Source organism: Eleginops maclovinus, chromosome 9 (assembly GCF_036324505.1).
Source record: "Eleginops maclovinus isolate JMC-PN-2008 ecotype Puerto Natales chromosome 9, JC_Emac_rtc_rv5, whole genome shotgun sequence".
Taxonomy (NCBI): domain Eukaryota; kingdom Metazoa; phylum Chordata; class Actinopteri; order Perciformes; family Eleginopidae; genus Eleginops; species Eleginops maclovinus.
Window position 1 is genome coordinate 1,956,988 of NC_086357.1, and position 131,276 is coordinate 2,088,263.

Consider the following 131,276-nt stretch of genomic DNA (forward strand, 5'->3'; position numbering starts at 1 on the left):
CAGTAACAAAAGAAGTGCAGCAGCAGCTAAATGTCAGGCTACTTCTCTGGATGACAATGGCTCTGAAACCAGCCACAAATCCAGGCTCTGGCTCTCTGCAGCAGTTAGGATTCAACCCGTAATACTGTCTTGTAAAGACTGAATATGAACATTAAATCACTGTGTGACTTCAGAGGGTGGTGTCACATCCATCTATTGCGGGGGACCATGACTCATCATCTGCAGCGATCAAATTACAATCGTTTAATGTTTTCATCAATAAGATGTAAGAGGGAGCAATATGATACAATTAGCTTTCACTGCATGCCTCAGGTGCAAATGGTTAAAAGTTACTATCACGTATAGCACATCAATAAGTAAAGTGTATCACTTTCACTTAAATACGCCCAAGATTTATGATATTGTTGGTTGTTGCACAAATATATAAAGACTTTTCGTACCTGGTTAGTACATGCTTTGTGACTCATATGTCCGTCATCATAATTGTAAATTTGCTGTGTCACCCTGCTTCCTGTTACACCCTTTTCTCCTGGCCCCAAACAGATTAATTTGGGAGATGTACGCAGAGTGAAACAATGGGAAAAACAGTATTTAGCGCTATTGCGTTCTGAGGTCAAATTAAGATTAATAACCCAAAAAGACAGATAGAATATAAAAGATCTGTCATATAATTCAGAATACTTCTTATATGTGAAATGAGAGAATGAAGATCCAATTCAGATGCTTAATGTGTACGTGTGCTCACCAATTGCAACATAATATATTTCGTCGCAAAAAACACATAATGCAAATTCTTAAAATGATAATCTGTTTTCCTCCATCATACTGTCACTGTGATGCTCAGACCATCAGCTGATGATGCAGCTCAGCTGGGCGGCCACCATCTTCCCGCGACAAAGGCTCATGTAATTTAATGTATCATACCACATTGGTGTGTGTTTAAACATAACAACAAACAATTTGACCTTGTCACCCACCTAAAAAAGGAAAGATTTATCTGGTAGCTTTTAGGCATGACCGCAGGTTAACGCTAGTTTAGGGCCCATAGGCTTTTAGGTTGGGCTCAAACTGACCCTTCACTGCTGTCCTGACTTTTCCTAAAAAATATTTATTGCGTCATCTTCAGAGCTTATGATATAGGCTAGCATCTCCTCAATCATAGCTGAAGGTACATCTCGTCATTACCTTTGCACAATGACAGAGCATATTTTCCTGTTAACCTGCTCACAGAAATAAAATACATTTTAAAAAACAGTACACACTATAAAATAATATCATGTTCTGTGTGACAGTCCTTCTGTCCTATCTTCTCCGACACTGACAGACTCCTCAATGGCCGCACCCTATGCTCATCTCTTCCCAGGAGATTTAACATCAAGTAAATAGAGACTCTCTCGTTAAAATTGCATTACCGGCGGGACAATGGAAACATGAAAAAGGTAACCTACCTACGCAGTGCCGGAATCGTTTCCCTCCCGTGTAGAGACTGTTTGTCAGGGGTCGTTTGTCTTGTTTAGCACAGAGGCTGCTTCCACCTCCGCCGGTGTCCTCCAGCTCTGCCTGCCGCTAGCAGGCTCTCTTCCCCATGAACACCGAGTCACTGAGGTTACCACTGACGATGTCTTGGACCGGCGAAACCACCCTGCTCCGCCCTGCCGTGTCAGTACGGTACTCAGAAAGGTACGGAAGGTGACGGGTCGGTTGATTGGATGTTCGGCCGCTCCTTCACACTCCCAACGGTCAAAATGACCCTATTGTCTGCCTGCCTGTGTAAGGATGCTGGAGCTCCACTGAGCCGGTGACATCACCACGGAGGGAGGTAACAGCATCAATGCAGCAGCGGGAGAGAGAGAGGTGGGAGTAGAGAAGGGGAGGGGAGGAGAGAGGAGGGGAATGGGATGCTGGGAGCAAGATAAGTCTCCTGCTGAAACATTAGCAGTGTTGTAAGGTAAGTACATTTACTCGAGTACTGTACCTGAGTATTATCAAGGTAGGCCTACTTGTAACTTTCTTGAGTATTAACAAATTACGCTACTTTATAATATTACTCCACTACATGTTGCAGGCAAATGTTGTGCTTTTTACCCAATTATATTTATTTTACATATTTAGACTTTGCAGATTTAAGTTAATACAAAATGTAAATAGGCACATACATTATCATACATAATTATAGGCTAAGCTAACCAGTAGTATATAAAGTAATTCAAATAAACCACACTATTAACCAAGTACAACATTGAAGTGATGAACACATTAATGCAACAATTTGAATTAAAACAATTAAAAATATCTGGGGTTTAAATTGACCATTCTGCATAACAAGTACTTTTACTTTTGGTACTTAAAGTATATTTTGATGCCAATAATTGTTTTACTTTAACTTAAGTACACATTTGAAAGCAGTACTTTTACTTGTAACAGAGTATTTTTCCACTGTATTGCTGCTTTTACGTGAGTAAATAAGCTGAGTAGTTCTTCCATCTCTGAACAATACACACTAAAACAGAAGGTGTGGAATAGGCATTTGGAAAATATGAAATTGAAAAATGGCACTAAAACTGAAAATTCTTACCTTACATTTTGTCAAGAAAATAATATTTTCTTGAATCACAAATTGGACATTAATTTTTTTGTGAGCCTCCTTATTAGTGAATAATAAACAATACAAAAAATAACAAATCAGAAAGACCCACTGCAAAAAAAAAAGAAATAGGAATATTGTTATTTCTTTCTTATATGAGCATTCTGGATATACCGTATTCAATTCTATTATCCTTTTACGGAAATTTAACACACCGCAAAACTAAACAGAGTTTAGTAGGTCAAGCCAGGGACATCCAGCTGAGAGGAGACAGACAAAGCATGTCTCTGCACTAAACACACTGTGGGTTCAGTGGAGCACACAATACAGCGTCTCCAGTCTGGCCACAGAAACAGTATCATCCCAGAAATATTGTCATGTTTACTTTGCTAATGTGGTGTTCCTGTATGCCTCTACCTGTCGTACACTTTGCAGGTTGTATTGTCAGTTGTTTCCCTACTTCCCTCTGTTTATTGAAATAACTATCTAGTGAAATGGTAATATACAATACATACAGACCCATGACATTTTTAGTGTTTTATAAGAATTCAGTCAAGTTTAATTTTAGTCAAATTAAAATAAAATAAATGTTCTTAAAGTATAACTCACATCATTGGTGATAGGAACTCTTTTTATTGGGAGAGACACATTTGCATATTTTGTAGAATAGCATGTGTAAAGGTTGCCCTAAAAAGCATTTAGTGGAAATAAACAGAGATGCAGAAGATGCTTGTGCAGTGAAGCTCTCAGACAGTCATTGAGCTGATTGGAGAGATTAGAGCACCAGGCTCTTAATGTCAGTGTGTCCTTGTGCAGCTGCCCTGACCCCTGCACTGCAGCGTGGCCATGGTTTGGTGGCTAAAGAGGGTGTCCCTTTAAGATCAATTCATTTTCTTTTTACTGTCATCCATCTGAAGACATAAGAATAATTTAATGTTACAGTACATTTAATGTTTTTTCATAGAATTACTATCGGCTATTCAACTTCAAAGATGGGTGTGGTTCAAATAAGGTTAGCGGGAAATGATAGGGGAAGACCCCCCCCCCCCCGCGTGATCCAATCACAAGATTGTCAACAGTTTAGCTTTTTCTTTATTTTAAAGTTTGTGCTTTTATATTAGCAGTTTTACATTAAGCAGATAATGAGAAAGATATGGTGTAAAAACAGAATCCTTTTTTCCTTCATTTGCTTGTATCAAGATAAAAGTGGATTGCACATCAGGGTTAGGAGCAATAAAGACCAGTGAACAGGAACTCTTTCTAGTGGATGGATAGTGTGGCTGCTCAGGTTTCAGCCTGAGTGAAACACAATGCAATTGTTTTGTGACCTTGCTGTTTGCACAGTCTCTCTCTCGCTCTCTCTCTCTATCACGGAAACATTTGCTTGACGTGAAACGTCTCTCCTGCCCCCCCCCTCCCTGTCTCCCCCACTTCTATCTGATGTAATTGCTTTATTTAATTCATCAGCGTTAAGATTTCAAGGTCTCATCCTTGTACAGAAAATCATACTGTAGTTATTGTCTACATCCCCACACAGAGAGTGTGAGTGTGAATCAGAACAGATAAAAAAGATGATGTCACTTGCATGAATCATATTAATTGATTCGTGTCATATACACTTGTCCTCTCCGTTTTTAAAGTGGGTCAAGCTAAAGGCTCGGTTCTATAAGTGAGTGTAAAAGGAAATGTCTTTAGATTATTTAGAAGTTCCAGCGGCCACTACAGCAAATGCAGGAGTAGTGGTGATATTGTTTCTGGCCGGCCTTCCTCCACGGCTCTGTTCTGCCATGTCTAAACTCAGTGGCACAGGAGCCTGAATAATTTATTGGTTCAGTGAGCGGCTGCCTTGAGCCTGGTGTGACAGACACGTTTTCTTAAAGAGACTCTCTTGGTGTGTGTCTATCAAAGCATGTCGAGCAAACTCCCACCACAACCACATGCTAAATGGAAACGGAATTTCATGAATTAAATGATAAAACAAATACAAAATAAATCCACTGGAACGACAAATCCTTTTTCTCATGGTCAGTAAAATAAACTGCAGATTATTATAAATGTATGCATTAAGTCATTTTAAAAAATGAATCTCAAAGTTGTTTACTGTAAATTGCCTTTTTATTAAATTACATTTGACAGACTATTATTGGGATTAATATTATTGTTAAACGTTTATTTTAACTTAATAATTTATTATTACAAAATCTCCATGTATATATACAGTGGTATGCAAAAGTTTGGGCACCCCTCTGAGATTTCATGACAATTTGCTTTTCCTTTATAATAGAAGATCACAGCAACAACATTTGTTTTCCTACAAAGATGTAGACGTTTTAGTGTTTTCCAGACCAAAATTCTTAGGGTAGCATTACATAGTTTTATTATAATAAAATAAAATGCAAAAAATGGGATGTGCAAAAGTTTGGGCACCCTTATAAATAGCATTCATTTCAACACCTGTACGGATTTATAGCTGACAGGTTGCTGCACAAAATTGCTTTGATTAGCTCATTAGACCTTCAATTACAAAGACAGGTGGAACCAATCATGAAAAAGGCTATTTAACATAGGTAATAGCTGGCTGTGCCTGGCCTAGGTTCTTTCTTAGGGAGTGGCAAGATGGGGACCTCAAAACAACTCTCCACTGACCTGAAAGCTAAGATAATCCAACATTATAAATTAGGAGAAGGGTACAAAAAATTATCTGACAGGTTTAAACTGTCTGTCTCCACAGTCAGAAACGTAGTTGTGAAATGGAAGGCCACAGGAACAGTCCGTGTGAAGGAAAGATGTGGTAGGCCGACAAAAATAGGGGAAAGGCACAGGCGAAGGATGGTGAAAATGGTCACAGAGAAGCCACAGACCACCTCCAGAGAACTACAACAACATCTGGCTGCTGATGGTGTAGTTGTTCACCGTTCCACAATCCAGCGTACTTTGCACCAGGAAGAGCTCATTGGAAGGGTGATGTGCAAAAAGCCTTTCCTGAGTGTTAATCACAAGAAGAGTCGCATGAGGTATGCAAAAGCACATCTGGACAAGCCAGAAGCATTTTGGAACAAAATACTGTGGTCAGATGAGACCAAGATTGAGTTATTTGGTCATAACATGAACAGGTATGCATGGCGAAAAAAACACACTGCATTCAATGAAAAGAACTTGTTGCCCACTGTAAAATTTGGTGGAGGATCTATCATGTTATGGGGCTGTGTGGCTAGCACAGGTACTGGAAAACTTGTTAAAGTTGAGGGCCACATGAATTCCTTACAGTACCAGGAGATTCTTGACAAGAATGTTCTAGAGTCAGTCACAAAGTTGAAGCTACGCCGGGGTTGGATTTTTCAGCAGGACAATGATCCTAAGCACCGATCAAAATCCACCAAGGAATTCATGCAGAAGCACAGGTACAATGTTCTGGAATGGCCATCCCAGTCCCCAGACCTTAACATCATTGAAAATGTATGGATTTATTTGAAGAAGGCTGTCCATGCACGGAGGCCAAGAAACCTGACTGAACTGGAGACGTTTTGTGTGGAAGAATGGGCCAAAATACCACCTGCCAGGCTTAAGGGACTTGTCTGTGGCTACAGGAGGCGTCTACAGGCCGTTATTGCAGCAAAAGGAGGCAATACTAAATATTAATGGAATTATTTCTTAGGGGTGCCCAAATTTATGCACATGCCTATTTTTGTTTGAATGCACATAAACATGTTTCTGTTTGACCAATAAAAGTTATTTCACTACTGAGATGTTTCTGTTACCATAAGGTATAACATATGTTAAAATGAAGTTGCTGCTTCAAAAGCTCAGCAAGTGACAAACTGATGCAGTGGTTTTCCTAAGGGGTGCCCAAACTTTTGCATACCACCACTGTATGTAGGTATTTAGCTATATAGCTAAGTGTTAACAACATAATGTATTCAAAGTAGTACATTTATTCATTAGGCATCACTACGGACCATTTCCAGAATAAAATATTAATTATAATTATTGATGAATTAATGTGTAAGTGTAACTTTATTGTGGCAGCTGGTAAAGGTAAAGCTCATTTTCAAATAAAATGATGGAACTGAAGTAAAAAGTACAATATTTCCCTCTGAAATAAAATAGATTAGAAGTATTAATTCAAATGAAATGTGAAGCATAAATACCCAACATTTTTTCGTAAATACTTGAGTGTGGGAAGTTGCCTGTGAGATAAGCTCCCTCTGGTGGAATAAAAACAAATGAACACTGTAGATTGGTACAATGTTACAAGGTAAGAAAACATTAAACCACTTTTGAGAAGGTACAATAAAACCTCTAATCATTAGCTCAGAGCATTTGCTTTACCTTCATGTCAAAAGATTTTGATGGACTTCAAAATGCAGCTCTGCCATGGTCATGGTGGATAATTTCTTCTGGTGTCTTGGCAGATCTATTCGGCTGTCTCGTAGCAGCTCCAGGGCAAATGATTGCATTGACGTCATTTCCTAAAAGTCAGAGCTATCCGAGCTATTCGTAGTTAAGGAAACTGCATTTATGCATTAAATCAGACATTTTAGGAAATAGGTGTTGGTTAACCAGACCAAGTGATTTATAGATAGGTTAGGGTCATGGTGAGGTCTAATCCTCACTGGTCATGTCATGGAAAGATGATTAAAGGGGGCTTATTGGGAACAGGCCTAGGAGGGCAGATTATTGCCGCAAATCAGCTGCAGGGAGACCAAAAAGGGACTATGTTATGGGGCAAGACAACCTCCAAGCGAAACAAAAGGACTACAGAGAAACAAAAATCTACTACGAAGAGACACAAAATTACAGCCAAATGACCAAAACAATTACAGAGTGGAACAACACATTTACAAAAAGACAAAAAAGGACTAGGAGGCTAAACAACAGTCTGTGTGTAGGAAAGGTGCTGGTTTGCATCTCTTCATTTATGATCTCTGGGCCCATTGTCTCACTATCCGCCATGGTGTTGTACTGTATATATTTATTTTTTATTTTCCATGTGAATATTGTGTAACCCTGACACATTTGATATAAAATCAACTGTCATAAGTGCAATCTCAACAGAAGTATCTCAGAGGCAAAGAAAGACAACACATATTTGGCGAGATTAATGAAGTTTATTCAGTGACACATTGGAACACCATCATCATAACATGTACCCTTAATTTCAACATAATCTCATGACAAAAGGAAATATAATTGAAGTGACAGAAGTGGTTGGTACAGCAGGTAGGTTACTGACATTTCACCGTTACTTTACTTGCACCGCACTGACCACTTGCAGTGGTCAACTCCACATTTACCACAGTTTACATCCATCACAGCCACAGGGGGTGACAGCTCAGTGAAAGTAAAACAAAGGTCTTCAATTTTGAACATGGGATGAAAAACACAGATAGTGAAATAACTGTAAGATCCTTTTTCTTATATTGCTAGCCTGACAAATGAGTGTTTAATGACAAATGGCAATAACCTGCACAGAATGATTAGTATGTACAGTATGAGACTCTATTGAGAAATGTTCTTAAAATCACTCTTATCGAAGAAATATTATTCTTTGCCAAATTCAATGTCATACTTTTCAGCTTTATAACATTTGCAAAAGTATTACTTCTGTTGTATTATAAATAAAACTGTCACTATTATGGACCAACTCAAACGTTTGTACTACTAAAACACTATTGAAATAAAGTCACTAGTAATATATGTTTATTAGGCTGACATTTAACAGCAACTTTAAATGGCAACATTACAGTACAGAGTACTGTGTTATATTGGATGGATGGACATACGGGTACATTTGACTTCAATACAGTCTTATAGCCACTGTTACCCTGCCATAACACTCATAGAGCACAGCAACAATACCTGCTGTTTTCACATTAAAAAAAAACACCACTAGGGCGATGTGAAGTGTGGTGATTCCTCAATAACTAGAAAGGTATGATATCTAACTATGTTTTTAGGTGACTAGTGAATTTAGACAATTTAATAAGTATTCCCATGGTAACACATTTTTTTCTATACGTTTGTCATTTGATTTCCATTGTAAATATACTAAGTGGCCCCTTTGTGAAATGACGTTTGCAACATGACAAGCAGATGTCTGATAATTTAATTCGGAAAGCAGTGGAAATTGTTGAGAAAAAATGACCAACCCATGGAGTAGGGAGTCCTTTAAATTCATATATAAAATCAAATATTAAATTTGACTCTTGTTTCCCTCCTCTTTTTCATGATATGTGATTAAGTTAGATGCTCAATGGTGTTTTAAAACTTGAAACATTAATACCTGTACTGTATATTTATCATTGTGAAGCTGATATTTAGGGAAATATTATCTGATAAAATGTTTACTTTTATGTGCCGAATGTCTCACTGAAGTGAGGGAGAGGCAATAGTGAATTCCTCCTTATACACACGCTAATGAGAAGAAAATGTTACTAGCTAGCTAATACATTAGGTTGGAAACAATTAAAGAAACAGTTAAAATTGTGGGTTAATGTGCTTGTTTGTTGCTGGGCCCAGTGTCCATATCAATGCAATATCTGTGCTTCCTGTGCAGAAACAGCCTGGTTTAGCACTAGGTCTTTAAGCAAGGGGAAACCACTAGCTAATTAGCTCGGCCAGACAGAGAAAATTAACCTTAGAAAAAAAAGACATATTTTTATACAGAGTATTCTGTGTTTGAGCACGCAATAAGACAGAAATACAAAAAGTCCTCTGGTGTGTCTAAATTCAGTTTTGTGTCTGTTCTTGAGCTCCCAACGTTAAGTGTGGAATGCTAGACACTTCTCACCCTCATGGGCGCCATCTTGTCTACTTAGCAGCATTACTCTAGATTAAGTTTTAGGTTTAGTTTTTAACTTGCTATCCATAGCTTGGCTAGCCTTTTCCTCCTTTTTCCTAGGCTATCATGAACACACCTAGCTATTTCTGTACAAAATGCACAGAGATCACACTTCATATCAACTTGACTTTACAAACAAATGTATTTTCCCCAAACACTTTAAGAATGAAAAAGAATCTGTTCACCGGGTTGTGATACAGTTATTTTGATTGGCTTAAAACCTGGTGTAAAAAGCTATGAGCATAGCTTTAGCCATTGCAGCTCTCCTTGCTGGAGTCACTGAGGCACAACTTCCTTCAGAGTAGCCAGGGCGGAATGGATGCGGACATGAAGCCTGTTCTCAAAGTCATAGCCCGTAAAATCCTCCTTAGATAGATAAAATAATATTTAGACACTTTAAATTAAAATTATTAGACACCTCTTACATGTAACATATTTCTAACATTTTAATACACAAATGAATTCTGAATTTGATTATTGCTGTGTCGATACTTTACCTTAGCTTGAAGTAGAAAGGACCTCCCCTTTCCTACAGTCTGCAATGTAATATAAAAAGGACCAGGTTATAACTGTGAATTTAGTCACATTTTTACAGTCTAAATAAAAAATGTGCAAAAATAAAAATGTGAATGCTGTGAGCAGAACACTGACCTCCTGTTTTGCAAGGAGTATACATCCAAGCTCATAGACGGCATATGGCTGAACATAAGAGTTGATCTGTCGTCCATAATCATCTCTAGCAGCCAGCTGGAACAACTGGATGACACATGAAATGGAAATGAGAGTGAGCTGAGAAACATTCAAGTGTAGAATAACTGCAAAGTCATTCAGCGCTTGATGTCGACTGATACCTGAACAGCATCCCTCATATTTCCATGACATTTGTGAACAGCACCAAGAAGGAGGTGTTTCAGGCCTCTGCATGAAGCCTCATCTAAACTCTGCAACACTGAACAGACATAAATAGGAATGTATAACACAGGGGGAAAAAGAAATTCGTAAACATCCAGCTGCAGCTCACTTATACTGCTGTACAACATGGAAGTTACATTTACCTTGATTCATTATCTGCAGTTTAGAGGACGAGCAGTTTTGAAGTGCTTTCCACAGATAGAGCACTTCAATTACACCAAGGATGCATAGCTCTCTGGTGGGAGAGATCTTTCTCAATCTCTCAGCCTGCAGATAGGGATCGGACAGAGAAGGAAACATTTTGTGACACACCTGTGATGACCTACGAAAAGAGAAAAAAAGCTAAATCTGCAGCAAAACTCACCCTTTTGACTGCAAACTGCTCTATCTGGTTGTTTTTTCTCTTGAACAGCTTCTGTACATCTTTGAAAACACCGCTGGCTCCATCTAGGTCACCCGAAGCACCCTGACAAACTGGAAAAACACAAAGAAGACAGTATAACATAGAGAGTATACATATCCCAGCAGTGTAAGCATGTTACAGTGTGTGGCTTACCTCCGGTCAAGTAGGCATAGTAGCACTGGGACCAACGTGACTCATTCTTCAGCCTCTCAAATGCCCTGTATGCATCTTCAAAATTCATCTCTATCATGCTACACCAACCTGAAACAAAAAATAAGTAGACTCAATGAATCCCTCACTGTGATCTACGCTTAGTGGTCAGAATGTCACAACTAACCTAACATACAAACACATACCAATCTCATAGAGACACACATGCTGGATCTCTCTTTGGTCTGATGCAAGCTCTAATGCATCATGGAAACAGGCCAAAGCACTGTTGATATGGCACTGTGGACAGAGGAGAGAGCACACACCAGCAGTGGTTATGTTAGATACACACTACATGCATGTGTTGAATAAGGGAGTATTACAAATAGATGGTGGATTAGATGTTGGTGAGTTAATAAACCATATTATTGAACAGAGACCTCTACAGAAGCCCAGAGTGAGAACAAATATACTGGTGATCAGTTTTCCAAGTCTTATCTGAACAGGTGAAAAAAGGTTCTGCCATGATCTTTTTCTTAGTTGCTTTTTCATTTGTAAAACAGCTGAGTTTATTTGTCAGGATCATTTTGTCTTTTTGGTTTAAATGCTGATTTTGGCTAGAAAAAAGAGAAGAGATCTTTAGGCAACCAGCATTTTACAATGTATCATAAAATAAAAAACACACTCTTAAAGCGTTTCGGTTATAAAACAAAAATACCCAAACAGGACAACAACATTTGGTAGTGACCAGTCAATCACAAGGTAGCCACACCCTAAAACATTCAACGCTTTATCATCTGTTTCACTCTAAATGCAACCATACATAACAAAAAGTTATGAAAAAAAGGGTCCTTTTTTTAATACAATTAAATTATACAATAATAATATACAATCAGACTTCTTATTGCAACCAGAGGAATTGCCCCCTGCTGGCCATTAATGAGAATGAAGTTTTAGGCTCTTCCACATTGGCTTCACTTTTCAAAACCAGAGGCAGGCTAGGGCCAGTTATTTTATGAGAGGGGCACAATAAATGTGGGGTTAAAAAAGACAAAGACAGTATACAGTAATTGCATAAAATAAACACAAAATACAGTAATTGTTTCAATAACTAAGTCACAATTTTATTAAATCACATTAATATTTGCTGCAACACTGAATATAATGAACGGTTAAATCTCTGCTGTATGTCTGGGTCTTTGCATCCCAGGCTGAGGTTTCCTCTTCTTTCACCTCACAGCAACATTACCCTGCGCTTTATGTGATTTTTGGTCTGTCAACATCTAGGTTTGAGTCTTACTTGAAGTAAAAAGGAAACAGCCTCTGGCCGGAGTGGTCAACTGTTGATTTTTTTCCTGCGGGCCTCAGCTGGGCAGTGGCGGTGTACCGCTCTAAGGAGTCCGACTACAATGCTGAGTTACATTAGATCCGCCTATTGTGCCTGAGCTATAGCCAATAAATCGTAATATCATACACTTTTCTATTGGAGGGGGACCACAGGGGCATCCCAGGTCAGCGTTACGGGGCCACTGGCCCCTGTCAGCCTCCCCCCTGGAACCGCCCCTGATCGGAGGATCTCCCTTGACAGTGGTACCCTTCAGCCCCTTTGGCCAAAATGAAGAAAAATAATCCAGACAAAGAACATTTGACCTGCCCAAACGTTTTCCACAGATTAACGATAATTACCTGGTATTAAGTCATCAACAGGGAAGAGAAAACTATTTAGATTACATTAAGAAAAGGGATCAACACCACCTCTAAGGGCTTCTCAGGAGTCTTTTCAGGTTCTTCTATGTTACAAAATTGTCGAATGTCTTTATCTAACTTTTCATACAAAAATAAATCACTTCAATGAGGTTTGATGGAGTCCGCTGCTCATACCTCTAGCCTGTGAACTCGTCCTTTGAAGAACATGAAGAGAGATGAGTTGGGGTAAACCACCGACTTTCTCTGCAGAATAGCTTTGGCTTCCAGCAGCCCCTCATGTGTGTCGGAGCCATCCAGAGCAAAGAAGGGAAGCACTACTGTGTGGTACCACAAGAGGGCCAATCTGAGCAGCACAAGAGGAAAACCACTCAGCCAGTTAGAAATCTGAGGTCTGAAGCTCAATCAGAATGTGCAACTGAATAACATGAAAGGTAAATGTGACATAGACCTGTTAGTTGTATTTACTTATTAAGGCATGAAATGTTTTTCAGGTAGCCTATGTATAAACGTAGGCATGTGAGAATGAACATGTTTACAAATTATAATAATGAAGTTTTTTTTGTAAAGCATTTCCATACACCTGGTGCAGCTCAAAGTGCTTTCGTAACATGGCACACATCACAAATTAAAACAGAGCACAAGAAATTCATTTCAGGTCAGACCGTTACATATTTTTCAAGACATAAGACAAAATGAATTAATACAATAAAATATAAAAACCTTTTAAATAATGAAATAACTATAAAAAAGGAAATAAGAATATGAATACCAATTCAAAGGGGGTGTCACTAATAAAACTATCAAATAAATCAATAAAAAACATTAAAAAATACATAAAAATAAATTAATAATCTGAATAATAAAGATTGAAAGACATATTAAAAAATATGTAAGACTTTAACCTGCCATCAAAGTTTAGTTTACAGTTAGCAGATCAGGCCCAAACGGTTATCACCTCAAAAAGGTCCATCCCTGTCCTTGGAACAGCAGATAATAGCGGGTTAAAGGTCACACATTAGTGAACCATGTCCATGCCCTCTTCTCTTGTGAATCACAAACCCTAATTAACTTATATTCCACACAGCTATTAGCATATAGAGCAGCAGTGGAATCAGAAGGTGATCAGAGATGCTCACAGAGGGTGGTTTTTATGCGGCCAGGAATAGCATAATTATTGTATTAAACTGAGAAATTATAATATGCAGCTGGTTTTGGGATATTTTGCTCACTAAAATCAAAACACATATTAAGGGGCAATTTTTGCAATTTAAGCATTATATAATAACTCATATTTTCACATCCTAACCGGTATTTAAATTTATGGAATTTTATAATTCATATTTTTGTTTATATCTACTGATTTATATTCAGTTATATTCCTAAAAAACATGGTGAAAAATATACTAATATTTTCGGATTTTTAATGATTCTGAAAGTTCCTCCTGTAATATTGCAACAAAGTAAAACAAGAGTTTTGAACCTGGCTTCATCGGGAAGTTCAGATTAATGTTTGCAAAAATGTATAAAAATAAGCACATATTTCGTAAGATAATTCCTCATTTGCATATTTAAACATTTTAGAAAACTTGTAACACATAAAATAATTGTCTTAATATAATTACTGAACTGGGTTTTCAGTTCAGTTCCCCCATCAGCACCAATGCTGAATTAATAATAATTCAAAAGAAGGTTACTCACGTAGCCAGTGGTGCCTTCATGTCCTTGCTCTCGCTTGCATACATGAGGGAGGACAGGCCCTGGTGGCGGTCGCCGGGGAAACCAAGCAGGTTGATGATCTTGAGCAGGTGAGGTGGTACCATGGAGATACACAGGTGGAACAGGCCGTAGCCGAAGCTGACGGACCCCTTGAGCCGGTCCAGGGCTTCAGCTGTCACGCAGTTCTCCACCGGGGCGTTGTGGTTGGCGTTGTCCGTGGTGAGGGACTCCTGGTGGAGGGAGGACCTCCGCTCACAGCCCGCCTGCAGCTGGCTGATGTCACTGTGGCACTTGTTGTACATTTTCCACGCCTTACGGAGAATCCAGCCTCCTTTGATATAAGCTGGGAGTGCAAACAAGAAACTTAGAATAACTGATGTTATTAAATCAACTGAGGTGATCCCTGACCTTTCATAAGTGCAAATTTCAGCCAACTTTTTACCGACACTCCAGTGGTGTTCTGGCGTCGCTGCAGGGATGGCTTCATAGAATTATTTGCCAGGTCTTGGCTGCTCTCCATAACCTGGTTCTGCAGCGATACATTTATCCCTGCCTAATCATGCATCCAGTGTCCGAACTATGCCGAGATTTTCGGGGGGTCCCATTTTTCTCTCGGGGGGGGGGGGGGGGGGGGGGGGGGCGCTTGCTCTTGCGCTTGACTCAGAGCGCGGATCTCGAAAAGACTATTTTAGAGACCCCCCAACATTTCCCAAATCATGTTTTCGGGGGGTCTCGTGTCAGTTTCAGGGGGTCTCGGATCCGCCGAGTCCCCCCGTAGTTCGGACACTGCATGCATCCATGCTAGGGCTGAACGATTTTGGAAAATAATCTAATTGCGATTTTTTTCCTCAATATTACGATTTAATATGCGATTATTTTTTCAAGGTCCTCTTCTCATGTATTTTTCAACAAACACAAGCAATAAATCAATCGTGATTACAATCGTGAACCTCGTGAGGTAGCAGCAGTAGCGAGGCACGTTCTGCACAGTACCTGACGTTAGGCAGCATCTTCCTTTTTAAAGCCAAAATAATTCCACACAACTGACGTGCCGCCCCTCTTTGGTACCAAACCTCCAGCCGTGCACTCTTCTGACGAGCCTGAGGCCATTGTGCAACAGGTTCAAGCGCAGCGTTGACTTCTTTCCCGGTCTGCTCGGCTTCGCTCGGCTCGCTCGCAAGTCACGTGACCAGATCACGTGACCAGATCGCGTGACCAGTCAAATCGCAGCCAGTTCGGTTGGAAAATCTCGTTTTGTCATATCGCGATATTATCGCAAATGCAATTAATCGTTCAGCCCTAATCCATTCTTACCGCCACTTTGCAGCTAATGATAGCCAATTGCTATGCGCAGCGCCACAGTGTGAACGTGAACTACAGTGGGATTACAATAAACATCATCCTGGGAGGAACTGCTACTTGCGGAAGCAGAACTAGACAACGGACACCAGGCTTTAAAAAAAAAAAATGTGTGTTGAAATAAATGGCAATCCCTTATTTTTCTACGGACCCCCTGCAATCTGTTCAAGTACCCCTAAAGGTCCCAGTAACCCTGGTTGGGAACCACTGGAATAGTACGCATACTCATGTTCAAATGTCATGAATTGTTGCAGTTATTTACAGGTTATTGCATCAGTTTCATCACTTGGTTATTTATTTATACAGTCTGTGTTTCTCTTAACTCGGACCGTGTCAACCGTCATTAACTGAATATAGAAAGTTATTCATAGAACCCCCACAAAAAATGGCCCCTTTAAGCTCACACTATGGTCTGTGTGTTTGATTTGATCACCTGAGAGTTCCTGCTTGACGAAGGAGAGCACGGCGAGGTACACCTGACAGTCAGCAACAATGATCTGTCTCTGCAGGCGGTCCACCACCACCACGCCCGACCTCTGTGAGTCCATCTGTAACACACCCACACAGACACATACACACAACATGCAGTATTACAACCCCCTGCCACTATACCGAGAGGCTGGCAGGGTTTCCTGAATGACCCAGAGCCCCCGCACTCCTCGCTCAGTCTGTTGATTACATTTCACAGAAGCAATAATTCAATCTGTGAGTGGGCTTGGCATGATCTCACCGCTGCCTGCATCATTAGGCATGATGCCGGGGATATAAACGTTGTTCTCTGAACAGCAGCCTGCTCTGGCGGCACACAACGTAGAAAATCTAAATTGGTGTTCTGCACCAGTTTTAAGGTTCAGAGTTCAAATGTTCAACAGCTTTATGGTCATATGCACAGCTACAGTTTAGGTATGCAATGACAAACTTCACAGGCTCCTCCAACAATGCAACATTAATATACAGCCCCGGAAAAAATGAAGAGACCACTCCACATTTTTCTTAAATCGTTATCTCTACATGAATGGAAGCCATTCCAGCGTCTGTTGAATTCCAGCATAGAGAAAAAATGTCAGTAGTTTATAGAATACCATTTTTAAAAATAATAATAATTTAACTCAAACATATATCTATAAAAAAAAAAAGAGAAAATGATAATGCTGAAGTGGTTGTATATATAAGACATAAAAGAAAAGAAAAAAACAATAGAAATAGTGTAAGAAGAAGAGTAGAAATTAAATAGTGTGCAACTGAGTAATGCAGGAGAAGTAAACTATAAGTAAAATAGAACAAGATGAGCTGAAAATTTAACCAATAAGTAAAATACAATAAGATGAGCTGAAATAGAATGTTACATGAAACGCTGTAAAGGGAAATAAAATACTGCTTGTTGTAACTATAAATAGATACAGTTTGTGAGATGCAAACAGATGAATGGTATGAAGTTGTGAAGGCACAGAGCTCAGGAGCTTAACAGTCTTACACTCTTTTTAATCTTGTTCCTGATTGTCTCGATGACTCCGGCGCTGTCGCTCTCACACAGCTTCTCAGTGGTCCTCAGGTCGTCGCAGGCCGTCTGCATCTTCTCCTCCTCAAATGTCATCATGGCATTCTGAAACACAAGGCAACAAAGAGATTTGGTTCTACCATATCTTTAAGAATAAAGAACAACGTGATGCATTTTTATTCTGGGCGATAATTCAGCATTAATTACATCTTTCAATAAAATCATAGTGTGAGGAAATCGCACATCAAAATACACAACTTATAATTACAAGCATATGGTGACTCAATATTTTGATGGAGTATCATTGGACAGGGCAGGCTCTCTGCAGACTGATGGAAGACAATTATGTAAGTACAGCAGTGTGCAGGATTTTCTTCACCCAGCAATTCTTCTTGGATGAATGTATTGAATTAACAGACAAACTCTGCTACTGTGATACATGTTGTTATCCAGATATTAAACACCTGTGTGGGGATAGAACATGGTGGTCTGGTTTAACAGAGCACATCTATGCTTGAGCTTGTTTCCAAACAGACATCCTGTTAGAGGAGGAGAGGAATGTTATGTAACAGACTTGAAAAGGACAAAGGGCTCTTTCTGCATTACAATGAACAGAGGGATACAGCGACATCTGCACAGCTGTGTGTGATGTTACACATCATGCAAAAATCCTTTTTTGCATAAACCTTTTAGAACCTGGAACGAGTGAGGATAAGTACAGATATTTCAATCACATTTGTTTGTGTTACTCAGGCGTTCTCTCCATGTACGCTGCATTTAACTGCATTTCCCTGTGCATGTTTGACTGCCCACCATGATGGACAGTGGTCCCACCCCCACAGCCCTCAGGGCCAATTACTATCAGGGGACAGAGGATGACATCATCTCTGGATTTATGATGTGTGTTTGCGTGTGTGGGACGTCACGAGGCGACAGAGAGGGTGTGTGTGTGTGTGTGTGTGTGTGTGTGTGTGAGCAGTGCTGTTGTTGAGAGGAAGATGCATCCATTATGTTAATGGAATGAGAGCAGCAGAGAGGAAGTCCGTGGTGACAACACTTTGACAGATTGGGTAATCCAAAGTGATTCTTGGTGTTTTTCTTCATAAACTATATAGTATACTATATGCTGTGCTGCTGTAGCAACTGTATTCATTATTTTTTTTCATTCAATAATTTTTCCATATGCTAACTGAAATGTTGAAATTGCACATATAAATGTAATTTGCGCATATATGAATGATACACTCACATAATTACATTGAACGAAATACAAAAATGAATGGTTTTAACAAAAATAGTGTGTACCCAAAAGAAAGCAAGATAAGCTTTCCAAAGCTAGGGCCAAAACATCAGTGACTGAGAAGAAACTCACCAGGAAACTGACAAAACTGGCCCCGAAGCTCATCAGGGGGCTGTGGGTCCTACACAGAGAGAGAGGAGAGAGGGATTAGAAAACACAAACTGAATTGAATATTCTGTTGAGTATATAAATGGAGCCATGGCAGACAGACAGACACAGGGCTCCTGTCATGACTGATGTCAGGGGTTGGACTACAATCTGTTTCACAGAATCAATACCACCCCCCCCCCCCCCCAAAATCAGTCTGGTGTGGGGAAGTAATTTCTTCATTTTAGATTACTGAGGGTCTACAGCAATGTTGCTCAAGGGGGGCTCTGCCAAGCTGTTAGAGTTCAACCGTAATAGATGATGGCTTATTTTTTAGAATGGGCTGATTTTTTTAGTATGTATTACATTATCTTTCTTAAACATTTCTCTTGGCTGCAGAAGAGTACACAATACACTATGTCAAAATTGTCATCATGCATAGGTACGGCATGATGACATTTTATTGGCATCTCTTACTGCAGTAATAGAAATAGACAGAAATAAATGAAAGCGGTGATAAAAGCAGAGGTTGCAGCAAAGAGAGGGCACTTAGATTAAATTAAATAAATGTCAATATTGTATTTACACATTTTACAGACTGTAACATTTAAAAACACACGGTTTAATATAACTGTGTGTTCATATATAGATGCTAAAAGTAACCATAAGCTAAAGAAATAGCCATAAGTATTTGTGGTTACAGTCTTTGAGGGGGGAGGTGTGTTTGTGCATGTTCACATGAGGGGGTCCCCAGTATTTTATAGTAGGAAAACTCTGGTGTACAGCATGAAGGTAAGACAGAAACCTGGACTCACTGATGAGGACCAGGCTTTAAAATGTAACACCTAATAACTGTTGATTGAATCATGCTGTTATCTGTTCCATGGAGCAATGTTTTAACTGTTTGTATTCATGTGCTTAGCTCCACCTTGAAGTAACCACTTAATACAGTTTCCTGTATACATCTTATACATTTACAAGTCAGGAGGATAGCTTAACCTTCTTTATTAATAGTTCCCACTTTAGTTTGTATCCTGGTGTTTTTTTTACTACACAAATGTAGGAATGAATGTAAAATCATTTTGAGATCTAGACAAGTTGTGTTGATCGTGTAGTAAATACTATATTGTTCAGCTCCAGATACTGGTGACCAAATGTCTTGTGCCTGTGTAGATACACTGATCTGTAAACAATGATAAACTGAAGCAATTGTTCAAATTGCTCTTATTTTCCGAAGAAAGGTCAGGTTGTTAATAATATTTTGGAAAAAGATGGTTAGGACAGATACAGGAAGTCCTTCCTGCCTACAGCAGGACCCTGTACTACAGCTCACCATAGATGCAGAGAACTCACACAGCGTGTTCATGTTCTCCCTCTCTTTAATCAAGAACAATTTGCCCATACTGTATATATTGAAACCTACTTACACTACCTCACAGGATATAGCTTACTTTTAATTTAAAGCTACTGTGGAACATTTTCTTTATGTAAACTATGTGTTTCTGTAGATTGGTCCATTACAGAGTGCTCTTTTTCATTCTGAATGTTGTATAATGTTTAGATGCTCCTGAAATAGGTATTTTTTCACTGAGAATATGTGTTTTACTTTTTTAATTGAATGTTTAATGATTATATTTATTTTAGCTGCATTTTATTTATTTTTTTAAGTAATTGTGTAATTCTTGTAGATTGTTTGGACTGCTGTGACAAAAATAATTTCCTAACTAGGGATAAATAAAGGATCTGTCTGTCTGTCTGTCTGTCTGTCTGTCTGTCTGTCTGTCTGTCTGTCTGTCTGTCTGTCTGTCTGTCTGTCTGTCTGTCTGTCTGTCTATCTGTCTGTCTATCTATCTGTCTGTCTGTCTGTCTATCTATCTATCTATCTATCTATCTATCTATCTTCATAATGTGCTTTTCAGCACTGAAACAAAGGGAACAATTCAGAGTTGTGGGTATTTATAGGTTAATATGCTATGGTTTTTCTGTCTGGCCCACCTGAGATCAGATCTTTGGCCCCTGATCTAAACATGTGTTACCTGTATCTCCTGAAGAGCTCGTCGCTCTCCTTGAAGCCGTTGTTGAGCAGCATGTTGATGCCCTGCAGAGCCATCTCAGCATCGTCTATGTGCTCTGCCTTCTCCTCCACCTGCTGCTGGCACTGCTCCGGACCCGCCATTGTTTATCACACAGCGCTGTCCGTTGGATCAGTGCAAAAAGGATGGTGAGGATCAGAATATGAAGGCGTTTCTCCTCTAAAACAAACCCGCATTGGTTTATTCCTGCAGAAAGGAGACGAACTTAAACTCGCATGATCTGCAGAAAAAGAAGAATCTTCCGCAGGCTGCAGACTGTGCAGAGGGATAGGCCCCTAATGCCCAGACCCAGGCTCACACTGCAGCCCGGCGATCCACACTCATTATTGTTCTTTCCGCCTTCAGACGTTCAGTCATAAGCCATCTCGCCGTTATTTGTCTCTAAATGAGCCATCCATCAGTCCTCCGCTCCTCTCTCTCCTCCTGCAGCAGCAGCGTTACATAAGCAGGATCCGGTGCTGACAGTCTCACGTTATGCAGCCCCGCGTCATAACGCACAGCCCCGTGACAGGATGGAGATGGAGGGATGGGGCCGCTGAGGAGGAGCTGGATCCTGCCAGCCTCCATCCCTCAGGCTAATGCACACAGCCTGAGCCGCCTGCAGGCACACGGTGACATACAGATGTACAGAATCAACACAGAGCCTCAGCTGTGAGTTCCTATCATGTTTCTTATTAAAACACGGTTGTTGTTGTTGTTGTTGTTGTTGTTGTTGTTGTTGTTGTTGTTGTTGTTGTTGTTGTTAAAGGAGATGCTGTGCAATCATTTTTGTTGCATTCCTTAAAATACATCCGTCGTTTTTCCTATTTCCTATGCTCTTTGAAGCATTCGCAACTCCAGGTTTTTTTATTCTCGTGCTTTAATGTAGTATAGGCTATAGGCTGCAGATACTTCTACTCCAAAACATTTAAGGAGCCAATAATGATCTGTTTCGTCTACTAAACGTATTTTAACATTTTTTAGCTACAGTAGCTTCTTAATAGATTAAAATGATTAGCTACAAATCATAAATAAACGAATACATGATTTATGATATTGAGCGGTATTCAAAGTAACCGATCTCCGCTTTCGCTTCGATAACAATCCAAAATAAAGAAAGATGGACATTTATTGATATTGTGAAATTTAGTTTCCAATCTTTATTTTGTCTGTTTTGTGATACAGGTACATACAAATACACTCTATTATATTCGTGCAAACATGCACATGCATTGAGAGGCTCCAGAATGGAAAGGCAGCCAGTCTAGTCAGCGACAGTGAGCAGTTGTGGGTGCCTTGCTCAAAGGCCTTTGAGCAAGGGCACCCTGGCTCTTCTCCAGTACCAGTCCACACTCCGTATTTCTTTGGTCTGATTGGGATGTGAACTGGCGACCCTTTGGTCCTAAGTCCAAGCCCCTACAGACTGAACCGCTGCCGCCTCCTGTAATTTGATATTATGAAATTAAAATAAGTTTTACTTATACTGTTGATTTTGTTATGTTGAGTACATTTGATGCTGATACCTTTTACTTTTTGATTGCAGTACCTTTACTTAAGTAAAATATCTAAGTACTTCTTCACATCTGACTGTATACCACCGGTCTGAGATTCTGCTTTTATGTCAGAAAACTCCTGATTTGCTGTAGCCTTTAATGACCTCAGCACAGATTGGTTGTTCTTTTGGCTCTGACAGGCATTGTAACAGTTTGCTGACAATTTGAACTGTCCATGCCACATCAAGCGTCCTATCACAATATCTTTCTGAATTCATCATCACACTTTGTTTCTGTTCCCCCATAGGCTCGTCTCTGGTCTCCAGCGTTTTCATATCTACCTTTTTTGGTGCCATGCAAGCTGCCCTATATGTTAGAAAAGGTTCTTTGCCCCACTGAAGGCAGCTGGAAACTTTTTGAACCCTCCCTCTCAGACAGCCCTCAGTCTGCATTGACATGGAAGAGTCCCTGAACAGGTCAACCAGGCACAGACTCAGGGGCCCGATGTTTCAGGGTTCCCTCATGATCCTCCTCTGTGATAATTTAAAGAAACATTTCCAAACCAGTAAGAGACTTAAAATAACAACAATGAAAACCAAGCCAACTACAAAGAGATGCAAAACAGTTGCAAATACAATAAATCACAACGAAGCTCACTGTGGATCCTCTTTTACCTCCCCTCTGAAATCAGAAACAGAATGCGTTTATTAGTCCCACAAAGGGGAGATTTTCAAAAGCTAAGGAGCCAAGACAGCTTAATATCACTCAAGGAGCATTCATACAAAAAATGCAATTAGAAATTACACAATATACAAATTACACATCCAGTACCAGTAACAGCTTAGCGATAGAGCAGCCAGATGAAAGTACAACAGGGGGTAGAATAAATTGCAGAGCTATTTATGGTATACGATTCACCTGAGTCACACAGGTCTTTACTTCCCTCTTCTCTTCCTCCACCGTCTGAACTGTTGTCATTCACTGAGGACAGAACGATAAGCATGAGCTTCTGAACTATAGTGAAAGTGTCCTATAGTTTATAATGTGAAAGCAAAGTATGACATCAGTGTAAATCTCTACATCTGTATCAATGTTTATCCACATGTTATTTAAATATTGTTTTACTAACCATTCTTTACTTTTACCCTGCTACACCGTGGACAATATCAATATTAATGTCTATACTTCTCTATCACCTGAGCGCCTGCTGTCCAGGGTTACCTTGACAACCATGATGTAGCAGGACAAGCTGACAGCAGAGGTAACAACCAATGACAGCATTCACACACGTCTACTGCAAGTGTCAATATAGATTAATTAATAATTCATATATGAATAATTGTTCTCATTCTGTTCTGTTCATTTCTCACAGAGAGTTTCAGTGTTCCTGCAGTTCAGTCACTGAGTAAGCATGTTACGATTACAAAAATAAAAGACCGAACACATTTATTTTCTTGTTTCAGGGCAGGACTTCTCTTGAGACGGTGGAAATTCCGTGGCCTTTGAGAGTGAAGACAACGAAACCACACAGCACCGTCATCAGAGTTCGGACACACTCACTCTCACTGTGTTGTTGTTGAATTCAATAAAACACTCGGACTAAAGTCAATCTTTGTATTGTTATTTTAACTTCAGTGAGTTAAAGTGTTGCACATGTCATAACATGTACAGTGACTAAAACACTGATAAAACTCCTTCTTGGTGCTAACATCTGGAATTCTTTCCTGTAGAACCTAGAACAGAGGTTTTTATATCAGTCCATGAACAGATTAAAGATTTGTCTACACACAGAGCTACACCAAACCATTTTCTATCAACACATCTAAAGACTTCTTTAAGGAGTCACAGGAAATGTAATACATACTGGTGTATTTCAGCAATGGCTCATGAAATGAACCAAGCAGTGAACAGTTTTGTGTAATATACTGTAACTATTTAATCGCGTAATTAAGCAGTATTGGGTATTTGTATGACAAACAAAAATGATGCTCGTTGATAAGTCTGTAAGTAAGGATGCAAAGATCATTAAACACAAAATATATTGGAAGGATGGAACGTTTATACAATACAGAGCTATTCTGCATACCACAAGGCCAAAAAACTGTTAAAGGAGGAGCGGCCATGTTGTTTCATGAGTTGTCTTCACCAGTGTGGTCTCATCTGATTTTAAATAAGCATACAATTCAATTCAACAGAAACAAACTGTTGTGGGAGAAAATAGGATATTTTTGCCAGCAGTCAACTAAATTACAATTTAAGACCTCAGCCTTTTGTGAGGGTGTGAAAAGTGCCGCAGTGTTAAACTGACAGATACAACCGCTATATTTTAAAAACCTCTGGAGCATTTTATTTTTAATTTAAAGTCGTGTTTGCAGAACTTAACCTAACTCCACACCTCAGTATATGTTCAATCCTTCAAGGCCTCAGTGACATGTCAACAGCAGCAGATCTATTTGTGTTAGAGAAAAATATGTAATATAATCCCTCACACTCATACTATACGTATTTTACTAACAGTCAGTGGTCATAACTGTTCAGATGGAAAAAAGTTATTTTCCAGTGAATGAATATCCAAAGAGATATGCATAGAGAATAGGAAGTTTCCAAATGTTGCTGTCGCGGCCAAAATCATATAAAAATAAACAGATAATTAATGGTAGTTAGTAAGATACTAAAACGGTCGCTGAGGCACCAGTTGGCAAATTGTACACAGAGCACGATGCAAGTCCAGAAAGAATTTCCGTTTTGCCCATTTATTTCCATGATCAATATACATTGACACACGTTTGATGCAATCCTATTGATTCCCTTTTATTCCTTTCTTGCCCGAACAACCCAGGGAAAAAACCATGTGCCCTATTCCCACCACCACCTGTCTCCAATATATACAATTACACCAGGTGCCCTAATCACCCAGTGCCCAAACCAGGCGCTAACCTCGTACAGAAGCACCTTCAGCAACAAACTGATTTCCCCCCAGTGTAACACAGAATGCCAAAGGAAGTCCTTCCATCCTGTGGCCATCAGACTGTTTAACTTATCTACCTCAGGTCAGATGGCAAGTGGAGACCCTGCGTCCTGAGGCCAAAATGTCACTTTACCCAATTCCACTGTATCATTTAGTTTATACTTATTTTATTTTTATATATGCTGCTAAATTGCACAGCGCGTATTGTTTTATATTGTATATACCTACGTATTAACTGTAATTTTGTTGCACTTACTTACTTACTTAGTTTATTTTATGTTAGTTTGATTTTACCTCTCACTTTGTATTACTTTCCCGCTTTTGTACTGCAACTGTTGCACAGCAATTTCCCTCGGGATAAATAAAGCTTCTTGAATCTTGAATCTTGAAACAGTTCCAGGTCTCTGGCACTTCACAACTTGATTCTCCCAGGAGAGATTGGGTCACTTCAATATGGCAGGTGAGGAGGGAACATGAAGAGACTGAAAAGAGTTCAGATTGAGTTAAAATACCGTCTACTATTTAATTACAGAATCCCAGTAAATTTATATACTATGTCATCATATTTCTTCTGTAGAAAGAGTTCCGGTAAGAACAAATTATATTTCATTATCCTTAGGACGCATGGTCAGAGTTTGCTTCCAAACTTTATTCTTGACAAAATTCCACTGAATAATCTCAGTTTCTGAGACTTGAATTGTTCGACTTTATAAACAATAATGATATGATTATTTACTACAGTTGAGTTCATAACTGTTAACGTTCAAAATATATTTAATCCTGGGTGGATATCATCTTTATGAAGATGTAATGATTGCTTGCCCACTAGATGGAGGTGTTTAGATTGACTGGTCTTGGCACCAAGTGTGTATTAATATTAAATTGTAATGGATCCACAGGACTATTGTAGACAAGGTTAATGTTTCTCATAATTCAGACTGCCTACCTCTCTAACACTCTTTGATTACAATCACTAAAGATAGTGTATATTGTACATTCTTATAAAATAAAGGTTTTTGGAGAGAACAGACAGTTAGGGCCAGTGGTGTAAAGTAACCACTTACTGTAATAGTAGTACTAGTAATATAACTTAACTTGAGTATTTATTGTCTTTGCTACTTTGTAACTCTACCCCACTACAATTCAGAGGTAAATGGTCTACTTTTACTCCACTATATTTATTTAATACCTTTACTTTACAGATTTGGATTAATGATGTAAAATATAATCAGCCCGGTAAAGCACAGGATTGATTTTAAAATACTTCTTTTAATTTACAAGGCACTAAATGTTCAGGCAACTTCGTACCTAAAAGATCTTTTAATCCACACTTGCCCCGCTAGAAAACTACGCTCCCAGGATCAGTTAGTAGTGCCCAGAGTTCGCAAAACAAGATCAGGAGTCAGAGCGTTCGCTACCAAGCACCCTTGCTCTGGAACCAACTTCCTGTTTTAATCAGAGAGTCAGAGAGTGTCCAACATTTTAAAAGTGCATTGAAGACCTACATTTTTAGCAAAGCCTTCGGTTAGAGCTAGCATTTTATGGTATTCATTTTATTTTTACTTTGATGATACTTAATTTGAATAATGTCAATGTTTTATGTATTTTTGTTGTCTTATGTTGTTATCTTATTTTATTTGTATTTCTACTTGTATTACTTACACTACCTTGTCTTCTCTTTTTGCTGCAACTCCATCATTTATAATGTTGTTGTTTGTTTTTAATCAGTAAAGCCCAATGAAACAAACGTGTTTTGTGATATTTATACTAATAAAGTTTGATTTGATTGGATTAAATCAGACTTTAGTTCACCTGCAGTAAATCCAGCAGCTACCCTGCAGTATACAAAGCCATTCAAACTAGCTGCACCTTTACCAGCTCTGAGAACACCTTAATGATCAATAATTATAAAACATATCAGAGATATTATTCTGAAATGGACCAATCAAACAACGACTACTTTTACTGTCGCTACTTTAAGTACATTTAGATGAGAGTACTTTCTACTTTCACTGGAGGAACATTTAGAATACCTTTACTGTGACAGAGTATTCCTACACTCTGGTACTTCTACTTTTACCACTAGATCTGAGTACTTCTACTTTTACCACTAGATCTGAGTACTTCTACTTTTACCACTAGATCTGAGTACTTCTACTTTTACCACTAGATCTGAGTACTCTGCACCTCTGGTGAGGGCCAGCTAATCTGGGGAAAAGAAAGGAAGAAAATCATATTATAGTCCTGTTGAAAATGCACAATATACAACAATGTCGATGTTTTGAGAACAACATATTTCAGTTCCAGTAGAAGTGGCTCTTCCTGTATTTAAGGATCATGTTGGTGCTTTGTTTTCTGAACTTGGCGTCCGGTGGTCAATGTTGGACCAGTAGCCCTGCGTGCAACACAATTCAACCTCATATTTTAATTATCAGATTTTTAGAACAATTACAAATAAGTAATTATCTTATGGGCTCAATTTTTAACCAACAGGACACACAGAGGGCTGGTGAAGAGATCCTATCTGACCAAGTGAACTCTGACCAAGTTAGCTCCTCCACTGGCTCCCCACAAGGATGTGTCCTTCCCCATTATTATTTATACCCTTCACTAAGAAGTGTTAGTTGAGTAGGTGGGAAAATAGGACTATTTTAAAGTATGCAGACAACGTTAGTTGGCTCCAGGATAATGAGAGCAGCCACGGCCTATCATCGACGACTCTCTCAGGTGGTGTGAGGAGTCCTATCTACATCTGAACATTAGTAGAACCAAAGACATGGTAATTGATTTTAGAAGACACCCCCACATACATGAAGCAATTGTGCAATCTTGGGACAATTATGGACTCAAAATGAGCTTTGAAGCAAACTGTGAAGTTTTAAAGTGGAGGGGACAAAATTGGCCATTTCAAAAAGTGGTGGGGACATGTCCCCAGTGTCCCCAGCATAAATGACACCTATGCTCACAACTAAAAAGATTGCCAAGCTTCAGGTTCTGAAAGCTTCCCCGACCCTGCAGCCATATCCCTGTCCTCACCATTCCATGTCAATAGTGTGTTTATTTTTCGCTTCCTATCTAAATATCCCCCTCTTCCCCTTACATGTGGAGTTTGAACTGAACTGCTGGTTGAACGTGAACTTCAACATGTCACACCGACAGTAAGGCAGGGGGTGGTGCCTCAGCAGTTACCTGGAATGTTGACTCAGAGTTAGAGAATCTATTAACTCTCAGTAAAGGCAGACATGGAGCTTGGCTCAACGGTGAGTGCTGTGAGGAGTCAGAGGGTACTGCTGGGTGACGAAGTACGTCCTGCTGTCATTGTGATAAAGGATGGGAAGATTCATCAGATACTCTCAGACATTTCTGTGGATGTCCCCTGTGAGGTAAGTACACTTTTAGATGGAATGACACAATAAGGTACATCTATGTTTAGACCGTCAGAGGAATTTATTTGAAACTCCTCATGATGTACTAGCACTTATGTCACCCTGTTTGTGATCCCGTCTTGGCGGCAGGTGTTGGATGTGGCTGACAGTTTGGTGATGCCCGGCATCGTAGATTCCCACGTTCATGTGAATGAACCGGGCCGCACCTCCTGGGAGGGGTTCTGGACCGCTACCAGGGCCGCTGCAGCTGGAGGGGTGACAACCATTGTGGACATGCCACTGTAAGTCTGGAGACTCCCCCCTCTCAGAGTCAATCAAAACCCACTGTCTGAGCTTTCAGGGTCACCAGCAGGGGGTAAAGGTTGCAGGGTAAACAGACCGCAGGGTAACTGTTTCCTCGTGCACAGATTAAAACAAGGGAACGTCATGTGTTTTAGGAAAACATTTCATTACTAGTACGGTGCAAAAGTTTTAGGCAGGAGTGAAAAAATGCTGTAAATTAAGAATGCTCTCAAAAATGGAAGTGTTAATAGTTCATTTTCATCAATTATCAAAATGCAGTGAATTAACAAATCAATATTTGGTGTGACCAATGTTTGCCTACAAAACAGCATCACTTCTTCTAGGCACACAGCTTTTGAAGAGTCGGCTGACAAAAATCCAACTCCATTTGCAGAAATGAAGCCCCAAGCTGGCTAGGAACCTCCACCATGCTTCATTGTTGCCTGCAGACATTCATTATTGTACCACTCTCCAGCCCTTCGGCAAACAAACTGCCTTCTTCTACAGCCAAATATCTAAAGTATTGACTCATCAGTCCAGGGCACCTGCTGCCATTTTTCTGCACCCCAGTTCCTATGTTTACGTGCATAGTTGAGTCGCTTCGCTTTGTTCCATGTCTGGGCTTTTTGGCTCCCATTCTTCCATGAAGAACACTTCTGGCCAGACTTCTCCGGAGAGTCGATGGGTGTACCTGGGTCCAGCTGGTTTCTGCCAGTTCTGAGCTGATGGCACTGCTGGTCAACTTCCGATTTCGAACGGAAAAAAGCTTGATGTGTTTTTCATCTGCTGCACTGCATCTACCATCCACAACATGGCCTGTTTCTTTGTGCTTCTTCAAAAGAGCTTGAACAGCCCCAGTCTTGAAACCCCAGTCTGCTTTGAATTCCTTGCCTGGGAGAGACCTTACTTGTGCAGTATAACTAAGTGTCTCGTTGCTGTGCTCAGTCTTGCCATGGTGTATGACCTGGGACATGAAACTGTCTTCCGCAACCTCACCTTGGTAGCAGAGTTTGGCTGTTCCTCACCCAGTTTTAAGCCTCCAACAAAGCTGTTTCTGTTCCAGTTACTGACTGTGTTTTTCAACATACAGGTGAAATTGATGATCATTAGCGCTTTTTGGTATTATTGTTTGACCATATGACTATAATCCCATAAAATCCCTGACGGTGCAAGTGTACCTATAGGAATTGATGCTGGTTGAAAAGCAAAGGGTAGTAACACCAAATATTGATTTGATTCGGATTTTAATTTTCTTCGCTCACTACATTTTGTAAATTGATAAAAATAAACAATTATAATTTATTTTTTTGAAAGCATTCTTAGTTCACAGAATTATTTCACACCTGCCTAAGACTTTTGCACAGTACTGTATAGCAATAAATAAATAAAATGCCAAAAAATTCAATTTTGCAGAACTGTAATAAGACCTGCCTGTCTACCTGTGTGAGCTCATTGTGTGTCACTAGAGACTTCCAAAATCAGCTTGACCGCTGTGGGTGTTTACCATTTCTGTTGTTGACTTTTAAAATGATACATTCATTTTCATAATGATCATTTTGAGGGAGTGGGATTGGAGGGTGGCCTGAAGTGGCAGGCTGCGTTGTTATTGCTAAATGTAGCATCTTCTGGAGCTAGGGCTGCTCCTTCATTAGAAAAGAGTTGGTCACATTGGGAAATAAATCAAGCAGTTTTTTGCTGGCTAATAAAGCCTCACTTTAAATGTATGGGTTTTTTGGGTGCAAAAAGTGATAAATAAGCAGGTTTGATCCTACATTAAAAGCAGTCTTTATCTACATAATTATACTATTGTGGTTTAGGAAAACATTTTGGAAACAGGAGGTTTTTTTTCTAAAATCCCCACAGAAACAGCATCCCTCCGACCACCACACTTGGCAATTTTCGCGATAAGATGCAGGAGGCGACAGGGAAGTGTTTTGTGGACACAGCCTTCTGGGGAGGTGTGATTCCTGGCAATCAGGTACAGTGGAACAGCTTGAATGAAAAAAAAACACATTCTGAGCTAAAAAGGTAAATAATGACCAAACACAAACAAACAAATGTCTTCTTAGCTAGAGCTTCGGCCCATGATCGAGGCAGGAGTGGCTGGCTTCAAGTGTTTCCTCATCCACAGTGGGGTGGAGGAGTTCCCCCATGTGACTGACTGTGATCTGCGGGCAGCCATGCAGCAGCTGCAGGGCACAGGAAGTGTCCTGTTGGTAACTCACAACCTGCAGCCTCCACCTGAACATGCCCACATGAAGAACATCAATGTCACTGAGAACCCATCTGCTGTGTCCCCTTTAGTTCCATGCAGAGAGGGATGTCCAGCAGACAGCTGTAGAGGATGGAGGTAACAATATATTTACTTTGTGCTATACAGCATCTGCTTGTGCTATACTGCAGCCATCAGCGTTTAGTGTGGACAGGCGTTTATACAGGAGACCTTTTGCATTCTCTCAAGAACGTGTGAACTTGTGCATTAAGGGTTCCGACAACAGCCACATTGGCTTGGAAAATGGTAGAATGGGGCACTGAATTTGATTACTGTCTATTAGCTGGCTTCTGCTAAACCTCCACCGGCTAGAAGATTACTTATTCGGGAGGAGGGAAAATTTTAGCTCCAGAGATGGATCTTCGGTTTAACGTAGCAGCTCGATTCCAGCCAACGCAAACCCCAGGTCAGATCTAAGACACCCCTGACTCCCACTAGATCAGAAAACGTTCTGTTGCTGCCACTGAACAGGTTAGACCAAGCACTGACCCCAAGGAGTTTGCGCTTGCTGAAGAAAGTATCTAGCGCCGCCAGCTGGAGGTCTGTGTCCCGAGGAAGGGGACACTTCAAAGCTACTGAATCTGTCCAAGGGAAAGATTCTTTTTTTGCAGGAAAACATAAAAATGTTCTGGAAGAACACAAAACACTTTTGAGACAAGAGAACGCACTTTTGAGACAAGAGAACGCAAAATCAGTTATTTTCTCCCTTAGGTGCATCGTAATATGTGTTTAAGATATCAAGTTCACATTTTTCACAACTGGGATTTCTCAGATAGAATACTAAGAGAAACCTTCAGGTTATATATACTTAATATATAAATATAATATATAATTCATGAATTCATAAATCAAGGTTTATAGTAGCATAGTATTGACATCATACTGATGGTTTGACCCTGCACCTCCTCCCACTGAAGACCCTTCTCAGTATTCCACCTTTCTGCAGTCCAGACCAGATGTCATGGAGACGGAGGCCATTCGCACCATCACAGAACTCTGCCTGGAGTTCCAGTAAGAACTAAAAATAACCTTGATATCATAGTGGATCATTCTGGGTTGTGAATGTAGCATTGATGCTACACTGAGCTAATCTCTCTTCTCCAGGGTGCGCTGCCACATCGTTCACCTGTCCTCTGCAGAGCCTCTGAAGCTGATCCAGGCTGCGCGTCAGGCCGGAGCGCCCCTGACAGTGGAGACCACCCACCACTACCTCAGCCTGTGTGCAGAGAACATACCTGCAGGGGCCACACAGTTCAAGTGCTGCCCCCCCATCCGAGGATCTGCTAACCAGGTAAACATAAGGTGATGCACAGTGGATCATTTCAGTACATACCTCAACATAACTTCACTGCACTTTCTGTTGTATTATTTATTCTCCTGTGATTGCTTTTGTCCAACAGGAGCAGTTATGGTCTGCACTGAAAGCTGGGCAGATTGACATGGTGGTGTCGGATCATTCCCCCTGCACCCCCGATCTGAAGAAGCTGGAGAGTGGAGACTTTACTGAGGCATGGGGAGGAATTTCCTCTCTACAATTTGGTAACTGTAATATTAATAATCCAGTATATTACAATAAATGAATAACATATTATATGTTTTTCATCACCTGTTAATGCAAAACCTAATGCACCATAAAATGATATAGTTATATTCCAATGATTTGAGGCTGTTTATACCCAATCTCCAGAAACATGCATTGCATCCTGTTCACTAGTTCTCTAAACCACACACGGAATCAGCTTAGTTCAGGATGTCAAAATGCAAATTATTTTATTCCATTATAGCGGTTCAGCATCTTTAAGCTTGTTGTTTTTGTTTAATGGCAGCAGACAGCAGACATGTTTTCAGCTAGAAGCTCTGATAATCGGAGTGTGCTATAGTGAAATGCACTTTTGTTGTAGAGACAGAGTTGCCAGGATGCACTCAAACTGATTACTTAATTGGTGTTTTTTTCTTGTTATAACACTCCTTGTTGGTACTTGTTTGATTTGACATCATGCTCTGTCTGAAATAGTCAAAGGTCATTATGTAACATGCTCATTTTTATTCACTGAATGATTCATTTGACTGGGCAGAGATCTGAGAAATGTCAGGTGACATGAACATACTGTACTGCTTACTGTAGAGGTTTGTTTGCAAATGTACATTAAGATGTGTGTATTATCACGCATGGGGCTTTTAGCTGTGCTTCAGATAATGCACCAACCACCGTAATTCATTGTATAAGGAGCAGCTTCAGTTTGAATGGCTAAAATTCACATCTTAAACCTGGCCTGTGTAATAGTACAGCAAATGTTCTTTTTGGTTGGATTATTGGCCCCTTCTCTCCCAACTATAATCCTGCCGACAGTCACTCACACAGGGCGAAGTTCACAGGGAGATAAACAAGAGCTGAGAGACGGAACAATTATTCACCGTTCAGACAGTGAGAGGGGTCAAAGTCTGACACCAGGACGACTCTCCACCAGTGTTGACTTATTTTCCTGAATTCATGAAATTCTGAAATATTTGATCGTGTCAGGCCTGTTAACCTCTGCACCTCTTAAACCTCTCTCAGGTCTGCCTCTGTTCTGGAGCTCGGCCAGTAAGAGAGGCTTCCAGCTGAGTGACGTGGTGAGACTCCTCAGCAGGAACACAGCCCAGCTCAGTCGCCTTGACAACCAGAAGGGCAGCCTCGCCCCCGGTTATGATGCTGACCTGGTCATATGGGACCCTGAGAGAGAATTTGAAGTTTGTATTACAATACCCTTCATAAAATGATGACAAAGTGCCTCAAGCAGCAAAAATAAATAACTAAATAAGAGCATTATAAAACAGTTGGCTGATAGTCACAACATTTCAGTTTGGCTCTTGAAAAACTGAATGATACAGTATATTGAGGAAGACAGCTTGTGAGTGTGTTAATATTTGAGAGATATGTTTTTCATTTGTTAAGAACGTAGACATAAAGAGGCCTGGGAAGTGTAAGGCTGGGACATCCAATCATGTCAGTGTGAGGAAAGTGTCCCGCACATCCGTCCGTATTTTAATAGATTTTTATTTTATATTAATCTTTATTTATTTATTATTTGTATCTCTTATTGTTGACTGTTAAGCTACACCTTTTGGCATTTTTATCTTAATTTAGTTTTCTGTTTGTATTGTGTTATTAGGGTCTGAGACCAGAGGCCGTCGAAGACCCTATTGTAATTGGTCGTTCGCGAAGCGAACAACGTCCCACCAAAGGCCACACAAAACAGGGAAAACAAGGGGCAAAAGCCCAGTGAAGGGGTCCCAAATCTTAACAACAGAGTAGCCCGCAGGTGCCCAGTCACATGGGCGCAACGTGCCCATGTGACTGGGCACGAACATTATTGAAATTGGTCCGATTATTATTATTATTCAGATTTTTATTTTTCCACTTTTAACGTTAATTTGACCCCCGCAACATATGTGAAAACTCATGAAAATTTGCCAGCGCGTCAGCGCTGGTGAAAATAGACGTCTGAAATTGGTTTCGGAACTTTCCGATAAAAATTGCGTAGGCCACGCCTACTTCCGTTTTTAACGTTAACTCCCCCTACTTTAACTTTCTCGGAAACGAACAAAAATCGCTACGCATACGTACAGGAAGTCGGCCATTTTGAATTTGGCGTAGAAAAAACGGGATTTATCGCGTTCGTACGATTTTCGGCGACCCCTCGCCATGGAACACGATGATGTCATAACTCCAACTGACATGCTCAGAAAGTCACCAAACGCCACATGATGGTTAACACTGCTGCCCTGAACAGCTCTACGTCAAAATTTACGTTACAAAATGTGGCGTTGCCATGGCAACTCATCCCTCGCCATAAAACACAATGTCGCTGTAACTCCAATGGACACGATCCGATCGACCTCCAATCTTCGCCTGTGTGTCAGTGGTCCATGCCTCAACAGCTCTAAGCAGAATCTGCGATCTCACGGTCGGCCATTGCCATGGAAACCGCAATGCTCGCCATAAAACACGTTGTCATTGTAAGTCAATGGAAAATCGTCCGAACGCCACCAGACCTCAGATAATGGTTAAAGGTCCGCCCTTGAACAGCTCTATGTTAATTATGGTGTGTCACCATATGCAGTTGCCATGGAAACGCAATGCTCGCCATAAAACACGTTGTCATTATAAGTCAATGGAAAATCGTCTAAACAGCACCAGACTGCACACTATCATTACTGGCCACACACTGAACAGCTCTATGTTAATTATGAGATGTCATCGTATGCCGTTGCCATGGGAACGCAATGCTCACCATCAAACACGATGTCATCTTAACTCAATGGAAAATCGTCTAAACGGCACCAGACTGCTGATAATGGTTACTGGTCCGGCCCTGAACAGCTCTATGTTAATTATGGGATGTCCTCGTATGCCGTTGCCATGGAAACGCAATGCTCGCCATAAAGCACGTTGTCATTATAAGTCAATGGACAATCGTGTTAATGGCAAGAGACTGTAGATAATGGTGACTGGTCCGGCCCTGAACAGGTCTATGTTAATTATGGGATGTTAACATATGCCGTTGCCATGGAAAGTCAATGCTCGCCATAAAACACGTTGTCATCATAAGTCAATGGAAAATAAACCAAATCGCACCAGACTGCAGATAATGGTTACTGGCCACACGCTGACCAGCTCTATGTTAATTATGGGATGTCATCGTATGCCGTTGCCATGGCAACACTTTTTTCTCTTAACTCCAGTTAACATGCTCCAAATGACCTAAAACGTAACATGTTTGATATTGATGCAGCCCTGAACACATCTAGGAATATTATGGGATGTCATCATATGCCGTTGCCATGGCGACAGATCATGTTTGTGTTAATGCTGTAACTCCCATGAATGTTGTCCGATCGGCCTGAAACTTCCCGCCTTTTCTAACGAGTGACTCTGGAAAACACCTGCGCGACACATGTCGACGTTGTGACAACATCCTGCCAGCGTCTCAGACCCGCTCATCGCTGCTTGCAGCTTTAATTATTATTGTATTTTATATAATGCCATATGTCCATATCAAGGAGGGTTCTTATATGTATACATAACATGAGTAATGTATAACATCTGTATACATACAGTACATGTTACAACTTACAATTTGATAAAAGAGGAACATTTATTTTTTAGACGCGGCAAGGGAATAATTAAAGTGAAAGCATATGTCTGATCTCCTGATAGTAAAGGCCCTGCTCCTGGTTACCTTAGTACCTAAGTCTTTATACATATAGGAGAAAGTCTAGCTATACTCTATTGCACTGTATTCATTCTATTTTCTGTCATGCTTCACAGATTCAAGAAAAAGGCATACATCATAAAAACAAGGTACATATTAAAATAAGAAATGGTTTAATGTAAGAAGAGACGTTTTCTTTCATTTACTCATTTACGTTTGTGTGTGTATGTGTGTGTGTGTGTGTGTGTGTGTGTGTGTGTGTGTGTGTGTGTGTGTGTGTGTGTGTGTGTGTGTGTGTGTGTGTGTGTGTATGCAGCTGACTCCTTACCTTGGCGTCAGGCTGCAAGGCGTGGTGTGTGCCACCCTGCTCCGGGGACAGCTGGTGTACAGAGAGGGCTGCTTCTGCACCGAGCCTCTGGGGAAACTGCTCCTCATCCCCCAGGAAGGATCTATCGCCACTGTGAAGAAAAATAGCAACAAGCTATAATGAAATCATACATAATTAAAGTGTTTCATAAAAACAAATTAATACTTATTATTGCGTTCTTTTTCAGGAATTTGAGACATTGTTAGCACACTTTAGCACAACAAAATTAAACCAGCTTTCCAGACCTCATGTGTGAGTTGTGTGATCGGCTCAATATGATAGGATTTGCGCCATGCGTTTTTAATTTGAAAATTGTTCACATTGTAACACACATTACTCAGATATACAGTGGGGCAAAAAAGTATTTAGTCAGCCACCAATTGTGCAAGTTCTCCCATTAAAAAACATGAGAGAGGCCTGTAATTTCATCATAGGTATACTTCAACTATGAGAGACAGCATGAGAAAAAAAAATCCAGAAAATCACATTGTAGGATTTTTAATTAATTTATTTTCAAATGATTGTGGAAAATAAGTATTTGGTCAATAACAAAAGTTCATCTCAATACTTTGTTATATACCCTTTGTTGGCAATGACAGAGGTCAAACGTTTTCTGTAAGTCTTCACAAGGTTTCCACACACTGTTGCTGGTATTTTGGCCCATTCCTCCATGCAGATCTCCTCTAAAGCAGTGATGTTTTGGGGCTGTCACTGGGCAACACGGACTTTCAACTCCCTCCAAAGATTTTCTATGGGGTTGAGATCTGGAGACTGGCTAGGCCACTCCAGGACCTTGAAATGCTTCTTACGAAGCCACTCCTTCGTTGCCCTGGCGGTGTGTTTGGGATCATTGTCATGCTGAAAGACCCAGCCACGCTTCATCTTCAGTGCCCTTGCTGATGGAAGGAGGTTTTCACTCAAAATCTCACGATACATGGCCCCATTCATTCTTTCCTTTACACGGATCAGTCGTCCTGGTCCCTTTGCAGAAAAACAGCCCCAAAGCATGATGTTTCCACCCCCATGCTTCACAGTAGGTATGGTGTTTTTTGGATGCAACTCTGCATTCTTTCTCCTCCAAACACGACTGTGGCAGCCGGGTGTGGTTAGAGCGCCGGCTGCTGGGGTGAGGGGAGTGGCTTGGCTGGAGACCAGACAGCTGATCGGAATCAGGTAATCAGGCAGTTAATATAAAGCATGTTGGTAACCTGGTTCTGGTCTGTCTTGCAGTAGGCGGGGTCCTGGGAAGCCGACACACCCCGTCCTGGCCTTGCCGTCCTGGAAGTGCCAGGGAGCTGTCTTTTGTGTGCACGTTTGTAATGAAATAAACGGTATTATTTTTGCCCAACCCCGAACCCTTCCGTCTCTTGCCTTCCACCTGAGCGATCCTGATCACAACGACGAGTTGAGTTTTTACCAAAAAGTTCTATTTTGGTTTCATCTGACCATATGACATTCTCCCAATCCTCTTCTGGATCATCCAAATGCCCTCTAGCAAACTTCAGACGGGCAGGGGGACACGTCTGGAACTGCAGGATTTAAGTCCCTGGCGGCGTAGTGTGTTACTGATGGTAGCCTCTGTTACTTTGGTCCCAGCTCTCTGCATGTCATTCACTAGGTCCCCCCGTGTGGTTCTGGGATTTTTGCTCACCGTTCTTGTGATCATTTTGACCCCACGGGGTGAGATCTTGCGTGGAGCCCCAGATGGAGGGAGATTAGCAGTGGTCTTGTATGTCTTCCATTTTCTAATAATTGCTCCCACAGTTGCTTTCTTCACACCAAGCTGCTTACCTATTGCAGATTCAGTTTTCCCAGCCTGGTGCAGGTCTACAATTTAGTCTCTGGTCTCCTTTGACAGCTCTTTGGTCTTGGCCATAGTGGAGTTTGGAGTATGACTGTTTGAGGTTGTGGACAGGTGTCTTTTATACTGATAACGAGTTCAAAAAGGTGCCATTAATACAGGTAATGAGTGGAGGACAGAGGAGCCTCTTAAAGAAGAAGTTACAGGTCTGTGAGAGCCAGAAATCTTGCTTGTTTGTAGGTGACCAAATACTTATTTTACCGAGGAATTTACAGGCCTCTCTCATCTTTTTAAATGGGAGAACTTGCACAATTGGTGGCTGACTAAATACTTTTTTGCCCCACTGTACATACTGTCCTTCTTAATAGATTCAGTATTCTATTAATCCCATGACAAACCTATTTTGTTAACACTGGCCCTACACAATATTTAATGTGGGTGTGTGTCATACTGACAGCAATGCACTGGAACTATTCTACTCTCAAAATAGTACATTTAAAAAAGCCTCTGGAGACAACACAATTAATAACATAATCCTTATATCCTAATTTATCTTTTTTCTTCTTATCAACAAACGTCCTTGATTTTGCTGATTTATTACAACTTAAGTACCTTTTAATAATAAAATGTATACCCTTAAATCTGGTAAACTTTCATGAGACTTTTGCAGACCTCCAAACATTATTTAAGTGCATACACACTGTACACATATTTAAAACAAACTGCAACTAGCCAGAACTTACAATAACATATTAAAACAGTAGGTCAACAGAAGCATTTATACGTGTGTTGTGGAAAACATGTCAGAAACATATCCTCCTGTTGACAGGCTAAATCACAGTGGGTAATATTTAAGCCTGACACTGGAGGGTCTGAAGTCAATGATTAACATCTGAGGACATGTTGGGTGACTTTGCTTATCTTTAAAATGGGAAACCAGCTACCTGAGCTGATTGGGCACAGAGGTAGCTTGTGTTGACAGAAGAGGAGATAAAGCAGATGATGTTGTGCAGCGGACCCCTGACCTAAGGAGCTCACTGGTCAGACAGAGGGGCGTGCTCAGCTCAGCCTCACTGCTCCTGCTTCACAGCTTTGTGGTTTTCCTGTTCTCGTCTCACTGCTGGGAACATGACGTCTGTTTCTGTTCCTCCACCAAAATGCCTGCAGAAACCACTGGTAGTTCCTCATCGTCACATGTTTGGACCAGGACCTTCCAACGTCCCTCCACGGATCTTGAAGGCCGGGGCCAATCCTGTCATTGGACACATGCATCCAGAGATATTTGAGGTAACACACAGGGTGTAGACTATAGAGGAAGAAGGCACAAGTTAATGTTAATGAAGGCAGAATCCAAACCCAAATGTGATTTATTACTATTATAGGAGACTAAGGAAGTAACTCAAAAGTTACAAATGACTTATTAGTTAATTTGCCCTCATCATTAGACAAATGTCTCCCTTAACCTGTCTAACCTGTGTTAGAACTCCTCTGTCGCTCACTGAAGGTAGCAGGGTAGTGTTGAGGAGAAAATATATTTCTATTCAAACTATATTTTTCATGTTTGTTTAGATTATGAGTGACATCAAAAGTGGGATCCAGTACATGTTCCAGACTCAGAACAGCATGACCTTTGCTGTGAGCGGCACCGGCCACACTGCTATGGAGTGTGCCATCTTCAACACAGTGGAGTCGGGGGAGAGTGTACTGAGTGGAGTCAACGGTATATGGGGAGAGCGAGCAGCGGAAATGGCAGAGAGGATAGGTAAGGAGGATGGTTTCATATATTTTCTGTCGAGAAAAACAAAGCTTACAATTGATCTTAACATTTTCTGACTTTTTTGTTCCTTGGTTCATAGTTTAGTTGTAAATCAAACAAAAAGTTCATTACTTTTCAGCAGGGCACTGTAGCTTTCAGCAAACAAGAGTACACATTTCATTTGCAGCGGAATATGTTCAGCTTCAGATTAATACACATTAGTGCAGTAGTATTTCCAGCAGCCGGCTCTAATGTAGAATTGACTCAAAATAAACCACAGTTCGCATGTTTATCATAAGGAACATGTCACCCGTGTATAGATTAATAAAGAGCTCTATGTCACCCTGCATATCTCCAGGTTTGAGCCTAACCCTTCTGGGGGCTAGCTATACACTCTAATGTCATTAGCAAACTAATGTTAATGTTGGCGCAAAACTTAAAAGTAAGAAAAATTGCAAAAAGCTTAATGCAAACGTTTGAGCTAATGTTAACGTTAGTTGCTAGCAACATTAGCATAGCCTGATCCATTAGCAAACATTAGCAAACTCATAAAGTTAGTACAAGTTAGGCTATTTGCTTCGAAAGATTAAAGTTGTATTGTTTACCATGGTGGTATTGGTGAAGGTTATGTGTCATGGACCTGATACAATGTCTTTTTGCTCAGTAGATTGTTGATGAACGCTAGGGGCAGCAAAACAGTACACGGCGCAATTAAATAGATTGGAAAGTAAATGTAATTCATTGATTAGTCAATACAGAAACATATGGTTTTCCACCATGGGTCCATGCTGAAATCTCTGCAAAGGGAAGCAGTAATATATCATGTGTTTACCCTACAGGTGCCACAGTAAATACCATAGTGGCGCCCCCAGGAGGCTTCCTCACTAATGCAGACATTGAGCAGGTACACTGACTCTCTAGTTAACAGCTAAATTACTTCCATAAAAGCTACTGTCTGTGTGATCACACTGTTATCTCATCACAGGCCTTATCAAAACACCAGCCAGTGGTGTTCTTCCTGGCTCATGGAGAATCTTCTACAGGAGTCCTGCATCCTTTGGATGGCATCGGTGAGCTGTGCCATAAGTAAGCTGCAGCGCTCATTTCTCTTTCATTATCACATCTAATAATAATAACAACTACATTGGCAGTTGACAGCGGTTTTATGGCGTGTGTCTGCAGGTATAACTGCTTGTTTCTTGTCGACTCTGTGGCTTCAATGGGAGGGACCCCTCTGCGCATGGACCAGCAAGGTTACTATTTAATCCTGAAAGATTTCAAGTCTCTCTCAGCATTGCATTCCACACTCTCTTTTGATACCAATTCATTTTGTATTGATTTTATTTTCAGGAATAGATATCCTGTACACTGGCTCCCAAAAGGTTTTGAATGCTCCTCCGGGTACAGCACCAATCTCCTTTAGTGAGAGAGCATGGTGAGAAATGAACATGCAAGTAAGAGTTTAAGGAATATGTAATAGCGTGTATTTAACGTTTAATCTGTTCACAGCCAGAAAATATTCAGCCGCAGGATGAAACCTGTGTCATTCTTCCTGGATTTGGGTTGGCTTGCAAACTACTGGGGATGTGATGGCAAGCCATCCAGACTGTAAGACAAGTTCGTCTGCAGACAGAAACATATTAGATTTCAAACTGTGCTCTCAAGTTCAGACATACTTGCACAATTTCTTAATATGGTCTGTCTTTTCCATTTTTCCTCTGTAGATATCACCACACAGGCCCAGTTACTGCGTTTTACTCTCTGCGGGAGAGTCTGGCTGTCCTTGTTGAAGAGGTGTTTTTTGTTCAATAGCTCTTTACGGATAGCCATAGCAGTTTGTAAAGTGGGATAAATATACCAACATTACATGTACAAAATGATTGGTTATGCATCAGCTGTTCTATAATGTTTACACTCTCTGTCTTGATTCCTCTACTGTTTTTCTAAGGGTCTGGAGAATTCATGGGATAGACATCATAGAGTGGCAGAGTATTTCCACCAAGGCCTAGAGAGCATGGGACTCAAACTCTTCGTCAAAGAAAAAGTGAGTTTCAATTTAAAACAGTTAGGTTTTGAGTTCATAGTCAGAACAATGAATTGTATCATAAATTCTGACTTACAGTTCAGATCCCAGAAACATTTTCACATGTGGAACCAACTAAAGTATATAACATGTGGCCTTTATTATCTTCTGTAGAGTTAAAACTCAATTATGATCAACAATTTAAATTATAAAAACAAAGAACATTTATAATTTTGGACTTAAATGGTTGTTACAGAAAGCAAGACTGCCTACAGTTACCACCATTGTTGCTCCTCATGGATATGACTGGAAAGAGATCACAACCTACATCATGAAAACCCATAATTTAGAGATTTCCGGGGGGCTTGGACCATCAGTAGGCTTGGTAAGAGAAAAATCCTGCAAATACTTTGTATGATAGTTTGTTCCTACTTGAACAACCTATGCCTTCAAAGTCACATAAATCCTGTGAATGAAGACTAAAACCCGGTTATTGTTTTTTTAGGTACTACGTGTTGGACTGATGGGATGCAACAGCAGCAACGACAATGTTGACATGGTTCTGGCGGCACTGAAAGACGCTCTGAAACACTGCCACAAGAGTAAAGTGTGAAATGTTGTTGTTGGACTCTGTAGAGATAATCAGTGAAGACACCTTGTTATAAACGCCTATTCTAAGGATCTGTCTTGTGTGGCTCTCATTTCTTGAATGGGAACAGTGGACTTGCCTGCATAACTTTGTAGTACCTTTGGTCATCAGCAGTCTGTATGGAAGCCTATTACTGGCAGTAATAGAACAGATATATCCTGTAGGTCATTATAATGAAAAACGTTCTCAACATACGGACTAAGTATTGAACATAATAAAACATTTTATGAAGTCATTATTTTCATGAGGCAAACTGAGGCAAAAATAAGATTGTATACTAAAACTTTGTATTATTATATTGTTTTCATTCAAATATAAACACTATAGGTTATAATGAAAGGGTAATCATTTTGCATGATATTGTTCCATATACATTTGACACCTACGGAGAGACCATGTTTAGTCCTACATTATGTATGTGTGACAGTATGCGAGTGTTTAAATATGCACAGTTAATTTGATATTGAGCCTTGTCGAAGGATAATTCCTGTTTCTTGGTAGCATACAATAGAGTTTATCATATCTTATATTCAGTACTCTTTCCAAGGTAATTGTGTCTTTACATCATTGAGGTTTGTCATGATGGTCTTATATCATTTTGCTGAAACCCTAAATCTGTTCCTGTTTTTTTTCCATAAATATCTAAAGCCACATGCAGTGATTGAACAACTGATCATTAAACTAAGGAATAACACTTTGTTTCCCCATTATTTCCCATCATCTGCACTGATGAGTATTCAACACACAAGTTCTCAATCCAGACAGGACATTGTTCTAGAAATTGCACAGATGATAAGTAGGTTACAGTCTGATATTAACGTCAGTCTCCAATGGGTACCTGCTCATTTAGGAGTCAGAGGAAATGAGCAAGCAGATAAGAATGCTAAGAAAGCATGTGAGTCATCTGAAGTCACCATGAATATAAGTTTTAGTAATGCTGAAATTAAGACCATAGTCAAGGCCAAGTCTAAGAGGAAATGGAAAAAGGATTGGAGTAATGCTATAGTGTACAAAGGTATGTTGGTGAAGCAAGGTCAACATCTAGAACTACTCAAGAGGAAAACATAATCTCTAGGATGAGATTTGGGCATACTGGGTTAAGTAGTACTCTATTTATTTGAAAAAAAAGATGCTGATGGTGCCTTTCCGAGAACCAGCACCTTATCGTGGTGGAGAGGTTTGTGTACCCCGATGAACCTGGGGGCTGTGTTGTCTGGAACCTTGTGTTCCTGGTAGGCTCTCCCATGGCAAATTGGTCTCAGGTAAGGGGCCAGACTAAGATTGGTTCAAAAGACCTCATGACAAACAAACTTGAAAGCGAGGATACCCGGCCCGGAGGAAGCCCGGGATCCCTTTCTTGAACCAGGCCCAGAAGGAAGACTCGTCAGCGAGTGTCTGGTGGCCGGGCTTGCCCCGGAGCCCGGCCGGGCACAGCCCGAAAAAGCAACGTGGGCAACACCTCCGCTTCTCCGTCCCGCGGGCCCACCACCTACGGGAAACAACGATGGGGTCGGGTGCGCTGTCAGAAGGGTGGCAGTGAAAGCAGAGGGTCTCGACGGACCAGACCCAGGCGACAGAAGCTGGCTTTGGGGACGTGGAATGTCACCTCTCTGGGGGGGAAGGAGCCGGAGCTTGTGCGGGAGGTGGAGCGTTACCAGTTGGATCTGGTGGGGCTCACCTCTACGCACAGCGTCAGTCTGGAACCTTACTTCTGGATAGGGGTTGGACTCTATTCTTCTCCAGAGTTGCCCAAGGTGTGAGGCGCCGAGCGGGTGTGGGGATACTCACAAGCCCCCGGTTGAGTGCCGCTTTGTTGGAGTTTACCCCAGTGGACGAGAGGGTCGCCTCCCTACGCCTGCGGGTCATGGGGGGAAAGCTCTGACTGTTGTGTGTGCTTATGCACCAGCCAGCAGTTCAGAGTATTCGGCCTTCTTGGAGACCCTGAAAGAAGTCCTGTATGGGGCTCCTGAAGGGGACTCCTTAGTCTTGCTGGGAGACTTCAACACACACGTGGGCAATGATGGAGATACTTGGAGGGGCGTGATTTGGAGGAACGGCCCCCCTGATCTGAACTGGAGTGGTGGTTTGTTACTGGACTTCTGTGCTAGTCATGGATTGGCCATAACAAACACCATGTTCGAACATAAGGATGCTCATAAGTGTACATGGTACCAGAGCACCCTAGGCAGAAGGTCCATGATCGATTTTGTTATCGTATCATCGGACCTGAGGCCGTATGTTTTGGACACTCGGGTGAAGAGAAGGGCGGAGATGTCAACTGATCACCATCTGGTGGCGAGTTGCAGGGGAGTGGCGGGGGAAGCCTCTGGACAGACCTGGTAAGCCCAAAAGTGTAGTGTGGGTGAACTGGGAACGTCTGGAGGAGTCCCAAGTCCAGGAGGCCTTCAACTCACACCTCCGGCAGAGCTTTTCAGGCATCCCTGTGGAGGCTGGGGACATTGAACCAGAGTGGGCGGTGTTCAAAGCCTCGATTGCTGAAGCTGCGGCGGGGAGCTGCGGTCTCAAGGTCTTAGGTGCCTCAAGGGGCGGTAACCCTCGAACCTCCTGGTGGACACCGGTGGTCAGGGAAGCCGTCCGACTGAAGAAGGAGGCCTTCCGGGATATGTTATCCCTGGGTACTCCTGACGCAGTTGCAAGGTATCGACGGGAACGAAGGGCAGCAGCCTCAGCCGTGGCCGAGGCAAAACAGCGGGTGTGGGAGAAGTTCGGAGAAGCCATGGAGAAGGACTTTTGGTCGGCACCAGAGTTGTTCTGGAAAACCGTCCGACACCTCAGGAGGTGGAAGCAGGGAACCATCCAAGCTGTGTACAGTAAGGATGGGACGCTGTTGACCTCAACTGATAGTGTGTTAGGGCGGTGGAAGGAATACTTTGAGGAACTCCTGAATCCGACAACTCCGCCCTCTATGTTAGAGGCGGAGCTGGAGTATGAAGGGGGATCAACTCCAATCTCACGGGGGGAAGTCACTGAGGTAGTTAAACAGCTCCACAGTGGCAAAGCCCCGGGGGTGGATGAGATCCGCCCAGAAATGCTGAAGGCTCTGGGTGTTGAGGGACTGTCATGGTTGACACGTCTCATCAACATTGCGTGCAAGTCGGAAACAGTACCGAAGGAGTGGCAGACCGGGGTGGTGGTTCCTCTTTTTAAAAAGGAGGATCAGAGGGTGTGTGCCAATTACAGAGGCATCACATTACTCAGCCTCCCCGGAAAAGTTGACTCTAAGGTGCTGGAAAGGAGGTTCCGACCGATTGTCGAACCTCAGATTGAGGAGGAACAATGCGGTTTTCGTCCTGGTGGTGGAACGACGGACCAGCTTTTCACTCTCGCAAGGATCCTGGAGGGGGCCTGGGAGTACGCTCATCCGGTCTACATGTGCTTTGTGGATTTGGAGAAGGCGTATGACCGGGTTCCCAGGGAGATACTGTGGGAGGTGCTGCAGGAGTATTGGGTGAGGGGGTCTCTACTCAGGGCCATCCAATCTCTGTACTCTCAAAGCGAGAGCTGTGTCTGGGTTCTTGGTAGCACGTTGGACCGATTTCCGGTGAGGGTTGGCCTCCGCCAGGGCTGCGCTTTGTCACCAATCCTGTTTGTGATATTCATGGACAGGATTTCTAGGCGTAGTCATGGGGGAGGGGATCTGCAGTTCGGTGGGCTAAGGATTGCACCACTGCTTTTTGCAGATGAGGTGGTCCTAATGGCTTCATCGGTCTGTGACCTTCAGCACTAACTGGATGGGTTCGCGGCCGAGTGTGAAGCGGCTGGGATGAGGATCAGCACCTCCAAATCTGAGGCCATGGTTCTCAGCAGGAAACCGATGGACTGTCCACTCCAGGTAGGGAATGAAGCCTTACCCCAAGTGAAGGAGTTCAAGTATCTTGGGGTCTTGTTCTTGAGTGAGGGAACAATGGAGCGTGAGATGGGCCGGAGAATCGGAGCAGCGGGAGCGGTACTGCAGTCGCTTTACCGTACCGTTGTGATGAAAAGAGAGCTGAGCAAGAAGGCAAAGCTCTCTGTCTACTGGGCCATCTTCGTTCCTACCCTCACCTATGGTCATGAAGGATGGGTCATGACCGAAAGAACGAGATTGCGGATACAAGCGGCCGAAATGGGATTTCTCCGCAGGGTGGCTGGCATCTCCCTTAGGGATAAGGTGAGAAGTTCAGTCATCCGGGAGGGACTCGGATTAGAACCGCTGCTCCTTCGCGTTGAAAGGAGCCAGTTGAGGTGGTTCGGGCACCTAGTGAGGATGCCACCTGGGCGCCTCCCTAGGGAGGTGTTCCAGGCTCCTCCAGCTGGGAAGAGACCGAGGGGTAGACCTAGGACCAGGTGGAGGGATTATATCTCTTCGCTGGCCTGGGAGCGTCTTGGAATCCCCCAGTTAGAGCTGGTTGATGTGGCCAGGGAGCGAAAACTTTGGGGCTCTCTGCTGGAGCTGTTACCTTAATTATTATTATTTTATTTGTATTATTATGTTGTTTGTTTTGGTATTACTAGTATCCCGACTCACACTCCATATCGGTAGGTGGCGGTAATGCTTCCAAACGTTGTTTGCCAACCGCCAGAAGAAGAAGAGGAGGAAGAAGACAAAGAAGAAGAAGAAGATACTTTGCTTCAATAAATGGCGGGTAAATATTGACAGAGATTTATCTCAGAAGTGTATTCGTTAACCCCAGGACAGGCTACGGTAATGGCCTGTAAAAGAGGAGCTCTCATCGTGCTGGAGGGGGTGGACAAGGCCGGGAAAACCACGCAGTGCAAGAAGCTGGTGCAGCTGCTGCAGCAGAGCGGCCGCCCCGCAGAGATGATGAGGTTCCCGGGTGAGGCATTCTAATGTTTGTCACGCCATAGGGCGTAATGTTTGCTCGTTGTTGCTTTCAACCCCGTGCAGATGTGCAGAGCAAATATACCCAGTCATTTCTGAGCAACATTAACATATACAGCTGTGGGGCGGTTTCTTGGGGCCAGAAAGGACCACGACGATCGGACAGCTGGTTGGCGCTTACCTGGAGAACAAGAGTGACCTGGAGGACCACACCGTGCACCTTCTGTTCTCTGCCAACCGCTGGGAGCTGGTGTAAGAGTCCTGCTCTTTGTTTTTGAGTATAAGCAATAAGCAGAGGTGGGAAGTAACCAAGTACATTTACTCAAGTAGCTACTGTGCTTAAGTACTTTTTTGTCAAACGTATCCTTTCAGTATTTCAATGTAATGCTACTTTATACTTCTAATCCCTAAAAGTTTAAACATTAATTGTAGTTTTTACTGTTTACATATGAAACACATGGCATTTGTATGTGAAATAAGGCAGTACGTTTATTTGTATTTTTATATATTAAACAAAATAAGTAATCATTTGTGCATAACGGGTACTTTCACTTTTGATACTTTCAGTACATTTAGCTGGCTATGCTTCTACCTAAGTAACATTCGGATTTTGGGACGGTCACTTGTTATGAAGTATTTTTCAGACCAAAGTATTTCTACGTATAGGCTGCTCAAGGAAAGGATCTAAGTACTTCTTCCACCACTGGCAATAAGTAACACAAGTCCCTTTCCTGTCCCTGCAGGAGAAGCCCAGGTGTTTTGTTAACTTTAATGAAGGCTCTATAAATATTAAGTTGGTTTTGCTCCATTATGCTAAATGTAGGCTGTAAAAAGTTCTACAAAATATGGCGAGGATTCAGTATAAAAACACAATTTATGACGGACGTTCTTTCTGCAGCTAAGGTTAGGTAATCTTGCGACTCGATTTGCAGGTTAATATACATTAGACTAGTAAAAAGTAGAGTTTAAAGCCACTTGTTTTACCTGAAACAGTGTCCTGGATGAATGTTTAATCTACAGGGCCCCCCAGTGCCACTGTGTACTGATACAAATCTTCATTAAAACTGACTGAGGTACATGACTAGCTGAATCTATTTCTGGAGAGACACTGCAGTCTTTTTAGTGCTGAAATCACATTAACAAAATTCCCATAATTCATATTCTTTTGCTGTATGCACTTTGAAGTATACCTATGTGTTGAGTGACAGATTTGTCATTGATAAATTGCTGCACTTTCATATCAAAATATATATAGTTTTGCATATTTGAAGTCTTCAGGAGGAGCACATGGGCAACAAAAATACAGATTACCTGCTTTATCCTTTTAAAATGCACCAAACTCTTGAGTAATTCTACTGTTTTTCAGTGAAGTTGCCTATATTTGCAATGTTGCAAATAAATCTGAAAAATGTATATTCTTTTATTAGTTGCCTGTATAAATAATAGCCTACATGTTCTATCTTGTGACCACAGGCCTTTAATGAAGAAGAAGCTGGAGCAGGGCACCACTCTGGTTGTAGACAGATACGCGTTCTCCGGAGTCGCTTTCACCAGTGCAAAGCCGGTGAGTCTCCCCCACTCCAGCTGTGCAAACTCTGTGTTCATCAGGCAGCAGTCTTCATACATGCTCTCTCCCTCAGGGTTTCTCTCTAGACTGGTGCATGAAGCCTGACGTGGGACTGCCGAAGCCAGACCTGGTGATATTCCTGAAGCTCAGTCCAGCCGAGGCTGCTCTCAGAGGCCAGTTTGGAGAAGAGAGATACGAGACCAGTGTTTTCCAACAAGCGGTCCAACAGAAATTTGAAGAACTGTTTAAGGATCCCTCAGTCAACTGGCAGGTCTGGATCCTTGATTTATTTCAAGGTGTCATTAAATATATATATATATATATATTTCTAACATGTGATCTAAACTGTGTTTTAGGTAATTGATGCTTCTCAGAGCGTTCAGGCTGTGCACGAGAACATCACGATCCTCAGCCAAAAAATCATCAACACAGCCCAGGACCTGCCACTGGGAGAGCTGTGGAAGTGAAGTGGTGAATTGAACTTGAATAGATCATGTGCCATTGTCAAATATCAGTTTCTGACTTTTTATTTGTATTCCTCTTACATTGTTGTTCACCTGTCTATATGCTGTGATTAAATAAATAATCAAATTATTGGATGTGTGTTCAAAAGTCAGGGTTACTTTGCATGAGCAATTAATGCAACTTACCTGCAGTTTTGACTTAATTTGGTTTCATTACAGGCTGTTACAGACTTTAGTTATTAGGGACAAACCACGTAAGCCATGGGCCTCATAAACCGTCGAGTTTCTTTACAACATAAAACTGTTATGGCAATTTAACTTATGGAGTCAGGGAAAGGCACCATATCACTTCAGAATAAACATTTAAAGTGTTAAGACTCAAATGGAAACATGTATGTGAAGATGTGCATACAGAATTTATCCTGAGCTCCTGCTACGACTTCCAACCAGGCAGTCTCAATGTAGGAACAGAGAGCTTTCAGAGGCTGCTGAACGCTGTGTGACACACTGACTACACCATCGGAGCTGGGGCGGCTCAACAGGGCTCCAGCTAATGTTCATCCCCTCCGGTTCTCCCTTCTGAAGCACAGAATAGAGGGAGAATCTTTTGCCACCTGTCGAGAACAGCAAATCATTGTTCATAATGTTCCTCAGAGGGAAAGGATCTCAAACTCCTCGTCTTCTGAGTCAAAGAACCGCTCCAACCTGTCGGAGTCCGAGAAATCTGCAAAGGGAACGTCAACACGTAAAAAAGGAAAAAAACATTAAATTTCCTTTGGAATCATTATGTTGAATATATTTAATGTATTAATAATATTAAGTTCCCTTACCAGGAGTAAGGTTGAGAGCATCCACGCTGACCATGTGGGAGGGCTGACTGTCTACCAGCTCAAACATGGGCAGGCCCCCCCTGTTGCAGGACAGCTGAAAGAGAAGGACCATCATGTTATCATTCCAACAATAAAATGACGCTTATATTAACCCTTTTGCATCATGTGACTTAAAACATGTTGGCTATTAATGCATGTTCTCTCAAATGTTCAACCTCAGCTGCAACACACACTGACAACATGTCCACATTAAAACCACATTTGTTTATCACAGCTATTAAATGAACATGGCTCATGTCAGGCTTTTAATGTGGAGCCCTGGTTTCAATATTGTAGTTTTTACTATTATATTATACTATATGTCCTAAAAAAAAAAAGGCTTTTTTCCTGCAAAACAAAATAAAACTTAATCAAAATACTTTTTTCCCCAATTATTGACACATCCCAGACAGGGGAAAAAAACATGCCTAGAATAAAAGGTATATAAAAGATCATTTTATCTTTGTGTTTATCATAAAATAAAATGGCATTCTTAGGCTAGTTCAGTCTTCACGAGAGGGACAGATTTGAAAGGGGGACACAGGGGAACGCTAGCCGGATTCAAACCTGTACATGGGCTGCAAGATCTCCCAAGAGAGCCCAAATCTAGCATTTATAAAGCGTTCAAAATAAATCAATATTTTGTACTGTATTATAAACTTAGTAAAAGTGAATAATAATATTTTATTAGAATATTTTTATTTTCAGGACATCTTTAACCCAACAACAACAGAGTAGTTTTTCTTGCTGTAAAGCACAATGGTTAACTGTCATGGACAAGTCAAGGGAGCAACAAAAGATCAGTGTTTGGAAACGTACCCTTCTTATGCGCATACACCAGTCATCAAACTCGTCCTCTGTTCTGCAGAAGAAACCCTGGTGGACACCAGAAAACCGTAAACTATGGAACATTACTGTAAACAGGCCGGGGCCCGCTGCATTCACACTGTCACAAAGGTCTTTAGTATGAGAGAGGAAGGCTGTGTGCTATAAAACCCTCCCCAGCATTCCTACCGCTGCAATGGACGGGTCCAGCTCACAGATGTGCATGCGGCAGGGGGGGTGTTGACAATGGTACGTCTCATCAGGGACCTGTCCGTCTTCACAGGGGTCCACTGCAGGCTGCGTGGTATGGGGGTCTAGATAGATAAGCTCCTCTCCTGGGAGGAAAGAAGCGTGTCTATAATTAGATTGCTTTCTTGGTGTAAGAGGAATTAATATGGTGAGCATGAGTGTTTATTTCACAAACACAGAGACCAGACATACCGACATAACCAATGAAGTAATGGGCACTGTTGGGTTTGCCCCCAATAACCCCCAGGGACTGAGGCAGCATGAAGCATTGCTGTGAAAAGAGACAAGAGGGTTTATCTCACCCCGCTGCAGCTCGCTCAGCACTTATCTATGAACCTGTTTTCATCTCTTTAGCCAGTTTAGTAAACACAGCATACACATGACATTAGGACCATTTCACAGAGCGTACCATTTGTTATGTTTTATATTATGTGTGAGTTTTGTTTCTTTAGGGCCATTGAAGGTAAGACAAAAGTACCCGTCGTGTCGAGCTACTCAGACAGAGTATAAGAGATATGCTGAATGTACATGCTGAAGTACTTCACCTTGAGTGTTTCGATGTACGCCTCATTTATGTCGCTCAGGCCCAGTCTGAGGGGGATGAGCAGCACCAGAGGTTTCCAGAGAGCCGTCTCCTCCTCAGCCAGAGCGCACGCCCCCCCTGGGCAGCCGTTCAGCTCCCCCGCTCCCTCTGGTTCACAACAGGCTCCTTCAACGTCCAGCCAAGGCATACACAGGCGCTCTGTAGGGAAAATGATCACAAAAACAGACTTAATTGCAGAAAAAATAACTTTTGTTGACAATAAAAAAACACCCACAAGAGAATATTTCAGAGTCGTTATTTCATAGAGATACAAATTAGCATATGGTAAACCTCACCGCTCCTCGTGCGTGCGAGTGTTACCCAATGTGAACATTTGCTTGGCATTCGGTATAAACACAGCAGTTGAATAAAACACTGACACTGACCACAAAGCGCCTCGCTCCTTACTATTGTTACAACTATTAGAACTTTCCATTAAAGGAAAGTTAAGTCTTTTTGTTTACACATGGAAATGCACCAGAATACTGTTGAGGGATGAGCTTCTAAATGTTTGTTTTCACCCAGAAACTTTGAGCAGTAATGAATGTTTTAGCTGAAGTACCTCTGTAAACATCCCAGCGTGGCCCACAGTCAAGTTAAATTGCAAATGCTGGAAACAGGAAACACTCACTGATCTCTTCGATGACCACAGTGTTGTCCATCGCCACGTGTACCACTAATCTGCTCCACGTATCAAACACTGCAAGCTTCCTGAGAGAAAGACAGGATATTTTAGTCAATTGTGAAGGCATTTTTTTGAAATGCTTAGAACCTCCTCCATGAACACTGTATCTTGTCTGTTCTCCCTAAATGTTTGTGGGATGGATGAATAGATGGTGGGAGTGGAAGATAAAATAAAAGACAAAGAATATGTGATACAAACAAATAGATGCACCCAATTAATCACAAGCACGGAATGACATACGGTCAGTTTTGCACAAAAAGTAAACGTAACTTTCTGGCTCTCCTGATAGTGGCCTTGTAAGATTCAATGACACTTGCTCATATGCTTATTCCATTTTGACAAGTTGTGACAGCAGTTCCAGTATTTGTGGGAACATTTGAAATAAAATCAAGTGGTGATAAAGTCATTAGTGATTGATCAACAGAAAAACAGTCTCAATTTTAATCATTGGTTAAAAGGCACGCAGGTGTTCGTTGTTGAGCAGAAAAACAGAATGTAAACATGTTTATTTTGTTGACTAAAGACTCTACATGACACCTTTAATTTGACGTTATTGAGCTAGTTACCAGTGGTAACATTTTTTCTTAAGTTTGAGGATTTGCTTATTATCAAATATAGCAGTGCAAGTTAATATCTCTAGATTTTGGGCATTAACATTGGCAATTTGAATACTTCACCTCGGGCTCTGATGCACATTTCATAAAATACCTTTACATTTATTGCTAATTGTATCGATAGAGTAATTAATATTATCAATAATCACCAATTGGATGACTAAAATGTCAAATCTATCTTATATATTCTCTACAGAACTTACTTGAGAACTTGGGCGACTGTGTTGGGTCCATACCACTGGCCTATGGGCTTTCCCTCTCCAACTCCCATCTGGGCTGCAGCATTCAGAAAACAGAAACTCTGTCATGCAAGCTCTTTCAGAGTGAGGGCTTGTCACATTGTAAGGGTCTGACACTCATTACTTACCAATTTGATGGATGGAATAATAGCTGTCTTTTTTATCAATGAAGGCGTTGAGAATACTGATGTACTCTTCTCTTTGTCTCTGGCCTCTGGCCCATCTCCAGTCTAAGAACAACACAACAGTTATCAGGCTCTGTATGGTATAGTCTACTCCACGGAGAAGAGATACTATTCAGTCATACAATCTGGTGTCATCTACCTTTATATTTATCCGTCTATAATCAAGGGAAATATCTAGTTTTTTCTTTTTAAAAGTTGTCTTACCTCTGCCTACATGTCTACACACCAAGGCCTCTCCGAGGATCATCTGTCCGCACCGTAACATACAGCCCCATCCCGTATCAGATGTCGGTCCTGTCCCCCCTGGAACACATTCAAGGATAAAGGTTACAGGATTACACAATCTTCAGAAACGTTCAATTTACTTCATTGGCTAAACTATATCGCACATTTCTACACTTACCAATTGGCGGGAAGTTTTTTCTGTATGTGAACCACAGTCGTGAAGTGACATCTGATAAAATGTCATCTTTCTCTACATGAAGACCAGAGAGCACCGTATTACAATACAACCACAATACAAACAGAAGAATTAAAGTTATAACTTAACTCCTACTTCCTCTTACACACAGGTTATATTCCACTCTCCTACCTGTGAGTGCGTTGTATTCTTTCCCCAAGATCCACACCGGCTCTGAGGTCTCTGGAAAATCTTCAAACTCTCCAAAGCGAAGTGTGTCGTATGTTAAGGTTGCTGCAAGAGAGGACAGAGTCAAATGTAATACGCATGAGAGATCCCTGTGGAGAACTGTTGCCGTTCATGTTGCTATCCTATAACCACTTCAAAGTGATTCTGTTTGTAAGGGAGTAAAGGTGTGGTACCCATTAGTAGCTTGAGAAGTGACTTCCAGGAAAAAATGTTCTATACAGTATATGAATCTATAAAAGCATCTAGGATTATTAATCTTTGTTTTTTATATATTAACTTAGGTCTTCATGTCTATGCTAGGTTGAAGGAGAAGTATCCCTGCTAAATGAATAGAGTCATACGTTTCAAGGTTCTGTAAAATACATTTAAAGTAAAAATAATAAACACTTTAAAGTTAGGAAAATAAACTGACAATTAACACAACTATATCGCAAGTATCTTAATCATTATTCAAAAATGTTTCTTTGAGTAAAAGTACACATATATTAGCATCAAAATACACTTAAAAGTACTAAAAATAACAGGAAAAGATATAATCATTATGCAGAATGGCACATTTCGTTATGATATATATTTTTTTAATAGATTACAATCATTAATATGTACATGGCCTTTTTGGTGAATATTTGTTTTTACTGTTTTGCCCTGGCTTGCTTCGGAAATTTCCCTTGGGGATCATTACGTCATATCTTTCTCCATGATATCAATAACAATTTTAGTCGTTGGTTAACTTATTTTTCTTATTTATCAGAATTTAAAAAGTAATTTATCAGAAGAATGCAGTGCAGCTAAGAAAATGTTTGGCACAAAAATTACCAGCATTTTCACTGCAGTTTATACGTGGCTCAAAGCCAGATAACAAATTGTGTAACAATAATGGACATGACTAAACCGTTAAATTCATTTCAAGAAAGAATATTAAAAATGTTAAAAGTTGTTTTTCTGTCGTTAGTATTCACTGGTAAAGGATTTTACGAGAGACCAAAATCACTAACAGGAAAAGTTGCTAGCTCACTGACGTTATCTGTCAGCTTGGAAACAGAAAGCTGGGATTATTTGACAAAAACTGAAGGTATGTATTTGCAATCAAATAATTTCATTCAAATAATAAGTCTGCTCACATTGTCTGGACACTATTTTGCAGTACGTAAATGTTGCTGCATATCATATAACTAAACCTTTCAAAGCTAATAGCATTCCCGGTGCTAACACTAGCATAACAACTGATGTGATGGTGACAGTGCATCGACTGGATGTTCATCTTGGGCGTAACATAACGTTAGCATATACAGTCAAACCAAGGACGGGAGGCAAATTATCAAACGTGAAACTCATTTAACAACACATGACACTAACACAGGAGACCGTATAGTAAGTTATACGGCTGTTTAGGAAGATGTCAAAGCGAAGAATCAAACACATTTCGCAATAACAGTAGGCTAATGTTAGTTAGCAGTTAGCTTTAGTCATCATTTGAGCAGGCTAACGTCACCGAGGCTACAAAGCAATACGTGTTAGACTTGCAGTTGGAGATGGCAATCCTGTCATGACAGAACAGAGAATGTGCTGACAAGTATGTCATGGTGATGTTGTACTTAATTAGCGACAATACTAGCTTGTTAAGGTAGAAAAAATACGTGTTATTTTACTCTAAAATATTGCTTACCTGCATCCATCCCGACGGTCTTCACCCTATCTTGTTTGTTGTTCTCTGGACTCCGACCCGGTGGACCAATGGGAGCAGAGTCCTGCTGTTGAATTTGGAGAGAGGCGGGACATTTCTCACGACATCCAATAAAGCTGGGAGTTAACCAATCAGTAGTTGCTGACGTATTTGCTCCGTGTAAGTCAGTTCATGATGCGTTCACGTTACAGATAAAAAATAGAAGTATACCAATGCCGCACACTTATCTAATTATAAAGAGTTACCATTTTTTTGTTCTTGCATTTAACAAGATACTGGAGCCTTATATAAAAAGACAGGCATGGTAATTGAAACACATTTGTATTATAAAGGACAAAATAAGTATATAAACTACAATGGAATACAGTAAAATAGGTGAAATGTAATAGTGGCTTTTTAGATGCAAGTTTTAATAACCTGCTTATATATTTAGTCCGACAAACCACTTAAAATAAGTCAGACTCAAAGAATACATTTAAAAATGGACGTAGTGTACGTGAGGTTACCTATAGGTTTTCATGTTGGACATACAATATATGAGAATAAACAAAAAAATACATTTGATAGGAATTTGATGTTGATTGCATTGAATTTCTGAAATGAAAAAGTAAAGAGAATGCATTTCCACAACAGAGTAACATGTATTTATTTTCTCTCAAACATGTTGGAGAAAGACGTATTTCCTTTCCTCATTCAATGGTCTAACTACTTTGTGGAAAAAAATAATAAAAATGTACTAACAATAAGTGCTGCTGACTTGACAGATTTTTGTCAGAACTATTTATTTTGTTAATATTTACAGTTGCAGAATATGAACAATGAATGAATACATTTTACTTAATAAATGAAATGTTATTAAAGTGCTGAAACTCAGAGAAATATAAACTGTAACCTGCATTACTGCAATATACAGAACATGAATAAGTTGCGATGATTGTAAAGAACTACTGTCTGAGTGAGCACTGCTTGTTTCACTATTGAAAATAATATATTTGTTACCGTCCCTTAGTACGCTGACACATGTTGTATTCTACATTTACCCAGCATGCACGAACCTGTTGGTTATTAAATGACATCTAGGTGAGATGTGAAAAAACAAGATCTCATTTATTTACAGTAGTTACTATTTTCAACCACTAGGGGGATCTAAACCACTGCCGAACACAGCAAAAAAAGTGCAGGAAAAATTCAAAGCTAAAAACATTGTGTGATTTAATAATTCAAATCAAATGTGTGTCATAACATACCCATTAACAATAAATATACAATGTAAAAAGAACAACAGAGTCTGGTTTCTCATGAAGGTCTGGGTGTTCATCCATGAAGGCTCAGTGCAGATGAGTGTAAACATAATCCAAAGCAGTGATGCTTCAGTGGAGTGCTGCTAGTGTACAGTGCTGCTCAGAGTGCTTAATCCAGTGTGTGACTTTGTCTCTCACTTCTCCCTGAGGAGGTACAGCACGGTGGCCTTCACATAGTGTCCAAAGGCACAGGCGGCAGACACCAGCCAGTGGGAGCGGAAGCTGGGATCAGTGTTTACCACGCACTTTGTAACATCCACCTGGAGGAGCGGAAATGACACAGAAATGAATTCAGACTGCGGAATTTGAAACACACACTCAACAGAGTGCCCTTATAAATCCCACACGTGTTTTTGATTTGTCGACATTCTCAGAATGCAGTGAGGAGATGTGCCCAAAAATATGTTATTTCAAAGCCAAAGCCCTCTGTACTGATTTAGTAAAAAAGATTTCCATAGACAGTGAGATTTGACAGAGAGCAGAGTTTAGTGTCAGCTCTGACATTAAACATTTCTCCCTCTTAAGATCCTTCATATCACCGAATGTTATTTAGCTTTGCATGCTGACATTATCTCCCAGTGTAGAAACATTTCAGTTAGAGTTTCTCATTTGTGCCTAAGAGGTCAGTTATATAATGTGCTGCTAGGTTTTGACACACTCCACTTCTCCTGCAAACAAAACAAAACGGGTGCCCTGAGTCTGAGTGAGGGCACATTTGTTCCCTTGTTGTGCTGTTTCCATCAGAGCAGAATACAGCCAGAGGAACACTGCCAGGCCTTGTTCCGTTCAAGTTCCTTCTTTTTTGTTTCTACAGGATTTTATAGGACAGGCTTCTTAACGGCATTCTACAGAAGAGCGCTGATCTGAAGCTGTGTCGAACTACTGCAATAATCAAACAATTACTGGTTAATTGAGAGAAAATTGTACAGCGATTGTTATAGCGATAAGGTCATTTAAAAATGGAAATGACATTCAACAATTGCTTTATCATTTCCCACATGTATACAGTAAGTTATTCGATTAAACACATGCACATTTAAAATGACATTTACAAACAACAGTGTTTATATTGCATTTTAATTTAAAAAATCTGACTTAACTTTTGAATATTGTCCACTGAGTGAGATATGACTTTCAAAAATAATTTTCAAATGCTGTTTAATTTTATATTTTAAGAAAGTATATTATTTATATTGTATTTAAATCTTTAAATTTGAAATAATATTACATACATAATACATTTTATAAACTATAATAGTGTTGTGGAATCATATTTTCATTTTAAATTGTACATTCAAGTCCCCTTTGGGCTTCCATATTATACAATATTTGAATGATAAATAATCAAAAATAATTTATATTCAAGCAATATGATCAAATATGGATTTTACATACACACCAGCTTCAGTTTACAACAGAGGAACTAAGGGCACTGGATTAAGTTCCTCAGCCACACTCGGATAAGGTTAAACAAGACGATGCCCTTACCCAGCCCCCTTTCCTTTTTAACCACAAGCTCAGGCTCTTGCGCACAAACTCCCCCATGCAGTCCACAATGGTATGAACCATGGCTGGGTGTCCATGGCGAACACAATCCACTGCCAAGGCTCCGGCCACAGCGTACAGAGAAACCACCTTCCCCCATGTCACACCTGGCAGGAGACACACAACATACGTCACTGATAGAGCAACATACATCTTTCTGCACATTTATATACTGCTAACTGATATACAATGGCAAGAAAAAGTATGTCAACCCTTTGGAGTTGCCTGGTTTTATGCATGAATTGGTCATTAAATGTGATCTGATATTCATCTAAGTCACAATTATAAGTGAACCATTGGATTTATTAACTTGATGAACCTCCTTTGGCAGCATAACCTCAAAGAACAAGCCTACAGGCCTTCAGCTGTTACTCTAAGTACTTTTTTACCTCATTGACTATTTTGCGTTGAGCCTTATGAGTCATTTTTGCTGGATGCCTGTTTCTAGGGAGAAGGGAAAAGTACTAAATTGTCTCCATTTATAGAAAATGTGGACTGATGAATATTTAAACTCTTGAATATTACTGTGTAACCCTCTCCAGCTGTATGCAAATCAGAAATTCTTGATTGTAGTTCTTCTGAGATCTCTTTTTGCGAAGCACAGTTCACATCAGAAGATGCATCTTGTGAAAACCAAATACAGTACAAATGTTAGAGGGATTTTTATTAGTCAAAGTAGCTTGAACAACACTTGTAATGTTTCACTGATTGAAATGAGGTTTGAAAACCCCTAACTCAATTAGCTCTTGTTAAAGTCTAGAGGTTCACAACATATTTCTAACCTGCACTGTGAATGTTTGCATGAGATAACCCTAACTAAGAAAAAAACAATCATTTGTGTTCTATTAGTTCAAACGGATTGCAAAGGGTTCACATATTTTACCTTGCATGGCATGAACACATTGCAACATTTTGCAAATAATTCTTTTGTGAAGATTTGAGTATTCTTGGGAAATGGTCATTTAAAGTGTAGTGATACTGCCCTCTTTGAAGAGTTGGGCTAGTTTCCAGTGCAGCAAACATCTGTCAGCAGCTCTCTTCGGAGAAGAATGAACACAATATATAACTTCAGCAGCAGCCAGCCATTAGTCTGTCCCTTCAGAGAACAAAACCCAAACACAAGGCCGGGCCAGCGGGCGGGCAGTACGCCTCGCTAGATTAGTGAGCAGATCATTTTTCCAACTTAGTTCACATGTTGAGAAAAGCTTTCTGCTGCCACACCATTTACAGTCAAAGCTTCAGACTATTTCTGCAATGTTTACACGTCCCAGATACAGACGGAGCCTCGACTTCATCCCTCTTCTGCGACTGTCAGACCTTCATTCCTGGGATCTTATAAACGGAGGTCATGTTTCTCTTTAACTCTCAAATCTGGAATCTGCAGAATGATACTCTACATGGTGTGCACAGCTGCATACCGATGCTGAGTTTAGAGATGAAATTAAAACCTACTTTTCGCTCCAGATTGCTCGAGAAGAGAAATGCATTAAACTTAGAAAACAGTAATGAAGGATCTAAGAGGCCTGGCAGATACATCAAGCGCTAACAATTCCAGATCCTACATGTTTCCCATAATGCAACTCAACGGTGTCTTTGTTGCAGCCCTCCAGGACGATAAAAATGTGATCTTTCAATCTTCACACATCATTTTTAAACATCCCAATTTTCCTTTAAAATAATAGATGTACCAAAGACTATTTGGAGATAACTACAATGATATTATTGGGTGTGTGCTCATTCATAAAACAGAATATATATCCAACGTATCCTCCAAATTCCCAAAAATTGAAAGAGTCAAGACCTGGAATCTTTAACACATTTATTTTACCACTGCACACATCCATTTGATTACTGTTTGGATATGCAACTAATCTATATATTAAAATTGTTGTTTCAAAAATAGGCAGTGGCCCCTTTGCCACCCTTTGCTCACACCAGGCCCATCCTCAAACTCCACTGCAACACCCAGACACACACAGAAAGACGTGTCCCTTTGCCCAGCCTTGCTGCTGACAAATGAATTACATGCAAACAGGAACCCCCCTCAGATGTATATTTTGAGAGTATTGGCAGAACTATTGCACCCCTGTGTTAAAAAAAGGCCTTTATTATTCACAAAGGTTCCCCCGGTGAGTGAACAGATCCAGCAGGCAGCGCAGCATCAACATTCATTCAGAGTCTCCTCTACCTCTGCCCCCACCTCCCTGTGTGGCTATTTAGCTTTGCTTGCACATTACACAGTGCTTTAAACCACTTTAAGTAAAAAGAACATTGATCTTTACAGCCTCAAGACCGGGCACTGGTGTAACATGTAGGGTGTGTAGTTTATCTGGGCCTTGGGGGACAGTGAGACGTGTGTGTGGACGTAATCTACTGCTGCCAGGACTTCCTCTTCACAGTGACATGTCTCCACTGTCCACATTCCCTCACTCAGGGCTATATTTTCAACGTGCATGTACTACAATGTATTTCTCCAAATCCTGCAGCATGTTTGGATTACAGTGGACAACTTTCATTGTGATGTGTTTGAAGCGATATTTCAAAGTAACTCCACACTTTTTGAGGAGCACAGTTACATGTATCCAGTGTACAGAACGTTTTCTTTGTAACAGTCCCGAAGGAATAAAGCAGCTGAGGCTCATGTCTGAACTCCTTGGGTGGGGTCCAAACTGTCCGTAACAATCAGCGGCTTTAGCAACATGTTACCCTAATATGGACTGAATGTTCTCTCTTGTGTTGGGGGGGGGGGGGGGGGGGTGGGGGGGGGGGGGGCAACATAATGTCTCAGACTAACTACAGATTCCTGCATTCTGCAAAAGAGCTGTTTACATGAAAGCTGGGGTTTTAGAAAGAGAAACACTGCTATAATTGTTTCAATGGAAAAGCATTATTAGGAGCAGTAACATGAGTTCTCCAAACGTTTTACAATCTCTTTATTGTATTTGGCTTAAGCTTTGAAGTTCCTCCTTCCCTGATGATAACAAAATGAAGAACTTCCCTCAGATACTCTTCCTTTGTTCAACCTTGTGTTCCTAATACTAAGGCACTGAAGTTAGTTCCCATGATGCAGGCCTGTATGTGCAGCTTGATTTACAACACAGCCAGATTCTGGTGTGGACCTACCTGTGGAGAAAATATCTGCTGCCACGGCCAGGAAAGCATCCGACACGATGTTCTCTGACGCCACGGTGATGTTGAGTTGTCGCGCTACGTTACGGTACACGTTGGGTCGAAGGTACTCCAACTCATCACCTGGCCAAAACACAAGAGACTAAACTGAGTGAATTCTATAGTGTGTTCGAGGCTACTTCTGAAGAAGTAGTAATGCACCTTTGTTTGAATAAATTGTTTTAGTGGTGTGGTTGCTTCAGCCTTCTATGCTTCTTCTTATACTATGGTAGCTAAAGTTAGCTTTAGCTGAATAATGCTGTATAACAGAGATAATTAAGTCAGTTGGCTGATATAATCCAATAATAAGCTACATGTCTCACTTTAGATATTGTTTTGGTTAAGAGACTTACCAAAACAATTTAAATTGACCCCGCTCTCATGTCTTTCAGTTGAATAGTGAACCACAAGGTATTCTGAGGCGGCCATCTTTGAAGGATAGCTTGTAGCAACGGAAGGAGCTGACAATATCGTCCACGTCTCCCTAGTTTACTTCCCACGTTGGAAATAAATTATTTGTAACCCAATGGTCTTATTTTGTTCTGTTCGTTGGTCATAGGAGTGGCTGTTACTTTGTCTGTCCTGCAGGTTAGGTCAATAGGTTGCGTTTGCTACTATCCTTCAAAGATGGCCAAGTGGCGGAAGTGGAAACATGAGAAACATAGCTTTTTTTAAAGGTATGTACTATTTAAGAATAGTCTGGCACATACAGTCAGTGCTGTTCTTGGGTGTTTTTAGATGCTACCCTTGGACAGAGCCATGCTAGTGGCTTACTCCTATTTCCAATCATTGTGTTAAGCTAAGCTAACAGGCAGCTGGCTCCAGCTACATAGGTACATAGGCCTACATTTTCTCAGCAGAAAATTGTATTTTCCGAATACATTTCTTACATGTTTACATTTGTTTTAGTCTAACTCCGGAATGACATCATATCGAGTAGACTTTAAAGAAAACAAAGTCCAAAAATAAATATGTTTTTATAAACTCTTTCTGCCTGAAAGAGTTCCCAAATATCCTCCCTGTTTCTAACAAACTCAAGAGTCTGTTAGATCTGAGTTTCCAGAGAATTGCATAACTATTTAAACGGGAGGTGTGATGATAACCGCACATAATAAAGGGAAACTTCTGACAGGTGGAGTGACGTTACCTTAAATGAAACTGTAAATCTTCATTTTCTGAGGAATACCAGGAATCACTTCAAGGTCTTCCAGTGAAAATTAAAGGTAATCCCACAACACATTTCTAAATAATGACGTCAAACCTCAACAAGGACCAGAGCCCCAGACCCCAGGATATTTTTAGTTCATTTTCTTGATTATAGCCTACTTGTTGAATTTGACAAAAGTAAGGTTTTGAGTACAGGACTTTTACTTGTACATTTTAAATCATGGTATTACAACGTTTACTTATGTAAAAAAAACTGAATGATTTATTTGAGCACTGATCAAATTTAAACTGCAGTTCAGGTCCACAGATGTCTTTAAGTAATATATAATATTTTGTCGACATGACATCTGGGTATTCCATATATTAAATGTGAACTTCTGTAATGAATACTATGGAAATACTTTGCATTTGAACTAACCATGACTCTCTCTCTCTCTCCTCTATAAATGACGTTCTTATAAAGTCCATGCAGTGTTTGGTTTACTATCGTCACAATTTACCAGAGGTGGGAAGTAACTAAGTACATTTACTCAAGTAGCCTACTGTACCTAACTACTGTTTTATCATACTTGTACACCACTTAAGTATTTCATTTAATGCTACTTAATGACTTACTTACTTACTCTCTTACATTTTGGAACATAAATTGTACATTTTACTTCATTTATTAACACTAATAGTTACCAGCTAAGGTTTACAGGACATTAGATTTATATATCATGTACTGCAGTAAGTTACATTAAAACTAAATTATCTTAATATTAACAAATTACAACATTGAAATGTTCTTACATGTATTTGTAAGAAATTAAAAGGAGGAATCACTTAATATTCTATAATAATACAATACTTTCTAAACACTAAGTACTGCATGGTACTTTTGATACCCTAAAGTACATTAAGCATATTTCTACTTCAGTAACATTCTGAATTCAGAGCTTTCCTTTGAAATGAAGTATTTTAAGGCAGCGTTCCCTAACTGCTCCCCGGGCGCCGTACATCTGGCAGCCCACTGCTCCTAACACTAGGATGGTTAAAATGCAGAATGTAAATGTCCCTTCTTCTCCTTCTCCTTCTCCTAAGTACTCCTTCCACCACTGACTTATCTCACAAATCACCAGAGGTGGAAAAAGTACTCAGATCTTGTACTTGAGTAATAGTAGAAGTACTCAGATCTTGTACTTGAGGAATAGTAGTAGTACTCAGATCATGTGATCTTGTACTTGAGTAATAGTAGAAGTACTCAGATCTTGTACTTGAGTAATAGTAGAAGTACTCAGATCTTGTAATTGAGTAAAAGTAGAAGTACTCAGATCTTGTACTTGAGTAAAAGTAGAAGTACTCAGATCTTGTACTTGAGTAAAGTAGAAGTACCCAGATCTTGTACTTGAGTAAAGTAGAAGTACTCAGATCTTGTACTTGAGTAATAGTAGAAGTACTCCGATCCTGTACTTGAGTAAAAGTAGAAGTACCAGAGTGTAGGAATACTCTGTTACAGTAAAAGTCCTGCATTCAAAATGTTCCTCCAGTGAAAGTAGAAAGTATTCTCCTCTAAATGTACTTAAAGTAGCGACAGTAAAAGTGTGTGATTGGTCCATTTCAGAATAATATCTCTGATATGTTTTATAATGATTGATCATTAAAGTGTTCTCAGAGCTGGTAAAGGTGCAGCTAGTTTGAATGGCTTTGTATACTGCAGGGTAGCTGCTGGATTTACTGCAGGTGAACTAAAGTCTGATTTAAGGGCTGATTATATTTACCATCATTAATGCAAATCTGTAAAGTAACTGAAGGGATTAAATACATGTAGTGGAGAAAAGTAAACCATTTACCTCTGAATTGTAGTGGGGTAGAAGTACAGAGTAGCATACAATGGAAATACTCAAGTAAAGTACGAGTCCCACAAAATTGTACTTAAGTACAGTATTTAAGTAAATGTACTTGGTTACTTTAAACCTCTGCAACTCACCCAGCCACAGCAGCACGGAGGAGATCTCTCCCAGGGCCCCCCCTGATGCAGCCAGTCCGTGCTCAGGTTTGGACCAGCCTATCCCGGCACGGTTCAGCCTGGAGTGGATGTAGTCCCTGCACAGTGCTTTGGCCTGGGACACCAGCTCCTTGTCCGTAGGCGAGCGGTCAAACACTTCAGCCGCGAACACAGAGGAGCGGCGCAACATCTCCATACCGCTGCGCTCATCCACCGGGACTGCGCTGCGCTCCTCCCCGCTGCACCGCCTTTGCTCCTTTGTCTAGTCGGTAGGAAGATTTATGGAGATTATCTCCTGCATAACAAACACTGGATTACTTTGAGGACATCTTCCAAATGTCTTGATAGAGCCGCACTGGAGCTCCAGGCTGCAGAGCAGTAGAGAGGATCAGTCTGACGCGAGCGGAAAAGTTACGTATGACTTCATAAATGTAAACTTAATGCGCCAGTACTTGCTTATAGTGAAAGGTAAGGACAATTCAATTACACTTACCCGACAATTAATAAGCTAATTCGCCCCTATTATAATATTCATACTAACTGTCACTGAGGTTTGATCACTGTCTCATGAAGTGAAGATTTGCTGCCACTCTTACAGCCTGACAAGCTCTCCTTCTAAGGGCACTATTGTGGAGTCCAAAGGAGGAGATAAGCAGAGCAAGCCCCGCCCCTCCGCCCCCATCCCAACTCTCTCTCTCTCTCTCTCTCTCTCACACACTCACACACACACACACACACACACACACACACACACACACACACACACACACACACACACACACACACACACACACACACAAAGTGACTCAGTACCTCAGCTGTTTATTAAACAGATCTTATCAAAGGTGTGCCTGTAAAACAAAATTCGACATACTAAACCCTTGATTTTGTCTGAATTGAAATGCTCAGGCTGTGAAGCGGAGATGGGACACTGTTAGCAGGGAACATGTTACCCTCAGTGAATAGAATAATACAGTGGTAGAAATTACATTTACTAAAGTATATTTTACTTAGTCATTTTTTGATAATTATACTTTACTTGAGTAATTCCATTTGAAGCAACTTACACTATACAAAAGGTAAATCCAAATATGGTACTTTTCACTCAATACAGTATGTTAACACTTGCTCCTGTGTGCTGTGTGGACTGTACTAATCTACGGTCTTTCTAGTGACTTCATTTGGTCCACATTGTCAAACTACAATACTAAAATGCTCTTACGTGTGAATAATACTTTGAAAAGATCCATTTTGCATTACAAGTACTTTTACTTTTGATACTTGAAGTACATTTAGCTGATAATACTTCTGTATTTCATATAATTCTGAAATGGGTCATATGAGTTCTCTTTATACTTTAAGAACATGTTGATGCTAATGCTTTTCTACTTTGAATTACGTAACATTTTGAAATGAGGACTTTTACTTGCAATGGATTATTTTAAGACAACTGTATGTACTTTGACTTAAGTAAAGGATTTGATTACTAAGACTGGAGACAAGGGGAACAGCTAGAATTGGTTAGACACGGGACACAGCTTTTTTTGCAGTGGGGCATCAGAGGCAGAATTCGCAACACTGGTGGTAAATGTAGGTGTGTCAGCATTTATTAAAAGCCCTATGCATGTTTTTTTTTTTTTAAACAGCAGGAAATATGGGGAAAACACAATGTCACATGGTATCTGCCTACTCATTACATAGTTGTGAAAGAGGAAGGTCAGTTATTTGTTCCCTCTGACACTAATCCAGTAAGAGTGCAGTGATTACAGCTCTGTGATAAGGATTTGAAACCAACACATAGCATTCTGTCAGAGTATGCAACATGTTTGATGTGCTTATCAAATTGTTATCTGCCAACAGTCTTTTAATCGGACCTGTGAGATAAAGGTAGTGGACTAAATGTTTCAAGTTTAAATCCATTCCTGCTGAGCCATGTTGTTTTTAAGCCTAACACTCTGACAGCGAGCAGCTGCACACCTTCTCCACTCCCTAACAGAGAAAAACGTCCTCGGTCGACGAGTAATATTGTGATTCTGGGGAAGCCGCTCCACCCTGTGTCACGCTGTCTGGACACGCCTGAGGAATGCCCTGCTTTGTTTATGAAAGCTCAACACAGTCTGCACAGAACCCTTTAAACTGTGACTGATAACTTGATCATGACGAGGCTCAGTGGGATTTATTTTCACTAATCGTTACCTCCTCTTAAAAATACATTCACAGCACAAAACCTGAAAGCAACATTACATTCTCCCAAGTGTCACCTGAGGTCCAGATACAATATTTAACTGCTTTAGCTCAGATAGTGTGCTAAACTCATAGTGAAACAATACTCAATCATGTTCAGTCATCAGAATACAGGACACACTTCCCTAACTGAAGTAGCCGTAGTTATACCACACTGTAAAGCTGTTGTGTCATTATTTGTAATATCATGATATCATTGTCTGTTTAATCTATGATACTGGATCTTCCTTTAGGTCCTTAAGTTGTTCGGTAGCACAGGACAAAAAACATCTTGGTGACTCAGCTTTTTTTTAATGCTGTGAGCAGTTTTCAGATAAAACTGCAAGACAAAGTATGTAAAAATAACGCATCAACACAAAGTGAGATTGAAATGATCTTTTATTGGTTAGCTTTTCAATGGAATAACATGAAGACTACATGGGAGGCATTCAGGAGCACAACCCTGATGACATGCTAAACAATAAATAGGAATACCGTACTGTAAGTTAACTGTGCAACAGTCAGACCCTCACACACAGGTCAGGTGGTCTGGAAATAATCCATCACCTTACATTAAAGCTCCAGTGGCTTCTCTGCACACACACTCACACACACACACACACACAGAGGGTAAAGATTCCAGTCTTCATACAACAAAAATATATATACCAAATGATACCATGTAGTGCGCTAAATAACTCACAAGCGTCATGTGGGTCTCCCATCAGTCAGCTCCCATTTGTCTAAAACTGTCAGACATCACCAATACGATTACTTCATATTATGTTGTTCTGTTTTGCTTTTTCACGGAAAATCTGCAGAGTGATCAATCTCTACAATATTTCTCGAAACAGTTATACCTATGCAAAAATAAAAACAAGATGCTTTTTATATTAGAGAGATTTGTAGCACCAAACCGGCCATAATGCTGCCCAACTAATCTCCCTTTCACCTTCCTTTGTATCCTCCCTTCATCAGTAAGCTCAGGAATAGACACTGCTTATGCTTACACTCACAGGTTTATTCTTAAAACTCTCAGAAATGTTGAAACCAGATTGTATGAGCAGCCTGAATTTATCGGAACATCTTATGCATCTCCTTGAATGTACCCACTTCTACTGGTAAACTTTTTTCCAACATCCTGTGAACTTTCTGCTCACCTTCATCTCTCACACTTACCCTCTCAAAGTACACAGAGCACAAGGCATCATGTGCCTTCATTTTCCACATACTGTAAATCCTCTGTGCCCAACAAAGCTTCAGTCATCATGTGCTGAGGAGTAAAGTCCTTCAGAAAAATCTGAAGTGTAGCCCTTTGTGTTAGCCTTGGTCCCATATAACATTATAGCCTAATTGGGTGCTACACATGCAAAAACTGATCAAAATGTACATTTCTCCCTTTTATAATATCCTGTTAACGGTAAAAATGTTATCATTTACATAATTTTTCAAAAAGAAATGCACAGAACCATTAGAATTAAATCCTTAGGCTGAACGTTAACACTTAAACTGGCAGTATCTTTCAGTCTCCAGTTGTTATTGTCCAAATCTTGCCTTGAAAAGCATCGTTTCCTGATGTCCCGGGGGCCCAGCCTCCAGGTACACCCTGATTCAGTTTCCGTTTATCTCCATGGGACCTCCTTTGGGTATGAGCAGGCTCATCCGGCCTGTGGTGCTGGCTGCACTCTTGATCACCTCCATCCATCTGTGAAGACACCATCAAGGTTTAAAAAAGCTTACTACCACTTTAAGGCTGACCTACAGAAGCCCTGAGAGGCCAAAGAGTATGATTATTCTGCTGATCTAAAATATTCCTCAAGACGTTAAAGCCCAACACATGGCATTTATGTAACACAACTTGCTGACACACAATATATGTCCCTTGCGTTTAAAGAGCATGGATAAGTTAAATATAACCTAAGAAAAACATTTTTCCAGTCCTGTGTAAGTCGATCGTTTTACCAACCCAGTTTAGATTTAAATACTGTACTCATGTACAAAACGTGACAAAAACAAAACACACGCCATTAAACTACATATTGTTTTCTGGTTTATTATTTTTAAGTCCATGGTGAATTAATATCAAAAATTAACATTTACTCAGCTTTGCCTAACTGTGATCGTCTTTCACATGGAAAAACGCTGCTCTATGAAACTGTGAAAACTAGAGTAGACTGATATTACTCCATCAATCTCAGGGACGCTGATGTTCTCTTTACACGTCCATGACGCGGTCACGCAGATCTAGGTTAATGTGGTAGTGGGCGTGGTTAAATCTCAACTGGGTTGGTAAAACGATAGACGCGTGCTGTTTAGATCATGAGGTGGTGTTGAAATGATAGCTTCAGTGGACAACATGTTTTTCATCAGCAAAAAAAACAATCAAAAAACAAATGAAAGAGAAGTTGGATCACCAGAACTTTTTTTCACAGCCTGCCTCTCAGGTCTCCGGTACTGACCTATGGATAGAACTACAGTATTCTGGGAATTCAAAACAGGTTGCATACCTTTCAAAAGTGTACTCGCTTTCAGCCCGGAAAAAGTAAACATGGGACTTGAACTGCAGCTTGAAGACGTATTCCTTGTGAATGCTGTCCGACTCCTCGGGGGTGCTGACGGTGTAGCCGAGCAGGGGGAGGCTGGCCAGTGGGAAGTCGTCCTGCAAACAGAGACGCGTTCAGATCACAGACACACTCGCCTAACTTAACTCTTTCAAACGTGTAGCAGAAGTCGTTGGTCTCAGGTTATGTCTGCTGACCTGGTGAGTCTTGTAGAAGAACAAGCAGAAGTTGGTGAAGACCACCCAGAGTTTCTGCCAGCCGTTACTGTTCTTGAACTTCCTCAGCAGGTAACCCGAGAGCTGGTTCTACACAGAACATAGAGAGGTCAGACAGTGGGAAGTCAATGGTTGGCAGTGAGGTGTGGCAGTGTATGAGGGCTTGGTTGTGATATATTGCACTTATAACATAGACGTGTTTGTGAATAAATGAGGGGTTTTTTTAGGTGTTGAGGCACACTCTCACTTGAAAATGGAGGAAGCTAATTTGTACTAATTGAATGAGCCATGTTTTACTGCTCATCTCACTGTTTTTTGAGTTGGTATTTGTCTTAACTTTATTTTATTACTGCTATTTTGAGTTGTTTACATGTTCTGTTGGGTTAGACTCTAGTGAATGTTTTGATTTGAGTGCAATCTATTTTAATGTTGTACCTCATGGGATATAGAGGCTTAAATGTGAAATATGAACAAATAATCCAGTTTGAAATGTCAATAAACAATAACAATGTTTGCTTTCCATTTAATAAAAAGTTAAACTTGGCTGTTGTGCTTTCTTCTCTTACTATAGTACTATGTCCTCTAATATCTACTGTGGCTCTAGTACCTGGTCCATGCGCAGGTAATCAGTGAGAGAGAGGTTCTGGTTTCGGTACCAGCAAACATGTGTGATGGTGTTTGGTCTCTGGCCCTGACCGAGCAGATAGCGAGGAGGCAGCTCAGGAGAGACAGCTGGAGAGCCGTACACTGAGAGGGTGAAGAGACAAGAGGGACAGAGGGAGTCAACAAAGTGTTAGCATGTTAGCTCAGAGAGGAAGAACGAGCAGTTAGGAAGTCCTGCAGATCTGTGGAGTGAGAACGGGTCAGGAAGGATTTATTGTTATATATTTATGTATTAATATTGAGAGGCAAGTGAGAAAAAGTCTGGTAATGCTTTTTTAAAATTTACATTGTACATTATTCTGCTGACGCTTCTTTCCCAAGCCACTTACTCTCACTTCATCAGACACACCTATGGGGGCAATTTGGGGCTATGTTTTTCTTACAGCTGAAGATAGAGAGGAAAGGATCAGACTTTTGGTTTACCAGATTTTCTTCTCACTTGCCCATCAGGGCTTTCATAAATATCCCATCAGCTGCATAAGAAACAAGAAGAAAGTCTTTGAGAACATGCTTCAGTCAAACATTAGAAACACAGGATATTAAGGGAGGAAAAAGAGGGGCATGAAAAGGAAACTGAAAGGTGAAAGAAGGTGAAACGCAGAGGTTGACCCGGAGCGATGGCTGCTGATCCTCTCAAATCCACCGCTGCAGAGGTGGCGTATGCCACTTAAACGTGAATTGGAATACTTTGAATGTGTTTTGCAAACATGTTTGAAGTGTGTGGAGATGTCAATGAGTGTGTAGGTGAGTGTGAGTGTGGGCAGGGGAGGAGTACCTCCACAGCCTGGCTGTGATCAGACATAGACACGCTGGTGTTGCGATGCCAGCACACATGCATGGTGGTGTTGGCGCGGTGGTGTGTCTGCTTGTCCAGTGACGTGCGGGAGGAGTTCATGTCGTCCTCCGACTCCTGCTCCAGAGAAACCTCATCAGATGATCCTGAGGAGGGACGAGTTGTTTGGAGGAAGGAAGGGATTAACTACCTTTAAACAGTTTCACAATCACGAGGAAAAAGCTTTTGGGAAAGACTCTCCTAAGTTGAGGAAAGCATAAAAAAATCTCTGGGTACTGCAGACACATCTCCAGGGAACACAAACTCTTACGGTTGGAGTGATCGGTGAGTCCGGCATCCAGGAAGATACTGGATTTCTCCTGGGACTTCTTGGACATGTCTATGGCCAAGTTCAGATCTTCAATCCACTTCCCCATCTCCACTTTAGAGCTGTACACACACACACACACACACCATTATAGTGTCGATAGCAGATCAAACTACATCATTAGAAAGGTTAAGTGACCTTGAAGAGACCACAGATGGTGTCATATTTAACTGTGTTTTAATAGGTGGTTCTGTTTAGACCATGTAGACACAGCAGTGTGACTTCTAGTCCTTTAATAGACTTTACTCTTCTTTCCACGTCTCACCTGGCAGCCACGACTATGGTCCTCTGAGCAGAGTAGATGGTGAAGCAGTGGGGGACCGACCATTCGTTTTCACTTTCCTCAACCTAAAAACAAGAGAAAAACATTGGCCAAACATCCAAAGCTTCAAAACACATTTGTTTACCATTAATGCTTTGAAGGATGGTTATGGGGTTGTATAATTGACCATATTCAGTGTGCTCTGGAGGAGGGCAGCAAAAATGTCCACTTAAAAACATCTATCAGTTTAAGTAAATAATAATTGGAAGCTTTTTTTCCCATTCATAGATAAGAGCTTCAGATCCTCTGTCGAACATCATCGACTGTTGTTAAAACACTGACTATTGATATGTTCCTCATACGACTTCACAGAAAATATTCAACCTATCCCTTTAATGCTGGGGAAAACCAGAGGAACACAGTCGAAGAGTGTGACTCCATTCACAGACCTGCTCTACCGGAGCATCTACAGTGAAAGAAATATGTATTTGATCCCCTTCTACAAAGAACTGAACAGTCTATACTTTTAATGGTAGGTTTATTTTAACAGTGAGAGACAGAATATCAAAAAGAAAATCCACAAATGTACATTAAAAAAATTTTATAAATTGATTTGCATTTAATTGGGGTAAATGAGTATTTGATCCCCTTGATCGATGCGGTGAATCATCCTGTCCCCTTAGCAGAGAACCCCCCCCCCCAAAGTATGCTGTTTCCACCTCCATACTTGATGCTGGGGACGGTGTTCTTCTGGTCATAGGCAGCATTTCTCTTCCTCCAAACACGACATGTGGAGTTGATGCCTAAGATCTTGATGTTGGTCTCATCTGACCACATCACCTTTTCATAAGCCTTCTCTGAATCCTTCAGAGGATCACTGGCAGACTTCAGACGGCCTGTAAATGTGCCTTCTTGAGCAGGGGACCCTGCCGGCGCTGCAGGATTTTCATCCATTACGGCGCAGTGTGTTACCAGTAGTTTTCTTGGTGACTGTGGTCCCAGCTGCCTTCAGATCATTAACAAGTCCCTCCTGTGTAGTTCTTGGCTGACCCCTCATCTTTCTCATGATCATTGATGCCCCAAGAGGTGAGATCTTAGATGGTGGAGCCGCAGACCGAGGGCGATTGATGGTCATTTTGTGCCTCTTCCATTCTCTTATAATCAAACCAGTTGTCTCTTTCTCACCGAGTGGTGAGAAAGCTTGCTGGTGGTCTTGTCTTCTATTCCAGTCTTGTGCTGGTCTACAATCTTGTCCCTGATGTCCTTATACATTAGTTCCACCATGATCACAAGACCTGTCTCTGGTCTTGTCCTCGGTGGAGAGGTTGTAATCTGATTTATTGACTGTGGACAGGTGTCTTTTATCCAGGTAAAGAGTTGACATCAGGAGTACTTTCTTAAAGTGAGAGGACTTATTTAACCGCTCTGTGATTGTAAGGGGATCAAATACTCATTTACCCCAATTAAATGCAAATCAATTTATATCTTTTTTTTAATCTACATTTCTGGATTTTCTTTTTGATATTCTGTCTCTCACTGTTTAAATAAACCTACCATTAAAGTATAGACTGTTCAGTTCTTTGTAAGTGGGCAGACTTACTAAATCAGCAGGGGATCAAATACTTATTTCCTTTACTGTATATGCGTCTGTGTGGAGGTCAAACATGAAACGCTCCATCATTACCCAAGTCCAAATCACAACCCTTCAGTTATGGCATGAAGAAACAGAACTGCTTCTAATTTGTCATTTGAGATCATTACTGTTTGATACACAACTAATTAAAGTTGCAAGCATCTTGATCGATCTGCTATGTGTTTGTTTTGGGTGTTTTCTTCTACACAAGCATGGGAGAAGAAGGGTAGGGTTTGGGCATCCGAGCTGGCAGAGCTCAGAACACTTACCGGGGCATCCAGCACTATGAGCTGCAGCCAGGAGTAAAACAGAGACATGCAGAATTAGGAGACCCAGGCCCTCCCTTCTCAACACACTGATGAGATCATACTGAATACCCAAACATGTCACCAGCAGGTATTCTTCTTCTACACTGATGTACCTGAAGCTGTGCTGGGATGGCTACGGGAGTGATGAAGGATAATGAGGGACAAAGTTAAAAGGAGAAGATGACTCACAATCATGCCAGGGAGGGGCAGCTGGCCGTGCACTTTGAACTGATTGGTCGCTGTCACACCTTTGCTCGTGTAGAGGAGCATGTCTGAGAACTAAAGAGACAACAGAAACATTACATCTTTTAACGGCATTGAAGGGCAAGTGTTGAAGCTTTAAATACAATGTTGGTAGTGCCGCACTCACCAGGAAAAACATCCTTTGCTGCAGTCCTTTCTTGGTGAGCTTGTACAGACAGCCCTCTCGTATGAACTCCTGAAAACAGAAGGTTGTCAGAGACTCAGTTACCCAGCACCCCCTGCCCTCTGCTGCATGTCATTGCACTCACCCTGCCCGGGGCTGTCAGGTTCTCGATCCCGATCAGGTCTCTCTGTAGCTCCGTCAGCTTCTGGAAGTTCTCCAGTCGGATCAGACTGCTCTGCAGCTGAGTGGCTATCTCTGCCACCTCCTTCAGAGCCTCTGCAGGGAGACAGCATAGAGTCAAGCAAAAACCACAGACCAACACACTGTCTTCAAACCATCTCAGCAGAGCAAGGAGAGGAGAAGGCTTCAGAAAGAGAACATTTGTAGATATTTTGTAATAAAAATGTTTAAACACTTCATATTATTTTAAGTAAACCACAAGAATCCAGCCAGTTTTATTCCCATCATGTAAACAGTTTACTTGACTGACAGTAAGGAAAGGTAAGTTTATTTATATAGCACATTTCAACATAAGGCATATCAAAGTGCTTTACAAAAAGACAATAAAAGCATAAGAACACATTATAGATAGTCCTGCAAAGAAACCATTTCAGTAGTCAAGACTTCTGATGACAAATCCCTAATAAAGGTTTTCCAAATCCTGCAGACAATTAAATCCCTATAATCTTAGATATATTCTTACGGTGATAGTAGGCTGACTACACCTAGATGTCTGCTCTTTTCCTTTGTTTATACACACTGCCTATTGAAGCTGACAATCATTCATCCTGCTAAAAAGAAAATCACTCTCATCTTGGTTTCATTGAGAAGAGTATTTGTATTTGACTAAATTGCACTTTATTAAGTAACATGTTCGAGAAGGCAGGAACAACTCTTCACCATATGTGTTTAACCTTTGCACAAAGATCAGACAACATAATATCTGCCTAGAAAGATAAGCTATCCAGCATTTCAATATTGAATAATACAGTATGTGATCATCAACACTTTAAATGAAGCTTCAAACCAACAGAATAAATTATTCACTTTGTCATAAAAACATCATGCATGTGTGAAGCACCTGCCTGACTAAATATCTACACCATGAAAGGCATAGAAGAGTTCCTGCCTAGTATTCAGGACTTGCGATTTATTGTCATTAGAGCAAATACATTTTTTTACTGATTGAAAGCAGTAGTAAAAACTTCATATCAAATCCACATGATCATTAGACTGTTGCCAATAAAAGCATTAGTAAAGTAATCCGAGATGGTGTCATAACTATTATTATTATCACACAGATTAGTTGAATACTCGATTCTGACTGGCCAAGTGACATTTCAGAGGCTATTAATACTAAATATCACACCGCTGCTAAGCAAAATAAAGATCATTGCTGAGGATGAAGCGAGAGGAGGAAAGAGGTTAAAGACAGAGTGCACTTGTTGTCTGCCTTCTTCTGTGGCATTCTCTGACGTCCAACACACTGACAGGAACACGGTATGGGCTCTGGCAGTGTTTAAGGACTTGTTAGTAGAAAAGGAACGGTGAACAGACTGGCAGTAACAGTGAACCGTCACTTTGAGTTACATTGCTGTTGCCGGTGTTGGTGCGTACTTAAAGGACTATTTGGTTTGAAGCAGAAGCGATACATTCATTTTTAAGTCGATAAAATAATTCTCTATGAATACAGAGTGGAGGCATTGGTTTATTTAGTATGTGGCCGCTTCACACAATGTCAGGGGTTCTTTTATAACATAAATGACCTTGTTGTGCATTATCCCTTACATAATTAGATAGGGGACATGAGAGGGGGACTCACCCTTGCAGTCGTCGTGGTCGCGGTGGCTGGGGGAGTAATGCTTGCACAGCCTCTCCAGGATGAGTTTGTAGTGCATGAGGCGCTGGATGGGCTTGAGCAGGAATGTGTTGAGAGGCAGGTAGCAGACCTTCTGCAGCTCAAACTCTTTGTACACCGTCTCCAGCTTCTTCAGCCTCTTAGAGGCTTTCTCAAGCTCTGTCAGCACCTCGTCGTGTTTCTGCAGGAAGCTGGTGAACTCCTGAGGATGGCGATAAAACACCAGGAGCGTGAAACACAGGACATTCTGCTGGTAAGACAAACATGTAGAGGAGAGGGATTCTCACCTTTAGAGCACACATGTTCCTCAGCATCACATCACCAATCCTCTGGTAGTCCCCTTTGGCGTGAGCGTTAGAGCGCCCCTCCCTGAGGGTTTGAACATTTAACCTTATTTTAGCATAAGAGGAGTCCACACATCTTTATCACACAGAGATCCTTCCTGCAGCATTCAGACTGTACAACCATCATGTCCCCTGGGAGACCCTCACACAACACAGCCTGTTGAAATCTTGTAATGTGCAATATACAGTATATCCTTTTTTAGGACAATTCTACTGTGCAATAATCATAATCATTTGTATGTGCAAAACCTTATTTTTAACTGGTACAAATGTTAGCCATGGATGAGGACTGTATACGTCCCTGAAGCTAATAATGGAATTCTGATTCTGAAACAGTGAGGGGGACATACCAGAGAGCCAGCCTCTGGTCTAACTCCTTGAGGAAGCCCCGATGGAACTCGTAGATGGGGTCGATGTTGGAGAAGAGGAGGGTCATCAGGCCTTCAGGCATGGCGTTTTCTTTGATCACAGCGCTGCGAAACCACTGGGAGCGGGGGGAGGGAAACAAACTGCTGATGCCAATACTCTCCTAATAAATGAACTTGTGTGCAAACATGAAAACTGTAAATGGGCTTATGAGTTGGGCATAGCATGGATTAATAGCCCTTCACTTATCAGCAGGGTGCGATTTGTAGGGGGGGATGGTGAGGATTTCCCCCCCTCTGGTTTTCCTATCCCTACCTCTGCTAAATTATTTTTATCTCCGGTGGGGACAAGGATTTCCCCCCCTTGATAGCGATGAATGCAACTTAACTGCTAGCCTACTTAAACTCTTGAAATCTAACGATCTTCAGTGTCTTTACATCAGAGTAGGCTATTCAGCAGCCTTCTGGCAGACGGTGCATATTTCTGAACGTCATCGAACACAAAAACATTGTAACATTTTTGTGCGGGAACTTCGCAGGAAAAACAGCGCTGAACCAAACATGAAACGCGTTCAGAGCAGCATATCATCTTACTTTACAGGACCCATTTGCAGAATTGTGGATAGAAGAGGGCCGAAATGCTGCAGACAATGCCCCGATAGGAAAAACGAAAAAGCCACCACAAATTTGTCACCAGAGCCGACTGTTTACTTTGTCTAGTTTTCCAGACCTGTCCCTGAGTGTTGACAGCACGTTGTGCTATTTAGTGAATTATTTTGAGTGTTTGATTTAAGTTAATTGGAGGGTCTTTTCATGGAGAGCATTGATGCTGTTCTATGGTGCTTTCTGCCTGTTAGTGCGTACGCATGTTTTTGTGACGTTGAATAGAAATCCATGTCTGGGTTATTAAAAGTTTTGCCATGTTGTGATGGGGACTAATCCACGGACCCGAAAAAAGGGCCTGTCTACTTTTTGCGTTTTTTTCTCCCTAGTTATGCAAGTTAAAAATCCAATGTTCTTGTCTATGAATAAATAAATAAAAACACATCCCCCCCCTCTGTTTTTTTGTCAAATCGCACCCTGCTTATCAGGTCACAGTAAACTATTTATAAAACCTTATAAGCTCGACATTGTTATACAGGGGAATGTATCAAACTATAAAACCATGACAACATAAGGTCACTCACTCACACGGAAAGAGGAAAGGGAAAGCAACCTTAGTATACAGGAGGTAGAATGATAGACATGATGCTGTCACAATATAAGGAGGCAGGTTTTTCTCAAAACAACATCATCCAGCGGTTGAGTCCTCTCTGGCTAGACCTTCATAATGATTTGCTAAAATACTTTGAGAAAATTACATTTACGTGTTCATGTGATATCCTGCAGGAGCGCCCCATAAACTGTGACCATTCTAACCATCAGTCGAGTCTCCTCTGGGTGAGCTCTCTAGCAGTTTATGGTGGGGTGTCTGCTCTGCATGTGTGCTGGACTGTTCTGTATTGGGCTTAGAAAAGATTGCTAATTATAAAAAATAGGGGTTAAGAATGAACAAGTTTGTGGACTACGTACAACTGATGTTCGGTTTGAAATTATTCATATCTGTGTGAGGAAAATAATCCAAATGAAAGGAAGGTGAGTCTTCCCATAATCATTACTTTAATAGGAAGTTATTTTTGTAGTGAACTGAATATCAGTAAGGTATAGGGTATTTGTTATTCCTTTTCAATGTCTATGAAGTCATTATTATAGTACATTTTTGATTGTCCTTTTCTACATTATATTAATAGAAGCATACGGTGCAGGTGTCTATGTGTGTTTTTTAAAGGACCACATCAGAGACCTGTTGATGTATACTGTATAAGCATGCTGCAGATTTGTTTATCTTTTTCACTATTGAATTAGGCTGATTTTTTATGTTTTGGTATGCCTTGTGCTTATTTGTTCTCGATTTTATCCCAAAGCAGTTATTGTGTAGAACTTTGTGCTACATTTCCAGCATGAAGGTGCTGTACGAATAAAGTTTCTCATTTATACATTGCCACATTCCAAACTAAAACAATAAATCAAAAGTAACTCACCACAGTGATGACCTCCAAGTCTTTCAGGTACGTTCGCTCTGTGGTTAGAATCTCTTTGGCAATGAAGTAGGCCTTGTCGGTGGGATATCGCTGAGGAAGAGGAGGGACACGAGTGATAATCAACATCCCCTCCAACAAAACATTTAAATATACTCACTTCCAAACTAACTTTCCCTTTATACAGGATTCAAATATTGAATACAAATGTGAATATGAATGAGGCTTCACACTCAGTAACAATAAAGGGATCACTTTCTGTCACAGAATAATGATTGCATGGGTCCCATCCTATTATACACGACTCCTACTCATAATGGGCTGTGAGGCGGTGTACCTTCCTCCTGCCCTCCTCTTCCTCCTCTAGCCTGGCATTGCTGCCCACCTCGCTCAGGATGGGGCTTTGCAGGGGGGATGAGGCCTGGCCCGGCAGGCTGAGGGTTGACATCTGGAAGGAGGGAGACATGCAGAGGGAGGGGCCTTTGGAGGTGAAGGGTGAGTGCTGAGGGCTGTCCAACACTGCATCTGTGGACGAAGGACAACATACATTTAAAAGTGTATATATATCAGTATGGTATCTATAAAATCTGTTTAACTAGTCAGCTCAAGTAGAGACTGCAGTGCAAGGTGTTAGGGGAGAATTCATGGTTAAAGGACTCTTCCTTAACAGGAAAAACATGATCTTGAAATGGGCAGGGTTTAACTCACATGGGCTGCACAAGAAGTGGAACTAAAAAGCCTCACAGTGCTTTATGTTGCATACAGTCTTGAGACACATCTTTATCTTAACCTTGCTGTTTTTCCACAATTATCTAATTTCCTCTCAAAAAACAAACACATCTAAATTAAAACAAGTGGAGGGGTTCCTCACACACACTGGCCACAAATGAAAGGGAGACATCAGAGGCAAGTAATGGTTCCCACATTTTCCCCCTGCCATTGTTTTCAGAGCCCTCCACAAGTAGGACAAAATGATTCTTGCCAACTCAAACTCGCTCCGGCTCCATTTCAGAGAACGGGCTCTTCTTGCCTTTGTTCAACCTGTGAGCTTCGCTACACAACAAATGAGGAGACATAACAAGCAGATGAAAAGCCGGGCTATCCCCCTCACTGAGTCACAGGTCACCACAACTGCTCCTCCACTGCTATCAGAGAGAGAAAAAAACAGGAGCGGGGGAAGGCTGAGAGGAAAGAAGAAAAAAGAAAAAAAAGTCACGACTCGACCCGGAAATAATTGCTCAAGCAAAGACTTATCAGGAATGTGGCTTGTCTGGAGGGCCGATAGTTGTTTATAGTTTGTTCCCACAGGGAATGACACAAGGGGGGGGGGGGGGTTCAGAGCGGCTCCACAGCAGGAGGACGGGGCTGCGCTGTGGAATGACTTGGCACAGAGCCTGTGCAAACAGCCAGCACACTGGAGTCAGGCTGAGGAATCCTGAGTCCGACCCAACACCCAACAATCCACGTTTACTGCCACAACATTAAAAAGGCAGTGTGTATTCACTTGCATCTTTTTAAAATAGTGTTAATCTTTAATCCCTCCATACCAATAAGGTTATTCACTCTCTAGAACAATAAGTGATTGAGAAATTCAAAAAGGAGTGATGTGAGGACCACAGGATCATTTTGAGCACATTGCACTTGCAAGTGAAACCAGCTTTTCCTTTTTTTGTGTTGGATCAGTTAGTTGAGTTTTTATGAATTAATTAGCACACCTATACACGATATGTCCAGTTTGTCTGTATAACCCCCCAAAGCCTCATATTTCTACAACAATCCAAGGTAAACATTATCTTTCATGATCTAAGACATGCATATTCTTTCAACGTGCACATTGCAAGCATGTTTCCTAAAGCAGTTAAAGAATGACCTCCATAATGCGTCTTCCATCTGCGGCTGTGTAACTTAAAAAATAATGTTTAGTCTTGACATTCATGGTAACAAAAAGTGATTACTTTATTCTTGAGCGTAAAAGCATACACACATTAAAGTACAGGTTGTTTATAATAGGTCAATATACATACGTTCAGGATTAAGTGTTGATTACTGGATGCCTAAGTGCTGTTAGCTTAGCTGGTTATAATCAATCAGCCCGTTGTTAATTCAATATTTAGTTGAGATTTCGGAAAAATTACATGGCAGAAAAAAGGCAAAAATAAGAAAAAGCCATCAAAACAACAGCAACTCCTCCTGGTCTAAAAGGTAGCTGATGGCACATGAAACAAAAGACTGTTCCAGACAAAGTTTTCATTGGGGAAATTGAAAATGGCCATCCTCAAAATGACAATGAGAACTTGTGAGTGTTTAACAAATGCCTCTAGACAGCCCCTTTTCCACAGAGATGTTCAGCGGCAACATCTACACTATACTAAGTAAACAGGATCATACACCTGAGATATGCAAGAAATAATGTTGCACGAGAAGAGTGAAGTGCTATAAGGCACTGCGGCGCAAGGATAAAAGAAAACTGTATCGTGTACAGAAATAGCCAGCTGTGCAAGTAAAGTCTTCTGTAAAATAAAGTGAGCTCAAAGGCAAACAGGGACTTGCTCTCAGCAAGTGACACGAGTTGATGAACAAAAACACTAGTGATTATTTAGATTTGAACACAATATAAACGTTCTGTGTTTTATGGCACGAGTACCTTTATTTTAAGAGAGTTGACTAAACAAAAAGAGCAGTTAAAAAAGCTTTGTGCATGCTATTGTGTGAGCAACGAACCACCTCACAACGAAGGACCGTTCCTATACAAATACTTAAAAAACATTAAAATATCCAGCTAATATAAAAGTACCGAGATATTCATAGCTAATGTGCAAAAGATCCCCGTTCCTTCCAATCAACAGAGTACCACCTTGTTGGTACCCTGACCATAACTAACACTAAAACATGCTAAAGGCCATATGAAAGAGTCAAAGCGACATCAAATGAGTTGTGCACTGATGCTTCAATAAAAGCCTTACCTACAATATCTAATGGGTTTCCTACCACTTACAATCATTGATCTTTCTAATGTTGGAAAGCACTGCATTCTTAATGTAATAACAGTACTTCTGTCCCGCTTACTACAGAAGCACAAAGCCTTACAAACGTGTAAAATGATACATTCATTTAGAAGTAGAAAGTGGTGTTAACAGTGTACTCAATGGCTCTTTAGTACACTGCTTACATTCTTTAACATAGTTCAGCATGAGGCAAAATGTTATTTGTGTCTAAAATAGATGGAGACATGAACCTCCATGACACTGTCTACATACTGTGGACTAGTCCACCTGGATAGTGCCGAGTTCAGCCAGCAGGTGTCAGAGAGGCACAGAAGTGCAAACTGAAGAGGAGCTCCAGTGTTTTCAAACAGGAGGCCTGTGAGGATCACTGAGCGGGACTACTATCACTTAGATTTTTACTCTGAGTTTTAATACAGATTATCAATGAGTAACTACTGGAAAACTGCAAACGCAGTAGCAACTGAAAACTATTTTAAAGCCAGTTCATTTTGATTTTAAAACAGTATTTTGAAAGCACAAAATGAATTGGGACATAACAGTACCTGTTGGTCTGATATGAGGCTTATCTAAAAAGACAGCCCCATGTCAGTGTGTATATTAATGTTTTAAATGACATGAACACCTATTGAATTATAGAAAGCTTCCAAAGTAAAAGCATAGAATGTTTTTCTTTTTCTGAAATTCATGAGGGATTCCCCAATAATCAATGTTTGCTCTAAATAAGCTGAATGTTTTATATAGGACAAGGACTATGAAATAACTAGGTTATTCAAGAATCTCATGAAAATGAAGGCCACATACGAGCCAAGTTTCATGAGTAGTCTAGATCTTGGAACTAAATCAATTGAACACTACAAAGATGTGTACCAACTGATGGGAGTGCAGGCCGTTAGAAATGACTATACATAGACATACATAAAGCCAACCGGACACCAGCAGAAAATGGATCTGTTTTTTACGACTACAAAAAGCGTTCTGCATGTCAGGTGTTTTTTTAAGAGGCTGTATGGTTGGAAAAAAAACTACACAGAGCCAAAGAAGGAGGACAAAAAAAAGAATAACAAAATCAACAATGTCTGAAATGAAAGTGTTAGTATCCTCTGAGAATACCTATTTTTTAGCACATCACAAATTGGGGGGGAATGGCTTCACGTTGCCGGTTGGATCAACCTGCTTCTTAATGTCATTATTAATAATCATGTGCTTAAAATCAATTTGATTTACATTTTAAACTGAGGGGGTCCAGAGGGGTCTGCGAGAGCCATGGCCTGCAGGTTGTGACACTGAAGGAGAAAACCCTCAATTCCACTGCCCCCCGTCAGCGGGTTACTGTAGAACAGGTTCTGCTCGGGGGGGAGGACGCTGTCAGAGCCCCAGTCGGAGTCTGAGTCCGAGCTGCCGTTCCCAGAGCCCTCGGTGGCCGTGGGGGGGTAGCTGAGCTGCTCCAGCTGCTCTACCAGGTCACTAAACTGCACAGCAGAGCTGCTTTCAGAACGCTCCGAGTACGCCGGGAAGTTGACCATGGAGCTGGCCTCTGATTGGATATCAGAGCCTGGCAGGCGGAGCGAGGAGGAGTCAGCGCCCCCATAACTCGCTGACATGGACTCGCCTGCAGAGCTGAGCCCCAGGTTGTCCAGGGAGCTGCACTCAGAGCGGTTATTAACCAGAGAGCTGGTTTCAGAATTACCCACAATGCTATCAGGAAAGGGATTAGTGTTCCCATTCAGGTCCTCAATGCCCAAACTAAAGATCCTGGTTTTACTCAGGTCAGACCCCTCCACAAAACCAAACTGATCTACCTTATCAGATAGCCCAAAAGAATAGGCCTCGGCCCCCCCCCCATAAAAGGAGATCTCAGTGGGATCATCATCTATGAACTCCTCGCTGACATGCAGCGGCGAGTTGGACACTGAAAACATGGGATTCTGTTTTATACGCAAAAGCTCTGCCTCAAAAGCCTCAGGTGTAAGAACTCCCTTCCTCCTCCCCCCACCCCCTCCCACTGAGCTCCCTGTTCCCCTCCTCCCGCCATGCTCATGATCGTCATTGCCATTTTTGGAAGGCTGTGATTTGGAAGTGCCACTCTGTACACAAACAAACAAGGGGCTGCAGTGTCCTGCTGCCTGATTGCTAGGGGCACCTTGAAAAGTGAAGTGAGATGGGGAAGCAGCCTTGACAGGGTCTTCCTTCGGAGGGCTGGGGGGTCTGGCAGCTTGCATAGGGAGCTGAAGCTGCTGCTGGGGAGGCGCTGGAGATCGGCTTGGCGTGGCAGGCTGCAGCTGTGGTTGGAGCTCTGTTCGCAGGAGGAGGCTAGAGACGTGTGATGGGTAGAAGGACACAGAAGCGGAGGAGGGGGAGCCTGGGGTCCTGAAACTGTCATTGAATGACAAGCTCTGAAAAATTGACACAGATAAGGAACACAGAGTGAGGGAAGAATCCATTAGGGTAGAAAGCAGAGATGAATTGTCTTAATGTACTCGTTATAGTAAAGTATGCTGAAAGCTCAAATGTGTTGCACCCTGGAGAACCACTGACCTGTTTTGGCACATCTGAGGCGAGGGAGCGAGCAGACATCCGGATTTTACTGTTCCTCCTGAGCAAGAAACATGGCATTAATATTGTAACCAAAAACAAAAACCAATATAGGGAATATATACATCTACCAAATATAAAAAACACACACCTCTGGTACGGAGTTCTTTTTGCTCCATTTTCCCTGACATAGTCCACAAGTTGCTTCTGGGTCCTTCCACTGTGAACACAGTTAATAATTAAAACACAGAATACTTAAACAACAAAAATAATAATTACGGAGCCAGAGGAGGAGGCTATCATTCTTAGAAGAAACTCAAGAATTTCCCAGATTTAAGACTTAGTGTTATGAGAAAACATGAATATTCTCTGATTATAAAGTCAAATATTTGACCAAATAACATTTTGTGCTTTTTAACAATATCACTTAACAGGGAAGGATACTTCGCATCACATCACATACGGATAATCTTCATGAGTTTTTTCTCTCGTAATTAAAGAATTCAACTTCGTAAATGTACACAAATGCAATAAAACATTTTTAAAAGTTCCTATAAACAAGCATTGTTTAGATGAGATATGCCTTTTTTATGTCGATAAGTATTACCTGTATCTGAAGGAAGAGCCTCTGGTGAAGAGGATAGCTTTGGATTTCGGCTGGGGTTGGTCAAACATACGGAAAAATGAGTGGTATTCAACACAGATCTTCCAGAAGATTTTACACTGGTCACGACTGGCCATCATAAACTCGAGAGTGTCCTGATGAGGGCCCTAGAAACAGAGAAAGACAACAAACACACTGTTACCAAGCCTCTTCCTTAGTGGCTGTGGATCATGAGACACACCATTTAAATAACAAACAGCCACCATTGACATATTGTGAGCAAGGACAATAATCTGTTCTTCAAGACTTACATGAACCTCTGGGTGGAGCTTGATCAGGAAGCGTTTTCTCTTGAAGCTCAGTTTGCGAATCTTGGACCAATTGAAGGTATTTATTTTTGTGTTGCCCTGGGAGAAAAGTGGAATGTTAACATAGAAAGTAATAACCCTGATAGCAACATTTTGAGGGAGTAATGGCACATCCACAAAACACAGCTGTATGAGAGCAGCAGTCACCTGGAAAACCTGAAGGCCCATATGAGCAACAGCTAGATTAATTTTGGTGCCTTCCCGGTCAGCGGCTGGGTGGAAGCGGACACCGTACATCTCCAGTTTACGGGCAATCTCCAGGATTTGGAAGTCTGATTCAGCTGGAGTCTGGCCCCTGGGAGCATGAAAATATGGAAAACACATATCAGGGTTTAGTCTAAATGGGTTAACAGGGGCGCTGCGCCCTCTTACTTTCGGTGTGCACCCCTCATACCATAATGCAGATTTCCCCGTAAAATGTAAGTGATGCCAGAAAACAATATCTCTGTTTGTCAATTTTTTTAATAACTCCAGAAACAGGAAAATCTTATCAGATAGACCGTCAGACGACAGAGATGGCTTTGTTTTTAACGGAGCTCCGAATAAATAGCGGATGGATGTCTGGTGGGTCTGCCGGTGGACGATTAGCAGGCTGACACTGAAATTGAGATTTCTGAATTACATCCTTTCTTTTACTCTCCTTTTTTCTGGAGAGGAAGTAAATGAACTGTAACTCTGGACTTATTTGTTGTTTGAGGGGCAATATATGCTTCAGCAGCTTTAAGACATGAAAAAACTATTATTGCAGGATTTCCCCCGGAAAGTGGGTGCGGCCGTCATTTTGTCCAGAAGTAACTTTGAGCCTCTTTCATTTAACCGTAACATAGTATTGACTGTGTTAACTGAGCTGCATAAGTACACTCAGGTGAAAGCACATATATCAATAGGCATTCTTTATTATAAATAATATGTCCTTGCCAACATCTGATAATTAATCCAGTTAATAAACAGTTGGAGCCCTTATTTTCCCAGGAGTACATTTATGATGAGACATTGTTGAAGACACCACTTGGCCGTAAACTAGTTTGCATCAACAACAAAACATTCAGTTTGATTCTGGACTGTGAAATTTCTTCTTCTTCTTATTATTATTATTATTTAAACCCCAAAAATGGTATCAAATGTCTATGAATCTGCAAATCTAAATATTTACTGTCAGTAAAGTCATACTGTAGTTCTACAGTGATACTGTTCTTGTGTGCTGTGATAAATGGGTTATAATGAGTGAATGCTGCTTTCCTACACCACTAGGCTGTTCACTGGATTGTAGCAACAACAATACTCAGAGATTAAGTTTGACGGTATTTTCCTGTTGTCCGAAGAGCAGCAAAATAATTGTGTTCCTCTAACAAACAAGGTAAAAAGCACAATTGACCAGCCTAATGGAACACAGGCTGTTAATTATGCAATATCTGTCAATTAGATTTACCACATGATATTCAAACAATGATAGTACCATGACACTTTCCTGAAGACTGCGTCCTTAGATCCCTTACCACTTTTGAGACGTCTGTATCTTAAACCATGTGATTACAACCACACAACATGTTAGGAAGACATATCCTTCCAATCATCACCACATTCTAATTTTGTTCATCCGTTAAGCAGGGAAATCTTCTTAGGGCCCTCCCCTGCCCCTCTGGCCTTCTGGCTAATAGAGCGGCCAGAGCAGGGATTAGGCCAGGGAAACTCAACGCTTGTGCTTCCACACTGGCAACCAAGGGAAGAGATTAGAAAAGGTCTTTAGAGCCGCCTAATACACTGGTTTGTAAAGAGCCCCTATTGGTCGCTGAATTGTACTGAGCTAACAAGGGGGCTGGTGGTGGGAAAAAGGAAGCAAGGGTTTTTTAGACTCTGAAATGGAGCAAACCCTCTCATTATGGTATTTTAGCAAGAACACAGTTGTCTCACTTCAGTTACTTCATCATAGTTAACACTACACGTTTGTATTTAAAGACACGTTAAACAGGGGTATACACAGTGCCACCATGTACAAATTCCCAAAAATATAATTCAAATGCGATGCTGCGGGAAATGATGCCCACTACTGTAAGAGTACATCTGTGGGAGCCTCCCTTTTTTTTTGTCAAGGAATACTTTTAGAGAGTCTAACAAATCTATAAAGTGCCTCCAATCTTAAAACAAGTTGGAGAGGACTGTGTATCATTTTTCTCTTCTTGAAACAGCTAACGCATCTCAATGAAGTCATACTGTTCTGGTGTTCTGTGATGAATGGGTTATAATGAGTTAATGCTGCCTTCTTAGAGCGGAGAAGGATCCCACTAACCCACACTACCAGGACCTGCTACGGAGCCAGGTCAAGCCGTGTCAGTCCTCGTATGAACTGAGCCGTGCCCATGTCACAGTAAACTGGCTTAGTGTGGTGAGGAGTGAACAGTCACATTTATTCCTGTTACTCTTAATAGGTAGTAATTTGTGTATTTATTTTTGCATCCGTTAGAGAGTGCAATGAAAACATGAATTGTATAAGAGTACTAAGAGTGTCATGAACAAAAAAGCAGTCACAACCAGCACATGGCACTTGAGGGAGCGACTTACAGGTGCCTGCGGTGCAGCTCCATGATCCTCTCTTGCACCTTCTCTTGGTAAGGCAACAGCTTGGTCGTTCTCAGGAAGTCGCGGTCGGCTCCGTCATCGTAGTCGCCGATCTCCGCTGTGGTCAAAGCAAGAGCTACACATCAGGTTTTTAGAGTACACTATGGTAACATGTATTAAGCCACGTCAACTGGGTTTATTATTAGTGTGCACATTGGTTGAAATAGGGTTTAAGTTATTCCATTCTTCATTTTGAATGATTTTCATTTACATGCTTCTGTTGGTTGGTTTCTGATGTTACTTGTTTGATTTTTTTATCCTACTTCTTTGAGGTTTTTTTAAAAATATTTTTGGGGGGCTTTTTGCCTTTAATCGGATAGGAGAGAGACAGGAAGAGGGGAGAGAGAGTCAGGGTGGGATCCGGAAAGGACCACAGGTCGGGAATCGAACCCGGGTTGCTGGCATACGGTGCAGGTGCCCCAGCCAGTTGCGCCACGGCCGGGGCCATTCTTTGAGGTTTTAACTCTCGAGTTTTATATTTGTCTGTTTGTGTAGGAACTCCTGTGGTAGTTCACTCGCTGTGCAGCACATTTATGAAAACAAGAATTACTTTGGGATTTTCATTAAACAGGTCATACATCTTTACACTTGTATATGAAAATAAAGTACAACAGCTGCAGAAGTAGCTGTACTTACAGTCATCACTTATCTATCTATAACTAATGCGGTATAAAACATGCATCCTTAGAGGTTTGTCGCTTTTAGAGAAACACCTCTCTATCTACAATATTACATATCAGCAGCAGCAACCTCCAAATCAAATAAACAAAAGTTTAACTACAGGACAACCAAGTACTGTGATAAAATGGAAGCTTAAACATACACTGGACAAGGTGAGAGGCCATCAGAGCTCCAGTATTTTCTGTGCAGATCAACCTGCCCTCCATCAAATCTCTTTTCATCTGCAGCGAGAATAAGTACCTAGGTAAACAAAACAAAAAAGGCATTTCATTTATGTTCATGCGAGTTAAGTACATATCATGCAACAGGCTGCCACATTGCATTGGCACCAATTCTAACAGACTGCAGAAACAATTTCAATAACATTCTTCAGAAGACAAATATTGTAATTCCCTGAAAAAGCATAAGCATGAGCTTTCCTGAGAGGAAAAAAATCAATCTGTGTATTTTTTAAAGCCCCTCTACACATGCATGAGATAAAAGTAATATCCAGAGGAAATTACAGTCACTGACCTTGTGTACTCCTCCTGCAGCTGACCCGGGTCTGGAGGAAAGAATTTCACCGACAGCCTAAATAGAGTGTTTGCTGGTCCTGAGAAAACATGAGGACAGATCAGATCAGAACCCCACAAACACACACACACTTACACACACACTTACACACACACTTACTTCTGACTTGTCTCACAACCAGCTTTGTGGCTTCCAGCCAAACCTGAAGAGAAAGAATTTGCAACAACTCCACATTAAGACAATAACTTTCAAGAATTTAGCAGTTGAGACAACTCTACCAAAAATGACTCCATTACTACAGTGATTGTAAGTCAGCGTCTAGATGGTAGTAGAGCGATGTGGCAAATGCTGTGGGCAGAAGTAGTCTTCACTGCCTCTCTGTAGGAGCCTGTTTACCATGGTACATCTGGGCATGATTGAGGGAGGAATGTGCTCCATCCAGACAGATATATTGAACAATTGGCATCAGCTGATATTTGCAACAGAGCAATGCATTCAGTCAGCAGGACAGACGTGTCCCACCTATCATTCATATCACATATGTTCATTTATCTGCGTCAGCTTTTGGAGCCTTATGTTGAAACACAGCAGAGTCTAAGCGTTATTTTGTTACAGGTAACACACTTTTATGTATGCCATGAGTAATTTAAAGACTTGAAAAATTGTGTTATAAAAGCACACACACCCGGGCAATAGGTTCTGGACAGAAGAATATATAAGCGACGGGAAGAATAAACTCCACACATTAGATTAGGCTTTGATGAACTTTTTGTAAACCACCAGTCTTTTAAGGTATTAAAGTGAACCTGCTCATCACTCAAAATTATGTTTTTTACGTTCATTTCTGAGGATAATAATTAAAATAGTAGCCTATATCTTTGTAATTAAAGTCAGATCTGAATTTGTGATATAACACACCTGTTACTTCACACAGTTCTATATTCTTGGCAGCTGTTCTTACTGCATTTTGCAGCTGCAGCTATATTGCTTTAGGCCTGGATGATTTTTCTGACACATGGATGTATAAGGTTTAACTTCATATTTGTCTGATATTATAGTTTACTCTTCATTTGTGAAATATAACACTCGCCTGACAGTGAGCTTGTCCAAATTTTTGATTGGTCAAATGCTGCTAACTCCACCCCTTTCATGTGAACTCCCTCGTAGCCACACTGAGAAACCCTGGGTCCTACTACAGGGTAGTGGGATGGTGTTAGCCAGGGTTAGGGTTAGCTAATCCAGATTATGCAAAAGAAGTCCAGGAAATGTTGAACTGGCTTTGTAGTACAGGACTGAGGAAGTACTTTATTTAGCCCAAACTGGGACATTTTTGACTGACACTCATAAACGGTTTGCATGATAGTTCCTAGAGAATAACTGTTGTTTTCCAACAGGAAACCAAGGAAACAGTTGCTGGTACATACCCAGTTCATCTGCATGTTCTGAAACTCCAGTCCAAAGTAATCGCTCTCTATGAGGTTGCCTCTGAGGAAAACCTCAGTGAGCAGGAACTGTCCGATAGATTTTGGCTGAAAGAAAAAACAACAGGGAAGAGTGAATCACTTCTTTCATTAGGATGCCAACACAAAGACCCTAAAAACCCACACACATATCTTACTCAATCATTGGACAGACAACATCATTTTAAAAAAAAGTTTCAAACCAAGCCACTTTATCCACAGCATAGTGGGATTAAAAAAACATTACTATGAAGAAGTAATGTTGCTTGGGATGAGCACAAACCCTGTCAGTCAGTGTGGTACAGACTACAATATTGAGCATCAGTAAATGATCCACTTCATGTGTGTTTTATAGATGCCTCTTGTATGTTCCATCTGTCAATTCAAGTCATTTCCATGACTGTGATGAGTAAGGAAACTGCACAAATGTTTCCTACTGTACATTACAATGATCCTGGGCCCTGAACAGAGTGAGGAAATCTGCCGTAGTTTACCTTCCCAACGCTCCAGGGTTGGTTTTCACTAAACGAAGAACTAATTACTATGTACTAAGAACACACTGCACTTGAGGTTTGGAATCCTAGCCTGTGACTTTTTGAGAAAATTATAGCCTGAAACATCTGGTTGTAATGTAAAATAGTATTTTTAAAAGCCTTATAAAAATAACTGTTTTGCATTGGCTAAAACATTACAACTCAAAGAGCAGCAGGAGATTTGCTGCAGCTAGTCTTTTCATTACCTTGATACGATCACATGTACTGCATTCACATAAATCTATAAATTATAGACACAACATCCATAAATGAAGGAATCTCTTGTAAAATGCCCCTTTTTCCGTGTCTGATTACAGCTGATCCCAACCAGAGATCAAACCCGGGTGTGTTAAAACACTTTGTCTGGGTTGCCTTTGAGTGCAGGCCAAACATAGAATCCAGGCAGCACCAGAACGTATTCAAAATGTATCAGGGGCCACATATAAGGAACATTTCAGAGGTATTATATTTCTGTGGAGTTCAGTGAATTTCAATTCATCAAAGGGTCAAAATAATCATAAACCGAGCTCTAAGCAGATGGAACCAATGTCCACCAAGTGCTGCATAAACAGCGTTATTAGAGCAAAACCACATCTTCCTTGTGGGATAATGTCTGCTCTCCCTTCACTGTCTGACAAAGCATGGGAGAATTCAGGCTTAACATTGTTTAAACTGTTAAGAAGCATTAATAGCACGTTTAAACAAACAGGCATAATTAGCCTTTTTCTTGGAAATTAAATTAAAATATATCCACCTCCTACGTCATAAGGTGCTTGGTGTTTTTTTAATAAAACAGGCTGTCAAAAGGGCAGTTGAATTGACAAGAAAACAGTCCTAAACCGAAGGCAGATTAAAGTGTTGTCTCAGTGTAGAAGCCCCTCCTTTGTATAACTCATTAACCCTCTGCAGGAATGTCAAAGTGCATTTACAGCGCACTCGAGGGAGAGTGAAATCCTCCTCTAATACTTTCAGCTTTATCCTCAACAATCTCAGAGACAGCGATGACAGAATGCTGTCAGACGGCTGCAAAAAAGGACAACATCTTCCGCATGAACATACAGAACGTATCCTGACACTGAATCTACCCAATGTCACATTCAGTTTTCTTTCTACATGGGACTTTATCTCACTGCAGAGGTGCAGATAATGTTCCTTCAGATAACTTCCTCTTTCTGCTTACCTCATTGGCTTTTCTGTGAGTGCAATCAGTTTCTGTGTACACTGTAAGCACAAAGGAGACTTTTAGCCATTTATGCATTCAAGAGCAGCGTCAACAAGTGAGAAGGGGGAGAAATAATTCCATATGACAAAGGCAATGAGCTCATAATTAAATGTATAGCAACACAATGACAAAATCATGTGTAAACATCACAGAAATGTATATCATCTATGGAGAGAGTGAGCACCCGTCATTGTAGAGAAAGTGGGGAGATATAGTAGTAATAATAATAATAATAATAATAATAGTAATAATAATAATAATAATAATAATAATAATAATAATACTCATTCACATTTTTCTGTCCAGATTGACAGAATGAACATGCCATTGATGTAAATTCAAATATTAGCATTATCAGATGAATAGTCAAATAACACAAGCAACTTAAACATGGTAGCTTGGGCGTTGGCTCACTACTTACAGAATAAAAGATAATTAGGTTTTTAAATTTACATCAGAAATACGAACAAGTGATCAAAATAATGATAAAGAAAAGTGTTTAGTTTTGCATCGCAAATGACGACCGATAATAGTTTCTTAATGTTGGAGAAGTGTTCAAATCTTCTAGAAGTCACGGCAGTAAATGTTGTGTGATATCTTTTCCCAACCCGGTCTTTAACCAGTTATCTTGATCCATTCTGCCATGCAAACAAAAGTGGGCGTGTTAGTCCTACAAGTCCATCTGGCATTTTCAATTCAAGCGCATCTGTGATGTGACAGTGAGATCACATGCATGTTTGTTCACACCAAACTTGTGGTAAGGAAGGACCACAGTCTCATCTCTGAGCTCTAACATTAAAAGGCAGGTCAGTGGGTCACCCAATCAAGCCCAGAATGCAGCAGGGATTATCACTAACAGATGTTTCTCGGGGAGACAAATCTTCCCTCTGTGTTTGTGTGTTTGTGTGTTTGTGTGTGTGTGTGTGTGTTTGTGTTTGTGTGTGTGTGTGTGTGTGTGTGTGTGTGTACACAAGTGCAGGGTTTGAAAAGCAGCCAGTTTTAAAAAAAAAAAAAGAAGGGAGGACTGCCCTTCTCATACACAGAAGGATCCGCATAAACACAGGTAACCCAAATATCCAGCCGTATTCCAGATCAAGGGCTTGGGTGTACCTCGCACGACAGGTTAGGCATGGTACAGCAAACAGCAGTTGATACTCCCCAGTCACCAGTGAATGGCAGTGAGACAGCAGGGGTGTGTTGGGGCTTGTTTTTGGCACGATGGGATGCACATTGTAAAGGCCTTGCCACCAGGAGATTTCCTTTCCATGCATTAGAAAGCTCTGCACGCCAGAGGCCACTTTCACAAGTCTGCTAGGAGACATTTCAAAAGATCAACAAGTCCTTTGATGCTTTTCTTAACTTAATGGCCACTTCGTCAGTGCAACTTCCTTTTTCACTAACCTGGTTTCAGGACACCACTGTGTACAGTTGTCGAGAGCATTTGTTGGCAGACAAACATTACAGGGTGGTAATCAGGATCAGGTGTTTTAATGTGTGACTGCTCACGTCAGCTGTGTAAACCAGATCATTTCCAAACTAAACTCCAAAATACACAAAGAAAAGATCGTTGGGACCGCTTTGAGTGGCAGACAGTACTCCGAGAGGCAAAATTAAATATTGGTTATGATAGTAGAGCTGAGTAGCTTAGGGCTTCAAGGATGTTTCCTCATCGATTAATCTGCTCATTGTTTTCTACATCCAAAACACAAAGATATCCACTTGGGTATGAAAGAAAACAGAAGTGCTGCATGTCTCTGCATATTTGAGAGGCTGAAAACAGTATTTCCTGCTAGTTTTGCACAAGGAATTATTTGAACCATTAAGCAATAACTAAAAAACATTAATACCAAAATAGATATTCTGTGGAACGAAGAGCACAGCTCTAGTGTGGATCACGAGACAAGTCCTACAGTGCAGAGCTTCTAGATTGTTTGGCTACTTCAGTACATAGTGGGGTAGTGTGAGGGCTCTGTACAGATGAGAGCTGAGTGCTCAGCTGTAGTAGCTGTAACGAACAGCAAGAGTACTCCTTTTGTGAGCACGCACATGAAACGGATGCTCCCTCTCATGCCATATATATTCTGCTGTTTCATAGTTCTTTAGCACCCTGCAATAGCAAGTAAATAACATACTAGTATCCCTACAGAATTTGTCTTTCCAACTTTTAACATCTTAAGGTCCATCTTCACACACACAGCTCTAACACATTACCACAAGTTTCATCAATTCAAACCCTGCTACAGCCCAGTGGTTGAAATTCCCAACTTTCTGCAGGGCTTCACTTCTGTGTGTCTCCCCTCCCCCACCATCCTGGCCCAAACTTTGTACTGGCCAATGACTGCTCCCTCTGAACTGCTCTTTTAACACCACTGCCCCTCCAGCCCACTTGGTTGTCAACCTTGCTATTTATGTGCTTGTTTGCCAACACTAAAAGCAAAGCCTGCCCAGATTCCCTCCCATTCATCCCCGTGACTGTACTGAATTTTCACACAACTAGGGGCTACATCCCACCATTGGCCCTCTTTGCGAGTTTTGGGCTGGAAGTTAAGGCCTGCAAAGGGGCTGGCTTTGCTGGATAAAAGGAGCCTGTGTTTCCCTGCCCTGCAGCCCTGCCTCCCTGTCCAGAAACCACAAGGCTGAGCTTTCTACTGTGCTGGCTGTGGGAGGGGCCTCTGTGGACAAGAGCCCTGCAGACAGCAAATGTCTGCTGGGATGACTGAGTGCAGTACCTGCAGCAGGACCCCAGATCAAAGAGCTCTGATCCGATTTGTCTGCTGCAGCTCCAGACTAAAGACATTATATGACCATAAATGCACATATTCAGATCACAGCATATGTACATGCGGTTCTGGAGTATCAGGAGAGGGAGGTTCATAAGTATAGAGCATGACAAAGCCAGAAGCAATTGTGTTCTATTATTGTGCAGGAGAGCCATACCAGGTTCAATCCGCTTTTTAAAATTCAAGCACTTTAAAAAGAAATGTGCAACTCTCAAAGTCTTTATCATCACCTTTACCTCTTAAGTGTAAATGCAATACTTATATGAACAGAATTCCTTCATACGAACAGCAACGGATAAATATTGTTGATTTTAACAGCTGTTTATAATAACTTCAATTTGGATCATGATTTAAATGCTGAACTTGCTACGGCCTTCCTCACATCTTATGCGAGAGCCTGAAGACATCAAACACGAGGGGTTGTTATACAGCTGTGGAAATTAGGAGACCTCTGCAGCATTATCAGTTTCTCCTGTTTTACTATTTATAGGTTTGTCTTTGAGTAAAAGGAATTTATTTTATTGTACTCTGTATTCTTTAAACTACTGATAACTTTTCTCTGTGTTGGAATTCAACAGACATTGGAATGGCTGCCATACATGTAGAGATAAAGATTTAAGAAAGATGGGGGTGGCGTCTTAATTTTTTTTGGAGCTGTATATGAATAGATTTTTCGAGTGATTATGTAGATAAAACACCAGATTAAAAAGGGAAATCAAGCGATATATATTCTAAGTCAATTATTTACCTCCCCTTGAAAACACAACAGTTTAAAATAAATCATTTTCCAACTGTTCTTTGTGAGAACCCTGGCAACACATTTTTGACGCTGCTGTATTCGTGCACAATATACAGTATAGTTGCAGGTATTGGCGGATGATAACATCTTTACATACATGTATAAGGCAGCTGGGCAATAAAAATGCCACATTGAAGGGAGGCAGTTGCTTTAAGGCCAAAACTATTTCAAGTATTTAACACTGCAATTTTGTATCTATTTTTACATGCAGTATGAATGAGGGGAAAAAACGGTAACATTTACTTAAAATAAATGATATAGCACACAGGGAGATGTTGAAGTGAGAAAATTAAACAGGTCATGTAATGGTTGTACATCTCTGCAGCCACTGTGCGCATAGAGATCAACACTGTACTCAGATCAGCCCACAACTCGTATACATGAACAGCAACATTAGGCAATGTTGGGCAATGGTGGTGAACAACAGAGCCTCTCAGAGGCCATCTTGTTTTTGAGAAGGTGCAGTCTGCTTGACAACAGGATTGCCGTCATTCCCCCTTTGCAGCCATGTATTTCTGTCTGCCACCTCCCATCAATACCATATCCACAGCTCACTTTGACCAGGCCCAGTTTAGTTATGATAATTAAACAAAATATCTTCATTAAAATGAACAAAAACATATTTCCTCTTGACTGAGCATCCAAAGAAACAACTTAAACTTGTGTAAGTCCTATTCTATTAGCTTAAGACTGTGAGGCAACATATGGTGCATAAGATTATGAAATGTCTGTCTCAGCAGTGCCCAAAACTACATCTGCCAGAAGCCTTACTGTTGCGCCTACACAATGATTCAGGACAGAGTCTTGAACATACAATACCCTTAGCAATTACAGAATCAGCCCACAAGTCATTGACCTGGGTGTCTATTTATTGTGGCGACTCTCATGCGACACACACACACACACACACACACACACACACACGCACACAACAGGAAACTTGCTCTGATATTGTGGCTTCCTTATTGCTTCCTATTTGCCTTCTGATTGACTCGGTGTAACATGGCGATTAAACAAGGGAAAGCACTTGACATATGTAGATCTGAAAGTTTGCTCAAACCAAAAGCAAGTCTTTAGAGAAACACACTTCTCTGTAGAGTGATTACGAGTACAATTATATTGACCTTTGGCTACAGATTCACCTGTGATAAATCTTAGCTCATGACCAGAGCATTTCAGTGTCAGTATCTAGCACTGTAAGCTTCTGTAATGCTTTGAAATTTATATTAAATTATGTGTTGAAACTGCATTGAGTTGCTGTGGTTGCAGAGCAAGAAAACTCACATTTTGGAAACGCTGACCTGTCTACCAAATTAACATTTGTTAAAGAAAAACAAATATTGTGATGCTTCTCCAGCACTGAGGAATACACAGGTTTATAATTCAAAATGAATGTTTCCATTGAACAGACACCGAACACATTCAAGCCTTAGCCGTGGTTGGCCTTGTGTTTTTACCACCTTGTTGGCTAAGGAATAGAAAGTACTAAAATACTATTATTACTACTACTACTTGGACCATAGCCGAAATCACAGCCAATAAACTATCAAAATGGGATCTGGTGAGATACACCAGGTTACCCAAGTAAGAAGTCTTAAGAAGGAAGGGATTTCCGCACCAAAGCCATGTGGCAGCTGTCACCAAGCCACACGCAACCAGGCTAGCCCAGCAGGACAATAAGGTCAGTTCAGAAGTAACCTGCTGTGTAACAAACTGCAGACTTATCACTGTGTAAATAAAAGCGCATGAAAGAAACCTAATGACACTGTACAACTGTTGGAGAAACTTACATCAATATCAAAGAACTCCTGGGAGTCGTCCAGTCCCTGCACCCGGATTTGTAGTCCTCGCCCATGGCTTTTGCTCCCGCTGAGCATGTTGTTACTGAGGCTTTGGCCCGGCTCCAAGGTGCTGATACCAGCATTGAACTGGGCTCCCAGCCTTATGCCTGGGGTCTGCAGCGCCCGGTATGAACCCTCAACATCCCCCATTACTGCTCAGAGGAGCTCCACCAAGTCTCTCACTCCTGCAAACACAGAGAAGGTAAAAATGATCATTAAGGTTTGGAAAAATTAACTAACACTTTGTAGTGAGTGAACTTAGGGTGGGTAAATCTGTCTGAGCGTTGTAGGCTGACTTCAGGTGATGACTGGTTTCATTCCAAAAGAAGTAGTCCGGCTGTCTGAAGCTTTTTGTACATACATCGAGCTCATTCCTGATACGTTTAACCAGCAATGGAAGAAGTATTCAGATGCTTGAGTAAGTACCAATACATTTTCAAAATACTTCATTATAAGTAAAAGTCCTGCATTCAAATTCTTAAGTAAAAGTACAAAAGTATTTTCAGATAAATGTACTTTTTTAAAAGAAGCTAAAGCTTTTAAATAAATGTAGAGGAGTAAAACAACATTATTTCCCTTTTAAATGTAATGGTGTAGAAGTATAAAGTAGTTTAAAATGGAAATACTCAAGTACATTTCTGAGGATCTTACAAGTACCTCAAAATTGTACTGAAGTACACTACTTTAGTAAATGTACTTAGTTATTTCCCACGTCTGCGTGTAACACACAAACTGACATAACTCAGAGAGATAACACACACATGTCCTCCCTGCAGCATGCAGCCAGAGTGTAGGTGGAAGCCAGCTAAAGGTAGTTTACGACCTGAAAGCACTATAAGAAAGGACGGCGGAACGAGTTGTTAGGCGTTGCATGTGGGCCAAAATGGGTCAGTAAGACTCAAATGTTAAACATACCAACATTTTAAAGCGGGATACAATTACGTTAACTAACCACACATAACTCAAAACAAGTTTTAGGTGAGGTTTATTTTACTGTTTGCGAAATGGAGCTCCGTGGAGACTAACGTTACTTTATACCGAAGAAAGCGGCAGTAGGTATTTGTATCGTTGCCGAGTTCTGCTCTCCGAAAAAATCGTCACACTGCAGTATGTAAATGTAATAATATGCCAATAATAAGAATTAGACTTACCGTGTTGCCCGTGTCGAAACACTTATGTTAAAAGTTTGCTACACTGAAAAGGACATTATCCCCGTCCATGATCGTCGTCGTCCAACCGAGTGCATTCACAGACTGCTCTGTCATTGGCTAAAGCAGTCCCCCTCGTTCTGCCATTGGTCCACATGTGGCGGAGGATTGTAGACTGCGAGCGGAGAGTTACCTTCCTTTACTTTAAATAGACTGGATAGATGGACGGTAGTGTGAACAAAATGACAGGTTGTAGACTTTTAAAAAGGTCTCGTGGCAAGTTTTAAAAAGTGTATGGGCTCGTGGCTTAATCTGTAGGCGGATGGTTGTTAACACCTTGAGGAAATAAACGATTGTTTTATCTGATAAGTTTATATCTGATTTGACTCACAAAGCTTAACAGCTCTTATTTAAGTTTGGGCTAAAGAACGACCCGTAGATACATATTATGTTTATTGTATGTGTATAGTGTGTAATATTATGGTTTGTTTTTTTCTCTGTAACATCCATTAAGTCACACTTCTCTGTGCACGTTAAGTAACAGTCAGGTCTCTGTGTGTGTGCGTGTGTGTACGTGTGTGTGTGTGTGTGTGTGTGTGTGTGTGTGTGTGTGTGTGTGTGTGTGTGTGTGTGTGTGTGTGTGTGTGTGTGTGTGTCTGTGTCTGTGTCTGTGTCTGTGTGCGCGTCACGAGACGATCCCACTCCCGAGTATGCGTCGCTAAAGGCTTCAAAGCTTGATTCCATGAATCATTTGTTGTATAGATTTCCCTTTAGTCTGTTGCTTTGTAAACAAGTCGGACTGATTTAATATGACCATAAAACAAAAGAGTCGGACACTGTAATGGAGCTCCCCCTACTGTTCCCTCTGAATAAAGGACCGAGTTGCATTGTAGGCTCCTACATATTAGATGACATCCAATACAACAATCTCATATGGCCTTACAAAAATAACTATAATAGACTTTACATGTTAACGTACAAAAATCTTTTTTCAAATATGTCACAAATTGCTCTACAAGAAATTGGTCAACAAAATCTGAAACAGACTAAAACGCATTCAATGTTAAGGAAAAGGAGAAAAAGTTACAAACATCATAATAATAATAATAATAATAATAATAATAATAATAATAATAATAATAATAATAATAGTAAAACACATAGAAATAAACATCAAAAGAATATCTTCATGTATAGGATAATTATATATATTTTTGGGTGTTAAAAAAATCTTGATCATCTTTTATGTATAGGATTTTATCCGATTAAAAATCAATGGTGTTCATTTGGTCTTTGAACTAAATCTAAAGTTTCACCTTCTTGGTTACAGGTGACAAAATGATATTTTCAGATTAAATGCAGAAATATAATAATATAGTAATTGCAAAAAAGCAATGCAACACAACAGAAAATGTTAGAACATTTTCAATATAGATAGATAGATATATCTTTATTGATCTGAAATTGGGAAATTATTTTGTTACAGCAGCAGTGTGTTCAGGCATTAATATATATATATATCTAAAAGAAAGTAGTATAAAGTATAAACATATATATATATACAGCAAGTATAAACATAACTACAGTAAAAAAAATTATATATATATATATCACAAATAATACACAATATAAAATATTCCGGATGAATTCAAATGTTCTTTAAAAGTTGTTGTTCTATTTTTCATTTTCTATTACTCTTCACTTTTTTTCCAATATCAATTGATTATGCATAGAAAATGTCTATAACTTGTCATCAAAGATTAGCCAAATAAAATCTGATAGATGCCAGTTGATCATATGCTCACCTAAAACTCTATTATGTCTCATCGACATTTTGTCTTTTGCATTCTGTGTCTTCTGGTATTCTGTTGTTTGTATTTTTTTGTATTTTATCTATCTTTGTGGTCATTTTGAATGCTTTCCTGGTTAATACCAGCTTAGTGCTTGTCTCTTCAACTGACGTTTTGCAGGTGAAGGACAGGGGGGCCTGACACTTTGTACTCCTGGGCCTGTGCCCGGTAGGCCTGTTCAATAATCCATGTATTCACCTTTGTAGAAGTGACTTGGAAAACGCTTTTGTAATAGTAGCAGAGAGCAATGGACACTGTCATAATACAATGTTAACAAACTAATTGAATTTGAGCAGTAAGGTTCATCCTTGACAAAAAAAATATTTATTAATTAAAAAATAATGATCTCAAGTTACTCATACATCTTAGAGGTCCAAAAGAAAAAGAAATATATTTAATTCAATGTATACAAATAAGAACTTTGATTAATAATAATAAGCTTGAAGACAACAGCTTGACATTGCTTCTGGCTGATTGAGAGTTTGTCAGTTAACAGGGAATAACACAGTTTCAGAATGGACTGACTTTAATCTCAAAGCTTAATTACAGGGTGTTTTTTATTTGTATTCATGGTTTTAGTATTCTGCTTGGAGTAAACTGTGGACTTTGCTACTTTGTGCCATATATCGGTAAACAACTAGCTGAGGAAGGAGCCGAAAATGCAGCCTTTCTGAACATGTATTTCTGCACATGTTGTTGTCTTCAAAGAACATTGTTTTGCATGTGCACATGGCTTTCTTAAATTTACAGCAAACAACATAGTGAGCCTGGATTAATGACTTTAACATGGATTGCAGTGGAAAATGTTTGGCTTTTGACTTATTGATTTCAACCCACTTTTATCTTACGGTACATCATATAGAAGTAGTAGTCGAGTATATGAGGGAGACATACTTTTTCTCTATTACATTTATCTGACAGCTGTAAATGATAGTTACGTATTTTCACATCAAGATTTCATACATTAATACTAGTATAGTAGCCTATATAGTAATATTTTATAGTAGAACATATATTAATTGGTATAAATCAATCCAACAGTATATACAATTGTTAAAACTAATTCTAGCTTGACAACATTTAGATTTAAAAAAAAAAATCTATAGCAGACTAAATGATTTTAAAATAGGTTTATTTTGATTTAGGGACGATATTGAATGCAGGACTTTTACAAGACCCTTTACTTAAAGAAAATAGTTGAATACTATTTCCAACACTGATTGATTTAGACCACATTTGCATTGTGGCAATAGACCATTAACCACATATTATCTTGCAATCTATGTTAAAACGTAATCTAATCAAAGTGCAGAAGTTGTCCAAGAGTCCGTGAGGTTCGGAAACGAGAAGAAGTTTTTTGTAATCGGACTCTTTGACGTGACGTTGGAGGATATGATTGGTGGGCGGCTCTGGTATATATCCGTCAGGCTTCAATCCCACCTTCTCGCCAGTGGAATTTCATCTCAGCTTCTGCACCTTCAGGGCAGACGAGAACATACAAATAAGTAAGTTCTTCACCGTTTTCTACTTAATATGACTGCAATGCCCTTACATATGACCTCTACGTGTCTTCTACATAGCAGACTGCTACTTGTCGGAGAGGTAGTTTGTTGGTAAAGCTGGAGCGTTACAGTATGTTCTGGCCTGACTCCGTGTCATTTCTCCCTGCTCAGCTGTATGCCTACGTGGACTTAGCGAGCTAGTAGAGCAGACTGTAAGCTAACCTGAGCTCGCTAGCTAATGCTACAGTTCAACTTGTACTTTTTACGGCCGTGTTCACGCTGGCTCGTTTATAATAAAATGATACGAGCCCAGGGTTTGAGTGTAGCCGATTCATTTCATTGTTTTATTTTCAAAACCCTGATAGCCTCATGTTATTATAGCTGGCTAAGGCACAGCTTGAAGTTGTGTGCAGGGCTTTTGGTGAGCCAAGCTACATGTTAGCCGAGGAGCTACGTGTCACAGTCGCACACACACCACAGTCAAAGTTTTTAGCAAGTTTGCTAACTAGCTTTAGCTTGGGGTTCGGAGCAAGTATTCCATGCTACAGTGATTGTGCTACTGATTATTTTTAGTTCAACCAAAAGGTACACGCTTTCGCTAAACATTCGGCGTTATATTACTGTTCCTTTGTCTCGATTTCAGTCCATTATTTATGGTTGTTCAACGTTAGCCGACATGACGGCAGCTAGCCTTCACTCTGGTGTGTCGCTGGCAACTGTCAGCTAGTTAATATGATATCGTGTTGGCTAGCACTCGCACTAACCAGCTACTTAAATCCTTAATCTGGGATTTGTGTGTAACGTTATAGAGGCTCCAAGGTTGTCATGTTACAGCTAACGTTAATGCAAATGTAACTAGCTAGACGAGCACGTCAGCGTTAACTTGAGCAGCCCATTAACATGAATGACCTCGGAGGATCGATAATGCAAAGCAATTTTCTATTAACATACGTCGTCTGATCGCTTTAAAGTGCGATTGGGTTCTTTATGAGTTTGGATCTTGTGAGCAATCATATGTCACTAGTTGAAACGCTAAACTGCAATAACGACATTGTAATTCAATCAAAACAACCTTTCATCACTGTTGTAACTCACACGTGTCATTTAAGCCATGGAGTTTGCAGTTACGCTATCTAATAGCATACTGCTGTTTTAAAAAGGAGCATTAGTGGCTTTTACATTATTAGGTGCTTTAATAACATTAAAAGGCCATACCTTATGCCCACCACTAGTACACAAAGGGATAGTTAGTTACATCATGTGTGCCTACTTACAATATTGTGTAAGCATTAAAAGGGACCCTTAACTAAACATGGCAGCGTGTGCACACCTCAGTGGTAACTTAAACCCATGCCTAATAACATTCTGGTGTGATAGGAAATTGGTGCAACCAGTGGAAAACAACTTATGCTTTATAGACTCTTGCTCAAAATGTCACTTTAAACCATACATGGACATAAGAGAGCATTCATGGCCTATTTACCTGGTTCTCCCACAGCAGTTTCATTAATTGCCAGGTCTGGTCTCCTGTCTGACAGTGCAGTATCCAATTATAGCAGCCAGATGCTTTCCAAGGAGAGGGAGATCCAATGGCACCAATACTTTACTGGAGTTCAGTAATGCACTTCTTGGCATCAACTTCATCTGAATTCTTCTCAATTAATGGATGGTTTCAGTTGTCTGAGATGGCATTATTACTACTACTGGTCTCACAATTAAGCTCTACTGTCAATACATACAAGTTATGCCCCAACAACAGCTGTTTTCTATTCCTCACTCTTGAGTGAAGTTGACTTGGATGGTTCTTATTATTAATCATGTAAGCAATATTACAAACATTACAAATATATCATATAGAGATTTTAAAGTAAAATGTTGTTTTTCTTGCACATATAAGCCTGCAGTGATGGTTTTGAAGCAAGGCCCCTGCTATCTATCTATCTATCTATCTATCTATCTATCTATCTATCTATCTATCTATCTATCTATCTATCTATCTATCTATCGTTTTATTTTTGTTGAAGCTGAGATGTCATCATGTTTATGTTGATAAAGCTGATCCTTTTTTCTTTGTGGTTTTTCAGGCAAAAGCTGGCAGGCTGACGGGAAATTGCATCTTTACAGGACGGATTAACTGGTAACTGACCATTTAGCTGGTAAGTTTTTACAACTATGAGCATTGTAAGCACTGATACTAATAATATTTTAAGCAATTAGGATTGGTCTTAAATGGGATTTTGTCCACAGCTTTAAAATGTGCTCTGTAGTTCTGAACTGTACTTATGATGTTGGAGTTGAAAGCTTCAGCACTAGCTGAGCAAGTTTGCTAAGGTGTTTGTTTGTCAATCCTGTACATATGGAAATGTGGAGTAGGCAGTCAGCACTTGTAGTTCAGCTGTTCACATTTGAATTTTGGCCATCATGGAGCGTTAGATGTCCAAAGCAATTGATTTTGTGTCGTAATCCTTTGTATCTATCGAACATGGGGGAAAAAAATAAAAAATCCTCCCTATCATTCATATCTCAGTCAAAGCAGGCAGCATCATACATTGTTTTATGTTGTACTATATTATGGTTTATTCTGGAGGAATATGAAAACATCATTCACTATGTGAACATACCAAACTTTTATTTTGGCTGAAACGGACATACAGTCTGTACATATCCAAGTAGTTAGCATATGTAACAGACTTTCACACATGACTTTGAAGTGTTTTGCACCTTCTCTTGCCAAATGAGAACTTGCTGGTTTGGCCTACCTCTGAAGTAATGTTGATGCAAAGTCGTTTTATATTTCACAAACATGACCTACTTATTTATTGTTTTGGTTTATATTCAGATGAAGGATATTCACACACTTAAGATTGGCAACAGGGCCCTCAAACAGTACAGTGCAGAGCAGCCTTAAGTTTATGAAGCCTGACAAAGAAGAGGCCAGTGGGAGGGTGGTGTAAATGTGTAAGGGGTAAGTGCCTGCTATACTGACTCCTACCATGTTGAGGCTCAAAGTGAATGTTCTTGAATTGCCTAGTCTTTGGGAAAAATCGCTGATACCAAGTAATCCGTCACATCTGGGAGTCTCTTCCCTGCTTTCAGATGAATTTCAGGCATGCTTCGGGGCAAGTTCCACCCGAAAAACAATTCACATTCTTCTGCTCTTGTTGGATGGAATCTAAGTTTCTCTGCCAGACAGAAAAACAGTCGGTGACTCCTGATGATGGATTAAGTTTTGACAGTGAAGTGCAATCAAGCTTTAGTCACAACACTCATTTGTCTACTTATTTATTAGAGGGAAATATGCGTTAACAAGTTCTGAGAAAAATCAAAACGGCTGTATGGCCTTTCAAAAATTACATAAAATTGGCTTTGCGCTTTTTTGTTTTACTGGAAAGAGCTGTTCATGTTCAAAGTCCAGAGGCATGACTTCTGAGTATTCTTTCGGTGGATTTTTCTTTAATCCTATCAAACGTGGATGTACAGAGGGGTCAGTGAGGAAAAATCCTCTTAACCCCGGAACCTGCTCACTAGGTAACACTCCTCAGAATAGCCCTGGTAAAAGCGTGTCTAACAGAAGACAAACTGGTTTCTTCTGGAAAGACAGAATGTGCTGTAGCTGTGGCCCCGCCCACACCAGTGTTTTCTTTGTGCTGCTTGGGCATAATCTCTTTACTCAGTCTCAGCATACATTAACACAGTGCTGCATGGTAATGTGACAGGAAGTGAGGCTTCTTTTGATAAAGGTAGATTAGATAATGGTGGAAACCCAAAGTCCAACTCTGATAATTCCATAGAGCGTACTAATCCTGTGCATGTGACACTTACGAAGATACAGTCCAACATTCAAACGTGGGTCTTGTTTCATCCATCATCAAAAAAGGAGTGTATGCAAAACTTAGTTTGTTAATTGAATAAGGAGCTTATCATATACTTAGTTACTGGTAGTGCTGAACCTCTACACATGGCAAACAATATCCCGTTAAATCCAGTCATTAATTATAACACACATTATATTAAACTTGTATTTAAATATATTTAAAGGTGCCATAGAATGTAAAACTGTATTTCCCTTGGCATAGCTGAATAAGGAGAGTTTGGTACATTGTACTGACATACCGTGAACCTCAAACACCATTGTTTCCTCCTTCATGTGCAAATCATGAATATGCATATCACAGCGGTAAAACGGGCGAATTACAACAATCCCTGTGTGTGACGTCACACACGGTAGTCCAGTCCCAACATTTGCATACACCAGCTGCTGGAAACACTCACGCTAACACTAACTACTCCGTAACGTTGCTCTCCAATCTCCGACCAACTGGCTGTTCTTCAAACTCATCGGTTTCCTCCTCCGATAAAGGCTCAAACATGTAAGGTTGGATGCCACCTGTTGGGACCTTAACAATCTGAACTCGTATATGTTCTTTTAAGTTATCAACATTTTACCTTGTGGTGATATCTTGTTTTAATGGTTACAACATAATTACATTTTTGTGTTTTTAATTGGTTTTACCTTGTGTGAATCTGTCCTGTTCTTCACGCTCTCTCTCATGCTCCTTTAAACGCCTACATTTCCCCACTGGGATTAAGAAATGTCCATTTCATAACTAGTTTTTGTTGCCCAATTTTCATAAAAAACAAAACATATGATGAATTTAATCAATTATTAGATGGGAAGTTATTGTAAAAGTGTGGCTGACGCCAGTCATACGCCTTTGTATTGTTTTCCTCCTAAATATCACATCAACAATTACATTTTAATTGAAGTTGGAGCAACATTTTGTAATTCAGCACAAAATAAAATGTTAACAAACCTATTAAAGCGCAACAATGATTCCAAAAGTCAGCAGTGCCAAATGCATCGTAATTATTTAACATGAAATAATGAAGGCTTAGTAATACCTCTTTCAGTAGGCTGTATAATCAACCAAATATACAAGCCATGTTTTTAAATATCCGTTCACAAAGAAATGTGCTTAAACAGAAATCCACACTCTATGACTCGTATTGAAATGCTAATTGAGCCTATATGTTTTTGGTTATAAAGTCTGCTGCTACACCTGTTTAAATAATGTCACCGTTCCTTACAGTGGCACACTCGGACTCTCTGTAAACGTGGGATTTTGAACATGAGCTCAGTCGCTGTACTTACGCAGGAAAGCTTTAATGAGCACCGCAGTGGGCTTCTGCCAGAGCAGGGTGTTGGTGAGTACTTCCATTTTTTAAAATTTTTTTTTTTAAGGATTGGACTTCATTTGAAAAATGAAAAGCCATATGGGGACTCATCTGCTTTTGTCTGTGAACAGCTGCTGGGGCAGGACCCGTGACAGGACCCGTCGCTGTAGAGGAAGAAGATGCACTTCCTACCTACAAGGATGCTTTCCCACCTCTGCCTGAGAAGGCGGCTTCACCTGAGGGGACCCAGGAAACTGCCAACGCCTGGACATCTAAGATCCGTCCACTCAAGTCCTCTGTTATCACCCAGGTAGAACACTTTCTGAGTCATTCATTTATTCTGAAGGTTGTCTGGCTTTGTCTGTTTTATAATTTACTGATACTTCTTCCACTTCTTCAGTTGGTACTACTACATTAACTGGAATGCATTTCACAATTTATTTTAAGAACCTGCATTAAATATGTATTTCCTAGAAAGGGGGTCGGTATGCCGCCTAAACTATTCAAATTAATCCAAATAAAAGTCATACAATTGCCAAAGAAGGAACATCTTTGCTTCACTTTGTAAAATGAGTTCTTCCTCATCACAGCAGATGTGGTCAGTAAACAGTGAAGGCCCTTCTCTGAAAGTTATCAAATATATTTATGCCTGAATATTCAAGAATCACACTTTAATGCCTGGGTGTATCCAAGTTTCTTTTCCGAAAATGTATAATTTTCGCATTATTTTCCTGTGAATAATAAGCCTGCCTCCAAAAGTTTCGTAATAGTTGTTGTTAACCTTTTAAAAGTCCTAATCTGGAAACCTAATATTCCTAATCTTGAGTCCCTGTTGGTGGAGAGGTTGCTTAAACTGTCTCTGTGACAGATGTATCCCTCTTGGTGTTAAAGGCTAAATGTAATGCTCCACACAGGTGTAATCTGTTGGATTAGACCTCTGCTGCTCCCTGCTATGCTTGGAATTATGAGGTCACCAAAATCTAGATTTATCCGAGAGGAAAAGTGTAACGGGCAGTGAGCAGTGTGTACATGCCCTCAATCCAGCAGCAAAATTGAATCCACCTGTATTGGTGTGCCACCAATTCTCTAATAGACTGGGAAATAATTGTTTCATTTTAGTACATTCAACTTGTATTTCTTATAAAAGAAAACCCCAGGACAAGCATATACAGCAAATACCCTATTTTGACAGAGTACATTTAAAATATTTAGCCAGAGACTCTTTTCACTGTAGACTTTTTGAGTTTTTGAGCAGTGAAAACATAAGTATGACTAATACCACCAACAATGGATGCAAGTGTTTCAGTTTGCCATGACGGTTTCTGAACGGGGCCCTGAAACAGAATGCAGAGCAGTGTTGTTAATGTCATTAATCACTGCAGTGACATGTGTCCAAACATTAGGGTAAAGGAATGTGTCGCATACAATACAACATGTTACTGGTGCTGCTACGTGATTCCAAGTCCAGGGTAATAGGAAATAACTATTCAAAAATAGTTGAAATGAGCAATATTGAAGTACATTTTAGGCCTCTTAGAACTAAGAATAAATATTACTGTTTGACTGAACTCTTTAAAGTCAGGTCTAAATTAAGGCTCTAGCTTTTTGTTTTTTTGAGTGTCACTCATTTTCTTTTTTTTCATAAGTTCAGGGATGCCTGCAGCTAAATAATCAAGGCGTATTTTTTACTGCCAACACGTCTCATTTGTTCTTATGAAAAATGTGTTCATCACATCATATTGACCTTTTTTTCCTTTTACCACCACTAGGTTTTCCATGTGCCGCTAGAGGAGCGCAAGTACAAGGACCTCAACCAGTTTGGGGAAGGAGACCAAGCGAAGGTCTGTGTGGACATCATGCATAAGACCGGAGCCCACCTGGAACTCTCCTTGGCTAAAGATCAGGGCCTCTCCATCATGGTTTCCGGAAAGCTGGATGCCGTGATGAAGGCCCGCAAGGAGATTGTGTCCCGACTGCAGACTCAGGTGAAGAGATCCGTCTTTTGTTGTTTATGACAGTAAATGGTAATAGTAGTTGAAGGCAATGGTGCCAACTGTGTATTCTATTCCTAACAGGCCTCGGCTACTGTTGCCATCCCCAAGGAGCACCATCGTTTTGTCATCGGCAAAAATGGGGAGAAGCTTCAAGAGCTCGAGCTCAAGACTGCCACCAAAATCCAGATCCCACGACCCGACGACCCCAGTAACCAGATCAAGATCTCTGGCACCAAGGAGGGCCTGGAGAAGGCAAAGCATGAGATCCTATTGATCTCTGCCGAGCAGGTAATGTGTTTCCACTGACTTGTGTCATGATGTCACAGCTTTTAGGAGCAATATTCATTGTTTCCCCCCCCGCCCCGCTTACTCTTACAGGACAAGCGTGCTGTGGAGAGAGTGAATATTGACAAGGTGTACCACCCATTCATCACCGGTGCCTACAACAAGCAGGTAGGAGAGATGATGCAGGAGACCGGAGCCCGTGTTAATGTCCCCCCTCCCAGCGTCAACAAGACCGAGATTGTCATCACTGGGGAGAAGGAGCAAGTGGCCCTTGCTGTGACTATGATCAAGAAGATTTATGAAGAAAAGGTAAGCCAAAACAAAACGACTACAAGGAAACCTTTTTTAATACTAAGGTTGTAATTATTTTTTTATTTAGTCTTTTATTTTCGATCTGTTTGTTTTTTAAGAATCTTTTATACGATACATTTTATAGGACTTGTAGGAAGTCTCCTGTCTTGGAAGGTTGTTGTCACGTATACATACTTTCATCCCGATCAAGCTGATTTACATAGACCTGAGCTGATGGGGGATGGATGCTACATATATTACTACAATATTTAAATGTGTAGCAAATGCCACATAGCTCCGTCTCAAAGTTCTTAACTCTTTTCAGTTTCATGTCTTGATTGTTGGTGTAAATTCATGCAGTCTCCTTTTTAGGTAGTTGTATATTATATCTTAAAACAACCCAAACAAACTGAAATGAATTGACTTAAATTTGTATGTATTTCTTAAACCAGGCACTAGTTTCAGTTTACAACATTTGTTGTTTTTAGTTCCAGATCACATAGGTATGTGGAATATTAAGATTTAATTTTGCCCTGATCAACTCTCTATTTGTTTTTATTGCAGAAGAAGAATTCCACCACCATCGCAGTGGAAGTGAAGAAGTCTCAGCACAAGTATGTGATCGGCCCCAAGGGAAACACCTTGCAGGAGATCCTGGAGAAGACTGGTGTGTCAGTGGAGATCCCACCGTCCGACAGCAGCTCAGAAACTGTCATCCTCCGTGGGGAGCCCGACCGCCTGGGTCAGGCCCTCACTGAAGTTTATGCCAAGGTGTGGAATGTTTTCATGTACTGATGACGTTAGAAGCTGTATTCATTGAAGAAATGAAGTCTTAACTTAAAGAACACGCTTCCTTTTGCAGGCAAACAGCTACACTGTTTCCTCGGTCACAGCTCCCTCTTGGCTTCATCGTTTCATTATTGGCAAGAAGGGGCAGAACTTGGCCAAGATTACCCAACAAATGCCCAAGGTATGTTTACTATACATTTCTTGACTAAAGCATTCTAATGATACTATATTGGTTTTTATTTTATTTTACTTTCCATGTATTTTGCCTTCAGGTGCACATTGAGTTCACTGAGGGAGAAGATAAGATCACCCTGGAGGGACCCACCAAAGACGTGCAGATGGTGCAGGGCCAGATTGAAGTCATTGTTGCAGATTTGGTAAGTAACAAGTTTCTGACTTGCACCCAAATTCCCACTGCCTATCAAAACAGTTCTCTGATGTCAGAATATGTGTTGTAAAGTTAATACCCGAAGTGATATTTTCTTGTTGAGCCAAGTTAATCCTTTGTATACATTTATTCTACTCTCACCTAAAAGGTAAGCCGTATGGACTACACCGAGATCAGCGTGGATACCAAATTCCACAGACACCTGATTGGAAAAGGAGGTGTCAACAGTAAGTATAGTGTTACTGTCAAAAGCATTGTGCATACAAAAACCTGATCAACATCCTCAAACCATACGTTTTATTTGTATTATTCATAGTCAACCGCATCAAAGAACTGCACAAGGTGACTGTCCGCATCCCCCCTGACAACGAGAAAAGCAACCTGATCCGTATCGAAGGGGATCCCCAGGGCGTACAGGAAGCCAAGAAGGAGCTGCTTGAGCTGGCGTCACGCATGGTGAGACAAACTGAGGCTGCAAATTGGATCCTGATGCGCTGGGGTTGTCTTTAAAGTTTGGAATAAGCCGAGTCAATGTTTTGAATGTCGGATACATGTTTGAATGAGAAAATACTCGTTTAAACATGCTTTGATTTTCAATGTTGTTTAATCTTCACAACCACTTGCATAAACACATCTTTACTAAGGCTTGTTACAGAGCTGTCATGATCAAAACATACAATCAGGTAGCAATATTAACAAAAAGACAATATATATGAATGTCTGTCGTGTAAGGCATTGTGGTAACGAAATTATTAACAATTGCACTTTAAATGTGTTGATACTACGGAGCCCCTAAGGTGACATGAAAAAAAAAAAAAAAAAAAGTTTAGTTTCACGTGCGCACGTGAAACTGGTGACGCACGTGAAAATGGTGACGACTTGCGAGCAAAGCAGCAATGTCCTTATAATAAAGACCGAGATTGAAATATAGCGCAACTAACTCCTGTACTGTAGTCATTTCTTTCACTGACTGTCTCCAGTATACGCTCCGTACCAGTAGCCCTATGGGCCAGGCTACATCAATCTACAGCTTTCACCTTCATCATACGGAGCCCCTAAGGTGACATGAAAAAAAAAAAAGAAAGTTTAGTTTCACGTGAGCACGTGAAACTAAACTTTTTTTTTTTTTTTTCATGTCACCTTAGGGGCTCCGTATGATACAGACTTTTAGAAAAACATTTTTTAAAATGATTTTTATTTTTAGATTTTTCTGGGCAAACAGTGCCTTTTTAATAGAGAGATAGATATGAAAGGGGGAGACAGAGGGGATGACACCCAGCACATGGTCCCAAGCCGGATTCGAGCCCAGGTCCTCTGCTTGGGGACCTAACCCCATTGCATGGTCAGTCAGCTCTACCAACTGAGCTAAACGACGGCCCGATACAGACTTTTCTAATATAGGCATCTTGAAATCGCCTAAATTTGACTCTTCCAAAGCTATACAAACCCTGGCTGTGCTGTTCCTAAACCTGTTTTCTCTCAGGAGAATGAGCGTACAAAGGACCTGATCATTGAACAGCGTTTTCATCGAGCCATCATTGGCCAAAAGGGGGAGAAGATAAAAGAAGTGCGCGATAAATTCCCTGAGGTGAGTTGTTAGCAGTTGGTGTTGGATTGTCTGTGCACCCAAAAAATATTTGTAACTTATGAAACTTAATAATGATATTTATTCCAGGTCATCATCAATTTCCCCGACCCAGCCCAGAAAAGTGACATTGTTCAACTTAGGGGCCCCCGAAATGAGGTGGAAAAATGCGCCAAGTTCATGCAGAAGATAGTGGCTGAGATGGTAAATCTTTACTAAGGTCTTATTCGATTAATAAGGTATCTTTTACTACCTTAGTGCAGTTGTGTGTTAACTCTGTGATTCCTTTTGTCAGATGGAGAACAGCTTTTCTCTCTCAGTCCCCATCTTCAAGCAGTTCCACAGAAACATAATTGGAAAAGGAGGATCAAATATCAAGAAGGTACTGCATATGTTTTAAAGAGACTGTATGAAGTTGGGTGATGACTTCAGGGTGTCTCACTAAACGATGTTCTCTATTTGTTTTCTAGATTAGAGAAGAAACTAACACAAGGATCGACCTGCCTGCTGAGAACAGCAACTCTGAGATGATTGTCATCACGGGCAAGAAGGAGAACTGTGAGGTTGCACGGAATCGCATCTTGGCCATTCAGAAGGAACTGGTAAGAACATGCATGCACGTATATTAGGGATGAGCGACTTGTATATAAATTCCTTTCATTTGGGCAACAGTGCAATATATTATGTATCACTATGTAAATTGTACCTCAAATAACATAACTGGTTTAACCCTTCTGATGCGTGTGATCATACAAGCATAATTACAAAAACATCAGTGTAAATGAACCTCTCAAAGGGCTTTCATTTTGAAATCCCTCTTTAGAATGTGCTGATATTTGTGATACTATGAGACGATCTGCTATCATTTTAAAGTCAAATTGGTCTTGAAAAATATTTGTATTACGTTAAAATAATTATGAACAAAAGTTACATTTGTCTACAGTATGTCAATATTTACCTTTGACCACTGGTACATTTGAACTTGAAATCAGTTTTTACACGTTAATGTGTCGGCATCTTAAAGAATAGTGAGAATATATGTAAATTAACATCACATATTGAATATATATTTGCCAATCTCTAACGTATATATTAGTCCTTCCAAAGCTTTGGCACATGTGTCCAAATCTGGCTCCTGTGCTAAAGGAAGTCTAACTCTGTCCAGGCTAACATCACTGAGGTCGAGGTGTCCATTCCCTCCAAGCTGCACAACTCCTTGATTGGGTCAAAGGGCCGCTTTGTGCGCTCCATCATGGAGGAGTGTGGCGGTGTGCACATCCACTTTCCCACAGAGGGCTCAGGGATTGATAAGGTCACCATCAGAGGACCTGTAGAGGAGGTGGAGAAAGCCAAGCAGCAGCTGCTGGCCTTGGCGGAGGAGAAGGTTTGTAAAAATGTCTAATGATAAAAAAAAATTGAACTTCTGTTTACCTCGCTAAGCATGCACTAAGTAAGGGAGGGGTGAAACAGGCTGCTGCTGTGCTTTATTGTGGTACACAACCACATGCTAAGAACCTCTTTCAGTCTCCTGTCGGCTTCAAAATGATAATGGCAAGGTGGTCAGAAATGATCAAATTGCGCATGAAGGGATTTCCCCATCCAGTAAAACTTTGCAGTTAATAATAATATTATTATTATTACCGACCTCATAATTGAGGTTGACGTGTGAAGATTTCTTGTGTTAGAAATGATGTTGTCAATGTTCTCCCTCAGCAAACGAAGAGTCACACTGCGGAGCTGCGTGCAAAGCCCGAATACCACAAGTTCCTCATAGGGAAAGGTGGTGCAAACATCCGTAAGGTTCGTGACAGCACCGGGGCCAGGATCATTTTCCCCACCGCGGACGACAAAGACCAGGAGCTAATCACTGTGGTCGGCACCGAAGAAGCCGTGCGGGATGCCCAGAAGGAGCTTGAGGAGCTCATCAAGAGTCTGGTAAGACTCAGAATGACTTCTGATTACAGCAAGACGGGGAGAATCCAGCTGTTGGTGCTCTTACGATGCCTGGAGATTAAATACACATACTCTTTGGTTACAGGACAACGTCGTTGAGGATACTTTGACTGTTGATCCAAAACACCATCGCTACTTCGTGGCTCGCCGTGGCCAGGTCCTCAGGGACCTTGCAGATGAGTACGGTGGTGTGATGGTGAGCTTCCCTCGCACTGGGACCCAGAGCGATAAGGTCACCCTCAAAGGAGCCAAAGACTGTGTGGATCAGGCCAAAAAGCGCATGCTGGAGATCGTTGAGGACTTGGTTAGTGTATTTGACGTTTTGTTTTGCCAAAAGTGTGCCCCCCCACAACTCTTTCTTTTTAAAATGTCAATGATTTTCCTATTTCTGTTTTCCAGGATGCTCAGGTGACCATTGAGTGTGTGATTGTTCAGAAGTTCCACCGTTCCATCATGGGTCCCAAAGGCTCTCGTATCCAGCAGATCACTAGAGATCACAATGTACAGATCAAGTTCCCAGAGCGTGAGGACCCACAAGGTAAATGCGGGACCACTGTCAACACTTAGGATTGGGAGTCATATATTGTAATGTTCTCATCAAACCTCGTCTGGTTTTACTTTTTAGCAGCACCTCCTGCAGAGGAACCCATTCAGGAGAATGGTGAGACCAACGGTGAAGTGAAGGAGCCCGTCGATCCAAACTTACCCAAAAAGTGTGACATCATTGTGCTTTCTGGTCGCAAAGAGCGCTGCGAGGCCGCCGTGGAAGCACTGAAGGTTAGCATTCATAACGCAGCGCAGGTTTATTTTTCCCAAAGTGTTTCTCTGTTTCCTAACTTACTCCTTTCCTCAGGCCTTGGTTCCTGTTTCTATTGAGGTGGAAGTGCCTTTTGAGCTTCATCGTTACATCATTGGACAGAAAGGAAGTGGAATTCGCAAGATGATGGACGAATTTGAGGTGTGTTATGCGTGGTTAAGGCACAGGGCGGCACAATGTGACTTATTTTAATTTCAATCCAGAGTTGATGAAAGTACATTTCATTGAGTTGTTATAAAACTAACCTGTAAAATCATGTAGTGAAATAATGTCAAAGTCCATTGCAACCAACTCAATCTCAGTTTGCTATATTTATTTTTATCTTTAAGTTTTACATTTATATATTTCCCCACAAATCACGTTTTCTTTTTTATGCTACAAAAGAGTTCTAATAATTGTAAACAGAGTTGATGATCATGACCTAACAAACTAACCCCAACTGCATCATCTCAAGTTTAGAGCTGTAAGCTGAGACTTTTGATGAGCTGTTATTGTTGTGATTCATATGTGTATTTATGTGAGATGTTCATATTAAAAACACCTGAAATAAAGACTTAAAGAGTGGCCTTGCTTTCTGCCTCTAGGTTAATATTCAAGTGCCTGCTCCTGAGCAGCAGTCTGATAAAATCTCCATCACCGGCTTGGCCAATCACCTGGACCGCGCCAAAGAGGGCCTCTTGGAGCGCGTCAAAGAGCTGCAGTCCGAACAGGAGGATCGGGTCAGTGTTTCCCTCTGCTGTGTAGATGAATCATGTACTAAGTACTCTTTGAGATGACCTTTTTTAAAGACACCCTCATAATAACACTGAGGGAAAGAGCTTAATAATCAACCACCAGCATCGGCAGGAGTAGAAATGGTCTACAGGTCAAACTAACCTGGATTACTGTGACCCTTACCCCTCTACAGGCACTCAGGAGCTTCAAGCTGACCATCACTGTGGACCCCAAGTATCACCCCAAAATCATCGGACGCAAAGGTGCCATCATAACAACTATCCGCACGGAGCACGATGTGAACATCCAGTTCCCAGAGAAGAATGATGAAAACCAGGTATAGCTCCTTTTTTATAATGCCTAGCTCCATCAGCACAGCAGGTGGTGCTGTTACCAGTTTATATGATTGCAACATGAGAATGAAAGATAACAAAAGTACTTGTATCCTTAAAATAGTGAAAGCAGACTAGATTAAATCAGGGGTGTAGTGCGACCAACAATAAAGAAAATAATAAACATAGGTCACTATAAAAATGTGCAAATGTATTGAGTATCCTATCCATGTGAACATGTTTTCATTTGGGGGTAGAAGATTTGAAATTAAAAGCATCAATGTGGTGCACTTTGAGAGCAAAAAGAAGGGACTAGAACTATGGATACATCTCTCTAAACCCATATGAAACAAAACTGTAAACCTTTCAATAATGAAACATGATTTTAATTTGGTCATATTTTCTTTACACACTTAATTAATCACTCCCTGCTTTCAAACTGTATTTGAGTTTTACTGTCCTATAGTATGAATTGGAATGATTTCATACCCGTTTTAATTTATTGTATGTATTTATGTATGTATAAAGGTGTGCCTTGGAAATACTTGTTCACATAAATCGTGAACAAACAGTTGGAGTCACTGAGATAACGGAAACTAAAGTTAACTATCCAAACCCTCAGAGTGCTTTACCTCACTGAGCTGAGGTTATCAAAGCCTCTCAGTCTGACAGGAGAGGACTCTGCTCCATCTTGTTGTAGAAACAGCTCCTTATATCCATTAGCGCAGCTAGCTCCAGATGCTAACAACAACAATGGGCTTGTTCTCTCTCTTGCTCGCTCGCTCACTCATACAAAATGCGCTTGTGACACACAGACGGACATAGACAGTCAGCGGAGCTTGAATGACACCCATAAGTACTTATACTGTACTGTATCATATTTTCAATGGCTTTATTGTATGACAGATGAACAGATCCCCACTGTCTTTTAACTAAAGACACAGCCGCGCAAAGAATGCGGCAACTTTACGGCTCCTTATGCCCACTGCAATTTTTGAAGTGGTGGTGCGGCGTCCCTGTGCGCTCCGGCACAACTACACCCCTGGATGAAATCGCATTTTTCTTCCATGTCATGTTGACTTTGCTGCTATTTCTCCACAGGATCAGATTACTATTACAGGGTATGAGCACAAAGCCATAGCAGCACGAGATGCCATCCAGGCTTTAGTGGATGAGCTGGAGGAGATGATCTCTGAGGACATCACCCTGGACAGCAGGGTCCATGCCCGCATCATCGGAGCCCGCGGCAAGGGCATCCGCAAGATCATGGACGAGTTTAAGGTGAGGCTGCTCGGAGGACTGGACGCTTTTTCAGCTCTAGTTTCTACCCAGCTGGAGCAGTCTGGCTTGGGGGAGGTGGATTGGGACTCTTAGAATATGTACTCTCAACATGAACAAGCTGAGCAGGAGGCGTGTTGGTAGATGTCTAAAGGTAATAAAGGTGGAAAGCAGAGTTACCTATGACGCCCCCGTGTGATTGTGGTGACTTGGGTGTAGCTTACTTGAGAATGGGACATCCCAAAGACGCTGTGGCTGGCAGTGTGATAAGAAGGATACCCGGATTTGACCCGTCCTGGTGTTGGGAGCAGTGGGCTGCCATATGTACGGCGCCCGGGGAGCAGTGTAGGGAACGCTCCCTTGCTCACAGACACCCCTGTAGCACTTGGTCTTTCGGGGGCTTGAACCTTCCAGTTCCCAGGCCAAGCCCCGAACCACTTTGCCACCAGCGCCACGGCGTAATGTCTTGTTGCTGATATGAATTTAATGTTTCAGACAGCTCCTCTTGGTTATGTCAACATGTGTTAAGGGTTGCAGTGCATGTGTGGAAGGGGCTTTCTTTCTAACCCTTGACTTTCAAAATATAACTTTAACAAAAGGGGTTCAGCATTTGACGTGGTGTCCATGTTTCTCAGGTTGATCTCAGGTTTCCCCAGAGTGGAGCTGCAGACCCGAACGTGGTGACAGTCACAGGTCGCCCTGAGCTCGTGGATGAAGCAATCGACCACCTTCTTAACCTGGAAGAGGAATATGTAAGCTTGACAACTGTACACTTTTACAGTATAAGAAATGCCTGTAGGGCTTACTGTTTCCTGACTGGCACTGACACTTTGTGTTTGCCACCTTCTCCAGATGTCAGATGCTGTGGAGAATGAGGCAAAGATGGCGTACATGAGGCCTCCTGGGGTAGGCGGGGCTGGTGCCATGGATGAACATCGTGGCCCATCCAAAGGCTTCGTGGTGCGTGAGGCACCTTGGACCACTGGCAGCGAGAAGGCAAGTATTTCTCCCCAAGCCTGACCCTGTTTCAATGTACAAATGGTAACCTCTCTTTTGAGAGTCTGGGCTATTTTATATTTATATTTTCAGACAAAACATCCAAAGTTCTTTGTGAAGGCCATTTCCTCAAAATGCGTCTGTTTTCCATCAATATGCTGAATGTTTGTTACAGAGGGGTTAGGGGTTACTGGTTTATATATCTACTTATTCCTAAAACATGGTATAAATAGTTTTTTTGTATGGCTCAGTAATTTTTCAGATTTATGGAGTGATATAAAGAGATTGTACAACCTTTAACTAATTTCAACTAAATGGAACAAATGATTTGACCCGGACTTGTTTGGATTTCAGTTTGAGAAAGGAGCAAATATTTAAGAAGTTAATGATGTTTTCATTTGCGTTTTTAAACGTAACATTCCCAAAACTAGTAATACAAAATAGTTTTATAAATAAAAGTAATTAACTATGTTAGTTTGATGGTGATTAAAAAGTGGCAAATAAGTCTCCCAATAAACCTATTTTCTTTCCTCTTCCAGGCCCCTGACATGAGCAGCTCTGAGGATTTCCCCAGCTTTGGAGCCCCAGTGGCAGCCAAGTCCTCCCCCTGGGGGCCCAAGCGCTTCTAGGCGGTGCTGCTAGAGACGGGCCTGAAGTAAACCGGAAACAATCTTCTCCTCCATCGTCCCCCTCTTGACCTGGACTGACCGCTGACCCTGCAAGTCTTCACTTCTGAGAACGTCATCCTTCTCTCTGTACCCCATCTGCCCGCAGATTCATCAGTCTAAAAGTGCTTTCAAATACTGTAATTGACTTGTGAGCTTTGTATCTGCATTAAATAATGCCGTCTTATGCTTAAAAGAAAAAAGAGACATATGTTGCGGTAAGTCTGCACAGTCGGACATTAAAGTGTTGATTAAACCTGACATTTCATCGTGGTTTGAACTGTTATACCAAATTGAACGTTGGCCAGACATCACTTTTGTATTTTATTTAGCTGCCCTTATCTTAGTTGCCTTCGCAGGGTGGGGTTAAGGGTTTGAATTACTGCTGGAAAGGTGTTCAGAAATGATGCCTGACCAACTGAGGGGCTACCCCCCCCCTCCCCCTGCTTTACTCATGTAGCTGAGTGAAAATTGTCAGTCGTTCGCCCTCAAGCACACTGTAGTGGTTGTCCTCTCATATCTTTCCATTTGCTTGTTAACTGTGCTTCTGTGATTATGGTCAAGTAGTGGCACGTACCTTGTAGCCTTATAAATTTGTAAACTTTACTAAGGGGGGGGGGTGATTTCAGCCACTGCAGAATGGCACCCATTCAAACTGCCAGATGCTTGGAGATCATGCCAGAACTAAACTTCTCACAACACTAGGCCTAGAGCTCCAACGTATCAAACCTCACACTAACTGTTGAATGAACTTTTTTTAGACATTCAAAAGTAAATCCCTCTACAAAAAATACTATGACTGTTTGTGAGCAGAACAGTAGACCGACCATCTCGTGCCAACTATCTGTCTTAGTGATGTCCTGTGTTACTCATCTTCTGTAATGGGTCAGTGTCCAGTCCCTTTGTCTTCCAGTTGCTATGCAGTCCGTCTGTTAAATAGCAATGGCCCTTTTTATCAGCCTTACAACTAGAAAGATACAAACCAGGTAGAAATGATGTCTAGATGCATTTTAATGGACTTCTGGAAGGTATGTTGTTCCTTTGAAAGCTCTCGGAACATTTGCCCCTCAGTTGTTATGATGAGCTGCCTGAGCAGTGCAGATTTAGCTTGCTAGCTGCTAACTCAACATCTTGTATCAGAGTACCTTGGTTTATATCCTCCTAGCATCGAATGAAAGATTATGCAAATACGGTTACGGATGACACTGGAAAATAAATTGTCCAAAAAGTCAATAAAAATTGAAAACCTCTGTTTTTGAGTCCTGGTTGTATTATGAAGAGTAAGGTTGTCTATCCAATGCATGGTCTGATGCTGTGGGGACTTAACAGTGGGGTTACATGAGTCTTTCTCACTGGCCTGCGGGTGGTGCCAGAGGGAAGTATTTATAGCACCTTTACACTTACACTTCAATTATTCACATTAATTCACACCCAGTCATACATAGAGCCACACTCATCAACTGTTAACTGGCTGGGATCAACCCAACAACCCTCCGATTGAAAGACTACTGCACTACCTTAGTCGCCTGCGACCCATTCGAGAGATTTTGGGTTCTCTACGTGACATCCCAATCCCAGTAGCTGTAGTACATCCAAGAAACCTAAACCTAACATATCAATTGGAACCAGCAGTGTCTGTGCAGTTCATTATAATGAATGTACACATTTGCTTTTTCCACACACGCACACTCTAACCTCAGTTAAATGTCCTGTCATATATTTAAAACCACACAGGGCAAAGACCTGCACTGAAAGAGGAACGGTTTGGTGTTCATGATAGAGGCCATCCCAGGTTATACTTAAACCAAATCAATAAAGTATCAACATACTGCAACAAGGATTTTGATCATTTACCACTGGAGAATTTATCAACAGATATTAGTGTAATTGTTTGAAGTGTGGTGGGAAAGTCAGGAGGGTTCGTTTTAAAGGAACACAAATGCACTAAAGTAGGCCTTTATAATTTGAGATGCTGGGGAAACTAAAAAAAAAGTCTGCAGGATATTCCTTCTGACACCATGGATGTCTGATTCATCCAGTGTAATTCAAAATACACGCCTGAACCCCCCAACTGACATTTTTATTCATTCTATTACAACTAAAACCATAGATCCTGAAACGGCAATGAGTCAGAAATCAAACAACAAAAACAAGTAAAATATATGACTTAAACATTTTATTGATGATTATTATTATTATTATTGATATTCTAGTGTGAAACAGTGTTCCCTGTGGGTTGAAATGGCGTATAAAAGTAATCTGTGTGGCCAAACACTGGGCCGCAAAGGCTAAATCGGCGTGTTTTTTTATTCAAAAAAAGGGTAACAATTATATGCTGTAACTGTGATGCCAATGCACCCCTGTTAATGGCTGGGTAAAGAGAAACTTGTCAAATGTGAACTCACTCTATTCAATATAACACATCGGACGGCCCTGTTAGCTTTTTTCCAGGGCTGCTAATGCTATCAAGTTCATGTACTTTTTAAAAGTTACCTAATTAGATAGCCTCAATGGAGTTAATGTATGAGTTATTTCCAACAAATGACCAAAATCGCAATATGACATTAATATTTCACCGTTACATCATGAAAGGAAGGTGAGTCACACACACCTCCTGTGTGTCTGTTAGCTTGCTACTTTCTTTTCAGATGCTAATTTCTTACCACAGCTGAGAGGGATGTTGTTAAGGCAGTCATAACGGATACTGTGGAAACGTTTCCAAACGTATGTGAGGCTGCACAGTGCTTCATATGTGGATATTTAAACTGAACCACGAGCAAACCCGAATAAATAAAAACACATTTTGGCTGTGTTTACAGTGCGCTAACAAAGGGGAAAAAACTGATTAAAACAATGTTACCAAACTGGAAAACGTTTTTTATCCATGTCAGAATTACTCTTCTGAGTAGTGTTATGAATGTGTGAATTTGGTTTTAGCCAGACTTTCAACGCGAAGGAGCAGCGGTTCTACTCCGAGTCCCTCCCGGATGACTGAACTTCTCACCTTATCCCTAAGGGAGATGCCAGCCACCCTGCGGAGAAATCCCATTTCGGCCGCTTGTATCCGCGATCTCGTTCTTTCGGTCATGACCCATCCTTCATGACCATAGGTGAGGGTAGGAACGAAGATGGCCCGGTAGACAGAAAGCTTTGCCTTCTGGCTCAGCTCTCTTTTCATCACAACGGTGCGGTAAAGCGACTGCAGTACCGCTCCCGCTGCTCCGATTCTCCGGCCCATCTCACGCTCCATTGTTCCCTCACTCGAGAACAAGACCCCGAGATACTTGAACTCCTTCACTTGGGGTAAGGCTTCATTCCCTACCTGGAGTGGACAGTCCATCGGTTTCCTGCTGAGAACCATGACCTCAGATTTGGAGGTGCTGATCCTCATCCAGCCGCTTCACACTCGGCTGCGAACCGATCCAGTGAGTGCTGAAGGTCACAGACCGATGAAGCCATTAGGACCACATCATCTGCAAAAAGCAGTGGTGCAATCCTTAGCCCACCGAACTGCAGACCCCCTCCCCCACAGGATTGGGGACAAAGCGCAGCCCTGGCGGAGGCCAACCCCCACCGGAAATCGGTCCGACGTGCTACCGAGGACCCAGAAACAGCTCCTGCTTTGAGAGTACAGAGATTGGATGGCCCTGAGTACAGACCCCCTCACCCCATACTCCTGCAGCACCTCCCACAGTATCTCCCTGGGAACCCGGTCATACGCCTTCTCCAAATCCACAAAGCACATGTAGACCAGATGAGCGTACTCCCAGGGCCCCCTCCAGGATCCTTGCGAGAGTAAAAAGCTGGTCCGTCGTTCCAAGACCAGGACGAAAACCGCATTGTTCCTCTTCAATCTGAGGTTCAACAATCGGCCGGACCCTCCTTTCCAGCACCTTAGAGTAAACTTTCCCGGGGAGGCTGAGTAATGTGATGCCTCTGTAATTGGCACACACACTCTGATCCCCCTTTTTAAAAAGGGGAACCACCACCCCGGTCTGCCACTCCTTCGGTACTTTTTCCGACTTCCACGCAATGTTGATGAGACGTGTCAACCATGACAGTCCCTCAACACCCAGAGCCTTCAGCATTTCTGGGCGGATCTCATCCACCCCCGGGGCTTTGCCCCTGTGGAGCTGTTTAACTACCTCAGTGACTTCCCCCCGTGAGATTGGAATTGATCCCCCTTCATACTCCAGCTCCGCCTCTAACATAGAGGGCGGAGTTGTCGGATTCAGGAGTTCCTCAAAGTATTCCTTCCACCGCCCTAACACACTATCAGTTGAGGTCAACAGCGTCCCATCCTTACTGTACACAGCTTGGATGGTTCCCTGCTTCCCCCTCCTGAGGTGTCGGACAGTTTTCCAGAACAACTTTGGCTTCTCCGAACTTCTCCCATACCCGCTGCTTTGCCTCGGCCACGGCTGAGGCTGCTGCCCTTTGGGCCTGTCGATACCTTGCAACTCCGTATGTTCGAACATGGTGTTTGTTAAGGCCAATCCATGACTAGCACAGAAGTCCGGTAACAAACCAACACTCCGGTTCAGATCAGGGAGAGCGTTCCTCCCAATCACGCCCCTCCAAGTGTCTCCATCATTGCCCACGTGTGCGTTGAAGTCTCCCAGCAAGACTAAGGAGTCCCCTTCAGGAGCCCCATACAGGACTCTTTTCAGGGTCTCCAAGAAGGCCGAATACTCTGAACTGCTGGTTGGTGCATAAGCACACACAACAGTCAGATTTCCCCCCCCCATGACCCGCAGGTGTAGGGAGGCGAGCCTCTCGTCCACTGGGATAAACTACAACAAAGCGGCACTCAACCGGGGGCTTGTGAGTATCCCCACACACGCTCGGCGCCTCACACCTTGGGCAACTCCAGAGAAGAATAGAGTCCAACCCCTATCCAGAAGTAAGGTTCCAGACCGACGCTGTGCGTAGAGGTGAGCCCCACCAGATCCAACTGGTAACGCTTCACCTCCCGCACAAGATCCGGCTCCTTCCCCACCAGAGAGGTGACATTCCACGTCCCCAAAGCCAGCTTCTGTCGCCTGGGTCTGGTCCGTCGAGACCCTCTGCTTTCACTGCCACCCTTTTGGCAGTGCACCCGACCCCATCGCTGTTTCCCATAGGTGGTGGGCCCGCGGGATGGGGAAGCGGAGGTGTTGCCTATGTTGCTTTTTCGGTGCTGCAGCACCTCTTTTCACCCTCTGTTTGAAACCAGAGCCCAGTCAGACTTGCAACGTGTTGGAGCCATGGTCGATACTAAGAACTGGAGACAGCTTTGGAGGCGGGCCCTCTAAATTTCCCCTCTGTCGGACAAATAAAGGGATTCTGTTTCTGATTCGTTGATTCCTATGAGAGCTGCTCCTTGGCACATGAAGACAAAATGGCCTGATATTCTCGAGAGCAAAACCTAACAAATTACCCATCATGCCAGCCTGTGAGAGTCTCTAAAAGTTTCTGGCACTGTCAATACGTCTTGCACAGTACGGTAAATACTGGTAGATTCAGGATGTATATTTGTATTTATATATGTATAAGAACTATGAACAAGATTGGTAAATATATATAGTTCTGCTAACTAAGATTTGTTTGAGGGACAAATTAAAGGAAAAACCTGAATAAAAGAGTTGTGACAGCCCCAGAGCCGACTGCCTTTTTGCCTGTGTGTGTGTGTGTGTGTGTGTGTGCTGCAGGTCCCTGGATGGGGTGGAGCTGAGGAGGCCAATCAGCCTAAATGGGGTCGGGGGCACCTGGCCAGTGCTCCAGGACCTACCCAGCTGCCCAGAGTCAGGGGGGCCATGACCATCTCCCTGACTCTCACTCGGACACTTTCTCCTGGATCCCCTTCCCCTCGCCCAGCCTGGGCCTTTTTAAGTTACCGAAACATTGATCGAACTCCTCTGCAGTGATTTTTGTGATTTATGTTAATAAATGTGAGGTGGGAAAAAGATCCAAAACAGTACAAAAAACACCTGGCTTCCGATAGATGCCCCTTGTTGTTATGCAAGCCACAACAGAAGAGAGGGAGACGCACACCAAGTTCCGCAAGAACAACCTCACATTTATTAACATATATCCAGGAGAGAGTGTCCTGGTGAGAGTCAGGCAGAGAGTCATGGGTCACTTTGTAACATCTGGTTATGTTTGTTTTTCTTTCTAACTGTTGGCCTCAGCTCTCTTTCTCGAAATATTAAATGATTTACAAAAGGGGACTGTGAGGGCTACACATCCTAAGTGTCTGACAGCTCACCTTCCCCATGGCAAAAGGCTGATCTGATGGATAACACCTGTCAATATAGGTTAGCTCTGCTAATTGGACTGTGCAATTCACATAAACCCTGAGGGGATGTTTGAGGAGGCCACCAGCTCTGTAGCTAGCCTCTGAGGTTCACCTGGGCCAAGTGTTCGCCACTTCTTGTTGTGCATTCTTGCTGATGCACAGCTGCTGTGTTCTCCACAGAAAGTAGGGAGGGAATCTCTGAAGAGAAAAGTTAAAGTGTCCATAGAATGCATCTATCTGGTATTTTAAATTGTTCTCTGATGTCTACAAAGAAGGTATATCAATTTGGTTGATCCAAAAAATGTCCATATACAGTTTTACAGGCCCATTTACAACCCTATGATTTGGTCCTGGAATGAAACAAGTTTGCCATTAATTAAGATTTATACTATATCTGTTTATCTTATAAATTATTTAATTTTGATTTACATCCTAACCGATTTATTACCCATTTTAAAACTTGTATATATATTGGGTAAAATAAAATCCTTACTTTTTTGCAACGTTTACCTGCATCTCTTGTTTTTTGCATACCCTGGTCCCTCACATATGGTGGCAGTGGTGGGAGCAGCAGTAGGAGATGCAGTAGAGATGTTTTTGGAGTTTTTAGTTTCTCCTCTCTACTCAGTTTTTGCCCTAACATGAAAGGCGCGAGTTGGTTAGCTTATTGAGTCCCCTGACATTCCAGCTTGTAAATCTTAAATCAGACAGTTTTGGACTTTCCATGTTGGTTCATGTACAGTGAGACAGATGACCATGTTGAGTGTGACAACACAAAGCAAAAAAAAAAAAAAAAAACAATAGATGAAAACAACACAAACCGAACCCGACATATACACATACACAAAGAAACACTTAACCTTTGAATTCCGCCCCCCCCCCCCTTCCCTTACTTAAACTTTCTTGGTTTAACTGCCCTTAGAAGCCTGTGTTAAATAAACAAGTGTATCGGTCGATAGAAGGTGCATAAAATAAAGTGTCCACCAAGTATAGTAGTAGCAGCTCTGCATAAAATAAGTTAGAAAGTACAGAATATACACAAATCCAACTTTGCACAACCTATATTAAACTACTGCGCACCTATCAGTCATTCTGTAAACTACCTATACTCCTCGGCATTCAGAAGTTTAGGAGTTTAGGATGAAGTTCTCAGCTTCTTCTGGTGCAGAGAAAAGAACTATCTTCCCGTTGTGAAGAGCCCTCATCTTGCAAGGGCGTAGGGTGAATCCCCGAAAAGTTCCAGCTTCAATGAATTTTTTCCTCACTGCAATAAAAGGGCTCTGTGCCTTCATGGTTTCCGCTGATACGTCTTGAGCAAAGAAGATTTTGTGACCATCATGAGTGGGCGAGCGTTGTTTGGATGTGTTGAAGACAAACTCACGGTCTTGAAATCGGATGATTACGGCTCTGCTCTGATCTGGTCTTGGTCTTGCCCAAGTGCAGTGCGCTCTTTCCAAGGTGAACGACTTGGCGGCATCGACCCCCAGCCAGACCGGCAACATACACTGGATGTAATCAGTCATAGGCTGGGTCTTTTCAGCATTTTCGGGGAGCCCTACCAGTCTTAGGTTCTTTCTCCGGGCACGATTTTCTAGGTCTTCTGTCTTAGACTCTAAATAAGTGATGCGTTTAGCGGCGTCCGTCAGCTCCGTATGCACAATCTGCAGGCTATCTTCGGTGTCTCCGATGCGCCCTTCGGCCTCCGTGAGCCGCTTAGCATTAGCAATGATATCTTGTTGAAGGTCCGCAAAACTCTTCTGCACAGCATCGACAGAGCTATTCATCTCAGCTATGCGTCTCTCCACGTTTTCGAGTTTTGCCCCAAAGCCATCGAGAGTACTTATCTTGGTATTCATCGCGGTGACGGTCGTACGGAGTGACTGCAGTTCTTCTAGCACCGCAGCTAAGTCACTCCGTGGGCTGGCTGCATCGTTAGCATCATCGGCTACCGCATTAGTTGTAGTTTTGGGTCTCTGAGAGCCACGAGATATGGAGCTGCTTTCACAGTCTTTAAGCGTTGTTTGTTTAGACATCTTGTAGAACCAGTTAGAAGTGTTAATAGTTAATAAACTAGGACTTTTAGCGGAATTGCGAGGAGCACCCACTCTAAGCTGCCATCTTGGTCCGCGGCTCTAAGGCGCCCCCCAAGGAGAACCATCTTAACCTCAGTAACTGCTTAACTGCAACAGCAGCTGATGGGGCTTCTGTCAATTTTGGGACGACAACGGTGTCCTTACCCATCTCCATCAGGAATCCGCTTTGTGGATGATCAAGGTGCACTGCGTCGCCCACAGGCTTGAGCTGTGTCTGAAGGGTGCTTTTAAAGATTCTTACTTCACACAGGTATGTTTAATTAACAATACACTTTGAAAAAATTGTTTAGTAAGGTTTTGCTACATGTTCTACTTGTATACTATTGTTTACACCATCACAGTGTGGAAGAATTCGCTTATGTTTTTTCCGCCTCAGATTGATGAGCTGCTCATGCACCTCTACTCCATGTACCGTCGTTCCCGCAAGACATGGAAGGAGCTCAAGGCCATTGGAGAGGCTCTTGAAGAGCATATCATGAAGCCAAGTCGCTCTCAGGGCACAAGATGGATAAACCACAGGCGAAAGGCCTTATCCTCCCTCGCCTCCAACTACAGATGCATCATAGCACATCTTCTGGAAAGGCAGGAGGATTCTGGACCAGATAAGCAGAAGCTCAAGGCTTACTGGCGGCAACTAACATCAATCCAAGTTTGTCCTTTACATGGCCTTGTACCAGGATCTGCTGGCGGACCTGGCAGAGCTCTCCATTGACTTCCAGTCAGATGAGCTGTCCCTTTCCTCTGTCAGGAGTAGGGTCATGGCTTCCCAGGCTGCTCTGCTGAAACAGAAGGAACAACCTGGCCCCTACCTGCACCCTGTCATCACTGCCTTCACCAACACTGGCCACACTGGTGTCTTTATGTACAAGGGATTGGAGATCAGCACCTCATCAACATCTGCTGAGGCCTTCCATCGCCAAAGGAGTGAAATAGTTAACACCATCACTGCATGTATTGGTCAGCGTTTCTCCACATTCTCCACAGATCCTGTGCTCCTGGCTGCTGAAGTCTTCGATCCTGTTAACATGCCAGCTGAAGATAACGTCAGTGCCATTCAGCAGTATGGAGACAGTTAGCTGCGTAAGCATTGCGAGCATTTCGAGCCACTTCTCACCGGTAATGGCTGCAATGTGGCAGAGGTGGAGAGGGAATGATTAAAAGCCAAATATGATATTGTGCGGCACCACAAGAGGGAGGCCTTCCTTGTGCTTTGGATGAGGATGCGGAAAAGGACAGCAAGTACCACAACTTACTACATCTCGTCAGGATCGTCCTGGTATTCCGTTTCCACATCTCAAGTGGAGCGCCAGTTTTCCACAATGAAGCGTATGCAAGGAGACTGGCGCTTAAGGCTTAAGACTCCGACCATCGAGGATCTCCTTTTAATCAAATCCCAGGGCTGTGACCCTGTTGCATACGAGAGCGAGGAGGCAGTGGCAAGATGGTGGGCAGCTGGCCTCTTGAGAAAGAGACCAAAAATTCAACCATATGGGCCAAGACTGAACTTCAACCCTGACCCACAGGAAGCTAGCCCTACTCCACTTACCTCCCTATGTCCATCCTCAAGTGATGAGTCAGATTAAAGAGACTCTCTCTCACACACACACACACACACACACACACACACACACACACACACACACATTTGCATGTCAAAGTATTGCTTGTTCATACAGTTGCATGTTTGAACTTCACTGTGCACTGCTGAATGATTTATGTACAGAGTTTGACCCTTGAAGGCTGTTTCTTCTGCTCTGAAATTAAATATATTTGTTACATATTAATAGAATTTTTGATTTGATTTGGATTTTTGAATGGGAGAAGTAGTAGATAGAAAACATACCAAACACTAATTATTCAAAGTAGAGTATTTCAATTTCCATCCATCAAAGGAGGCATAGGCCTATATGATATAATGTTTGAATGTGTGTTTTTCTTATCAGAAAGTGAAGTTATTTATTTGTAAGCTCCAAATCCTATTTCTTCCCTCAATGGCCTTTGTGTCCTAAAAAAATGTGTGACACCAAAGTGCCTTGCCCCTAAAATGATGAAATTCCAAGCCTGATGTGTATGTGTGGTCTTCCTACAAGAGAAATGAACACAAAACATGAATATAAAATTAACTATACATACTTAAACAATAAACATAGAGGCAGCCGATGCTCTTATTCTGACACGCCACAGACATGCTACTTCCGGTAATCGGGTTAGCGAAACAATACGTCTAAAACTTAGCGGTAAACACTAAACATCTCACATGTAACCTCACAAACATTCATCCACATGAACTTTAGTTTAACACCTTAATAATAATTATTAAGGAACAACATAACAAACAGTTCTGTGGACAACACTCACCGTCATTTACGCACACTAACACAACACAACACGCCGAAACCTTCACGCAACTACTTGTAATGGCCACCGTCTAGTGCCACGTCACACAAACACGTGAGCTAGCCCCTCCTTATGGAGTAAGATCGCTGTCAAAAAGATGTGTGTATGATTGTAGCCATTCGTATTCGTAATGTTAAACATTTGTATGTCAATTAAATTGTTGTACCCAAAATTAGGGTTAGGATTGTTTTTATGCGAGTATGAATCTAAAAGCTACGACTACGAACTCTAATTTCTACGACGAATCTTTCCTGTGGACACGAATTCAAGTGTGTGGGTACGAATCGAAAAGTGTTGAAATGACGTCACTT

General features: G+C 41.2%; 9 protein-coding genes and 2 long non-coding RNA genes across 28 annotated transcripts in view; 5 read left to right on the forward strand and 6 right to left on the reverse strand.

The window, feature by feature from the left end:
• Positions 1-1,782, reverse strand: part of kif1aa (kinesin family member 1Aa) — a 49,168-nt gene extending 47,386 nt beyond the window's left edge. For all 11 annotated transcript variants that reach the window (XM_063891667.1, XM_063891668.1, XM_063891669.1 and 8 more), the window contains exon 1: positions 1,449-1,782. The gene's annotated coding sequence lies outside the window, so the exon portion shown is untranslated. The remainder of the gene's footprint in view (positions 1-1,448) is intronic.
• A 5,890-nt stretch (positions 1,783-7,672) lies between these two features.
• LOC134870238 (tetratricopeptide repeat protein 39C-like) lies at positions 7,673-21,127 on the reverse strand. Its single transcript, XM_063892335.1, has 14 exons — positions 20,594-21,127; positions 18,543-18,591; positions 17,147-17,275; positions 16,106-16,220; positions 14,296-14,656; positions 12,772-12,940; positions 11,097-11,190; positions 10,894-11,001; positions 10,702-10,811; positions 10,481-10,604; positions 10,277-10,374; positions 10,077-10,181; positions 9,923-9,961; positions 7,673-9,791 (listed from the first exon to the last, which is right to left on the reverse strand). Exons 1-14 carry the CDS (start codon positions 20,731-20,733, stop codon positions 9,702-9,704), a joined length of 1,731 nt encoding a protein of 576 aa, XP_063748405.1. The 5' UTR covers positions 20,734-21,127; the 3' UTR covers positions 7,673-9,701.
• Positions 21,128-21,153: 26 nt separating this feature from the next.
• Positions 21,154-23,722, forward strand: LOC134870239 (uncharacterized). Its single transcript, XR_010166522.1, has 3 exons — positions 21,154-21,301; positions 22,430-23,383; positions 23,586-23,722. It is a non-coding gene; the product is annotated as an uncharacterized LOC134870239 (long non-coding RNA).
• Positions 23,723-28,278: 4,556 nt separating this feature from the next.
• On the forward strand, positions 28,279-36,782 carry zgc:103559 (Allantoinase, mitochondrial). The gene is made up of 11 exons (XM_063890438.1): positions 28,279-28,473; positions 28,606-28,757; positions 30,622-30,736; positions 30,828-30,974; positions 31,063-31,108; positions 31,948-32,041; positions 32,135-32,321; positions 32,431-32,569; positions 33,588-33,760; positions 36,342-36,374; positions 36,542-36,782. The coding sequence occupies exons 1-11, from the start codon at positions 28,333-28,335 to the stop codon at positions 36,710-36,712; spliced, it is 1,398 nt and encodes a 465-aa protein (XP_063746508.1). The 5' UTR covers positions 28,279-28,332; the 3' UTR covers positions 36,713-36,782.
• LOC134869043 (uncharacterized) lies at positions 33,090-37,651 on the reverse strand. Its single transcript, XR_010166377.1, has 3 exons — positions 37,173-37,651; positions 36,554-36,683; positions 33,090-33,743 (listed from the first exon to the last, which is right to left on the reverse strand). It is a non-coding gene; the product is annotated as an uncharacterized LOC134869043 (long non-coding RNA).
• Positions 37,652-39,361: 1,710 nt separating this feature from the next.
• agxta (alanine--glyoxylate and serine--pyruvate aminotransferase a) lies at positions 39,362-42,855 on the forward strand. Its single transcript, XM_063890439.1, has 11 exons — positions 39,362-39,680; positions 39,963-40,155; positions 40,989-41,053; positions 41,135-41,235; positions 41,332-41,402; positions 41,500-41,584; positions 41,659-41,757; positions 41,874-41,943; positions 42,098-42,193; positions 42,429-42,557; positions 42,678-42,855. Exons 1-11 carry the CDS (start codon positions 39,522-39,524, stop codon positions 42,783-42,785), a joined length of 1,176 nt encoding a protein of 391 aa, XP_063746509.1. The 5' UTR covers positions 39,362-39,521; the 3' UTR covers positions 42,786-42,855.
• Positions 42,856-47,384: 4,529 nt separating this feature from the next.
• On the forward strand, positions 47,385-49,830 carry dtymk (deoxythymidylate kinase (thymidylate kinase)). The gene is made up of 5 exons (XM_063891656.1): positions 47,385-47,659; positions 47,808-47,916; positions 49,138-49,228; positions 49,305-49,502; positions 49,588-49,830. Exons 1-5 carry the CDS (start codon positions 47,530-47,532, stop codon positions 49,696-49,698), a joined length of 639 nt encoding a protein of 212 aa, XP_063747726.1. The 5' UTR covers positions 47,385-47,529; the 3' UTR covers positions 49,699-49,830.
• On the reverse strand, positions 49,743-56,392 carry atg4b (autophagy related 4B, cysteine peptidase). Of its 3 annotated transcripts, none has more exons than XR_010166453.1 (13): positions 56,260-56,392; positions 54,537-54,638; positions 54,348-54,419; positions 54,149-54,247; positions 53,888-53,989; positions 53,724-53,796; positions 52,853-52,932; positions 52,184-52,380; positions 51,831-51,909; positions 51,579-51,724; positions 51,384-51,426; positions 50,526-50,619; positions 49,743-50,419 (listed from the first exon to the last, which is right to left on the reverse strand). XR_010166453.1 is itself a non-coding variant. In XM_063891654.1 (13 exons), exons 1-13 carry the CDS (start codon positions 56,267-56,269, stop codon positions 50,346-50,348), a joined length of 1,185 nt encoding a protein of 394 aa, XP_063747724.1. In that variant the 5' UTR covers positions 56,270-56,392; the 3' UTR covers positions 49,743-50,345. The 3 variants fall into 3 exon arrangements, 2 of the variants coding, with proteins under 2 accessions (XP_063747724.1, XP_063747725.1); XM_063891654.1 differs by having other exon boundaries at positions 51,384-51,440; XM_063891655.1 differs by having other exon boundaries at positions 49,743-50,440; positions 50,532-50,619; positions 51,384-51,440; positions 56,260-56,335.
• Positions 56,393-56,898: 506 nt separating this feature from the next.
• boka (BCL2 family apoptosis regulator BOK a) lies at positions 56,899-66,070 on the reverse strand. Of its 2 annotated transcripts, none has more exons than XM_063892006.1 (5): positions 65,939-66,070; positions 65,428-65,740; positions 62,247-62,375; positions 59,067-59,230; positions 56,899-57,838 (listed from the first exon to the last, which is right to left on the reverse strand). In XM_063892006.1, the coding sequence occupies exons 2-5, from the start codon at positions 65,639-65,641 to the stop codon at positions 57,713-57,715; spliced, it is 633 nt and encodes a 210-aa protein (XP_063748076.1). In that variant the 5' UTR covers positions 65,642-65,740; positions 65,939-66,070; the 3' UTR covers positions 56,899-57,712. The 2 variants fall into 2 exon arrangements, with proteins under 2 accessions (XP_063748076.1, XP_063748077.1); XM_063892007.1 differs by having other exon boundaries at positions 65,428-65,707; positions 65,939-66,057.
• Positions 66,071-68,049: 1,979 nt separating this feature from the next.
• farp2 (FERM, RhoGEF and pleckstrin domain protein 2) lies at positions 68,050-99,734 on the reverse strand. Of its 4 annotated transcripts, none has more exons than XM_063891106.1 (27): positions 99,588-99,734; positions 98,386-98,621; positions 91,226-91,330; positions 89,961-90,003; positions 89,802-89,880; positions 89,431-89,528; positions 88,551-88,665; positions 86,139-86,286; positions 85,935-86,030; positions 85,627-85,790; positions 85,171-85,239; positions 85,023-85,080; positions 84,628-84,880; positions 79,868-80,007; positions 79,486-79,575; positions 77,390-77,523; positions 76,983-77,064; positions 76,660-76,897; positions 74,983-75,113; positions 74,841-74,909; positions 74,660-74,749; positions 72,533-72,615; positions 72,211-72,329; positions 71,883-72,046; positions 70,427-70,534; positions 70,176-70,327; positions 68,050-69,373 (listed from the first exon to the last, which is right to left on the reverse strand). In XM_063891106.1, the coding sequence occupies exons 2-27, from the start codon at positions 98,584-98,586 to the stop codon at positions 69,280-69,282; spliced, it is 3,123 nt and encodes a 1,040-aa protein (XP_063747176.1). In that variant the 5' UTR covers positions 98,587-98,621; positions 99,588-99,734; the 3' UTR covers positions 68,050-69,279. The 4 variants fall into 4 exon arrangements, 3 of the variants coding, with proteins under 3 accessions (XP_063747176.1, XP_063747175.1, XP_063747173.1); XM_063891105.1 differs by lacking the exon at positions 71,883-72,046 and adding an exon at positions 71,052-71,191 and having other exon boundaries at positions 79,820-80,007; XM_063891103.1 differs by having other exon boundaries at positions 79,820-80,007.
• A 3,096-nt stretch (positions 99,735-102,830) lies between these two features.
• hdlbpa (high density lipoprotein binding protein a) lies at positions 102,831-121,448 on the forward strand. 2 transcript variants are annotated; one of them, XM_063891017.1, is made up of 28 exons: positions 102,831-102,939; positions 105,021-105,092; positions 108,027-108,141; positions 108,243-108,421; positions 109,881-110,096; positions 110,187-110,393; positions 110,484-110,699; positions 111,246-111,452; positions 111,544-111,651; positions 111,743-111,847; positions 112,007-112,085; positions 112,175-112,314; positions 113,342-113,446; positions 113,534-113,647; positions 113,739-113,825; positions 113,914-114,045; positions 114,609-114,827; positions 115,157-115,378; positions 115,482-115,700; positions 115,796-115,934; positions 116,025-116,173; positions 116,250-116,354; positions 116,798-116,932; positions 117,121-117,264; positions 118,361-118,540; positions 119,173-119,289; positions 119,390-119,533; positions 120,073-121,448. In XM_063891017.1, exons 3-28 carry the CDS (start codon positions 108,066-108,068, stop codon positions 120,160-120,162), a joined length of 3,834 nt encoding a protein of 1,277 aa, XP_063747087.1. In that variant the 5' UTR covers positions 102,831-102,939; positions 105,021-105,092; positions 108,027-108,065; the 3' UTR covers positions 120,163-121,448. The 2 variants fall into 2 exon arrangements, with proteins under 2 accessions (XP_063747087.1, XP_063747086.1); XM_063891016.1 differs by having other exon boundaries at positions 102,832-102,939; positions 116,022-116,173.
• Positions 121,449-131,276: the final 9,828 nt, after the last annotated feature.

Coding starts and splice junctions, on each gene's coding strand:
- LOC134870238 (XM_063892335.1), bottom strand. CDS start 20,733: ATGGCGGGTCCGGAGCAGTGCCAGCAGCAGGTGGAGGAGAAGGCAGAG. Junction 14,657..16,105: donor CGTCAAGCAGGAACTCTCAG/GTGATCAAATCA, acceptor TTGCACTCCCAG/CTTATATCAAAGGAGGCTGG. Junction 9,962..10,076: donor TACTCCTTGCAAAACAGGAG/GTCAGTGTTCTG, acceptor ATTACATTGCAG/ACTGTAGGAAAGGGGAGGTC.
- zgc:103559 (XM_063890438.1), top strand. CDS start 28,333: ATGGAGCTTGGCTCAACGGTGAGTGCTGTGAGGAGTCAGAGGGTACTG. Junction 28,758..30,621: donor ACCATTGTGGACATGCCACT/GTAAGTCTGGAG, acceptor AAATCCCCACAG/AAACAGCATCCCTCCGACCA. Junction 30,975..31,062: donor GCACAGGAAGTGTCCTGTTG/GTAACTCACAAC, acceptor TGTCCCCTTTAG/TTCCATGCAGAGAGGGATGT.
- agxta (XM_063890439.1), top strand. CDS start 39,522: ATGACGTCTGTTTCTGTTCCTCCACCAAAATGCCTGCAGAAACCACTG. Junction 40,156..40,988: donor GGAAATGGCAGAGAGGATAG/GTAAGGAGGATG, acceptor TTTACCCTACAG/GTGCCACAGTAAATACCATA. Junction 41,758..41,873: donor GATGGCAAGCCATCCAGACT/GTAAGACAAGTT, acceptor TTTCCTCTGTAG/ATATCACCACACAGGCCCAG.
- dtymk (XM_063891656.1), top strand. CDS start 47,530: ATGGCCTGTAAAAGAGGAGCTCTCATCGTGCTGGAGGGGGTGGACAAG. Junction 47,660..47,807: donor AGAGATGATGAGGTTCCCGG/GTGAGGCATTCT, acceptor TCTTGGGGCCAG/AAAGGACCACGACGATCGGA. Junction 49,503..49,587: donor ATCCCTCAGTCAACTGGCAG/GTCTGGATCCTT, acceptor ACTGTGTTTTAG/GTAATTGATGCTTCTCAGAG.
- atg4b (XM_063891655.1), bottom strand. Junction 53,990..54,148: donor GTGTAGACATGTAGGCAGAG/GTAAGACAACTT, acceptor TGTTGTTCTTAG/ACTGGAGATGGGCCAGAGGC. Junction 52,933..53,723: donor ACAGTCGCCCAAGTTCTCAA/GTAAGTTCTGTA, acceptor TCTTTCTCTCAG/GAAGCTTGCAGTGTTTGATA.
- boka (XM_063892006.1), bottom strand. CDS start 65,641: ATGGAGATGTTGCGCCGCTCCTCTGTGTTCGCGGCTGAAGTGTTTGAC. Junction 62,376..65,427: donor CTCCGTGCTGCTGTGGCTGG/GTGAGTTGCAGA, acceptor TGTTTTGGCCAG/GTGATGAGTTGGAGTACCTT. Junction 59,231..62,246: donor AGCAGATATTTTCTCCACAG/GTAGGTCCACAC, acceptor GTCTCCTGCCAG/GTGTGACATGGGGGAAGGTG.
- farp2 (XM_063891103.1), bottom strand. CDS start 98,586: ATGGGGGATGTTGAGGGTTCATACCGGGCGCTGCAGACCCCAGGCATA. Junction 85,240..85,626: donor GGCTCTTCCTTCAGATACAG/GTAATACTTATC, acceptor CTGTGTTCACAG/TGGAAGGACCCAGAAGCAAC. Junction 77,524..79,485: donor ACTTGGAGGTCATCACTGTG/GTGAGTTACTTT, acceptor CCCCGCTCCCAG/TGGTTTCGCAGCGCTGTGAT.
- hdlbpa (XM_063891016.1), top strand. CDS start 108,066: ATGAGCTCAGTCGCTGTACTTACGCAGGAAAGCTTTAATGAGCACCGC. Junction 115,379..115,481: donor AGGAGCTCATCAAGAGTCTG/GTAAGACTCAGA, acceptor CTTTGGTTACAG/GACAACGTCGTTGAGGATAC. Junction 119,534..120,072: donor GGACCACTGGCAGCGAGAAG/GCAAGTATTTCT, acceptor TTCCTCTTCCAG/GCCCCTGACATGAGCAGCTC.